A 122,500-nucleotide genomic window follows, 5' to 3' on the forward strand; every position below is an offset into this window, starting at 1 on the left:
CTGAATGTGTTTGATTACTTCAGAAAATGATCAACCAGCTTCTAAGACTGAACTTTGGAGGTGTGTCTGCAGATTCTTTGAGGAGCTGAAAGTGAGTCTCCTTCAAATCTCACTTTAGGGTCAAACTTATAGAAATGAGTCAAAATGATGGATCCCAACTAATTATTTGAATGGTTGATATCTGAGAAATTACATTTAAATATTACAAGAAAAATAAAGATTTCAGAGTGAAACTCTGACTATGTTTGCTTCCATATCTATCTATCTATCTATCTATCTATCTTGGTCTGTAGTGAAGAGATGGAGAAGAGTGAGTGACAGATAGACTATGAAAGAGAGAGAGAGAGATGGAGAGAAAGAGGTGTTATGATTATAGGACTGATTGCGGGATTGGAAGGTCTTGTTTACATCCCTGAGCTCGCTCTCACTCTCTCTCTCTCTCTCTCTCTCTCTCTCACACACACACACACACACACACACACAGACAGGTCTCTAGACTGATTCCCATCAGCCACACCCTATGATGGGAGCCAGAGTGATGCACATTTCCATAGAGACAGAAAGAGAGAGAGAGAGAGAGAGAGAGCAGAAATTAGATGTGTAAGGACAGAAATACAGGCCTGACATCATAACAGGATTATACAGTATATTCCACAAGGTATAATTACTATACAGCCTCATTTCTCACGTCTTTTCGATTCCAGGTAAATCAGTTCTATTTAAATCATTTAGAGAAACGTGTGTCGTTGACGTCGTTAAAGTGATAGTTTGGCGCCATTTTTTCACAGCTTCCCCCTCTCACTGCAAAAGTTGCCAATCAGCCAAGACATTTTTGATGTCTCAGGTTTTCTTCTTTAGTTTTAGCTCATTGAGCAACAAGGCTAATGTGGCTAACAAATGCTGGAAGCCTAAACCCCACATGGACAAAGGTACACCGGTCAGGCATAACATTAAGACCACCTCCTTGTTTCTACGCTCATTGTCCATTTTATCAGCTCCACTTACTATATAGGGGCACTTTGTAGTTCTACAGTTACAGACTGTAGTCCATCTGTTTCTCTGCATACTTTGTTAGCCCCCTTTTACCCTGTTCTTCAGTGGTCAGGACCCCCATGGACCCTCACAGAGCAGGTACTATTTGGGTGGTGGATCATTCTCAGCACTGCAGTAACACTGACGTGGTGGTGGTGTGTTAGTGTGTGTTGCGCTGGTCTGAGTGGATCAGACACAGCAGTGCTGCTGGAGTTTTTAAACACCTCAGTGTCGCTGCTGGACTGAGAATAGTCCACCAACCAAAAATATCCAGCCAACAGCGTCCTGTGGGCAGCGTCCTGTGACCACTGATGAAGGACTAGAGGATGACCAACACAAACTGTGCAGCAGCAGATGAGCTATCGTCTCTGACTTTACATCTACAAGGTGGACCGACAAGGTAGGAGTGTCTAATAGAGTGGACAGTGAGTGGACACAGTGTTTAAAAACTCCAGCAGCACTGCTGTGTCTGATCCACTCGTACCAGCACAACACACACTAACACACCACCACCACGTCAGTGTTACTGCAGTGCTGAGAATGATCCTCCACCCAAACAGTACCTGCTCTGTGAGGGTCCATGGGGGTCCTGACCACTGAAGAACAGGGTAAAAGGGGGCTAACAAAGTGCACCTATATAGTAAGTGGAGCTGATAAAATGGACAATGAGCGTAGAAACAAGGAGGTGGTCATAATGTTCTGCCTGATCGGTGTATATTTAGTAATATATTATCACTCTAATATATTATTACTCTATTAATATATTAGTAATATATTATTATATTACTACTTTATTATACTAACATTAATGTATTATCTTATATCATCTCTATTAATAACATGGGTCTGAATAGATCATAACAGAATCCTAGCTAATCTGAGTTGACTGTTTAATTATAGATTATAATCAATAAACAATAATAGTGACTGTAGTGAAAACGAGCAGCAGCCACACAGTTGGTGCTGTGTTTAGTAAGAACGTGTGAACCTGAAGGAGGTGAAAAACAGAGGGAGATACAGGGAGGAGAAAAAACAGGAACGAGTTGCCAGGGTTTAAAATAGAAAAGCAGCCTCGAGAGAAACAGCAGCTCAATCACAGACCCACAGCCGTAAACGTCACTGTGCACGGAGGCCGTTTCACAAGACCTTTAAATCCAGACCCCCCCCCCACTCACGTCGCCATAGCAACAGAGACGGAATGAGAGCAGTTCATAATGAATGCGTACAAACCGCAACCCCATTGGTCGGCGGCACAGGAGAGAAGCCCCGCCCACAGCCGGGGAGACGCTGACTCATCAATATTTCAGCAGAGCAGCAATGCATGCTGGGAGCGGAGAGAGGAGTGATGACTACAGGAGACAAAAGACAACATCTCTCTCGTTCCCAATGTCTCTCTCCCTGGTCTTCTCCATCCTTTTCTCTCTCCTTCCTGTCACTCTCTCTCTCTCTCCCCGTCCCTCCGTCACTCCCTCTCTCTACCTCTCTAATTCTATTATTCTCTCTTTGTCTTAGTCTCTCTCTCTCCTTCTCTCTTTTTATTTTCTCCATTTCTCTCTCTCCCTCTTTCACAACCTATCTCTTTTTCTCTCGCTCTCTCCCTCTCTTTCTCTCACCCTACCCTCTCCCTCCCTCCCACCCTCTCCCTGTTACTCTCTTCCTCTTTCTCCTTCCCTCCTTCTTTCTCCCTCTTTCCATTTTCTCCATTTCTCTCTCCCTCTTTCAGAACCTCTCTCTCGCTTTTCCCTCTCTTTCTCTCAGCCTGTCCTCCTTCTCTCTCCCTGTCTCTCTCTCTCCTTCCCTCTCCCCCTCTCTCTCCCTGTCTCTCTCTCTTTCTCTCCATCTTTCTCTCTCTCCCTCTCTCTCTCTCTTCCCCTCTCCCTCTCTCTCCCTGTCTCTCTCTTTCTCTCCGTCTTTCTCTCTCTGCCTCTCTCTCTCTCTTCCCTCTCCCCCTCTCACTCCCTGTCTCTCTCTGTCTCTCCCTGTCTCTCTCTCTCTCTTCCCCTCTCCCTCTCCCTCTCTCTCTCTCTCTCTTTCAGATTGTTTACAGAGAGATTTTCCGGCTCTGTGCTGTAAGGAAGGAAAGAGGAGGAAGAAGAAAGAGCAGCACTGTAGGCTGTCGACTCCTACTGTGTGTCAGTCTGATTAAAGTCTCATTTTTTAGCCTAAATATTTCAGCCCTCCTTTATTTCTGTTTTTATTTTTATCATTATTATACATTAAAGGGGAATTCCTCCCATTTTACAAAATTTCTTCATAATTTAATTTAATTTTATTCAATCTTTGAGATTTAAACAATGTAATTCAGAGGGACTTTAGAGGCACTAAACTCTTCAGACGTCTGGTTCCTATCACCACCACTGTCAACAATTCTGACTCTTCTGAATTCTGAATTCTGAGTTTCTCTAGAACAGAGCATTTCACACCAAACCGCTCTGAATGACCTGACTTACATCGCAACCATTAAATAAGATTTTAGAAAATGTAGTATGTGTGCCCCTTTAGTGTGTGTGCCCCAGGCCCTGTGGTCATCCCATGATGCATTTCCTGTTTTGCTGTTATTGTTCTCTGATCTGCGCTGTGATTGGCTGATGGTGCAGCTGGCAGGATGAGGCAGTGATGACTCATCACCCGTCAGGAAATCACCGTCAGCCGGAGTCCATGAAGGATATTTATAAAACATTACAGTAGCCTCTTCCCTCACCCCCTCCTCTTTCCTCTCCTCTCTCATCCCCTCTCTCTCTCCTTTCCTCAGTATTCTGTCTCTATTTGTTAGTAAGGGGTGTTTTAGCCATTTCTGCAATTTCAGTGTCTGCATTTACAAAAAAAAATGCACTGAAACATCCCGACTACAAAATATTCAATATCAATATGAATACAAACAAAAAACGTAGATGGTTTGAAGGGGAATTACAATTTTTTTTCCCAAAAATTCAGCATAATTTAATCGCTGAGTTCTTAACAAACTCATTCAGAGTGGGCTGAAGTGATTCATTGGTTCCATAGTAAATCTAAATGCCCCTTTTACACCCGGTCACTTTGTGCATCTTGAGTATCAGGATTATATCTGGATTCGGCCACATAAACATCCTCCCAGTACAACCGAAACTCCTCCCAGTTCAACCAAAGCTCCTCTTAGTACAACTGAAACTCCTTCCAGTATAACCAAAACTCCTACTAGTACAACCAAAACTCCTCCCAGTGCAACCGAAACTCCTCCCAGTACAAACAAAACTCCTCCCAGTACAACTGAAACTCCTCCTAGTACAACCGAAACTCCTCCCAGTTCAACCAAAGCTCCTCTTAGTACAACTGAAACTCCTTCCAGTATAACCAAAACTCCTACTAGTACAACCGAAACTCCTCCCAGTGCAACCGAAACTCCTCCTAGTACAACCAAAACTCCTCCAAGTACAACTGAGACTCCTCCCAGTTCAACCAAAACTCCTCCTAGTACAACCAAAACTCCTTCCAGTATAACCAAAACTCCTACTAGTACAACCGAAACTCCTCCCAGTGCAACCGAAACTCCTCCCAGTGCAACCGAAACTCCTCCAAGTAACCAAAACTCTTCCAGACAAAACTCCTACTAGTACCAGACTCCTCCAGTTCAACCAAAACTCGTCCTAGTACAACCAAAACTCCTCCCAGTACAACTGAAACTCCTCCCAGTTCAACCAAAACTCCTCCTAGTACAACCAAAACTCCTTCCAGTATAACCAAAACTCCTCCAAGTACAACTGAAACCCCTTCCAGTACAACCGAAACTCCTCCCCATGCAGTGCATCACTGGGCATGTGATTCATGTTTGCGAGGAAGATAATAATGGTGGACGTACATGGTTGGGGACGAGACGAAATGCTTAATAGCAACATGGAAAAACGCTACTGTGTAAAAGAAACTGCAGACGAAGAGGCTGAACGGATAAACAGTTGGTAACTGGCCGCCGCGAAACGAGGATTTGCATATTCCGTCCCACACAGCAATCAGACTTCAGTCCGACTATCCAGAGACGCATTAGACAATGAAGTAAATGTAAGCGGTTAAAAACTTATTAGGAAACAATCCAGATTCTAGACACAAGTGAAGTGAAGTGGGGTCAACACGATTGGTTGATTCCACTGTCACTTCCTAATTATGTCAGAGGTTAATCTGACATGTTAGGCCTTCAGTTCAGCTCCTGAAGGCCTAACCAATGGGAGCCAAACTCACTGGGCTGTATCTTACCAAGGTACCACAGAGGGGGAAAAAACGACAGGACAATTTTATGTTGGGTGTTGCAAGAATTTTTTGTTTCTAGCCAAAGCATAACAATGAAATAAGACTATTACTACAATACCTGCACTTTAAATACAACGCTGATGGTCCTATTAAATAAAAATGAGAATAAAATGTATTTTCTTATTTCACAGAAATCATTAGTCTGTCTCTGAAGGCCTAGAAGGTTCCCTCTGCCACAAACACTAATGTCTCTCTCCAGACAGCAGAGCTCCAGTTGTCTATGTAGCGTTTTAGCATTAATCAATGCCTTAACAACCTCTTACTCTGACCCACACCATTCTGCCTGGCAACTGCCCCCTGATTGGCTCGAAAAGAATGCGAGTGTTGGGCTTTATTTATAATTGGCCGACAGCCTTTTAAGCCAGCCAATCACAACTGTAAACACAAAGGAGTGGAAGAATGTGCTCTGTTTGGCCTAGTCAGGAAATTCAGTTCATTACCGCTGATTCACGCGCTACACGGCCCAGTTCACCCACACGCCAGGGAGCACAATTAGAGAGGACGTACAGTAAGCGCCCTTTACAACAGCCGATTCAACACGTTTCCCTCTGAGAGTGAATAAAGGCGTGTTTTCAGTACTGTGTATGTGTGTTATTTTAGCTGACCGGCGCCGTCACTGAGGCCTCGCTGCTCTGATACGGCAACCATGTGTCTCGGTGATCAAAGCAGGAGGAAATATGAACAGACGGCACAATTCTGTTACACTCCTTTTATCTCTGCTTATCTTTCACTAACTCACTCACACACAGGCTGCAGGGAAAGTCAGTCTGCATTAAATCAATCACTAATTGATTAATAAGGGCCACTTCAAAGGGTAAAGCTGGTTCCCTGTTTGTGTTGGGTTGGTGTTTGTGTGAGGGAGATGAAGGTGAGCATTAGATTACATGCTTGACCATGTTTTTCCATCAGGATGCTGGAGCCTTTCCCAACGGTCACTGGGCAGAAGGCAGGATACACCCTGGACAGGTCTCCAGTCAATCGCAGGGCAGCTGGTCAACCAGCTAGGCTTTATTTTTGTTTATTATTATTATATTATTTATTTAAAATGTGTATATAATTATATTACATATTATTCATTTGTCTTTTTCATACTTATGTTTTTACATTTGTTTTTCAGATGAATTATATTTAAAGCTGAAGGAATTCCACCATCAAAAACACAAAGAAAGTTTTCTTTAAAGTTTAATAAATGCAAGATGTTTCCAAAGTCAATGAGTTATCGTGTTAAATAATCGTGATCTCAATATAGACCAAAATAATCGTGATTATGATTTTTGCCATAATCGAGCCGTCCTACACCCAGCTAAGTTGGTTCAACAGCCTAGGATATGTTTTCATCTCGTCCAGCTGGATGTCCAGCTTGTCAACCACCTAGAAATTCGAAGACCAGCTAAGACCACCAGCAAAAGCACAAGCTGTGTCTTTTTCAGCACAGTTATTAATTTAACAATAATAACTTTTATAACAATTAATAACTTTTTTTTTCCAAATTAAAGCATGAGTAGGACAGGAAACGACTTCGGAGACGACAATACGTGTCCGAAGCAAAGACGACTGAGCGACATCAGAGCTTTAGCAGTGCTGCATCCCTCAGGCTGCAGACCTCATCTTCCAGCTGACTTTCAGCGTGTCCCATATTTCAGGCCAAAGAACGTTCAATAACCCACTTTCAGGCTCTACTTATAGCTAACAGTGCTTGTTCATGGCTAAAAGCTCTCCTCCCACCCCCACCCCCACTCTCTCTCTCCCTCCCTCCCTCTCTCTCTCTCTCTCTCTCAGCTTAAAGCATATCGCTATGTCAACCCTCATTTCCAGTCTGAAACTCTATAATATATTACGTAATCTTTATGCAAATATTAATAACATGTTTGACGGATAAAAGGATTATGGATTATTGTTTGCCAGTCTGTTATATATCTGTTATATGTATCTGTTATAATCTTTACTTTTACTCAGGGCGGCCGGGCTACCAGACTGGACTACAGTATTTTTACAGGATCTCCTATCAAGAATGTGGATACATTAAAATGAAAGTCTCACAGAAAGTCACGTTTACCTCAAATCAAATCAATCAGCCAAGACATGTTTGTTGTCCAGCTAATTTAAAGCTTGGACAATGCAAACTGGTGCGCATACGCTTCCATTACTGGTTAGCCACACTAGCATTGTAGCTCCAGTGGAAAACTAAAGAAGCGCTAAACCTATCTTGGCTAATCGACTACATTTGAGGCAAAAACTGTCCAGATTTACCTTTTTGCAAAACAATCATTTTAAACTAAATATTAACTAGCACCTCAACATGTTCAACTGTATTAGCTAGCTAGCATGCTAACACTGTTGAGTGTTAGCATGCTAGCTAGCTAATATGGCTGAGAGGGAAGTTAACTCTATGTAATTACGCAACTATAGCACAACTTCGACAGATCAGATGTCTGAAAAAGTAGATACTGTGATGTTTTGTGTATCTTGAATATTTATTGAAGTATCATGATATATTTTTGCCATATCACCCACCTCTATACAGAGTGTTATAAGGCAAAAGAAACCCTAAAGAATTTTTCCAAATTTACTACTATTTTACCACAACATCACTGATTTTGGAGAGTAAATAAAATGGCTACATTTGTGCTGTAGACATTGCGACCCCTGGTTCCTATCAACACCACTGTAAATAAAAAAGCATCTGTAAGTTCCCAGATAGTGAGTATATATCATTCCACTAGCTTAATAAGGTCGGCACCACACTGACTGTTTGCCACTGCTGGTCCACCCTCGGACCACCCAGATTATTTCCTGCAAACAAGCTCTAACTAGTTTTTAATCTTCTCAAACAGATTTTAAATTCACAGAGCCTTTTATTTGGGAAAATAAACTTAGACAAATATTACAAACAACTGAGAGAAAAAAATAATGACTAGGCCTGACATAAAATGATTTTATAGAAAACGTTGTTGCTGTCACTGTGCTGGATTAAAATTATTTACTAAACAAATTTACAAAGTATAACTAAAGAAAGGAAGGAAGGAAAATCAGTAAACTGGACTGTAAATGGAAAATGAGCGATTATATGTGGAATTTTGTCTATGACTCTGCGTAACCACCGGCGGGCCACCCGGAAAACGCTGAGCAAAACGCCACTGGACCGCCAGCTTTGCCAACAGTGGGCTGACAGTGGTCCACTATCCTTGCTATCAGAGTTTCTCCACAATGAACCATTTCAAACCACTCTGAATGAGTTTGTTTACATCTCGACCACTGAATTATGCAGAAATAAAAAAAAACATAGGAATTCCCTTTTAAGCTGCTCTTCAAAAGCCCTGTTTCATGTCAGACTCTTCAGGATATGATGAATGCTGGGCTTTTCATTACTGATGCAATGAGAATACAGGTCAAATTAGAAAAAGCTGTTGTGGAGGCTTGAATGTCCACCCTCAGTTTTAGCTTCAAAGCAAAACCCTACTAATTACTCAGGCCTAAACAGAACTCCATTAAAGCATTAACTCATTTACTTCTTCACAGATTCATCTACAAAGAGATTCAGCTCCCATTCCAACGATGCTGACAATGGCTGTGTTTACATGCAAAGATTTTGGCCAATCCGAATGAATACAATCCGATTGCAGATTCAGACTGAGGTGTTTATACGCACACTCTGTTCAACAATTTGATGGAAAATCTTTGTTTATATGCTCACTACAAGTAATCCGATCCAAAATGACGCGCATGCGTGGAGTAGCGCTTAGAGTAAACGTTATCACGTGAGTCCAGTCAGAGTGAGATGAGCAGCAGTGAGCAGTGCTTGTGTTTTTAACTGCTTTAAAATGATGTCAGACTCAGGAAAACGTCCTTCACATGTCGTTATTAAAGAAGGCCGAGAGGAAGACGTCGTGTTCTGAGACACATAAGCTGGACGTCCGTCCCACCGCCGTCTTTTAAAGATCAGAGCATGAACTTCGTCTCTTCTGCAGACCAGTTTCTGCTCCGCCATGTTGAACGGTATAAACTTTCACTATGACGCGACGAACATGATCAGAATGGACTTAAACTTTCCGATAGGGAATGTAATCAGATACAGGCGTTTACACAGATATTATTCTTCCATTTAACGGATTATTTACAGGATTACCCACCTCAATCAATCGGATAGAAAGTGTATTCCGAACAGCGTTTACATGGACATATTCTATTCCGATTGAGCTATTAGTTGGATTATTATCGGATTATTAGGCTGCATGTAAACGTGGCTAATGACTTTGGAAGTACATGCAGGATTGAAGTGCGTAAATTTGGCCTTCAGATTTTCACACGAACGTGTGCATGGATAGCCCTGTTAACATGTAACTTGGACACATGTTGTCCAGACGACCTGTCCAGCAGATCACTGAATAAAGATACTGCCTAAAGTGTGGTTAAAGGTGGGGTCAGCGATTTTAACTTGTGGTATTTGGCAAAATCTTCACATTTCAGCAGCTGTCAATGAAACATACACTCAAAGGAACAAATCTGCTATCAGTGGCTGCCTTAAGTTCTCTAAACATAAGAAAAACGAATAATGTGGACCACCAACGTCCAACCAGTCAGTAAAAGGAGGCCTGTCAGTCACTGAAACAGGAGCCATAGTCTAGCCTCTTCACTATACAGCTAGGTAGCTGTGCTGAGGCCCTATAATTGCTGGTTAGTTCTTCAAAGAAACAATGGCAGAAATCATGCTAAAACTCCATCTATGATGGCTTACACTAACAAGATAACAAAGTCTTTATCTTGAGATCACAAGATAATTAGCTTGTGATCTCAAGATAACAATCCAGAAATTGTTAGCAACAGCTCATGGCCTCTCCAGACTTTCATATCAAACAGCTCACTACAGCTTATCTCAACATAACAAGTTAATTATCTTTTTATGTCAAGATAACAAAGTTATTATGTTGAGATGAGTTAATTATCTTGTGATCTCAAGATAGCAAAGTTGTTACCTTGAGATAATGAATTAATTATCTTGTGATCTCAAGATAGCAAAGTTGTTACCTTGAGATAATGAGTTAATTATCTTGTTATCTCAAGATAACAAAGATGACAAAGATGTTATCTTGAGATCACAAGATAAGTAACCCGTTATCTCAAGATAACAATCCAGAAAATTACAGCAACAGCTCATGGCCTCTCCGGATTTCCGTAGCAAACAGCTCGCTACAGCTAACTTCCACCAAAACTGATGAGTGTGTCTTTAAATGGAAACAAACGTTCTAATAAACAACAGGTTCGTTCATCCATAAACCACACAATCACTCACTCGTACCTCACGTGTCTCATACCAGCAGATACACACCTTGAACTTGGCGGTGAGGAGCGCGGTGGCCTCCTGCTCCTTCTTCAGGTCTCCCATCATCCTTTCCTTCTCCTCCAGAAGCTTCTGCTTCTCCTCAGTCACCAGCGAGCAGTCGTCCATGATGGCCTCCTTCTCCCGCTCCAGCTTCTGCTGCTGTTCCTTCATGTACTCCTGCGCCTCCTTCTCCATACTCTCCTCGTCATCATCTTCAGCGTCTTCAGCATCTTCATCATCATTATCATCATCCTCATCTTCCTCATCGTTCTCCACCTCGTCCCCTTCTTCGCTCTTCTTCAGCTGCCTGAGCCTTCTCTTCCTAGTGGTGGGACAACAATGGCATTTTAGTATCACGATAATGGAAAACAACTTCGCAATAAGAGCCTTTAAGTTTAACATACTTTTTACTCTAGTTCTGTTATTCACCAGGCTGGCGTGGTGAACACAGGACTTAGTGCTAATCAGTAGTTTCAGGTGTGATTTTGGGTGAACTGCAGGGGTGCAGCGCAACCATAAATAATATTAACACCGAATACTGTCGTATGACGTTCTTATTGATAATAGAGCTACAACAAAAGGTTAATTCTATTCTAAATCGTGTTAATATATTTGGTCTGATCTAGACTATTATTTAATTAATCAACTAATTAAACCATTATGCCCTCTGCCATTTCATTCCTTTATCCCCTGTCACAGCAAAGCCATCATTCAAAGCTCCATCTGTGTGACAAGCAATATTTTTTAATGGTGTAATGAAAATGCTAGAAGCCATATCGCAGTTAAAATCTGTCAAAATGACCATCTGACATCCAGACCGATCTCCAGGCTAGAAAACAGCCTGAGAATTTTCATAACTTACTTAAAAACAGAAGCACCCTATAATAATAAATACTGCTCTTACAGAACCTGTGGTCATTCCAGTAGTATCCAGCTGCAGGCCAGCCCTAGCCGGGCAAAACCTCAGCCTGAGCAAACGTTAGCCAACCATCTTGCTACATTGGGTTATCTTACATTAACGTTAGATAAAAATGCTACTCTAAATTGTTCTTTCAAAAAAATAAATAAAAGGTTTAGGTTAGGGTGAGAGGTAAGGTTACCTACACTCAACCATGTTAGCATGCTGGCCAGCTAACGTGGTTGAGAATCTAGCAAACTTTATGTAATATGTAATTTTTTTTTCTTAGCACAAATAAACTGTTTCGGAGGTTGGCTGTAGTTACAGAATTTACATAAATTTGAATAACTAAGGCCCAATCCCATTTCATCTTTTTACCCCTACCCCTTGTTTTCGAGTGTCACCCTAACCCCTTGGAACTGAGTTACAGGGGGTAGTGGTTAAAAACCTGCCCTACGAAATGGGACAACCCTCAAATTAAACAAAAAACAAAAAAAACCATGCCTTCATTAACAACCTACTAGGTGACCCAGCGCGTCTTCAGTGACAGCAGAGAAGGGAAAGTTCAGCTCCTCACTGCTGGGCTTTAGTTACATTTAGTGCATCAAATGCTCTCAAAGAGGGGGGCAATTATTTATTATCACCCACTCCAATTCTTTGGTAATATAAAGCTGAAGTCAGATATTCGCCAGCTTCTTGCTCAAATTTTCCCGTTCCACCTTAAATAGTGCAGCAGTTACATTCTGGCGCTCCTGGCATCAGAACTGCTGGACTAGTTAAGGTGGAATGGGAAAGTTAGCTAGCTACCGAGACATTAGCATGCTATTATTTTTGTGCTTGTTATGAAGAAAACGACCATAATACATTGAAACGACATTAAACTAAGATAATACAATAGTTATCGTATTTTTTTAACTAGAAAATTCTCACATTTGTGGGTTTCTTTGGTCGCTTGCGCAGCCATCTTGCCGGTTATTCTTTTTTCTCATATCTCTCTGTTTGGAGCCTCTGAAAAACCTCCGTTTGGAGGATCATGTAGCCCCAGCACTTCACCCTACCCCTAGACGTGAACGTGCAAAACAGAGGGCTAAGGGCTAAGTGGTAGGGGCGAGGGGTGAAATGGGATTAGGCCTAAGTGTGTGTTAGCATGCTAGCTAACATGGTTGAGAGTGTAGCTACCTTTACATTATTACATTATGCTAACTGTAGCACACTCTCTGCCCTGACTGGTAAAAGCTTGGATGGAAGTCAGTCAAATAGCTTGTGAGCTACCCAAGTTAGCTAGCTTGCTTAAGTGCTGATGAGGTGGCTCATATTATCGTTAGGTAAAATTTTGTTAGCACGAATAAACAGTTTCAGAGGTTTTCCTGTACGTACAGAATAAAGCTGAATAACTAAGTGTGTGTTAGCATGCTAGCTAACTACTGGGATTGAGACTGTAGCTAACTTTACGCAATTATGTACCTATAGTACACCTGCTCTGCTCTCTCGGATGGCTGAAATGGTAGCTAATGTTATCTCTAACTTTAATTTAACCCTTGAATTATGAAAGGTTCATTTAGAGTAGCTAACATGGTTGGGGAAGGAAGTAACCATAATCATAACCTTAACTGTACGATCTAACATTAATGTCAGATACCTCGACAGCACAGATAGTTGGCTAAGATTCACTCAAGCTAGTGCTTCTCCTTCCCAAGCTGAGGCTGGAACCACTGAAGGAACTATATTAGCATGTTGTACCAAAATAATCAAATTTAATGAATCGTGTTGACTTGAAATTTGACACTTCATGATACGTTGTTTCCTAAAGAACGCTAATCGAAACATTGAGCGTGTTTACATGCACTTAATAATCTGATAACTGCAGAAAATCAGATTTTGTCAGTAATATGATCAACACGTTTACATCTACTTGAGTAATCAGATAATGGGGAAACTCCGGACCTACATGAGTCAGACGGTAATCGGATTTCTGCTTTACAACCAGCCAATAAACTCACAGAAGAAGACGTGATGTAAAATTTAACGTAAAACTCAAACTTAATGCCGTGGCTTTTTTTTAAAACATCGCACCGCTTTACCTGAAAATATGAACAGACATCGTCTAGAAGATGAAGATTATTTAAATTCTTTATTTCGTGTTCGGTTTCAGCGCCGCTTCAAAAGTGTTTTGCTGCGTCTCACAACATCCACCGTCTGATCTCGTGTATGTGCAGACTGAGAAATCTGATTACTGAGCTAAAATCCAGCTCTCTTTATCAGATTTCTTAATCGGATTTCTAGATCGGAGTATGGTGTACGGTATGACCATATGAATAATTGGATAACTGCAGAAATCCGATTATGATTGGATTATTGAGTGCATGTAAGCGTACTTATTGTTAGACCAGAGATTTGCACGCCAGCAAACTGTCCGCAAACCCTTGAACAAAAAAAAACATTTTTGTTGTTTTTCTAAGCGGAAATAAGTAAACAAACCCTCTACAGAGAACAACAGCGAATTTTAGTGCACAATATATATTTGCTTGTTAAGTTTGACATATTGGAAAACATACAATGTAATATAAAATGCTTCACAACTTCTGCACAGCCCACATTTTAGTTTTATTTCCCCATTATGTTAAATTCAGCACATAAACAGTAACTGTGCATTAAAAGGATCTGTTAACTTATTTTCACTTAGGAAATCAACAACAGGTCACTTGACCAGGGGTGCCCACACTTTTGCACACGACTGTATGTTTTTTTTATGTTGATAACTACGGAGCCCAGCTGGTGACGTCTGGTACAAACTAAATAACACGTAATACGTTTAATATACCACGACATATTATCGCATGGGAGCGAGATCCCAATGCGTGGCCACTACTTAGTAAGGCGTGGGAAGGAGATAATTAAGTCGTGGCCACAAATTAGAGATTAAGATTAAGATTTCGTTCCCCCACCTTACTAAGTCGTGGCCACAACTTAATTATCTCATTCCCACGCCTTACTAAGTTGTGGCCACTACTTATTTATCTCATTCCTACTCCTTACTAGGTCATGCTCGATAGAGAACCGTGCCCACCGTACCTCTTCCTTTCGGTCAGCATTCCACGCCGGTCCAGCTGCGCCTTGAGCCGGGCGATCTCCTGCTGGAACTCCCTCAGCAGCGCGTCTTTAGGGTCCTCGTTGACCCGCGGCACGTTCTTGATGTTCTTGGCGCGGCTGGCGTAGCGCAGCGTGGTCAGCGTCTCCTCGTAGCAGCATGAGGCCGGCCCCAGTGTGGCCACCATGATGGTCTTAGCGTTTCCGCCCAGTGAGTCCCGGAGCAGCCTGGTGAGTTTGGAGTCACGGTAAGGAACGTGGGAGCTGCGGCCGTCCACCAGCGCCGAGATGACGTTACCCAGAGCCGAGAGCGACAGGTTGATCTTGGCGGCCTCCTTCAGGCGCTCCCCTCTGACCCCTGTCTTGGCCTGCCGCTCGCTGCCCGCCAGGTCCACCAGGTTGAGCTTGCCCACACGGATGTGGCTGCGTCCGTCCGGCCCGGGCTGCCCGCACTCCACCGTGATGGTGAAGATGGCGTGCGAGCGCGAGCTGTGCTCGTTCATGTTGGTGAAGCCCACGGATCGCGCCCGGTTCCCTGCGTTCATCACGTGTTCGATCTCCTTCACGTTTTTGGTGACGAAGGACGACAGGTCTCGCACGTACACGCCCGACTCTGGACTCTCCTTCAGCTCCAGCTTCCTGCCCTGTTCCTTGGACTAGAGATGGGACAGTGATTGAATTTTAGCATCACAATAATCAGCTGGAAAACATGTACAGTACTGTACAAACGGAAAAATATCCCTGACTTTTCTTTAGAAAATGTAACTAAGTCTCCTAAAAAGAGTGAAAGTTGTAATAAATAAATACTGAAAATTTGATATTATTTTTAGTTGTTGAAACTGACGTTTACATATATATATATATATATATATATATATCTCGCTGCTGTTGGAAGAAAACCTCGTATCTCCATTTTTGTCATTTTTCAGTTTTTGTCGTAACCTGAAAATGCCTGTTACATTGTATGTACATTTCATGAAGGGTGGACCAAAAGAAATGACTTGAAAAAAATTCTGGTTCCATTGACTTACATTAAAATACAGTACATTTTTTCCTTCTCCTGTAAAATTATCATTTTGGAGATACAAGGTTTTGTTCCAACAACAGCGAGATATATATGTATATATATATATATATACGCATACGTATATAAAACTTTGCCTCTCCACAATGTTCATTTATACAAGAACGTACAAGAAGGTTAATTGGCCACAAAATCAATGGACTTCTGAAATTTTAGGACATTTTGAACTATTTCTATTGGTCATGAAAGGTTGACATGACGTAAACAGCAGCTGGTGTTTTCAAATACATAAACAGAAACAACAAAATGAGGTTTCCTTATAACAGCGATGGGAATTACATTTAATATAAAACATTCACGTTAAAAATGTCAAAAATTCTTAAACGTGTGACCTGAAAAGGCACTTCAGTTTGTTTAATTAACTCAAGCAATCACTCAGTTTAAAGAAACGGTCTGTGTTTACATTATATTAACAGTACAACCAGCATGTTTTGTTTTAGATGCTGTTATGCTGGTCAACCAGCACCAGAGCAGCACCAGTCTGAGCTGGTTTATTCTGGTCTGGTGCCGGTTTAGCTGGTCACCCTGCGTGGTCATACTGGTTGACCAGCACACCAGCATCCAAAACACAACATATACTGGTTTTGCTGATGCTGGTTCTTCTAGCAGGGCAGTTCACACTTATAAAAAATGGTTCCTTAAGGGATCTTTGTAAAGGCAATGGATCTAGATAGAACCATGAACACTGAAACAACCATTCTTAAATGGTTGCATGCTTAAATAGTGCTCAAATGGTTCTTCAGATCGGTGGAGAATGTGCTATATATGGTTCTACATAGAACCTTTTTGAAAATGGTTCTATCTAGCTCCAAAAAGGGTTCTTCTATTGTTGCAAACACGTTTTGGTTCTAGCCTACAATCTAAAAAAGACAAGTGCTCTTTAGTAAAGGCAATGGTTCTAGATAGAACCATGAACACTCTAAGAACCATTTGCATGCTTAAATGGTTCTTTGCATAATGAAAATGGTCCTTCTGATTGATGGAGAACGTGTTGTATATCGTTCTATGTAGAAGCTTTCTGATGATTCTAAATAGCTCCAAAAAGGATTCTACTATCTTTGCAAGCTGGATATCACAACAACAGAAGAACACCTTTTGGTTCTAGCCTACATGGAACCATATACAACACATTCTCCATCAATCTGAAGAACCATTTCACCATACAAAGAACCATTTCAGCATGAAATGGTTTTCCAAAGCACCAAAATGGGTTCTTCTATTGTAACAGGGTTGATATCATAACAATTGAAGAACCATTTTTGGTGCTATATAGAACCCTTTTCAAAGGGGTTCTATGTAGAACTATTGACAGCACATTCTCCACCAATCTGAAGAACCATTTCACCATGCAAAGAGCCACTTAAGCATACAATGGTTCTAACTCTGGGTTCTAAACAGAGCCATTCCGTTTACTAAAGAACCCATACACATCCTCAGCACAGGTACCTCGGCCAGCAGGTCCCGGATCTCCTCCTGGTAGATCTCCAGGTAGGACGCCCTGACCAGGTACTGCTGGTTCTGCGAGCGGGAGATGTGCGTGAAGATGTGCTCGAAGGAGCGGGGGATGATGCCGCGGCGCTCGGCCTCCATCCACTGGCCCTGCATGGTGTAGGTCTTGCCGGTGCCGGTCTGTCCGTAGGCGAACACCGTGCCGTTGAAGCCCTGCAGCACCGAGTCGACGAGCGGCCGCACCGCCTCATCGTACACGTCGCCCTGCCGGGACGTTCCGTCGTACGCCGCATCGAACGTGAAGGTTTTGAGGGGCTCGTCGGGGGTCGCCCTGCCGGGGTTCCGCAGCGCCACCAGGCCCAGCTTCACGTCCACCGACACGATGCTGTCGTAGCCGCACGCCTCCTCCCTGCGGCTCAGCGGGCGGCAGCGGACCACCACCTTCACCGCCTCGCCCTGCTTCGCCTTCACCGACATCCTCGCGCTCTCCTCGCGTCTCACCGCGGAGCCAAATCAGCGGAGGAGGAGGAGGAGGGGGGCTGAATAGGACACGGTCGGTAACGGCGCCGTCATGGCCGGACTGAGAGAGAGAGAGAGAGAGAGAGAGAGACGGGGGAGAGAGAGACACAGAGGGAGAGAGAGAGAGAGAGAGAGAGGAGAGAGAGAGAGAGATAAAGGAACAGTGATAATAAAGGAGTGATAGAGAGAGAAGCGCGAGGCAGTCCTTCTGATTGTGATCCGCTGCAGCCCTGCCCTGCTCGAGACACCACCACGCGCACAAACGGACAGAGATGCGCGCGCCCCTCCCTCCCTCACTCACTCGCTCTGACGCACGCGCGCACGCACGCACGCGTGCTCCTAAACAACCGGATAAACAGGACTGAATAATCATCTGTATTGACCTCAGGCGCTCTTCGCAAAGATGGTTCTCCAAGGGGTCTTTAGTGAAGACAATGGTTCTGTTTAGAACCATAAGTTCCATATAGAACCATTTGCATGCTTAAATCGTTCTTTGCGTGGTGAAACGGTTCTTCAGATTGACAGAGAATGTGTTGAATAGCTATGGTTTACATAGAACCAAAATGGGTTCTACGTCAAGCTTGTAACAATAGAAGGACCTTTTCGGCGGTATACAGAACCATTTTCAAAAACAACAACACACAACAGAAGAACACTTTTTGGCTCCAGTCTATATGGAACCATGTTTTTTAAGCATGAAATTGTTCTACAGCCTTAAAAAAGATGGTTCTTTAAAGGTTCTTTAGTAAAGCAAATGTTTCTATATAGACCCATAACCACTCAAAGTGCCCTTTGCATGGCAAAAGGGTTCTTCAGGTTGATGGAGAGCATGTCATAGCTGGTTCTGCTGTTGTTACGATGTTGAGCTTGTGACAATAAAAGAACCCTTTTTGGTGCAACATGGGACCCTTTTCGAAAAAGTTCTATATAGAACATGTTCTCCATCAACCTGAAGAACGCTTTCATGATGGAAAGAACCTTTAAATCATGCAAAGGGTTCTTTGAGTGTTCATAGGTCTATATAGAACCGTTTTCTTTCCTAAAGAACCCTTGAAGAACCATCTTTTTAAGTTTGTATGTGATTACAAATGATATATTCCTGCATTTCATCACAACACGCTGTGGTGTAATGTTGACATTATGACTATGGTAAGTTGTGATTGTTAGTTATTGGTTATTATTATTTAATTTTTGTTTATTGCTACTGATTTATTATATAACAGGCAGTTAAATGGTATGTTATTAACATTATTACATACGTTAAAAAGCACATCTTTGTAAATGAATCAAAAGGACAAAATAAAGCCATAATAAAATCATTAATGTATAATATAGTCTATATAATATCTATATAATTGATTTAACTTGCATAACTTACTATCTTACTATTATTACATAAAATCTAACAGCATAAACAGGATTGATTAATATTGATTAATATCATTATAAATAGTATATAGTATATATATTATATATTAGAATATATAAAGTATATTTATGCTAAAAATCAAAAGAATCAAAATGCATAGTTATAGTAAAATAATTAAATTAACTTTTCCGTGTTACCCATTGATTATACATATATATATATGTATATATATATATATATATATATCATTATTATTATATATTAGTCGTTATAATCATAGTATTATTACACTTATTCACAATTATGATTATAATTGTGCAATTATTTAATATTACGCAAAAAAACCACAATTTAATCAAAAGAAACGAACTGAAAGTGCAAAATAAAATATCCATAAAGGCTTATTTCCGGTGTGAACCAGCTTTCTGACTGTAGTCCTTCTGCAACACTCCTACAATCCCTCTCTTCGTCAAATCAGTTCTAATTTAACGTTAAGTTGCTGCTTTTGTTATTATTATGATTCCAAAATAAACAGTAAACGCAAAAACTGTCTAATTTTCTTCCTTTATTTATGTCTTGCTATTAATTTTTCAGCAGAACTGGATGGTTCTCACCTTTTGATCTCTTGCGCCATCTGCCGGTGTGAGGATAAACGTGCAGCGTCATGTGAAACACAATTCCAACTTCAGCCAGCAGGGGGCGCCTCATGAATACTACTGGATCATATGGTCTTCTGTGACGCCATCGAGAGGCCTACATTACCCAGATTTCCCTGCTCTCACACGCTCCGCTCCAGCAGGGGCTTCAGCGTTAGTTGATCCATTAAATCAACGGGTGTTAAAGCAAGTTGAACACTGAGAGACCGAGTTATTCGTTAAAGAGCACATCTTTCTAAATTATTCAAAAGGACAAAATAAAGTCAAAATAAATAATTAACTTATAATATAGTTCATATTGTATCTACACCGATCAGGCATAACATTATGACCACCTCCTTGTTTCTACACTCATTGTCCATTTTATCAGCTCCACTTACTATATAGGTGCACTTTGTAGTTCTACAGTTACAGACTGTAGTCCATCTGTTTCTCTGATACTTTGTTAGCCCCCTTTTACCCTGTTCTTCAGTGGTCAGGACCCCCATGGACCCTCACAGAGCAGGTACTATTTGGGTGGTGGATCATTCTCAGCACTTCAGTAACACTGACGTGGTGGTGGTGTGTTGCGCTGGTCTGAGTGGATCAGACACAGCAGCACCCATCAATCCATCCATCCACAACAGAGTTTTTAAACACCTCAGGGTCACTGCTGGACTGAGAATAGTCCACCAACCAAAAATATCCAGCCAACAGCGTCCTGTTGGCAGCGTCCTGTGACCACTGATGAAGGACTAGAGGATGACCAACACAAACTGTGCAGCAGCAGATGAGCTATTGTCTCTGACTTTACATCTACAAGGTGGACTGACAAGGTAGGAGCGTCTAATAGAGTGGACAGTGAGTGGACACAGTTTTTAAAACTCCAGCAGCACTGCTGTGTCTGATCCACTCAGACCAGCACAACACACACTAACACACCACCACCACGTCAGTGTTACTGCAGTGCTGAGAATGACCCACCACCCAAACAGTACCTGCTCTGTGGGGGTCCATGGGGGTCCTGACCACTGAAGAACAGGGTAAAAGGGGGCTAACAAAGTATCAGAGAAACAGATGGACTACAGTCTGTAACTGTAGAACTACAAAGTGCACCTATATAGTAAGTGGAGTTGATAAAATGGACAATAAGCGTAGAAACAAGGAGGTGGTCATAATGTTATACCTGATCGGTGTATATACACACACACACACACCACATATGTGTGTTTATTACTGTTTAATAATTGCTATAATTCTAATATCATTACACCTATTCACAATTCTGATTATGATTATTATTGATGCATTAAATCAATGCTGCTTTAATTGTGTGACACTGTTAGGTCACCGTATTCAAAATAATAATCTTATTATTAGTAGTACTATTACAATATATAATCTATATATTGTATTTGGCATAGACGTTACAATAAAAAAATAAATAATGTATTCAGAATTCATTTAGAATACATCTTGTTAAAGTACATGGGAAAATCTTTTTACTTAATTTAACGTAAAAATTATGTTATTATTTTGTTACTACATTTCATGAAAATTCTCTATTAACGCAAATTAATAACTGATCATCACAGTGATTTATCAGTCTACTCAGGCTTTAGCAGAGCTCAGTAACACTGAGATCAATAACTGATCATCACACTGATTTATCAGTCTACTCAGGCTTTAGCAGAGCTCAGTAACACTGAGATTAATAACTGATCATCACAGTGATTTATCAGTCTACTCAGGCTTTAGTAGAGCTCAGTAACACTGAGATCAATAACTGATCATCACATTGATTTATCAGTCTACTCAGGCTTTAGCAGAGCTCAGTAACACTGAGATTAATAACTGATCATCACATTGATTTATCAGTCTACTCAGGCTTAACAGAGCTCAGTAACACTGAGATTAATAACTGATCATCACATTGATTTATCAGTCTACTCAGGCTTTAGCAGAGCTCAGTAACACTGAGATTAATAACTGATCATCACATTGATTTATCAGTCTACTCAGGCTTTAGCAGAGCTCAGTAACACTGAGATTAATAACTGATCATCACATTGATTTATCAGTCTACTCAGGCTTTAGTAGGAACTTCAGTGTTTATAACAAAGCTGTTTACTTGGCTTGTTTTAAAATTTCATGATTCTAAAATAGTTAATCGGCATTGATGGTGTTTCTTTTGAATATTGTATGTTTTTTGTTCATTTTTTTATTTAGTGGGTGAGGTTTTTAAAAGTCTTGTCCTAAAAATGTTAAAAGTAACCGTATTCTGAATTCTGGCTCTTTAAAATATAACTTGGACTGAATACAGACACTTTATTTCTGTATTCTGAGCATATATTCCCAATACTTGTATTCCATTACATCCCAATCCTGGTTATAACTCAGCTGTGTCTCTTGTAAAGGTTTGTTTTTCTTTAGTATATGCAGTAATATTAATAATGCCAGTGTAAGGACGTGCTCCTGTAGGCCTGTTTCATGTTGCGACTCTCCCTCCAGCGTTACAGGCAGCCTGTCAAGTCTGTGCTTGGCTTTGAGTGTGAGCCAGTGAATACTCCACATTCCTCACTGAAACATTTCTCTGCTCCTAATGATAAGTGAGCATCGGGATGATAAATACACTCAGCCTGGATCTTCCGCTCAGGAGCTTTCCAGAGAATACAGTTCGCTGAGAAGCGTGACAGGCCTTTCTCTCATTTACCAGTAAAACAAAGAAGAAATTACATGAAGAATAAAAGTAGGGTTAATGTTTTTATAGGCTGAGGTTACAGTTCTGTCCTCCTGTTATTCACTACTACATTACAAACTCTCGTTAACAACTACCTCATGTTATAACATGTGAATATTCTCTGTCATCCCAGTAAGCCCACAGTGCTTCTAAAGGGCCTGTATGTTTCTGCCATCGCATTTTTTGCCCTGACTTTCAGTTATCCATCCATCCATCCATCATCTAAACCGCTTATCCTTCTGGGTCGCGGTAGGGTGCTGGAGCCTATCCCAGCTGTCATTGGGCGGAAGGCAGGATACACCCTGGACAGGTCGCCAGTCCATCGCAGGGACTTTCAGTTATAAAGATATTAACAAATTGATGCATGACGAATTTTCAATCCCACTTTATTCAGTAAAATTAACATGTATTTTACTGGCTGTGTCTTTATATATTAATGTATGTAAATGACCTCTGTCCTGATTGGCTCTGTATTGGGTTTAATTCAAAAAGCAGTAAAGACTGAAACAGTCCTTATAACTTCAGAGTGATTGGGCGGGGCTAAACCGCTATAGCCTGAATATGCAAATGTGCCATCACGAAATAATGAATTCAAAACAGAATGTTTGTGCAGCTTATTTTCCATATATGGACTGTATGGACTGTATGGAGTGTTTATAAACTACACCAAATTTTCTTTATTTCAAGAAATGAGAAGAATCTATTCACTCACACTCCCACACATCCACCCACCCATCCACCCATCCACCCATCCATCCACCCACACTCCCACCTATCCATCCACACTCCCACACTCCCAACCACCCACCCACCCATCAATCCATCCATCCACTCATCAATCCATCCATCCACCCATCCATCCATCCATCCATCCACCCACCAACTCACCCATCCATGAATCCATCCACCCATCAATCCATCCATCCACCCATCCATCCATCCATCCATCCATCCATCCACCCACCAACTCACCATCCATGCATCCCTCCATCCATCCATCCATCCATCCACCCATCCACCTACCCATCCACACTTCCACATTCCCACCCACCCACCCACCAAAATGCATGCATCATTTAAATTCTGTATTAAAGCGCAAAGTTCTTAAAAATAAAATAGTCGTTATGCAGGCACATAAGGCATCGTTATGTTGCTTAGCAACCATAGCATCCTGTTAATGAATGACATTGCTAGGTGGAAGAACTGTTTATTGCCGTCATTGATGACAATACATTTCATATTTATTGACCATGTAGGGCAATAACTTGGCATCGTACAGGTTTTTACATGGTGAAGGTGACTAACACACAACCTCGGGTGCTTTACGTTATGATGGCTTTGAAAGTTTTAGAATCGGAAGGGGGACGAGAGCAGAGCAACAGAGCTGGTACTTCCTGTTTTAGAAGGGAAAATCTGTGTGAAAGCTAGTCTTCATGACCAAGTGGGAACTGGGAATTTTCTGACCTCCAAGCAGGAAAAATCCATGTGAACGTCCCTCCAATTCATAATTCCCACTTGGAAAGTCTGAGTCGTAATCAGTGACGTCATTTCAGCATGGCAAGAAGTGACTTTTGAGTTTGTTTATCATACTATTTGTGCATGATAGTGATAAACACAGTGAGATCTCTGGATAATTGTACAATACCATTTCCAAAAAAGTTGGGACGCTGTGCAGAATGTAAATAAAAACTGTTCTTTTCACCTCAGTCCATTTTAAATGAGCTCAGGCCCAGAGAAGGTGACAGCGTTTCTGGAACCTGTTTATATACGGTTTCTTCTTTTCATTTTAGAGCTGTAACTTGCATTTGTGGATGCAGTGATGAAATGTTTTCACAGACAGTGGTTTCCACTACAGAATCATGTCTGTTTTTAATGCAGTGCTGTCTGAGGGCCCAAAGATCACGACCAGCAAATACTGGTTTTCGGCCTTGTTCCTTGCAAACAGAGGTTTCTCCAGATTCTCTGAATCTTTTAATGTTATTGTGTACCATAGATGGTGAAAAGCAAAAGATCTTTGCTATTTTACGTTGATAAACATTATTCTTGAATTGTTGCACTATTTGCTTGTGGAGTCTTTCACAGAGTGGTGAACCCCTCCTCATCTGGAAGACTCTCTGAGATGCTCTTTTATACACCATCATGTTACTGACCTGCTGCCAGTTAACCACCAGGTGTTTTTTTTAGCATTACACAGCTTTACCAGCCTTTTGTTGCCCCCGTCCCAACTTCCTCAAATTAAAAATGGGCAAATATTTTTCAAAAAACAATAAAATCTCTCAGTTTCAACATTTGATATGTTGTCTTTGTACTATTTTCCATGAAATATATGGTTTAGATGATTTGCACATCATTGCATTTTGTTTTTATTTACATTTTGCACAGCGTCCCAACTTTTTTGGAAATGGGCTTGTACATTTAAGCCGTTCTGTGCAAGATTTTGGTCAGACTGCATGTTTTTCTCAGCACTACGTTAATAGTGAAGTGCCACAGCGTAGCATTCAACCTCAGCTGAGAATGCCGAGCAACCAGCTGAAGGCAGCATTAGCTGTGCTCGGAGCAGGACCGTCTCTTTAAACGGTCAGCCCTGTGACCAAAGCTGCGTGTGACATCCGGGTGGGGGATTTAACAGAACCAGATGTGCAACTTCAGTGAGTCATTCAGCAAAGGATCATCTTACTCGACTGCAGCCACACCCTGATCGTGTGGCTATGTGGGAGATCTGCACAAGTTCCGTATCCCGAGAGGATAAAAAAAGCTCTGTAATTCGGACAACTTTTTTCAGTGTTCAGTGTGTCCACTCTTCACCTTTATTCCAGCATCCATTCTTTTCAGGAGATTTACTTTCAGTTTCTCAAAGAATCTGCAGACACACCTCCAAAGTTCAGTCTTAGAAGTTGGTTTAGCATTTTCTGGATAACTTGTGCAATTTTCTGAAATTAAATGCATGAGGGGTGGTCTCTGAGTTTTGCACAGCTTTGTGGATAGATAGATAGATAGATAGATAGATAGATAGATAGATAGATAGATAGATAGAATCTCCTTTTCTCCCCACTGACTTTATGTTGATGTTCCTCTTCCTTAAGGATGTGGATTGTCTAATCTTGTCAGAAATATCTCCTAAAAATGAATCACTTTTATTTTATGGCTGTTCGGGCTGTGAATGAAGGAAGTGAAGGGTGTCTGACTTTTGCACAAGCCCACAAATATAGACAGGGCGTTTGTGTGTTAAGGGTGGCGATAAAACTCACATGACCAGCCTTTTTTGACAGCTCTGCACTGGCCACTTGCGGAAGTTGATTCCCAGGCAGACTGTGTACTGAGCTTTCTTTCTGTCTGACTCACCAACACTCACACAGACACAAATCAGCCACTCATTATACCACAGCCAGGCCCAGTCACCCTCCGGCCCTGACTCAGCTCCCTCCAGGCTTCTGCATGTTCACCCGCACTTCCGGCAAACTACACAGCAGGTCTCACTTTCTTAAAGGAATGCTTTAGTGGAAAATCTAATTTACACTGTTTACCCACTCCAGGTAAGAGGGGAATCCTCAGCGTCTTCCAGGCCTTCAGAGAAGGCCTGATCAATTCTGTCTAATAAATATATTACTGCAATGTATTTAATTCATTTGTATTTAACAGAGTCATCATGATTGTTGTATTCAAACCTGTAAGTATTAATACTTTTATTTAATTGTTAGGTTTTGTTTGGAAACAAGAAGCTTAAATTCCCAACAAAAAAAACGATCCAACCTGGATCATTATTATCTCTGTGGTAGCTACACTCTTAAAAAAGACGGTTCTTTTTGAGTTCTTTAGTAAAGAAAATGGTTCTATATAGAACCATGAACACTCAAAGAACCATTTGCATGATTAAAGGGGTCTTTGCATTGTTAAAGGGGTCTTCAGATTGATGGACAATGTGTTTTACATGCACCAATAGCACCAAAAAGGGTTCTTCTATTGTTACAGGCTTCACATCATAACAATAGAAGAACCTTTTTGGTGCTATATAGAACCCTTTTCAAAAAGGTTCTATATAGAACTATATACAACACATTCTCCATCAATCTGAACAACCCTTTCGCCATGCAAAGAACGAAGATGAAGATGGTTCTTCAAGGGCTCTTTAGTAAAGAAAATGGTTCTATATAGAATCATGAACGCTCAAAGAACCCTTTGCATAAAGGGTTCTCTGCATGATTAAAGCGTTCTTCAGACTGATGGAGAATGTGCCGTGGATGGTTCTATTTAGATCCTTTTTGAAAAGGGTTCTATACAGCACCAAAAGGGTTCTTCTACTGTTACGACGTCAAGCCTGTTACAATAGAAGAACCCTATCAGTGCTATTGGTGCATGTAAAACACATTCTCCATCAATGTGAAGAACCATTGCTCCATGCAGACAACACTAATCATCCAAAGGGTTCTTTGAGTGTTCATTGTTCTATATAGAACAATTTTCTTTACTAAAGAACCCCTGATAAAGCATCTTCTTTAAGTGTGTATGTAAATACAGCCAAGCGAGCTCTCCCATTGGTTAGGGCTTCAGGAGCTGGACAGAAGGCCTTAAACATTAGATTAACTACCAACATAAGTAGGAAGTGACAATCATGTTCAACCAGTCATGTGTTCTGTAGTTGGCGTCATGCCCATTTTGGTTACTCATTCCTCACTGTCCACTCTTCCTCTTCTGCTGTGAGTGGCCACTTGTGTAACGTGAGTCAAAGTGGGTGATGGCTTGTTTAAAAAGGGGTTCAAATGGATCCCTAGAGTGAGGTTTACACCTCTAAAGCGCTGTTCTGTAGTCATATTAGCAACTCCAGGTCTAAAAACAGCAGCGCAAATCACACATCACATTGACCATCAGGACTTACCCTGTGTGTCCAGAGTGACTCTGTGGAGATTTTAGCCATGAACCACTCAGTAATCCAGGAAAAAGGCGATAAAACTGCAGTGTCCCATTCAACACAATGAGTGCACTTTCCCTCTTTCCCTCAAAATCACACAAACAGGCCCTAAGACACGTTTTGACAGATAAATAACAATAAATATGACAAATATGATTATAAAATGAATAATATTTAGCTCTGTCTTCCAGTTTACATTGTTTTTGAGTATTAAAAATATCTGATATTAAATACGCAACTCAATTTATATAAATAAAAATAAAAAAAAAGTCTGTCTTGCTGTGTATCAGAGTTTTAGCACTCAGCATGAATCCAAGAGGACAGAAATTCAATAAAAAACATGTCCGCCTTATGCTAATTGTTTATTTTTACTAATAATAACTAATAGAATGAATCACCATCAAAATTATTGCACTTTCAGCTCACAGACACTCCAGGCTAACAATTTCTGAAATGATAACTACAACTGCACTTGTTTTCAAGATCTCTATACGCAAGAAAATGCAAAATTTAGAAGGCGATAGGTAAATTGTTGATCAAAAATTACCCAAATTCATAAAGATATCAAATTTATGTCAGCATTTACATTCCAAACAATGGCATATCTGAGTAGGCCAGGGTCTCCTGAAAATAACAACATAAGGCATGTGTGACTGTCTCATGTAAATACTTAATAATTGCAATTGTAATTGACCCAAAAAATACCAAAGAAAATCCCAAAAATTGTAGGGTTCTAAGGGCTAAGCTGGTTTACTTTATGGCAAAAATGAATGAGAATTTCAAAAAATCACTGCTATCAACCCCTGTGGTTCATATAATCATGCTAAACTTTAATAGTAGACTTTAATGTAACAACATTTCAGTGCGCACGAGTGTTTGCTTGCTATTAGCATGAATGTAGCGATGTGTACATTGTAGCGTCTGCGCAGAAGAAACATGGATTGAGCCATTTCTGTTCCGGGAAACGCTGTTTACTGAGACAGAAAGAAAAAGGAACTGACCACAGGTGGAAACGGGAGAAAGGTCAGTAACAGAAAAGCACCATACTAAGAGGGTGAGCACTTAAGATGTGACCCATTAAACCCAACAACAACATTAAACCAGCAAATGTAAACTAAATTAAGGCTGCGGAGAGGCACATGGCATTCTGGGAGTCCTTGATGTGTCCAATTGGCTCAAACCCGTCTGCTGGTAGCGCCACAATATTTTGGCTTCTTAACGACCTTGTAATTCCAGACACATATGTTCTTGGACACAATTAACCAGTTGATTCTACCTCACTCGAGCATCTTAGACTATGTAAGGAAACAGTAATAACCCGGAAGTTCTTAGGGTGCCCCCTGGTGGAAAAATGCACACAGGACAGAACATATTGGAAGACTTTTTGTGTACAACACGGTGCGACAGCGGTGATTTTCCAAAATCTCATTTCATTTTACCAACCAGCTTTGACACGGAGTTGCTAATATGACTACAGAACGGTGCTTTAGAGGTGTAAACCTCACTCTAGAGTCCCTTTTCAACTCCTTTTTTAAACACGCCCTCGACCACTTCGACTCACCATTTGGATGTGCTTCACACCTACGTTACACAAGTGGCCACTCGCAGCAGAAGAGGAGGAGTGAACAGTGAGGAGTGCATTATTTAATAGGACTCGCCCTTTGTTAGTTTAGCCTCACTGAGCTAATCGACTAACCATGCAACTTTACAATGCAAAACATTTTTTTTTGTTTTTGTTTTGTTTGTTTAACAAACTTGTAAACAGCTCTGTCTGGCTAGAAACAGTGCTGGCTCTATCTAATAAGCGACATAAGCAGCTGCTTAGGGTCCAGGCGGCCCCCTAACAACTTCTAGGTTATAACTGTTTCATTATGTTGTCTAAGATGCTTAAGTGAGGGGAAAAATTGACTAGTTAATCATGTCTCAAAAAATAATCTACACATCTGGAGCCTAAAAGCGTAAAAGAAAAAGATGCAGAGCCTCGAATCGAGCTTGTGGTAGTAGTTAGCCTCTAATTTTACAGTTAAAATCAGCTAGTAAGATGAGGCCTCCCAAAACATCCCATTTAGGCCCCCCATAAAGCTTCACACTTAAAAAAGATGGTTCTTCAAGGGTTCTTTGGTAAAGAAAATGGTTCTTCAAGCGTTCTTTAGAAAAGAAAATGGTTCTATGTAGAAGCGTGAACACTCAAAGAACCCTCTGCTTAAAGAGTTAAAGGGTCCTTTGCATTGATAAAGACTTTTTTAGATTGATGGAGAGTGTGTATTATATGGTTCTATATAGAACCTTTTTGAAAAGGGCTCTATTTAGCACCAAAAAGGGTTCTTCTATTATTATTACAGGCTTGACATTGAAACAATAGGAGAACCCTCTCTGGAACCATCCATAGCACATTCTCCATTAATCTGAAGAATGCTTTAATCATGCAAAGGGTTCTTTGAGTGGTCAAGATTCTACTTAGAACCATTTTCTTTACTAAAGAACCTTGGGCGAACCATCTTTTCTAAGTGTATAGAGTCGGCCCTGGGTATATGCTTTGGTGTAGCGCCTCTGTTATTGTTATTTTTAGCCGTGTAACCTTTAGCAGGCTTATTACCAACCTAGCAGAGCAAAGTGATGAAGTACCATCAGCAGCCATGTGTAACGGATGTCTAGCAAAGACATATATACGTCACCAGGCGTGAATACAAGTGATAGCCTGACCAACGCACTGCAATCAGTTGTTAGAAATGGAGAACAGCAGCAGATCTATGTCAGGACCACAGATATACATACCTAGATACCACGGTGTCTGTTGTTCTCTATCTGAGGCGATACGTCTGCGCGTCCGCCATGTTGGAGAGGTCAAGATCCGCTTGTGAACAGATTCACCTGTACTGAGAGACGATGAGTCTCAGGATTAAATCAGCCACAACTTCCCTATTACTCAACCGATTTTCACACACATCAGCAAATCCATCAGTGTGTGAATCACTTCTAATCTTAATACACATAAAAATAAAATAAACCTTCAAAACACAGTAAGAAGGGCGGAGCTAATGTTTGCCTCCAATTCGCCAGCTTCTTGTTCCAGTTTTCCCGTTCCACCTTAAATGGTGCAGCAGTCACTTTCTGGTGCCTGAAGATGCACCATTTAAGGTGGAACAGGAAAGTTTGAACAAGAAGCTGGCTGGATGCATCATTTAAGGTGGAAATTCGAATAAAAAGCTGACTTCAGGTTTGTGTAAGTAGATGCTAACATTAATCTATTATGAATAAGGAATACCATAACTTACTGAGCTACAAAGCAACAACCATCACTGTAAATAACTACTACAAAAAGTTAAGATCCCCTGAATAGACTATTAAATGAAATAAGCTTAATATAAAACTAGAGGAAAAACAATCACATCAACAGGTTCTCTGTGCCTCATTAACCACACGACAATATCTACATAAACATCACACAGACATGAGTGTGGATCACTGCGTTCCCTGCGTTATATAATCCTATCCCACTTTCTGAGTGCAATATTCTTGAAATCGTATCATTTTGGACAGTATCTTTCTTAAACTGCCGCTCTGTGATGGTACTGAATGCAGTCCAGCAGCGATGTTGACCGCCCTAAAATGGCAGCGCCTTGATGTGCCTGGCTGGACCCAACGCGGCATCTAGGTATATATATCTATGGTCAGGACTCTTTACTGAAAGAGTCACTGTAAAAGTAATACAAGGTTAAATACATGTTAATGTTTGTTACAAGCTATAAATAAAATATGGACTGTCTTCTGCAAGGTTTAACGGCCCATATTTAATCTAGAAGTGCCAAAAAGTGTGAATCGCTGTTAGCTTACTGCTAACATACTACTAGAATCCCATAGGGGTGCTAGCTGAAATTAGCATTATGGTAGAAAAGCTTATTCTTCTTATTTTTGAGAGAGTTTTGACATTTATGGCCTGAACTGAAGGCCTAGTCGCAGACATTTGGTGAAGCCTGTCTCTTTAGTTTTGCAGCGGAACTATGAGGCTAATGCATCTACTAAGTAATAGAAAACCAACTGGTTTTCTTTTTTTGGTCTTGGCCAGTCAGCTATGTTTGGGGCTAAGCAAAAAAAATGTGCATTTGACATTTATATACAGTTCAAACATCAAACAAGAGCCCATATTCTACAATTTTCTTTTATTTATTAGTTTTATTTATTTATTTATTTTCCTGAAGTTCATTTCTACTGTTTTTGTAGGTTTAAGGGCCAAAAATATGTGTTTTAATTCCATTTAAATCTCCATTTATCCATTAGAATTAAACAAGCCGTTTTGTCACTGTGCCTTTAAGACTGATACATGTAAATGTCCTGCTTTCTGATTGGCTGCCCTGTATTATTCCTCATATAAAACGAAGTATGGACTACAGTGATTTTTATACCTTACTGTGAATGGGCAGAGCTTGAGTGCTGTAACCTGAATTGGCAGATATATGTAAATGTGTTGGTTTTTGTGACATCACAAAGTCAGCGACTTCAAACTTGGCTGTTTTTTGCAGCTTGGCTTCCATACATTGATTTTAGAAACTTTAACATGGTTTACATTCTACATCAAACTCCCAAAAAATGAGGAAAATTTGGTTTTCATGGTTTTCCACAGCACAAGCCCTTTAAAGAGGAAGAGTCTATGCCTGGAGATGATTTCCAAGTTCTGGCTTTGGGACAGAACATTTAAGGGGCACACCCAAATTGCACTGTTGACATCATGATTTGACTCAACAGCTGTATCCGGCAGTTTAAGCCGAGCCATGGCAGTGTTTCCCAACCGCAGTCTTGTACAGTTTCACATTTTCATACTTTGTCCCACCCCGTTCAGCTCACTATGACTGACCTTTAGCAAAAGCAGGGAGAACTCAGGAGTCTGCAGCTGGAGAACACTGAGCTGAGTCCCTGAAACAGTCCACACCAAGGGACGCACCAGAGTACAGAGCCCCTAAAGTGACATGGTCATCATTTTTTAATAAGGCGTGGCCGAAGATTACTATATTGAGGCCACAAGTTTATTTTCTCTTAATTTGTGGCCTCAGTATATTAATTAGTGGCCTTACTCTAGTAATTTATGGCCTCAATATATTAATTTATGGCCTCAATATATTAATTAGTGGTCTCAATCCAGTAATAAGTGGCCTCAATATATTAATTAGTGGCCTCAGTATTGTAATTAGTGGCCTCGATATCGTAATTTGTGGCCTTAATATAGTCATTTGTGGGCTCTATATTTTAATTTGTGGCCTCAATATATGATTTTTGTGGCCTCCAAATATTAATTAGTGGCCTCAATACTGTAACAAGCGGCCTCAATATATTAATTAGTGGCCTCAGTATTGTAATTTGTGGCCTCAATATAGTACTTTAAGGCTTTATAGTGCTGTAAAGTAATTCGGGGCCTATGTCTATTAATGTGTGGCCTCAATACAGTAATTCGTGGCCTCAAAATAGTAATTTGTGGCCTCAATACAGTAATTTTTGGACACGTCTTATTAAAAAACATCCACCGTGTCACTTTAGGGGCTCCGTACCACAGAGACCTCACCGCCTCGGTGAAATGATCTGCCAGCTGTATTTAGAACGCGTAACTGAGGGGGGCAGATGACCCGCACCCATTAACATTTGCCCCTTCAAAACCTCGAGCATGGCCAGTGAACGCCCGCATGCCTTTTTGACGGGATACACTCTGTCCAATCAGCAGTGGAGAAGGATTTGACAGACGGCCGTTTTGACCAATCGGAAGGGAGAAGGCCGCAGCATCGGCGGGGGAGGGGGCGTGGCCTCAGATCTAGGGTGTCGCCTTTGGTGGCTCCATTCGAAGGCGACGGCGGTCGGCTTCGTTTCAGAACTAGGGACGAAAAACGGAGAAACGGCGGCACAGATCCGGCAATCCAGCGTCGTGTTCGGGCTCTCGGGGACTGTTCAATCTGAAGGGACGGCTGGGATGACGCGGCGCGCCGAGAATCTGGAAACAGCTCGGTGTTAGTTTGGAAGAAAAGAGTAAAGTCGGGTTTTTGAGGGAGCCATTTTGTCCCTGTGACTGTGTGGGAGAAAGAAAGAGCGAGTTGGGGGGCAAAGAGGGGCAAAAATAGGTCCAAAAGACACCCTCCCGAGAACAAACACTGCAAGGACGGTAACCTTAACTTAACGGACTTAACGGGTAGCCAGACTGCTGGGGGAAAAGTCGCCCGGTTCTCGTCGTTAACGTATTAGCCAGATAACGGTCCGGTACGGAAAACTAGCCTAGCTTAGCTTAGCTTAGCTCTGTGAGTTAGCCTGGAAAACACAGAGATTTGCACCCGGTTAGCCGCCCCGCTCTCGCCTCTCTCCTCGTACTTTACTGTTAACAGATTTTTTTAAAAGCAAACGATGGCGAAGAAGACGTACGACCTGCTCTTTAAGCTTCTCCTGATCGGAGACTCCGGTGTGGGGAAGACCTGCGTGCTGTTCCGCTTCTCAGACGACGCCTTCAACACCACCTTCATCTCCACCATAGGTGAGAAAAACGTTTATTTTCAACCAGCTCCTCTTCTCCCCACCCGCCCTCGCACCCAAACGGAGAGACCACCTGTGTCAGAAAGCGGTTCTGCTGTGAGTTAAGCTCACTAGCCGTGAGGCTAACTAGCCACCCTTATCTGCACGATGCTAAAGCTAGCTTCCTTTTCAAATTTTCCGTTCCACCTTAAATGGTGCAGCAGTTACGTTCTGGCGCCCGGTGCCAGAATGGAAATGCTGCACCATTTAAGGTGGAGCCGAAAATTGGAATAGGAAGCCAGCTTCGGCTTCGTCTCGTCCGCTGTGGAGAAATAAACAGCGAAATCATTGAGGCCCGGCTTCGGCAAGTTTGCAAGCCAGCCGGCTAAGCTAACGTCCTAGGGCTAGGTTAGTTCGCCGCCTCCTGATTATTTTCCGTTAGGATGTTTTTCCAGAAGTGGTGGTCCGGGTTTCTCTAGAACAGCCTTGCTTGCGAATTTAAGTGCTCTTGAGTTATGATATAGATATGGAAGCCATATTTTGCCACTGAAGAAGAATATGTAGTCATTTAGTAAGTCATAATAATGAGAGAGCTTTCCATAATTATGACTTAATGTGTCTTAATTATGACTTGGTATCTCACAATAATGACTTGCTTTGTCAGAATTATGACTTTGTATTTCAGTTTTGACTTAGCATATCATAATTATGACTTGCTATCTCAAAATTGTGATTTCGTATCTCATAGTTATGATTTAACATGTAATTGTGACTATCATAATTATGACTTGGTATCTCATAATAATGACTTGCTTTGTCAGAATTATGACTTTGTATCTCAGTTTTGACTTAGCATATCATAATTATGACTTGCTATCTCAAAATTGTGATTTCGTATCTCAGAGTTATGATTTAGCATGTCGAAATCATAATTATGACTTAGCACCTCACAATAATTACTTACTTTCTCATAATTATAACTTAGCATCTTATGACTTACTTTCTCATTATGAGAGCATCTCATAATAATGAGTTACTCTCTCATAATTATGACTTAGCATCTCATAATAGATTTAGCCTGATAATTATGACTTTATCTTATAATTATGATTTAGCAGCTCGTAGTTATGACTTTCATAATTGTGATTTACTTTATTATAATTATGACCTAGCATCCCACAATATTGGCTTACTTTCTCATTATTATGATTCGCTTTCTTATAATTATGACTTAGCACCTCACTTTTATTAGACACCAAGTCATTATTATTACATACTAAATCATAATTAGGAGATACCATTTCATAATTATGAAATACCAAGTCATAATTATGGAAAACTTCCTTATTTTTATTACTTTATAAATGGCTAGTGATCCTAGTGAGCCTCCTGGAGTAAAGTTCCTTTAGTCAAACACATTTGGTTTGAATCATTCTTACTTCAGACCCTTTCAGGAGGGTACAGTGAGGATGTTACAGCAGTGTGTCAAAGATGAGTTTAGGAATCCAGCCTGACAGTCTAGAAGTCAGTTTGAGCTGCACTGACATATTATTTGCCCAACATACTCTAAAACTGAGCGTTTCATTACTTACTGACCGGTTAGGGTAAAGCCGAGACTGGCCTGTACCTAGTGGTAAATTTCAGTATCACAGTATTTCTCTGGGATGCTCTGATATTGTTGAAACTGGGACAACATCTGTCTGGTGTAACTTTACAGTAAAGCGCAACATTTATTTGTATCGGGTTACAAATACCGTAAAATGAATAAAATGCAAACATTTTAGCATCATGACCTTCTGTCGCCTAATCATTCTGCTCTGCTGAAGTGCAGCAAGTACAAAAATCAAATATCAGTCAGATCTAAGCAGCTGGTTGGTACAGATAACTTGGTGCCAAAGCCAGTGTGGTTCTGATACCGTGCGTCTGTAATATTTTCCAGATGTGTCATGGCATTAGATGACTTTTAAAGGGGAATTCCACCCGTTTTTGAAATGTTCTGTGGAATTAAAGCTTTAAGATATAAATAAAGTCGTTCAGAGTGATTTGATGTGAGAAACATAGTCCGAATTGTTCACAGTGGCGCTGATAGGAACCAGGACTCTACCTCTAAAAGCTCCATCACAGAAAGTTATTACATGGAAAGGTTATGAATTCACTGCCTGATGCCTGAGACATGGTCTAAGGTTTGAGACAAACTTTTGGCCTAAAACAGATTTTTATATACATTCATGGTGGAGAGGTACAAACAGGGCATTGTGAGGTGAAACAGTCCACAAATAAAACATTATTTTTTTAATTTACCATCATCAACATAAAGAAACTCAGAAGACTCGTGGAGGTTCACTGGTGGTTTTGGATTGTAAATAAAATGTCTATATTTGTGTTGTAGTCATGGCGACCCCTGGTTCCCATCACCACCACTGTAAAGAAAGTCACTATAAAGAGTCAGTAAGTTTCCCTGCAGTGAACCATTTCACACCAAACCACTCTGAGTGACTTTGTTTACATCTCAACGATTGAGCTATGAAGAACGTTTGAGATCGAATTCCCCTGTAAGTTTGCAGTAATAAGGTTAATGAATGTGTGATTTATCTAAGCTAAAGTAACGTGTTGCACACTTACAATATTACACTGTTTTGTTCTATTCAGTGTCTGGAACTTGTTAACCAGACAAGCTCCATGTTACCTTTCTACTGTTTATTTAGCTTTTTTGAGTATTTTGAACTGTTCTTTAAAAACACTCTGAAGCATTTAGCGAAACGTTGTATCTCCAAAATAATGACTTTACAATAAGAGGGAAAATATACTATCTTTTAATGTAAGTCAATGCAAACAGACCTTTTTTTTGGGGCCATTTCTTTTGGTCCATTCATCATGAAGTGTACACACTACGTAAAGGACAATAGTCATTTTCAAATCACGTCAAAAACTGAAAAACAGAGCCAGAAATGGAGGTTTTACAGCGATATATTGCAATCAGTGGTCGTGTCCTGGCTGTCATTGTTTTATCGTAGAGGAAGCTAATGTGCTGATTAACTTCATTACTGTAAACTCAAATGTCATCTGATACTGTGATGCCATGATATATTAGGTGAAATAGAATAGAACAGTGTGTCAGTATCACAGTATACCAGCATAAACAGTACATCTCTCTGTTTCAGCAGCCGCTTCTGGAGGCCTACTTTGTTCCTGCTGTTGCAGTTTGCAAAGTATTGGGTTGAATATTAATTTTCCCAGCTGGACAATGAACCCCTACACCATAAGCGTAAAAGACCAGTTCTTTGACCAGTGCTTAAAGGGGAATTCCACCATTTTTTGCGTAATTCTGTCATTGCGATGTAAACAAAGTCATTCAGAGTGGTTTGACGTAAAATGGTGCATTGTAGAAAAAGTTACAGACTCAGATTTCTTTACAGTGGTGGTGATGGGAACCAGGGGTCGCCAGGTCTAAAGTACAAATATAGCCATTTTATTTACTATCCAAAAGCACCAGTGACCCTACATGTGATGAGTTTTTGTATGCAGTGTTGATAATGGCAAAATAGTGGAAAATCTGAGAAAATATGTTTTCTCTGGTGACTATTTTGCCTCACAACACCCTGCATGTCCCGCTCCGCTACAAATGGATCAAAATAAACTGGTTAACAAGACGTTTTAGGCCAAAACTAATATGTATATCGTAAAACAGTGTCTCAGGCATCAGGTAGTGTATTCATACCTCTGCCTTTTAGAGGTGGACGTCTAGTTCCTGTGACCACCACTGTGAACAGCTCTGACTATAAGTTTGTCTAGAACAGAGCGTTTCACACCAAACCACTCTGAATGACTCTGTTTACATCTTATTATGTGGAACTTTTAAAAAATTGGTTCCCCTTTAATCAGCTGAATCTGTGCATTGCTTTTAGGTGTCAGTGTTTTTGTCCCAGTGGCCCCTAAAGTGAACCCAGTTATAGATAATAACAAGCTCAGACCGTTCCAGTGACCCACTGCCTTTAATTACGCTCCCGAGTCTGTTTTCCGGAGGGAATGCGCTTTTTGACTTGTCCTGGGAGCTTCTCAGCATGTCCGTGTGTTCCCCTCAGGTTTTCTGGGTCATGTGCATCTGAGTTTGTTGTCATGGATTAAGAGTTGGCTGGTGTGTCATCGCGATTGGAGAGAGGTCTGTTGTTCTTTCAGGCTGGTTACTGTTTTCACAGACGGGTTAAAGCCTGTAATGGTGTGTATCAGATGTTCCTGAACCACCTACATTGCTGTGCGATTGAAAAGGTCGCAAGTTGATGGTATTTGAGGCTGAAACTGTTCAAATGGCTTGTAGGATGTCTGAGCAGCTGAGTTGTCCAGGCTCCACCCACAAATGTGCTCCTTCATGTAAACTCTCAGAAATAAAGGTACTAAACTGTCACTGGGGCAGTTCCCCTCTTGTCACTGGGGTGGGACCCTCAAGGGTACACCTCAGTACCTTTAGTCAGGGAACATAACTGGACCATAATCCACTGAAATGGTATGTTCTAAGCTGTACTGACTCCACACACCCCGTCTCGTCTCCAGGCTTTTATTTTACTGTTCTGTTTAAATCATTCGGTTATGAAAAGGTACAAATACGAACTTTTCACCTGGAAAAACTTATTTAAGGTTCACAATCAGACCTTAAAACCACTGTTGTACCTTTGAGGGAACATTTACACTGTTTGTACCTTGATGAATGAAAATGTACCTGAACAGAACCTTTATTTCTAACAGTGTAGGTTGGACAGGCTTTACAGAACCTTGACAGAAATCCCATTCAGCCTGATCAGTTTAGATGCCGTTTCCCATACAGGTTATACTTTGGCACCTCTTCCCCATCCGCCCAAGGCCCAGTTTAACAATTTCCAAAATATTTCATATTGTTATGAGTAAACTAGGGAACACTTCACCTGACATGACTCAGTATCAGCTGCTCGTGTTTCCCCTGTTTGTGGTTCAGTGCTACGCATTTGTTTTATTAATATTATACACAACAATTTGTAAAAAAATTCCAAACCATACTTGTCCTATTTGAATACACAATTGAAGGGGAAGTCCACCACCTTTTTAATTTGTGCATAATTCAATATTTAGAACCCTTGTGTCAAACACAAGTCATGCAATCTTATCCGGCCTGCAAAAGTATTTTAATTTGCGATCATTGCTATTCCGTTTCACTGTATGCTTCACTGCAGTCCCCATGCACTGTAACGTAACATGCGCCGACTCTCCCACCGCAACAACAGTCTATGGGACGGCGGTTACACCTCATTTCTACACAATTCCACACCAGTTATATCACCAAAAAGCATTTCAGCTTCAGTTCAGCCAGTATAAACACCAAACGTCAGCTCAGCAGCTCAGAAACTGAGCCCCAGTATTAATGAACTTGCAGCAAAGAAGCAATGCCAGGTGTCTAATTCAAGCAAGTAGGTAGGTTTAAAAGACTGAGCTCCTGGGGACGTTTAAACTTGAGCATTTCAAGTGTCCGTGTAATATTTCAAGTCTGTTTTTTTACTGTTTTTGCATATTTTGAATAAACAGTGGCCAGTTTTTCTCCAGCCCACAGATTTGATGGGATTTTTTAAAATGTGGCCTTTTTACTGGTTGAGTTTGACACCCCTGCTTTAGAATAATCCAGTGGTTGGTTGTGAGGTTTTACTGTGGAGCATCTAACCGACTCAGATTTCTTCACTGTGGTGGTTAGAGGAACCAGGGGTTGCACTGTGTACAACACAAATATAGGCATTTTATTCACTGTCCAAAACCACCAGTGAACCTACATGTGTCTTCTGGAGTTCTTAATATGTTAATTTGATTGTGATAATAATAGTAATAATGATGGTTTTAAATCTGGAAAAAGTAGTATTTTCTTTGGGGACTGTTTGCCTCACAGCACCCTGTATGTACATCTCCATCATAAGTAGATTTAAAAAAATACATTTAGGACAAAACATTGTCATAAAACAATATGTCAGACAACATATTCATAACCATTTCATGTAATAACTCTGCATGATGAAACTTTAGAGGCAGTTAACTCATCAGACGTCTGGTTCCTATCACCGCCACTGTGAGCACTTCTGACTCTAAGTTCCTCTAGAACAGAGCGTTTCACACCAAACCACCCTGAATGACTCTGTTTACTTCTTAACCATTTAGATATTTTGAAGTAGAAGGAATGTGGAGATGATTTGTATATCTGTTTATTTCAGACTTGTGAAAAGCACTGCGTGATCTTAAGTGTCCGATTTTGAGCTATGTTGTTTTAGCCTAACTGAATGTAGGCAGGTTGGAAACTTGATGTTGGTTCATGTTGGAAATTTGCCACTGTGTTAATGTTAGTTTGATAGTTTTTTTATAAATGATTTAAAATTGGTGCTCTTAACTTCTTGTATTACTTTTGAGCTTCATCATCTGTCTGTAAAGCACTTGGAGCTGCCACAGGCATGAAAAGTGCTATATAAGTAAAATTATTATTATTATTATTGTTATTATTATTATTATGTTGACCTATTTTTCATTCAGCCTGTTTGAGATCCCACAGCTCAGCCTTGCATTCTAATATTTTTAACTAAATTAGAAGTGAAGTCAGATGCCTGATGTTGGGCTTCGTCTAAGATACACAGTATTGATTTAAAGGTTTTGCGTCATTGATTCCCCACACAGCCTCCTCACGTTTATTTGTGTTCTCTGGGTTATTTCATTGGTCAGGTTTTTTTGCTTAAATTTATCTTGATCATTGAAGACGCAGTGAGGACTGTCCTGTGGAATTGCCCCCTCGTTCTCCTCTCTTTGGCTTAAATTGTCTGGTTAACTGAGAAATCCTGCTTTGTGAAATTCCTCCCAGGTTCAGTCCATCTGCTAATCATCAGGCTGCTCATGACCTGAAGATGAGACATGTTAAAAGGCCTTTGTCGTACATTTTTCTTGCACTTTCTTTTTCCTCTCCGAGGTCCACTTATGACGTTTGTGCGGTTTTATGCACCAAAACCAGTCATAAATCATTTTATGTGATGTTTTCCAGCCTCTCTTTATGGCCTGGGATTAGACAGGCTGTTTAGTTACTGGCACTTTAAGACTGATACATGTAAAAGACCTCTGTTTTGATTGGTTGCTCTGTATTGTGCCTCTTTTAAAAAGCTGACCAGCCTAAGTGGGTGGGGCTAAACTGCTGTAGGCTGAATAGGCAGATGTAAATGTAAATGCGTCTGTTTTTCATGACGTCACAAACAGTGAATTTAAAATAGGCTGTTTTTGCAGCTTAGTCTCTGTATATGGACTGAATGCACTGAGAAGTGAGGTCTGTATTGTCCTCTTACTCTGTAGTTGAGTAGGCAAGGCATGTTTGGTGCATTTGCTTCTGTAGTTTATGAAGCTAAAAAAAATTGTTGTCTTCATAGCTGCATCTTCGTTTGAACATATCAAGGCCCAATCCCGTTTCTTGGTTGAAATCTTCCCTCTGAAATGGGACCCTCAAATAAAAAGAGCATCACTTCATTAACAGCTACCAGCGCTGCTCTGTAGGCGACCCTGCCAGTCTGCAGTGACAGCAGAGGAGGGTAAAGTTCAGCTCCTCACTGCTGGGCTTTAGTTACATTTAGGGCATCATATGCCTTCAAAGAGGGGGGCAATTATTTATTATCACCCATCCCTAATTCTTCAGTGATATGAAGCTGAAGTCAGATATTCACCAGCTTCTTGTTCCAATTTTCCCGTTCCACCTTAAATGGTGCAGCAGTTACGTTCTGGCGTTTCAGGCATCAGAACCGCTGGACTATTTAAGGTGGAACGGGAAAGTTAGCCAGCTACCGAGACATTAGCATACTTTAGCGATTTATTATTTTATGCTTGTTATGAAGAAAACGACCAAAATACACTGAAACGACAGATAATAAACTAAGATAATACAGTGGTTATCGTAATTTTTAACAGAGAAAATTCTCACATTTGTGTGTTTCTTTGGTCTCTTGTTCTCCATCTTGCTGGTTTTTCTTTTTATCTCATAACTCTCTGTTTGGGGTCTCTGAAAAACCTCCGTTTGGAGGGTCATGTAGCTCTAACACTTCGCCCTGCCCCTCTATCTCAACAAGAATCAGGATACCCTACCCCAGACGTGAACGTGCAAAACAGAGGGCTAAGGGCTGAGTGGTAGGGGCGAGGGCTGAAATGGGATTAGGTACAAGGTTGGCCATAAACTGGAGCGGGGTGAAGGATTCCTGGACGCATTTCAACAGGACACTCCCACCCCAACCAGAAGTCATTAAGTGATCAGCGCCTTCCTGGTTATACCAGCACTCGTACTTTCAGTCTCTATATTGTGGCTGTGGGCCATGAAATTCAGCTCTTCGTAGCGGCTGTCTAAAACACATCACTTCCACCAAGTAGGACTGAAAGATGTACAGTTTTCAGACTGCGAGAGCTGCAGTTAGTTAATAATGTAAGCGTTAGTTAAATGTTGTCTGAAGTTTTAAGCCTGATAACACAGAGCTTGTGAACTGCCTGTAGATGATTTAGACCAGGAATGCACAACTCTGGGTCTGGAGGACTGATGTCCAGCACAGCTTGGTGATTTACCTGTTCAAAAACACCCGATTCAACTGTTGATTGGAGTTGTGCTCTCTTTATTTAAACCAATCAGAAGCAAGTTATTAAAAATGATCCCTACAATAATCCTTCATTGTTACGCTGCTTAGCAGCCACTGCCTGTTTCTGTTACCATGGCTTTGTGGAAGAGGTGTCGAGTGTGATTGATAACCGTACCTCCTCAGCGTGGTGAATCACCGTAACTCACGACCCTGTGTGGCATATTGCTTCATTAGCACTGGAATTGCCTGATATATGTGATGTAATGCTTGCTTTGTGCCCCAGAGAGGAGAGCAGAGGCTGAGTGTTGGCATTTCTGGGGAAACATACCGTCTCCTTCCCGCAGCAGTTTCACACGGCTGGTTTAGGGGTTGCCCGGGTGGTTAGGGCGGTGAGGTCGTTGGCACTGACGAGAAATGGAATTGGGTTTTTGTTATGAGCAAAGCAGTTTGGTGTGTTATCGTTGTTTATGGTTGATTGTGTAATAATGCGCTTTCTGAGTGTGTCACGGGTTTCTCCAGGGCTTTTAGAACACTGCTATGATCTAGAACACTGCTAAGATCTAGAACAGTGCACGTGTCGTTAAGACAGATTTAGACCTGTTATAGAGATCCTATAAATACCACCAGTATATAGTAACTGCATAGAAAGACGTAGCTAATTGAACGGCTGCCCGTGATGTTATTTCATTAATTTGTTTTTAAAATTGCTTTTTTACTTCCTTTTAGGTCTGTCTTAGTCATTTTTTAATAAAAATAAACGTAAATAAAACACGTTATAGCTATTTTTAAATATGCCACTGCCGTTATCTTAAATATCGTGATGCATATCGTCAAAACATCTTCAGGCATGTCATGTTGTGTTCACTCATTTTGAACCTGGAAGGCCTTTGGTTTCTTCACCTTCTTTGCTCTCTGTTTTTCCCCTCTCTCTCGCTCGTTTGCACACTCGCACTCTCTCTCTGGGTTGATGGACTTCTTGTAGCTTTTCTTGCATATGGCTGATGCAGCTGTGATGGCTCAGCATCCTAAAATACCCACCGGAAACTCCCCTTCATCCCTGAGCACAGAACAGTATCAGCTTACATACACGCACACATATATAGAGGCCCTTGCTTTTAAAAAGAGCCGAGATGGGGCCTGTTACACACTTTCATGCTCTTATTTCTCTCTCTGTTAAGGAGTGCGTCTTATTTTTCTCGGTTTTCCAAATATATTATGGTATCAGGTGGTTTATGCTTACGTTAATAGAGCTATTGAATTGAGTACTGGTACTCTGTCCTAAGCAGGTCTACACGACTTTAATGTGCTTGCACACCTACCTTGTTTGGTGCGGACCAGTCGAATCCTGTGCTGGAGTCCACACCAGAGAACTGAACCGTGGTCCAGCAACAGTTTTGGGCCTTGGCCCGCTTCTGAGTGACCCCTGGTTCTGTTCACTGCTGGTGGGAACGTGTTTTTACGATGGTCCGCACCAAACGAGGGATTCAACATCAGCACATGGGTTTTCTCTCCTTCTAATGAGGCCTCATAATCAGCCTGTTTCTACATTTGATTCTAGACGCTCATGTCGTTCCTGCAGCTCGTGTACAATAAGAAGTGTTTGATTTTGCACATTTTATTTATTTATTTTTTAAGCCAAGCATCAGCGATCTTAATGGCTAACATCCGAACTGACACATCAGTCATAAAAAAGTCGATATCAAGTAAGCTTTATTGTTATTGCTTTGTGATGCACACAGACATTCCTGGAAGAAAATGTCAGTAAAAGACGCAAAAAAATCGCTTCAGATTGTTTGAAGGAGCAAATCGGTGCTGATAGTCGTGTAATGTAGGCCTGCCTTTTATTGGCATGTTTGGATGGACTTTTTTTCTGTTGTCTTCCCTTTTTATCCCGCAAAAGGAAATGTGTACAGTGTTGTTTACCAAACAAAACGCATTTCCAGTAAGGAAGCTTGGGTTTGTTTTTATGTGTTTACGTATCTTCAGATAGAGTGTAGCTTAAACCATGTGTAAAGTGCACAAAATAAAATTAAAACATTTTAAAACAAATTAAAACTGGTGTACATGATATATTGAAGGAGTACCAGAATCAATCGGAAGGTAATTATTGCCGTTGGACAGACGTTTAAATTTGACCCATATTCCTAACTGATATTCATTGGCATATTTATTACACTTCAGAAGAGCAGAATGTTCAGGCAAAGCTGGTTATTTGTGCTAAAATCTCTGCTTTTTATAAACTTTACTGCATCCAGGCCCAATTTCTAGATTTCATAAGTGTGTATGTGCCTGTATCTCAGTCATCAGAGGGTAGGCGACCGTGTTTCACTCTCTGCTCTGCTGGCCTTTTGTAGCTTCTCCGGTTTCATCCTCGGCACATTCTGCTGCTCAGAATGGAAATAATCACAAGTGCACAGACGTTTATAGGACAAACGAATGTGCACCAAAGATCACAGAGATTTAAACACACTCCCACACTCTTGGTAGTGTTTGTGGGGTTTGCTCTGCGGTGTTACCAGGTTTCATTTATATTAGCCATGTTAGCTTAAAGCAGCCACCAGTCAGCATGATATCTTGGCTATACAGTTTCATTTTGGCTGAACTGTTTCTTTTAAAGGCGAAACTTGATCTCCATTATTCTAGACGTTTTGCTTCAGAGCTCAGTTTGTAGAGTGACTGGATTTGATGGCCCTATTGTGGCGATTGTTTGTAGATACAGGCTTGAACAAGAGTTCTATAAAAGCCTGTGACAGCATGTTTATAGTAGGGCCGAACGGTTTTTCTGAGTAATCTTGTGGCTGATTTAAATGCTGAATACTTTTTAGAAATTAAGGTTCAGGCCTGCTCAGGTTCAAGACCAGAATGTCCACTTTTTCTAGCTTGAGGCTTGACCCCTGGACATGGTGTGTGAGACTGCCAGTAAGTTGTGGTTGTGATCTCACAGCACATGGAGGTTTGGTTGGATCTGATTGGTCTCATCTACAGGCAGTTTACAAGCTCTGTGTTGTAAGGTTAAATTTTCCCCCTTAAAACCTGAGACGTTTTTAATCATGTAGGCTATAATTTAAAAAAAACTTCAGGTCTGGTGATTTGAAAATTGCACTGCGTTAAATTGCAATTCTGATATAAAAATGATTGATCTTTCAGCCCTAGTTTATAGGTTGCCCTATCATGTATGACAGTGTTTTCTATAGACAGGTTAACTGTACTGGAACTGCAGCCTCTACTTCTGGATGCATAACTCTCATTCAGTCAGCATGAAAGCTCCTCACTTTATGGTGCAAATTGACAGATCCTCTGTGTTTGGTAGCACTTGTGGCTGAAACGACAACTTGGCAAATTCTTTCCTCTTCCAGATGAGGATATTGACCAGCACTGTTACATAAAACTCCCCAGAATGTAAACTAGGTTGATACGCTGGTTGGCTGATTCTGTTTTTTAGAATTATCATGCTGTAGATCAGGTCTTTAATTAAAATTCAGTAAGGTCTAGTTAGAGAAAATTTCCTCAAGCAAAGGTCCAAAACCTCATAATGTCTAACTTGCATCATGATTCAGTGCCATATACTGTTTACTGAAGTCGCCTAGTAGGTATATCAACATCTTATACAGTCAATCAAATCAAATAAAGTACAATTCAGTCATATTTCAACAACATTTGTCAGTTTTCTGTTTTTAGATAACACCATGTGAAATAACTTCCCTCTGACTCACTTTCTTCTCTAACTGCTGTTTCTCGCCTCGTCCCTCCCCTGTGTGTGCTTCACTCACTCGAGTCTCAGTGCTCATCGTAATGCACAGATCTGATTGGCTGAGTGGCGTCACGTGTGATATTTACAACGCATGCGATTGGTCTGTGAGTCTCCTGAGCTGCTAAACTGGTACTGTAAAGGCTAGAAATGTTCCGCCGCTTAAAATAGGACCAGCCCGTCAAAATTTAAGAATTCCTCATAGTTTATCGGTTATAGGTCCAGGTCTGCATAGCACAGTGTCTGGGTACGGACTCGGACAGTGGTCTGCCTGTTAGTGACCTCTGCTGTTCAACATAAGGTGGCATAAGATTAGGAAGCTAGCCTTGTTAACATCTATGCTAATGTGTTTTTGCTCACATTTTTATACTGAAAAAAGAAAAACAAACTTTCACAGGATTCTGTGTGATCGTAGACATTTGTGTGCAAGCGCTGAACATTGCAGTTCATCATAGTAAAGTAGTTAATCAGTCAAATTAGATAATTTGGAGTGACATAAAACGACCAAAAAGACCGTTAAATTAATTGTGTGTATGATAAATGGTTCCAGCCGGCTCTCGAGGAGGAGGAACGTGCACTCGTAAGTTCAGTTGGTTCCCATTTGGGTTATTATTTTTGAATGTGCACCCTTACGAAGCTGTGCTTCTTCATTAAACCCTGCAATGAAATGTGCAGATGGTGGATGTTTATGATCATATGACACAAATTAACCACACAGTTATGAAGTTATTGATCTCGGAAGATCAGTTTAAATCAGCTTTCTGTGTTTCTAGTACCTTTGTTGTACAAATTCCTGCTGTAACAGCGCAGCGCTACTGCTAATGTTAACTCGATTACATTTGATTGTTTTTTAGGATGCCCATTAGCCGCTATCACGATAGCCGCTATTCCTCCTGGGGTCCAGTAGATATACTGTACATTACAAATGATGCAGTAACAATCAGCGCAACAACTCATTGAAAATGGCTGAAAAACAAAAAGCAAAATGGAAAATAAAGAGGCTGGATTTTTTAGCTCAGTAATCAGATTTCTCAGTGCATGTAAACTCTTACTCTGATTTCTTTCGAATTTGCGAAACGTGCGAAAACAGACGGCTGTACTGGAAATAGGTGAGCAGTGTCACCGCGAGACGCAGCAAAACACTCTGAGCGACGCTGAAACCGAAGACATCCTTGACGAAGTGAAGAATGTAAATATTCTTCATCGTCTTGATGATGTTTGTTCATATTTTCAGGTAAAGTGGATGAAGTTTGTGTTTTACGTTACGTTTACATCACGCCGTCTGTGAGTCTATTGGCTGGTTGCAAAGCAGAAATCTGATTACTGTCTGATTCATGTAGACCCGGAGTTTCCCCATTATCTGATTACTCAAGTGCATGTAAACGCGTTGATCGGATTACTGACAAAATCTGATTTTCTGCAGTTATCGGATTATTAGGTTCATGTAAACACACTCAGTGAAAGAAAAGGTCATGAAAACCTTTCTCACACACACACACACACACACACACACACACACACACACACAAATACTGTACTGGATGTCTATTTTATGTGCTTCAGTTTCTCATTAGGTTGATTGTGATTTTTGCCAGCTTTCCCTAAAGCTTGTTTTGCGTAGCAACAGTTGCTAGGACAGGACATGTTTATGGGCAGTTTATGGGTGAGCATTCTCATGAATAGGTCAGTCTATGCTGTCATAAGGCTGCCAAAGTCTACCGTGACTGCATACAGTAAGGGGTAATCAGGTGTTGTTGCCATTGTAATGTTTATCTCAATGTTTTGGTTCATCAGTTTATCCAAAAAGGTCTTGTTAACTGGATCGTCTGGGCCGTGTGTGTTTAACTGGAGATCTTCTAGGCTCTCGAGTCCCGACACCGGTCTAATTTCAGAAGAATCGCTGGGACCACTTAATGTGTTGGTGCGGTCTTTTCTGAGCATGAAAAAGCTGCCCTGTATCTTATAGCAGATGAGAACTTCAATCACATCTGCCTGCAGATTGAGGAGGAAATTCAGCTGATGAAACCAGACAACCCGGTGAAAATTCAGAAATCGATCCTCTCTTCATTTTCCATACAGAACAACCAAGCAGTATTTCTGTTAGACATCATAATGCGGCAAAAGCATCGCTGACAGACGCGCTTTATCTCTCCCAGAGTGCATTAAGAGATGAGAAAAAAGCATTTAAGGTTGTTTTTGGTGGGGTTCTCTTTTAAGACGGCTCATATTTCAGCAGCTGCCTGACTTTTATGTTCTCTTTCTCACTCTTGCTCTCTCTTCAGGATCCACCTCCATGTCTTTACCTTCTTTGTAGGCCTGTCTGTCCAGGTTTTGAGGTGTGTAAGTGATAGTTTGGGTTGAGGTTGAATCTAGTTCAGTGCAAAATGTTCCATCTTTTGTCAACTACAGTCTTAAAGAAGATGGTCGCTTTAATGTTATGGAACAGTGTGCAGGTAGAGTTTCTGCACTGATTGTGTTTCCTGTTGAACAGTTATGTCTTCTAAGTTAAGTGACCCATCTGTGCAGTGAAACACCACATACACACTAGGGGGCAGTGAGTTGCCCGGAGCGGTGGGCAGCCCTATCCGCAGCGCCCGGGGAGCAGTTGGGGGTCAGGTGCCTTGCTCAGGTGCGCTTCAGTCACGTGCTGTCGGCTCAGGGGATCAAACTGGCGACCTTCCAGTCACAAGGCCGGTTCCCTAACCTCCAGCCCATAAGGCTCTGATCAGTTTGTTTACGTCGGCTCAGTGAAAATGAAAGGCAGTCTAGGGCTGTGGCCTTTAATGAAATGCCACATGTTGAATTCTGTCGGTTATGGATGTGCGTGTTGATTAATTTTGATTGCTGTGAATGATTATTATTATTATTCAGCATTTCAGGTACTGTGCTACACTAAATCCAATCAAACAGGACTAAATATGCTTTGTTCATAATGAAAAATAGTTACAATACAGTGTCATAGCAACAAAAATGATCACAATAACAATGAGAAATCGGCAGATTGCCCCAAGCTAAAACACAGGCATCTGGTTCCCATCACCACCACTGAGAGCAATTATTTTATTTTTTTTGTATTATTTATTTATTTTTTAAAGGTGCAGAAAAATTTGAGAAATCTTTTGCGATTGTCTTTGCCTAGACGCGCTGTTAATGTGCTCGTGTCGAGGCACCCGGTCGTTCAGAGTGGTTTGATGGGGAAATGATTCGTTGTAGAGGAACTTACAGGCTCAGATTTCTTTACAGTGGTGCTGATGGGAACCAGGGGTCGCCATGACTACAACACAAATACGGACATTTTATTTACCATCCAAAACCACCAAGAATGGACTCCACCATTCCAGCAGTCCACCGTGAATAGGTTTAAATAAAGGTTTTAGACCAAAACCTTTTCTTAAAACTATCTTGTATTAACTGTCTTGTTTCAGGCATCACTGTGTAATAACTGTGAGGGTTTTGGAGTCATTAAACTCTTCAGACGTCTGGTTTCCATCACCTCCACTGTGAACAATTCTGACTCAGCCAGTGTTTTTTAACAAAAAATGGTGCATTATGCAGAAAAATGTGATAAATCTTTGGTACTGCCCATTAACAGCGCATCCTAGACAGTGCGCTCATGTTGAGGCGCCAGCGTTTCAGTGTAGCAATGAAAAACTGTCCGATTTTATAGCTCATTTAAAACGTAATGGCTGTGTGTTCTTTTCTCCCTGACTTCCTTTGACGCAGCTTAACAAATACCTGAATAGTGACGGTGTTTCAGTGTGACATATTGTGATACTGCAGTTGCAAACATGTGACAGTCGGCCGTTCTATTAATTATGGTATTAATTCCGGTAGCATTCGGGCCTCGTTCACCGATATCTGTTATTTCTTAAATGTGTTCTTGAGAAAGGAAAGAAAAAGTCTACATCAGATTCTCGACGTGTTCTTAAAGCGCAGAACTGTTCTCACCTTTGTGTATGTAGGTTCTCTTCTTACCTGAGAACAAATCCCAAATAAGAAAAATCAGTGAATGTCAGAATCTTCGTGAAAACTGCGTAAGAGGGTTTTAAGAAGAAATTTCTTCTTAAGAACGGTTGGTGAATGAGGCCCATTGTTTGAACGCCCGAATTTGCCAACAGTCAGCACCAATCGACAGCTCACACGTGTTTATTAGTAAGCTGTGCAACAACGTGGATACAGTCATTATTTTTCTGCAATTCAAATTTAACTCAAAATATCGCAAGGATGTCAAATCATTGACCCTGTATTGGAAATCGTGGGCCAGATGTGTCTTTATATCCCTGCTGAACAGCGATTTCCGAACTAGTATTTGAGCACCGACTCTTAGAGCATTTGTTTACGTTGACGCTTTATCTCTTCATCTTTATCTGAGTCTTTTTTATCTTTTATCTCTCTCCTTTTGTGGTGTGGGTGCGTTCAGCACTTTCGTATTTATGTGTTACGGTCACTGAGGGTGTGAGGAGCGTAGAGGAATCGGCGCTCGGCTTTAGATGCCGTGAAACTCTGTGAGTGAGTCTATTGTGTAAGTGTGACTCATTCTTTGGCTGAATGATTTGTGCATCATTTAATAACGCAGGGTCCACCCATACTGCAGCTGTGTGTGTTGAGAGTGAGTGACTGAACGCTGAGACGGGTGGGCGATATGACAAATATAATCACGAGACTTGACATTTTATCAAAACTCGGTATGTGTCACAATATTTACACAGAATTTTAATGAACAAGTTGGAATATACGAAATACAGCAGCTGTGAAAAACAGTACAGTTTATTTTTTAATTCTAGATTCACAAAAAGTAATTTAAGATGGAGCATTAAAGCAAACAACTTGTAAAATTAATTAGTAAAATAAGATCACGGCTTAATGGGCCGACTGTACTTGGCAGAACGTTCTGCTGAGCACTTTTCTGTCGTTGCTATGTTGAAAATGCTTTTTTTTGGTCTAAATCTGGTCTAAATTAGTCTAGATTTTTTTATCCACCTTATTCTTTTGCTCTGATGCTTTGAGTGATTTATGGACAGAACGTCTGGCGTAGCGTAAACAGACAACACTTTGAATGCTTATAACATCTGAAGATGATAGAAATGTGGAATAAATAAACATTATCAACAGTCTTTATTGTTGGGATGCTTAAATACTTGTGTGCTGAAGTTTGTCGCTTAATCAATCCTTGAACAGAAGCTTGAACCTGCAGGAGAAACACTTCAGTGAGAGGATCACATTTACAGCCAACACCAGGAGTCGGGAACCCAAATGTTAAGAAGAGCCGTTTTATCCTTTCAGCAAAAATCAAACCACTTTGGTAGCCACAACATTTTATGTCCATTTCCCCATCTTGGCTGTAAATATGTCTCAGTATGTGCTGATGTCCTAGTATAGGCTAAAAAAATATAATAACGAAAACGCAGACTTACTTCAGCTCAGCTATAGCTGCTCTTCTCGCATCTCTGGCAGGAAACTTTTACGCAAAAGTAGAACAGTTTCTTGTAAAATGTCTCTCAACATGCGTTTTTTTTTTCACGAGGCTGAAGTCGCTTCTCATTCTCCAGCTTCTCGTTCGAATTTTCCTCTTCCACCTTAAATGAATGTAACCGCTGCACCATTTAAGGTGGAACTGACAATTCGAACAAGAAGCTGGAGAATGAAAAACTGACTTTGGCTTTTCTGTAGAGTTTATTAAAAGGGTTAAGATTGAAGTCTTTTATTATTGTAGCGATAGCTTGTTAGCCAGCTAGCTGTCTGCAACCTGCTGAGCCGACTAGCGAGGGGGTATTCCATTAATAAGGAGACCTCTAATGTATAAACCAGTTTAAATGGGGCTATTAAGAGCAAACAGTGATGTTTAGGTGGCAGTTTTTCATCTGGTTGCGCTTTATGGATCTCTGACAACTGGGCTTTTTCACTGAGTCATTGTGAAGCCACAGTCTCATGTCTGCTGAAGCTCTGTGCTATTTATGCTTGTAGTGTTGTTGTGTTGTTGTTCTTGCCATAGTTTCATCTTCACTCAGCTGTACTGATGGCCACAAACCGCACCGTGTCCCAGAATGGCTCAGAGATGTTTAGTGGGACAGAACAATAAATTAAAAAGTAAGCACACTTTCTCTGACGTCGCTAAAAACAGCAACAAACGCTTCTGTCCCGCAACCAGAAATTGCAGCCCTAATCTTGAAAAATAAGGTGGATACTTAAAAGCATATTTTGATAAAATTGATCACAGTAGCAATAATAATGGACATATCGATCACCCTAGTGTGAGAGCTGTGTTTGGAGTAGTTAGGCCGATGGACGCTGTTTTATTTAGTGAATAGAGGACTGTAGGAAGGAAGGAAGTAATGTTTAGATGCAGCCAGTGCCCAGTTTGTACTAATGCACTAATAAGGTATTCTCTGATGGAGCCTTGTGTGCTGTGATATCCCTTTGTTGGCAGCAGGCCGTACATGCTGACCAATTGTGGTGTTCCGGTAACCGTTACATCCATTTCACCCCAGATGTGATGCGGTGCTCCTGTTATTTCACAGCGGACGTGACAAACACACATTGCGAAGAAAGAGCGGTCGCTGTTTGTGTTGCATTTTTACATAATATAAAATTCTTGATTAGCTGCCTTGACTGTTGCTGGATTTCTCACCAGGTGATGTAGCTCTGTATGAAGAGGAGGAGACGCCTGTGTGTTCACAACATTAACCTACTCAAGGGATTTCAGTCAACCTGTCAGAGTTAAAACTAGATTTGTTGATTTGTTTATTAGTCCATCTGTTTCTATGCATACTTTGTTAGCCCCCTTTTACCCTGTTCTTCAGTGGTCAGGACCCCCATGGACCCTCACAGAGCAGGTACCATTTGGGTGGTGGATCATTCCCAGCACTGCAGTAACACTGACGTGGTGGTGGTGTGTTAGTGCGTGTTGTGCTGGTCTGAGTGGATCAGACACAGCAGTGCTGCTGGAGTTTTTAAACACCTCAGTGTCACTGCTGGACTGAGAATAGTCCACCAACCAAAGACATCCAGCCAACAGCGTCCTGTGACCACTGATGAAGGACTAGAGGATGACCAACACAAACTGTGCAGCAGCAGATGAGCTATCGTTTCTGACCTTACATCTACAAGGTGGACCGACAAGGTAGGAGTGTCCAATAGAGTGGACAGTGAGTGGACACAGTGTTTAAAACTCCAGCAGCACTGCTGTGTCTGATCCACTCAGACCAGCACAACACACACACTAACACACCACCACAACATCAGTGCTACTGCAGTGCTGAGAATGATCCACCACCCTAATAGTACCTGCTCTGTGAGGGTCCATGGGGGTCCAAAATAAAAAATTAGTCATTTTACTTTTGGACTATTTTGCCTCACAGCGCCCTGCATGTACCCCTCCACCATTAATGTCTGTTTAAAAACGTGTTTAAGGGCAAAACTTTATTATAAAACTCCCATAAAAAAGTGTTCCAGGCAACATATTCATAACCATTTCATGTAATAACTTTGTGAGGGAGCTTTTAGAGGTGGACGTCTGGTTCCCATCACCACCACTGTGAACAGTTCTGACTCTGAGTTTATCTAGAACGGAGCGTTTCACACCAAACCACTCTGAATGACTCCGTTTACATCGTAACCATTTAATTATGTGGAAATTTTGACAAATCGGTGGACTTCCCCTTTAAGCCGTTGCAGTCAGTACCTCATTGTGTCGTTGCTGTATTGCCCACAGTGTAAGCTTTTGCTCCATGTTAACAGGAGTAGCCGATGACCAGAATTGGAGCCCTTTCTCCACTAAACTCAATCATGTTGTCCGGTGCCAAACGTTCCGAGTGGGAGCTCTGGGAGTTTTTGAGCTTTGCTGCCTCTTTGCCATCCACATGATCAGTTTCCTAGACATCATTCACTGCTTTCACAATCTCTCCGTCTCAGCCTCGCTCGCTGCCCCTCTTCTGAACAATGTCACTGTGTGAGCTGTTAAATCTTCGGCCGTTGGACAGATTGAGATGGGCCTCTTTGAGCCCGATGCCAGCGAGTGCCAGTCTGTGCCACACACTCTGCCAGGCAGTTTCCATACTGCCCATCGGCAGGGGGTTCGGCCGGGGCCGAGGCAAACTGCGCCACTGCTGACGCTTCTGAGAGGCAAACAAGTAAACATCCTTTTGATATATCATATATCAGTGACCGATAAGTGGGAAAATTTAATTAAGTCCGAAATTACATCCGATAACTTGGTGACTAGAGGTGGCTGATGTTGCGATGCTTCAGGAAATGAAAAATCCAATCGAAAACTATTAGAATGAGTTTTATTCAACACCCTAATGATGCTCTTGTTTTAAAGAAACTTATTTAGTGTCCTCCTACGGATGATATTCAGGATATACTCAAAAAAAGCATATTATGTGTTGTGATGGTTTAGTTTATCATTAAAACGATAAATATCGTAATTTCCCAGCCTTTTTTGGTTACCCATTTTGCTTTTGCATGTACTTAATTAAATAATAAAGCAATAAAAATATTTGTTCTTGTTTTTTATTTATTTATTTATTTTTAAATTATCATTGCTGTCAATTATTTTACATGCCTTGCTGTGATATAAGCACAACTAACTGTTGTCAGTTATTGCCACTGGCATCAGTGCATTCATACCTTTTGAATAAAGCTATAGATAACCACATATTTCATATGATTTGCCCATTCCTCCTGAGTTATTGTGTACAAGGATTATCATTCCTGACATCATATTCCTTGAGAAAATGAGTCCCAGTCTTGGTGAATCAATATCAACATTCAGCCCACAGCCCCTTGGCTCCGCCCATTCACGCTGACGTTATAAGGAGTGTTTCAGCTCGGACTTGCTTTTGAATGAGGCACGGCCAATCAGAACAGTGGTCATTTACATATGTCAGGCTGAACGGCGCAGTAACAAGAACAGCCTGTCTTTTAGTACACAGTACAGTTTAACAGGAGGTTGTGGTTGCCAAACAAAACAATATTCAAAGATTATTCCATGAACAGCACAACGAACTTTTAAATATGTTACCGCATTAATACAGAATATAGATGTGTGGTTGTGTGTGTATATCAAGTATTTTCCGAAAGCATCAAAGGTGGCTCAGCCAATCAGATTTCGGAATCAACATCCCTCTTTATTATGTAAAGGAATTTGACAGCGGTTCTTGGCTGAAGGCAGAGCTGCACAGTTAGTGCTGGTTTGTTGTAATTTGTGATTTGAAGAGCTTGATTTGACTGCAGAGGGTCAGATCTTCTGGAAATTCTCTCTGAAGGTTGAGGCTGTTTTGGTCTCGGGTTTCATAAGTGTGTGTGTGTGTGTGTGTGTGTGTGTAGATGGAACATTTGCAGCGTCACATTTCGTGTTTTTGCTTCTGTAGTCTGGTCACGTAGCTTCTTGGCCCATTAAGGCGAAATATCACAGCAGTGAGTATAAAGATGTTGTTATAGTGTTTTCATGGTCTGTGAGCATCTTGATTCTGAAGTATCTTATACGTCTAATCAGTGCTTTTGACCTGATGCTGCATTAATTTATTTTGATGGCATTGGTCATATATATATATATATATATATATATATGTGTGTGTGTGTGTGTGTGTGTGTGTGTGTGTGTGTAGTTGTATATTATGACCACCCCCTTTTTTTCTACGCTCATTGTCCATTTTATCAGCTCCACTTACTATATAGGTGCACTTTGTAAAACTCCAGCAGCACTGCTGTGTCTGATCCACTCGTACCAGCACAACACACACTAACACACCACCACCACGTCAGTGTTACTGCAGTGCTGAGAATGATCCACCACCCAAATAGTACCTGGTCTGTGAGGGTCCATGGGGGTCCTGACCACTGAAGAACAGGGTAAAAGGGGGCTAACAAAGTATGCAGAGAAACAGATGGACTACAGTCTGTAACTGTAGAACTACAAAGTGCTCCTATATAGTAAGTGGAGCTGATAAAACATTTTTTATATATATATATATATATATATATATATAGTAAAAATAGTATAAAGTAATAGTATAAAGAAAGGCATCTTGTGACGTAAATGATTGAGATAAAAATAAATATCTCCATATTGCCCGGACTTGGTTACCAATGTCCTTCTGACTTTATCCCCAATATACCAAATCAAGTATGCAGTGTCCTGTATACACAGTTCCATTATTGTTCTCATACAGTTTTGTCGATGGGGATATACTAGTGATGAAATGTTTTCAGTTTCATTTGACGGGCCCGTACTGCATCAGACGCGTATCTATTTTGCATAGTTTGTAAGCACTGTTAAAGTTTAGGAATGTACCTTTCACTCCCCACTCCGTACAGTCCATGTACAGAAACTAAAGCTGCGTCCAAAACCACATACTACACTAATAGAGTGGACTTTTTATTGGTGGTGTATTATTTTTGACATACTGTTTAGTATGGTGGTATGCGGTTTTGGACGCAGCCTAAGCTGCATACAAAGCCTGTTTGAATTAGTTGTTTTGTGATGTCACAAAAACAGATTTTACGTATATCCATCTTTTCATCTTACAGCGGTTTAGCCTCTCCCACTCACACTGAAGTTATAAGAAGTGTTTCAGCCCAAACTGAGGAGACAGTGCAGGGCAGTCAGAACAGAGGCTGTCTTAAAGGCACAGTAACAGAAACACCCGGTTTAATTCTAAGGGGATAAAGCGAGGTTGAAAAATGGTCATATAAAAATGAATTTTGTCTACGTTTGGTACATAAACCTAACAAAACTTATAAATAGATCTTCAGGGGGAAAAAAACTACTAAAATGTCAGAAATGGGCCTTTTAGATCAGGTTATTGTCAACTTGTAGATAAGATTGTGTTGGGTTACTCAATTGTGCATCAACTTAATCAGTTCACTTTTCTTTCTCTCTAGGAATCGATTTTAAGATCAAAACAGTTGAATTGCAAGGAAAGAAGATAAAACTACAGATATGGTGAGTATTGGCTGCTTGTGCGCTTCTGTTGGAGCATACAAGTCAGTGTATTTAGGCTTTTTGACTTGTCCTTTACTTTGGTTTCTGAAGTTATAGAGTTTTCTTATATACTCTTTGATGCGTCAGTGATGGCTGCTCCATAGTTAATGTTATTATTGTGTCTTTGCTTGTTTAGGGACACAGCGGGGCAGGAGCGGTTCCACACCATCACCACCTCCTACTACAGAGGAGCCATGGGCATCATGCTTGTGTACGACATCAGCAACGCCAAGAGTTTCGAGAACATCAGCAAGTGGCTCCGGAATATCGACGAGGTGAGTCTCTAACCAGCTAACACTGGACAGATCTGGCGATTGGCTCTTTCCTCCGAGCGCGTTCGGCTGTCCAATGACGTTGCGTGAGCGGCAGTTCGAATAGATGCGGTGGCGCTTCGCGGGTCTCAGAGGAAGCCTCTCTTCCCTTTACACTAGTGCTGGTGGTGTGGTGTGATTGGGAGTCCTCAGAGAGAAGATTGGGAATCCCCCCAAAAAAGAAGTGAATATTATGTAATATACAGTGTGTTCATTTTTAGTAGTGATGTTAGTCTTTCCTTGGGTTCTCACTAGATGCTATATGTTTAGATGATACTGGTCTGTCAGAAAAAGGGATGTAAATGTTCGCCTAAACATCCATTGCAGGGCATATATGGTTGGATCCAATCCACCATGGGATGAGCAGCTACAGGAAGGCCCCATGGAACCCCGTAGGCTTTAAGCACTGATCTTAATTGCAAGTACACAAAATAAGTAGAAGCTGGCAGAGAGAATGTAATCCCCACAATCATTAACACCCCTAGAAAACCTGGAGGGTTGAGTAAAAGGTTGTGCACCTCTTAAGAGGTTGTAATTAGAGTGACAGATTTTGAAAGGGCCTCCCATGAGTCTTTCTGTACGGGTCCAGACCTTGAGAGAACGTGCAACAATACAGCCGAATTTCAAATCAAGATTTTTAGAGCCTGTGCTTGTGGAAAAAAACAAATCTTGTAATCATTTTGGCCTTACTAGAATAGATTCAGTAGTCCTCCGTGGGATTTTGGATTCTATGTTAAGCCAAGACTGCAGTGCTCTTATTTCCATGTTGCATATAATTCCTTTTAAAATTATTTATATGGAATATTGAAACCATCGAATCAATGTCAGCGGAATATTTTGGGGAAAGGTGGAAGTGGTAGCATTTATAGATCTGGCTGATTTATAGATATCAGGATAAATATTAATGCCAAGGTGCATGAATGAATCCTTAACTGGAATTACTGGGATAGAAATGGTTTTGCAAAGTTTATTTAGCGGCATTAAAACTGATTTAGACCAGTTGATCTTAAACCCTGAGATGCTATTGAAAACATCAGATTCCTTCATTACAGGTTGAATGGAGAGATCCACGTTGTCTAAAAACAAAAACAATGTCATCGGCATAAGGTGAAATAAAGTTGCTGTGACCTTGAATTTTGATAGGATATATTGAGGATTGTCAAATAGCGTGTGCTAAAGGTTCTAAGGACAGACAGAATAAGTGGGGAGAAATTGGACAACCTTGTCTGGTTCCGTGCTCAAACTGAAATGCAGGGGCTATTGCATTGTTGGTTAATATTGATGCTGCAGGAGAATAATACAGTGTTCGCAGCATTGAAATAAACGTCGTACCAAACCCCAAACATTCAAGGACTGCCCACATATAACTCCACTCAAGCCTATCAAAGGCTTTCTCCGCATCCAAAGAGAGCACAGGAGCTAGGAAATGTAGGGAGGAACGTTTTTGAATTGTACGAATTGAGGTGCAACAGGCAGTTGAACGATGAATCATTGACCTGCAAGACGTGACAGAAGCCGAGAATGACAAGACCTTTAATTCAGTGTTTTCACTCCAGGCTTGGAGCCGCTGCACTATATAGTTCAGTGTTTCTCTCTGCTGTTCACCTCGTTCACCTTAAGAAGGGATTAATCAGCTAATAATATCAGGTATTTTAACGAGGAAACCACAGTTATGCAGTGCAGGGGTTTCAGGACTGGAGCTGAACTCTGAACTAACTGCACTAGCAAACTTACAGGATCACGTCTGTCGAAACACGACGTCGTTTTCCGACCCACGACGTTCAGTCTGATATTTAACGCTTATGTTTCTCCATTCAAACATCATTTAAATCAGAAACAGAGAGTAAAGTTATGCCGGCTGTCTGCAGCTCCGTTAGGGGGACGACTGTTTATCTCTCGGCTGATAACATCAGCTAAAGTTCTCTAAAGGCCAGCGTTGATCACGTCTGTGTTAATTAGCTGATGTCGTTCCTCATATGATGACAGAGTTTATCCCCTTTATGAAACACCATGGGATCCTTTACCCACCCTGACGTGAAGAGCCGGTGGGTTCTGTGCTTTTAAATGCTTTGAGAGACTCCAGAATAGAGAGGGGCTGAGTATGAGATCAATATAAATGTCAGGAAAACAAATTTGGCTGCTTTTCCGCCAGTTTAAGTGGGACCAGGAGTTCAGGAGGAAACTGTATAAGGATCACAGACTGTTTTATCGACTTCGTCGAGGAACGTTTTTTCTCTTCCAAAGTAAGGAGAGTAATTTTAGCTGTCTTTCACCTCTAGTTACGTTCTTGCGGAGCAGCAAAGCCAGAAATTCGGTCCTAAATATGGAGGCCACAACAGAAAACTCACGTGACTGAAACCCTGGGATGCACTGATGCCTGGCCCCATCTTTCAGTACTTGGCTCTGCAAGCCAAGGAACTCTATCTGATACGTCTGTGCCTTAATACAGAATTCAGTTAAGTCTGTGTGCATAAGCGTGTGCATACATCAAGTGTTTCATGGTGGCTTCGAACGGAGCTCAGCCTGATTTCAAAATGGGAACCGTCTTATTTGTAAATGATATTTTAATGAGTCACATCTATGATTTTAGGCTTGCATGTTAACAATCAGCGAAAAGAATTTGCCAGAATAAACATCCCTGAGTCAGAATGACTGCATCATGTAAACAGTATGAAACATTATAAAGCGGTTTGGTTTTAAACAGAATGTGGACAATAAAAAAGAAGAGTCATATCGATAAACTTTGTCTGTTAGGGCTGTGATGATGCACATTTCGTTTCTTCGGTATCATCAGTTTCTGATGCTTAGAGATTAAAATTTCAATATTATAATGTTTCTATAGAGCTCTGATTACATACTGCTCTGTCTGGTTTGGCTCAGGTAGATACAAATTTTATTTTAAGGCCAAAGATTGTAAAGTGTGCTTGTGCCAAACAGTAATGTAATAAAATCGTGCAACTGAGCTATAAACGATGCAAAAATAGTCATGATGCGCTTCGTTTGATCATAGACAGCGGCTTCCGTGGGAGACTAAACACGAGATGCTCAGAAATGTGCATCGTCTATACAGATTTAAATATTCTGCTTTCAGATATTTTGTGATACTGTATTGAAATAATGACCCTTTATTTCAGTTCACATTGGAGTCATTCTTTACTTGTTTCAGCTCTTGTTTTTATCAAGTTCCATCAGTTTCCCTGGATGTGGGCCTGCTGTCCCACCCTGACAAAATAAATCTCCTGAAAGCGTCCTCCAAAAGAATGCAGCGAATGCAAACAACATCTGTTTACTCTTGACTGCTTTTCCTCATTTGAAGTTGCTAACAAAGCTCAGATTCTCTTATTTATATAGTCCATGTTTGACGACGTCAAAATGCTGCAGAGCATTTACATAAATGCCAACTCAAAGGTGCTGATCACTGTTTTTGGTGAGGATTCTAAGCTTGATAAGATCTGGAGAAATACAGAAACCTGACAAGTGACATTTTTCAGTTTCGTGGGAATATTTATCTTCAGAACGTCTGCGTAATTCAGTCGTTCAGAGTTGTTTGGTGTGAAATGGTTCATTGTAGGGAAACTTACTGACTCAGATTTCTTTACAGTGGTGCTGATAGGAACCAGGAGTCACCATGACTACAACACAAATATAGACATTTTATTTACTATCCAAAACCACCAGTGAACCTACACGAGTCTTCTGCGCTCTTATATGTAACGTTGATTATGGTAATGACACTGTTTTACCTCACAACATATACCTCACCATGGGGGCAAAACAAACATTTTAGGCCAAAATTGTCCATCAGAATTGTAGTAAAACAGTGTCTCAGGCATCAGGCAGTGAATTCATAACCATTTCATGTAATAACTTCCTGTGAGGGAGCCTTTTAGAGGCATTAGAGTCTTCAGATGTCCCATATCTGGTGGAGCATTTCACATCAAACCACTCTGAATGACATTGTTTAGGTCTTAACCAGTTAATTAGGCAGAAAATTTGAAAAATATCTGGAATTCCCCTTTGAATGACCTGATTTACAGTGTTGTAGTGATTTAGGTCGATTAATAGTTATACAGAAATACGTTTGACGCTGACAAGCCTCGGCTGCAGCCTCGGTAGGGCGGGTCCTCGGTAGGACTGTCACTGGTCACACAGATGGAACAGTCCTAACGAGGCTGCATGGTGACGTCACCAGAAATGTCCGCCTCTTGAAATTGCAGTAAGAAACTTGAGAGGGATCTGGTGAGAGAAAATAGAGCCTGTTGCTTTGTGTTTGTTGCTATGGTAGCTAATATACCAACAAGCTTATGTAGTATGATAAAGTACATATATACAAATACTTCTGATTAAAATATGATATACGGACAAAGTCTTTAATTAATCAGTGATTTTACACTGTATAAGGTAACGAAGACAAATTCAAGGATGTGAACAACTTACATTTTAAAAGAAGATCCACCATTTTAATGGCATATTTTTTTATTATTATTATTGAATTCCTTTGCGCCATTCGCACAGAGAACTGTGGGTAACCGAAGGCCTGGACGGACACATCAGTTGCGTCCTCGAAAGCACTCAGAACGTAGGCTGCATTTCTAGGCTGTATTTGAAGGGTTCTTCACTTTGGACCAGCCTTCTATGACGTACTGGCCGAGAAATGCAGCCCACCTTAGCTCCCCAGGGCTTATTTCCATTGGGGTCTTCTGAAAGAAGTTTGTAAAAAGTCAGATAAAACAGGCAGATCTAAACTACGTGTAATGAGATTTGAGTCGCTGTTTAATTCGTCATTGTCATGTATTTACTGTTGTGTGGTTTGCAGCATGCCAACGAGGACGTGGAGAGAATGCTGCTAGGCAACAAGTGTGATATGGAGGACAAACGGGTCGTACCAAAGACTAAAGGAGAACAGGTGAGATGGTACCTTCTACTGTGGCCGTTATGTGTGTGTGATGGACTTGACTGACATGAAAACTGTATGATCAGTACCAATATCTTCTGATCGCTGGTAACATCAGACGATAATGTAAATTTAGGCAAACGATTGTTGTCTGCAATAAAAATTATGATATCATGATCCAAATTCAGTTACAAGTACCACCGTGTGTGTGTGTGTGTGTGTGTGTGTGTGTGTGTGTGTGTGTGTGTGTGTCTAGACTAGCTTTTAGAGTGACTGATTTATAATGATGCACAGATGGCATCTAACACTGTTAACATCTAGTGCTTCTCCGTGTTCGTCTGTTTGGAAGCTAAAATGTTGGACAACTCGCATGTTGGCCCATCTTCTGGACAAGCTCACCATTTTACTCTACTGTACTTCTCTACTGAACAGCAGATCTCATGTACTGGAAAACTCTTTGTTTCTTTTGCATGTTCCCCAGCGTTCTTTACCACTTAACATATTCATACATGCATTTTTTGCGGTTTTGGTTTCTATTAAAATTATTATATTTTGTTCTTCTTTTCACATTTAAGCCTATGGTCAGGTTCGGATGCAAAGTACACATTTTTGTTTTTGTTTCTTTTCCCCAAGAAGGTGTTTTGGGTTCAAATGTACCAATTCAGTCTCTATTACTGTCATACACTCTTAAAAAAGATGGTTCTTCAAAGGTTCTTTACTAAAGAAAATGGTTCTAAATTGAACCCTGAACACTCAAAAAAAAACTTGTTGCATGATCTTTGCATCATGAAAGTGTTCTTCAGATTGATGGCGAATGAGCTGTAGATGGTTCTGTATAGAACCTTTTTTAGAAGGCTTCTAAATAGCACCAAACAGGCTTCCTCTACTGTAACAAGCTCAACATAAAAGATGTTCTATATAGAACCATCTACAGCACAATCTCCATCAATCTGAAGAACTCTTTCACAATGCAAAGAACCCTTTAATCATGCAGTGGGTTCTTTGAGTGTTCATGGTTCTATACATAACCATTTTCTTTACTAAAGGTCCCTTGAAGAACCATCTTTTTTTAAGAGTGTACATGTTAGTGGGTGTGTTTCTGTTATTCAGAAGCCTCTTGTCTGTCAGTTCTTCTGCTGTTACGATGTCAAGCTTCTAAGAATAGAAGAACCCTTTTGGGTTCTGTATAGAAACATTTTTGGTACTAAAGGACCCTTGAACCATGATGCTTAAGTGTGTTGTTCAATGGAGTGGCTTCCACTGAGCTCCCCAACTGTCTACAGCAGTGGTCACCAACCCTCCTCCTGGACATCTTCACCTCTAAACACCTCGTTCAGCTAATCAAGGATCAGGTGGGGTTAATTAGGACTGAAGCAAAAGTCTGCAGGAAGGTAGATCTCCAGGTGTGGTGACCACTGGTCTGAGGTTTCACCCACTTGTCTGGTGATCACATATTTGAATCCCTGAGATGATGTGACGCTTTTATCAGTGCATTATCACCCATATGTTGACCGATACCAGTAAAACTGTCACCCTTCAGTATTGGCCAGCATTACTGGCCATCTGATTATATTGTTTGGGCTCTATTGCAGTGGTTCCCAGTCCTGGTCCTGGAGGCCCACCGTGCTGCACATTTTAGCGTTTTCCCTGCAGCGCCAGCTCAGTCAGGGGTTGTTAATGAGCCACTGAGTTGTATTAGAGTTGTGTTGAGAGCAGGGAGGGACTGAAATGTGTGGGTCAGTGGGCCTCCAGGAGCAAAGCTGGGAGCCCCTGGTCTATTTGAAGGCTGTTTACTTGGCTTTGCATGTTGTGCAACACTGACCACTTTACACCAGACACACTGTGTGATTTCTTGCTTGCCCATAAACATGTAACTGAGTAGTGTGTGTGTGTGTGTGTGTGTGTGTGTGTGTGTGTGTGTTAGTGTGTTATTTTGAAATCTGTGGTGCCCCCTCTGCCCCCCCATCACACAAAAACACTTTAATTGTCGTCTTCTCTCTTTTCTTGTGCTCAGATTGCCAGAGAACACGGAATCCGCTTCTTTGAGACGAGCGCGAAAGCCAACATCAACATCGAGAAGGCGTTCCTCACGTTAGCAGAAGACATCCTCAAAAAGGTATCAGCATGTGAAATGAAACTCGCTGCCCTTTTGGAAATTTGATTTTCAGTAGAGCAAAAAAAAGACACCCAGAAATGTTTGCTTAGTATAAAGCAGATGTTGGCTTATGTTAATCTTTGGTGTGAAGAGCATCCTTTGCCTAAGGACAGTGTCCTTTTCCAAACTGTTGTTTAAAGAAAGTGTGTCAAAAATATCGTGATACTTGATGGACGTAACTCATGATATTTTGACACAGACACAATGCACTAATAGTGTTACACATACAAACTGCTATGAAAAACTCTCGGTACACTTGAGTTTTAGATTTCTGTTTGACGTTTCACACTTTATATATTATTAAATAATAATATTTCATATAAATATTTGCCAACCTCTACTTAAAAACACAGACTGAAACACTTTTGGCCCAAACGTTAAGACCTGAAACTGGAATCACAGCAGCGGTAAAATATTAACGTTTAGCGGTGCAGTTTATCATACAGCAGTACAGCAGAGCTCGCCATTGAAATGAATAGGAAGCAGTGAGAAGTTGCAAGTGGACGTGCAGTAAAGTCTATAGAATCTATTTGAGGTGGTGAGATACAGACTTATGAGTGCTTCTTGTGTTCAGTCATTAGCCAATGTCACCTCACAGTGCCCGAGCATTTAACCCTTTCAGAGCCAAAGCGTGGTCCAGGTCTATATTACACGTTCTTACTCTGTTTTATTCTAAAAGCAGCCGTACATGTCGATGAATCAGATGTTAATGATTGTTATATATATAATAAAGTTATAATTACTGGTTTACCAGCTGATGTCCATCGTAATGCATGCTGGTTCTGAAGCGCAGCAACATTCTTACTGCAACATAGTCTAAATTTACCAAGCTTTGTTTAGCGTTTCAGGAATGCAGGTCATTACAAGGAATGAAGTGTTTTAAAACGTTACATATGGGGCTGCTGAGTGGCGCAACCATTGGCACCGTCATCAGGAGATCGCAAGTTCGATCCCTGGTGGTGCTACTGCCGTCCGTGGCCGGGAGTCTAGGCTCCGCTCTCTGGGTGGGTAGGATGGCCCCCCCTTGTCTCCCTCCCCTACCACTCAGCGTGATGCTAGTCAGTGCAGGCGTCTGTTAGCTGGCATAACAGATCTGGCGGTTGCCGTTTTCCCCCCGAGCGCGTTTGGCTGTCCAATGATGTTGCGTGAGCGGCTGTTTGAAAAGATGCAATGGCGCTTCACAGGTCTCGGAGGAAGCCTGTGCCAGTCTTCACCATCCTAGCACTGGTTGCATCGTGTGACTGGGGGACTCCTAATTAGTGGGTGGAATTTGAGGTGACTAAATTGGGGAGAAAATTGAGGCAAAATATTTAGTTAGTTAGAACTTTTGATACATATATACTCTCATAGATACTGTATACACTTAAACGTATTTATGGACCATAGGTGTGTTAGTATGCATTGTGTTTCTATACAGGCTAAGCATGTATTCTACACTTAAATGTCTCTCTGACATATTTGTCATTTTTTGGAATTTGTAACACGGTAGAACCAAAACATCTTAAAGAAAAAGTAACGTAAAGAAAGCAGTTTAATATTCTGGATGGTCAGTTTTCACTGTATGACGGCTGACGATGTTTATGGTTCTGACAAAAAGCTGTGAAACTGTCAATGATATTTACACGTGTTGTTTAAGCTGCTGCAATCCTGAAATTGCGTGTTTCTGTTTGTTTTTCAGACACCTGTAAAAGAGCCCAACAGTGAAAACGTCGACATTAGCACCGGAGGCGGAGTCACGGGATGGAAAACCAAGTGTTGCAGTTGAACAGTGTCTGTCTGTGTGTCTCTCTCTCTCTCTCTCTCTCTCTCTCTCTCACACTCACTCACAAATGCACACACATGCCCACTTATACAAAACCTCTCTCTCTCTTTCTCTCTCTGTCTCTCTCACCCGCTCATCTCTTCCCACTTTGTGTCTAACTCTTCCTTCCGTCACTGCAGTCTCACCGTCCCTCTCTCCCTTTCTAACTCTCTTCTCTTGTTCTTCCACTCACATCTGCTTGCTGACGATATAATTTTTATTTCTGACAAAAAAAAGAAATGTATAGATAAAAAGAGAAATCATGTCATGTTTCTTGTCATTTATTTTAAAGGTTTGAAATAAGAAAGGAAAGAAAACACTTCACCACTACATTTTTAAAATAAAGGAAACGATGAAATCTAAACGAATGGGGGTCGAAAGCGCCCGCTGGACCTTTTTAAGACTCTGTTCCGTCGGTGTGAAGGTGAAACTAGCTGACTAACCCAAACAGGCATGAACATTTGAGCCCGTTGTTGTTTATTATTATTATTATTATTATTAATTTTTTTTTTGTACAGTCTCTGGGTTGGTGGTTGGGATATTTTGTGTGTAGCTCTATGGTTAGTGAGCTTTGTCTATCTGGGGTTCTTTTTTTTTTTTAGTTTTTTTTTCTTTCTTTCTTTCGTCCGGTGCCTTAACGTGGAGCCGAAAGGCCTAAACTCCCGTTCACCCCGAGCCCCGACACCTCGCAACACGCACACACTCCCAAAAATCACCTCATTAACTATTACACCTGCCCCCCCCACCACCACGAACTCACAGAGGAGCTCCCGACTCTCCAGTACAGACGCGTTTGAACCGAAGAGAATGGCATTTATATGTAGTATTTTTTCTTTTACCATGATTTATTTCACATTCACGACGTTTTTTTGTTTTGTTGTTTTGCCGCACCCCTTCCCGTTCTCTCTATCTCTCTTTCCCCGGTCCTGCATGCCATTTTTCTTTGGTTTTGGACTTATTTTGTAAGTTAGTGCGCAGCGAAAGCGGCTGCTCACTGCTCATGCTCAGTTCTGGGGGGGAGGGGTTGTAGTTCTCTTTGGAAATTCAAACAGTTTTGCAGATCCATTAAAATAAGCTTGTATAAGTTAAACGTTTGTCCTCTTTATTCTGGCCGAGCGAAAGCAGTGCAGTTGGCGCTGTGCTGAGAGCTTGTGTTTGGGGTGGGGGTTCGGGAAACGAACTGGTGGTCTGAGAGTGGATGGCACACATTGAGAGGTATAACATTACTGTGGGCGATTCAGAGGTTTTCTGCATTGACCCCTCGTGAGGGTCAGTTTACAGGCCTGTACTTCAGTTCTTCAACTCGCACCACTACAGAACCTGCACTTTAGTTTTGTAGTAGTTACTGAATAACTCAGTGGTGACTGAAAATTCATAGTGGATGTTCTATAATTTATAGTAGATTCTGAGTGATTTGTAGTAGATATTGAGTAACTCAGTAGTTAATAATTCATAGTAGATATTGAATAATTCATAGTGGATACAGAATTTGTAGTAGGTTCTAAATCATAGTGGTTACTGATTAATGCTTAGTGGTTGCTAAAAATAGTAGTTACTGAATAATGTATAGTAGTTACTAAAGTCTTAGTAGTTACTAAATCTTAATAACTGAAGAACTCTGTAGTTGTTTTGATGAATTCATAGTGAGGTCTGAACAGTTCATAGCAGTTTTTGAATAATTCATAGTGGGTTCTGAATAGTCATAGTAGATATTGCATAATTCATAATGGTTACTAAATAATATGTAGCAGTTACTGAATAACTCAGTGGCTATTCTGATTAATGCAGTGAGGTCTGAATAGTTCATATCAGTTATTGAATAATTCATAGTGGATTACTAAATAATTCATAGTGGGTTCTGAAAGTTGTGTAGTAGTTATTGAATAGTTCATAGTTGTTACTGAACAATTGAACGTAGTTCCTGAATAATTCATGGTAGGTTCAAGAAAAGTAATAGTACTTTCAGACGGGGCCTGGATACTGTAAACGAAATTGATAATGTTAATACTTTTTTTAAAACCTTCGTTTAAAAAATGAGTTAAAAGTCTTATGTTAACAGACTGCAGTGTGATCAAACGAGCACCATGTAGAGTTTGTAGCACTGTATCAATAACCTGCTTCCAGCTTAGTGTAGAGAGATTTACCGGGTTAGGATTTGGAGGAAGCCTGTTTACTGACACTGAGTGTTGAACCTTTCAGAGCTCATTAGTATTGAAGTAATTATCTTGGTATCATATAAGTATTTTGGTACTCTAGTTACTGAATAATACACACTGATAACTCAATAATAAGTCTGCGGTTCAAAGGTGTTAAACTGAGCCTGGCTGAGTAAACGACTCATTTCTGTTACTGTGTCTGCGCTTGGTCTGGACTGCTGCTGCCCTCTTGTGGCGAGATGACGAAGCACTCTTCAGTGTGACTTCTGTGACTTAGAAACTATTTAATGAAGCTTCTGCTTTATTACAGCTGACTCTCAGATCAGTGGGAGCCATTTTAAAGGGCCCATATCCCACATTTTTCTCCCGCATGTTTCTCCCGAGGTCCACCGATGATGTTTTTGTTGTTTTATGTACCAAAAACAATTGAAATTCATTTTTACATGATCATTTTTTAACCTCTCTTTAATGCTTAGAAATAAACAGCTGTTTATGTTGCTCTGCCCTTAAGACTGGTATGTGTAAATGAGCCCTGGTCAGATTTGCTGCCCTCATTCAAAAGTCTCTCCAGGCTGAAACACTCCTTACAACTTCAGTGTGAGTCGGCGGGGCTACAATGTTAGTGAGTTGGTTTGTGTGACCTCACAAAAGCAGTTTATGCAAAATTCAGCTTGGTTTTTCTTATATGAACTGGTACGTTTTGAGATTTTGACAAAGTTTACATACATCAAACTATTTGTAAAAGCTATAAAAAAAAAAATACAGTTGTGTGCAAAAGTTTTGGCATCCCTGTTCAGACAGTAGTTTGTTAATTTTCTAAGCGGAGATAACTCCAGAGAGAACACACTTTCTCTTCACTTTCACTTAACTCCAGAGAAAACAATTTCTGTATATTTGCTGAATTTTAGCATATTGGAGAAAAATAAAACAAAGTGTGGCCTGTGTGAAAGTTATGGCACATTTTGTGTATATATTAGAGAAAAGACATACAGTCAGGTCAACTGGAGATACTAAAGCTCAATCCCATTTCTTCTTTTTAGCCCCTGCCCCTTGTTTTCGAGTGTCTCCTTGCCCCTGTGGAACTGAGTTATAAGGGGTAGTGGTTGAAATCTTCCCTCTGAAATGCCTCAAATAAAAGAGCATCACTTCATTAACAGCTACCAGCGCTGCTCTGTAGGCGACCCTGCCAGTCTGCAGTGACAGCAGAGGAGGGTAAAGTTCAGCTCCTCACTGCTGGGCTTTAGTTACATTTAGGGCACTATATGCCTTCAAAGAGGGGGGCAATTATTTATTATCACCCACCCCTAATTCTTCAGTGATATGAAGCTGAAGTCAGATATTCACCAGCTTCTTGTTTAAATTTTCCCGTTCCACCTTAAATGGAGCAGCAGTTCTGGCGCTTCAGGCGTCAGAACTGCTGGACTATTTAAGGTGGAATGGGAAAGTTAGCTAGCTAGCTACCGAGACATTAGCATACTTTAGCGATTTCTAATGCTTGTTATGAAGAAAAGGACCATAATACACTGAAACAGCATTAAACTAAGATAAAACACTATTTATTGTAATTTTAACTGAGAAAATTCTCACATTTGTGGGTTTCTCTGGTCTCTTGTTCTCCATCTTGCCGGTTTTTCCTCATAACTCTCTGTTTGGAGTCTCTAAAAAACCTCTGTTTGGAGGGTCATGTAGCCCCAACACTTCACCCTACACCTCTATCTCAACAAGAATCAGGACACCCTACCCCCAGACATGAACACGCAAAACAGAGGGTTAGGGGCTAAGTGGTAGGGGCGAGGGGTGAAAGGGGATTGGGACTAAATTGCCCCTAGGTGTGATATGTTGATGTGTCTGCGCTGTGATGGACTGGCGGCCTGTCCAGGGTGTTTCCTCCCTTCACCCCAATGAGTGCTGGGATAGGGCTCCAGCACCCCCTGCGACCCAGGAGGATAAGCAGCTTAGAAGATGAATGACATTGAATACAGTGGCTGGTGATATTCATCTTATATCATGTCTACCATACAGCACAGTCCATAGTATTTGTCAGTAAAGACAGTGGTTCTATGTAGAACCGTGAACACTCAAAGAACCATTTGCTTAAATGGTTCTTAACATGGTGAAATGGTTCTTTAGATTGATGGAGAATATGTTGCATATGGTTCTATATATTACGATAGCAAGCTTGTGAACAACAGAAGAACCCTTTTTGAAACGCATTCTCCATCAGTCTGAAGAACCATCTCACCATGCAAAGAACCTTTCAAGCATGCTAGTGGTTCTCTGAGTGTTCATGGTTCTATATAGAACCACTGTCTTTGCTAAAGAACCCTTGTCTATACTGAGGAACTTGTACAGGAATCTGAGACCATTTTAAACCATAATTATGAGGTTGAAGTGCAGAATGCTTTAAGGTCATTTATATCTATATTGGGAGAATCAGTGTTTTTATGGACCCCCATTTCGGGGGCGTAAGTATTTGGACAGTTGGATGCTTTTTTTGTTTCTTGGCCAGCTGTGTGTCATTAGGTTTGACCAGAGATGGTCTAATGGCCAAGGTGCTATTCTTAGCAACATGACTGATGCTAAATCGAGCACCTTGTGGTGCATTGTGGGTAGAGAGGAGACTGCAGTGTGCAAAGGCGATCAGACTGGAGCTCTGAGCAGCCCTCAGTAACAGTAATGCTGACCAATCAGCACTCAATAGCAGTAATGCCAACTAATCAGCACCCAGTAATAGTAATGCTGACCAATCCACATTCAGTAGTAGTAATGTTAACCAATCAGCATTCAGGGGCAGTAATGACGACCAATCAACAATCAGTAGCAGTAATGCCAACCAATCAGCACTCAGTAGCGGTAATGCTAACCAATCAGTGCTCAGTAGCAGCAATGTTAGCGTCCTGCTGCCCAAAACATGTCTGCTGTAGAAAAAAGGAAACAAACACACAAGTTTTCTTTTTAGTGAAATACATCCTTCTGCTTTCTAAATGAAACGAAAGCTCTGGACACTTGATTAGAAACTGTTTTAACTTCTCGTTTTTAGCCGTTTAGTTCCATTCACCCTCATTCATTGAGGACTCGCTCTCGTTTATTGCAGTCATGTTTTTGATATAATGGGAGAAACAGGAAGTGGCCAGACTCATCTTAAACTGGCTCTGGTTTCATCTACAATCACAAGTTAAGACTGTACTATACAGAGCAGAAGCCGTATATCAACAACATCCAGAAACCGGGCTGAAGCTCATCTGAGATGGTCTGACCCAAAGTGGAATGTGTGCTGTGGTCTGATGAGTCCACCTTTCAAAAAGTTTATGGAAATAATGGACGTTGTGTTCTCCAGGCCAAAGAGGAAAAGCCAGACGCAATTGTTACTACACACACACACACACATATATATATATATATATATATACATACACATACATATATATATATATATATATATATACATATATATATATATATATGTATATGTATATTAGCTGCCATCTAGATGACGTCTTTTTCAGGGATGTCCCTGCATGTTTCAGCAAGATAAACCTGGCCTGCCGGCGGTCCAGACCTGAGCAGGTAAGGTGTTTTACTGAGCAAAAGTGGGGAAAAAAATCCACTTTAGCAGCTTCAACAATTGGTGTCCTTAGTTTCTAAATGATTACTTAACACTGTTTAAAGGGAGGCGATGTAATGCATTGGTAAACAAATGTAAAATATGTGTATGTATACGAACAAAACAATTAGTTGAAACAATAAATTTTTAATTGAATACAGGTCAAAAGCATGCTGTCTGTTTGTATTTGCATTTTTTGTGCTGTCCCAAATTTTGGGAACTGGGTTTATACATGCAGGGTGGGTTTAAGGCAAAATAAAACATATTTTTCAAATTAACCACGATTTTACCCTCACCAACATTCCACATAAACACTCAGAAGACTCGTGTAGGTTCACTGGTGGTTCTGGATAGTAAATAAAATGTCTATATCTGTGTTGTAGTCATGGTGACCCCTGGTTCCTATCACCACCACTGTGAAGAAATCTGAGTCTCTACAATCAACCATTTCACACCAAACCACTCTGAATGACTCTGTTTACGTCACAGCGACTGAAATACAACGAACCGTTGAAAAATCAATGGGTGAAAATAAACCCTGAGTTATGTTAGCATGTTTCCATTTTCAGTTTATTAGAGGATTCAAAATGATAAAGCACAATATCTGAGACTTTAGAAACCTCAGTGGAGTTTAGGCTGATTCGTTTAGGCTGATTCCATAACAACTCCGAAAAACGTCCTCAGTCTAACGTGTTTTCCACAAGTTAACACGCTAAACACAAAATGGTATGACACACTGCGCTGTTTCACAACTACTGCACATTTGCTTTATTTTAGTTTTATAGACAAAGCAAGGCGGGTTTATTTATAAAGCATCTTTCATACACTGTGGTCATTCAAAGTGCTTCACAAATGAGAAAATATGAAGATAAAACTTTGAAATGAATGTAGGAGAATCAAAATTAAAACGATTAAAAATTGTAATAAATAAAAACACCGATAATAACTGATCACACTGATTTATCAGTCTACTCAGGCTTTAGCACGTCTGTGAACATCTGTGTTTGTAAAGAAGCTGTTAATTAAGGTCCTCTTTAGAGTTCATCTAACGAGCATGTCTGCTACATGAGCTGAGTATTTAATAAGTAGTTAATAAACGAAGTGTTTCTTTTGAACATTGTTTGTTTGTTTTATTGAGTATATTAACCATATTCTGAATTCTGGCTTCACAAAATGTAACTTGGACTGAATACAGATACTGTATTTCCGTGTTCTGAGTATGTATTCTCGGTACTTGTATTCTGTTACATCCCAGCCCTGATTAAGTGCTTATACAGTGTCATTCCAGACGTGTTTGCTTCCAGCAGACTGACCGCGTGAGTGCTGACCAATCCCGGCGCGGGAGGCAGGGCTTGTAGGAAAGGTGGCGTCTCTCTCTCTCGCTCTCAAGTGTTGGGGGGGTGGTGGGGGGGGTGGGCGGACAACGCACTGGCAAACTCTCTTTACGCCCCCAACTGTTTTCTCGCCTGTCTGAATACGGGTGGGATTAAAAAAAACCCAAAAACGTTTCGATCGGTTCTCTCTCTTCTTTTTCTTTACCTTCTTTTTCTGTTAATTTCTCTTTTTCTGTTTTCTTTCTTTTTTTTTTATTTCGTTCTCTCTCTCTGGCTCTTTCGCGCCCTTATTTTTCTCCCTCTCTCTCGTTCATGACGGAATACAGGTGGGAAGAGAAGTCTCTTTTTCTTTATCTTTTTTTTACACTCCTCTGTTTCTCCTTTCTCTTCATCCTCTCTCTCTCTCTCTCTCTCTCTCTCTCCGTCCCTTACCTTACACTCTCTCGGTCGTCCCTCCCGGTTTCTCTCTCTCCCCTCCCTCTCCCTCTTCTTCCCCCTCCCTCTCTTTTCCTCCTCCTCCCTCTCTCTCTCTCTTTCTGTCTCTCTCTCTTTCCTTATCCTCTCTCGGTCGTGTCTGAATACGGGTGGGATCTCTCCCTCCCGGTTTCTTTCACACTCTCCCCTCCCTCTCCATCTTCCCCTCCCTCTCTCACCCCCCTCCCTCCCTCCCTCTCTCTCTCTCCCTCTCCCTCTCTCTCTCTCTCTCTCTCTCTCTCTCTCTCCTAGTGTTCTCCCCGTCTGTCTTCAGCATGGCGCTGTCCGGCTCTTCCTCCTCCGTGTCTCTCCGTTTCTCCTCCCTCGCCTCCCGCTCTCTCTGCCCGTGATGAGGGCTGGAGGATGGAGCTGCTGGCGGATCTCTCCTGGAGCTCGGTGGCGCTGCCCCTGGACGCCGTGGTGGCCAAGTTCCGGCTGCCCGCGCTGGTCAGGCTGAGCCAAGGTAACTTCACCATCACACCGTCCGCGCAGACACTCGCTCGGTCAGGAAGTGTCCGCGCTGAGCCGGTCCCGGTACCGCTCGGTTCTGTCTCCGGGGATTGGCATCGCCCGTGACGTCACAATGCTCGAAAGTTTCCGAGGTTCGGTTATTCGTAACTTTTTTTTCGTTTTGCATACAAACGCAAAACGAGCGCAGCCAACAGGTCCAGAACTCCGAGGGCGCGAGAGCTCTAGATACTAAGAACCAGTTAGGTTTAGTTGGTTATGAGCCAGTAAAGCTGTTTCTATTTCTCAGATAAATGAAGTTTCTCAGACTAGGTGATGATATACGGTCGCTGTCCGAACCAAAACTTGTAGCTCCATTTTTTTGAGTGGTGGAATAGAAACGGTCCAAAAGTGCTTAGAAAGTATTCTGGTTCCATTGACTTCCATTCAAAGCTGAGAAGGTTTTTCCTTGTGGGGTTTTATTTGTTTTACATAATTTTCAAACAACAGCTTTACCTTGTGTGAACATGTCATAATGCAAATGGACCCCCAGAAACAGAAACAGCCCAAAAGTGCTTGGAAAAATTCTTGTTCCATTGACTTCCATTCAAAGCTAAGAGGGGTTTTTCCTTCTCCTGTAAAGTTACCATTTTGGAGAGGTTTGTGACGATATATATGTGTGTCTGATCTTTTGTATGATGTTAGTATGTCTCAGCATTTTTGCTTCGTCCACCGTTGCACCGTATGCAAATGTACCGTTTTTGGAGACACAAGTGACGCAAGCGCTCTATTTCCCCAGTGAAAAACTGTTACCATTCTGGAAAGACGAGGTTTGTGACGAAATAAATTCGCATGTGATCTTTTGTATGATGTCTGTATGTCTCAGCAATATTGCCTCGCCCATGAAAGTTTACTATTTGATGCAAATTGTCGCTTCAGGGTCAAAAGTTTATATTTATATATTTTTTTTTATTCATTTTCAAACACTTTGTGTGAACGTCATAATGCATGTGGACCAAGAGGAACAGAAACAGTCCAAAAATTCTTGGACAAAATCCTTTTTTACGTCGACTTCTGTTATACATTAACAGTGTTGTTTCTTTCTTATGCAAATGTACCGTTTTTGGAGACACAAGTGACGCAAGTGACACTAATTCCCCAGTTAAAAACTGCTACCATTCTGGAAAGACGAGGTTTGACGATATATATTCATATGTGATCTTTCGCACAATGTTCATATGTCTCTGCGTTATTGCTTCGTCCACTGTTTGCGATTTTACGAGCGCTGACGAGAGTTTACCAGCTTCGTACAAATTATCGCTTTCGGGACAAAACCTTGTCTCCACTTTCTAGGGGTTTTATTTGTTTTTATTAATTTTCAAACACTTTGTGTGAATGTTTTATAATGTGAATGGAGCAACAGAAACAGAAACAGTCCAAAAATGTTTAAACAAAAACTTTTTTTACATTGACTTCTATTATACTTTAACAGTGTCGTTTCCTTCTTATGCTAATGTACCGTTTTTGGAGACACAAGTGATGCAAGCGCTCTATTTCCCCAATGAAAACCTGCTACCATTCTGGAAAGACGAGGTTTGTGACGATATAAATTCGCATGTGATCTTTTGTACGATGTCCGTATGTCTCAGCGTTATTGCTTCGTCTACTGTTTACAATTTTACGAGCGCTGGCGAAAGTTTACCAGCTTCGTACGAATCGTCGCTTTCGGGGGAAACCTTGTGTCTCCAATTAAAAATTCTGGTTCCATTGACTTCCATTCAAAGCTAAGAAGGTTCTTTACTTCTCCTGTAAAGTCACCATTTTGGAGAGGTTTGTGATGAAAAATATTCGTGTGTGATCTTTCGTATGGTGTCCGTATGTCTCAGCCTCATTGCTTCGTCCACGGTTTGCGATCTTACGTGCACTGACGCAAGTTTTCTAGTTTCGTACAACCTTATATCTCCACTTTTGTGGGGTTTTATTTGTTTTTATTAATTTTCAAACACGTTGTGTGAACATGTCATAATGCAAATGGACCAACAGAAACAGAAACAGTCCAAAAATGACTTCTGTTATACTTTAACAGTGTTGTTTCCTTCTTATGCAAATTTACCATTTTTGGAGGCGCAAGTGACACTAATTCTCCAATAAAAACTGTCTTTAATGCACCATTTATTAAGAAACAAATACATTTGTTGTGGTCAAATATTATTTCATGCCTTCTTGTGGCACTTAACATGTGCTGAAGGTCTGAGGGCCGGATTCTCAGTCATGGTTTAAGCCTAGTCTTGGACTAAACTGCAGCGCTGATGGTGAATCAGCATCAAGAATCTTAATCTGGGTCTGAAAAACTGGATCTGAATGTCTTCCTTTTTGGTTCGTCCATGGTTCTCCAAGGGTTCTTCAGTAAAGGCAATGGCTCTAGAAAAGCATGAACACTCAAAGAACCACTTTTGTGCTTAAATGTTTCTTTGCTTGGTGAAATGTTCCTTCAGATTGATGGAAAATGTGTTGTATGTGGTTCTATATAGCACCAAAAAGGGTTCTGTTGTAAAACTTGTAACCCTTTTTAGTACTATATGGAACCATTTTCAAAAAGGTTCTATGTAGAACAATATACAGCACACTCTCCATCAATCTGATAACCATTTCACCGTGCATAAGCATGAAAATGGTTCTTTGAATGTTCATGGTTCTATGTAGGACCGTTATCTTTACTTAAGAACCCTTGAAGAAGCATCTTTTTTAAGAGTGTTTAAGAGGTTCCAGCTTGTTTCCAAATGTGTAGCTGTTTGGTTTTCTCCAGTTAAGGGTTCCTAACAGAGCTGAAAAAGTCGAGCTCTTAAGTTTTGGGAATGTTCTTGAAGAACCCTGTTGTGCTCAGCTGGTTCTTGTGCTGCTTTCTATTAGAAGAGCTACAGTAATTCTATTAGAAACTATGAGAAACTGGAAACTGAAGTTGTGATAAATGAGCTCTTGTCTCAGATGTAGGTGGCGTGTTTTGAGCCTCAGTCAGCAGTGAGCTGTGAGATGAAGCGGCTGCTGGGCCGAGTGGTGCCGTGTTGGGTTATGATTATGGTTTGGGGGGTTTGGGGGGTTTGGGAGAGGGTGCCGCTGTATTCGGAGCTGAGAGGGCTGTGAGGAGTCACTCCGCTCTTGGCGAAAGGTGACAAAGTGGCTGTTGTGTGCGAGCAGTGATGCAGCGTCTTTCATATGCTAATGCTGTGATCGCTGGCCGAGTGCTCTGCATACTAAGAGGCTCGGCCGGAGCTCGGCTCCAACTTTTAGTCGAGCGCTGAGCGGAAGAGCGGCCGGTCTAACGGCGCACCGGCCCGTCACGCATTCCTCGGACCGCGGCCGAAAGCTCTGTGTGGAGATTACGCAGAGGAAAAGCCCCCGATTCACCTTCGGCCAGTGTGGGAACAGAGAGAGGGACGAATGGTCAGGGGTTAGTGGAGAAACGCTCTCCAGAGAGAGAGAGGTGGGGGGGGAGCTGTGGCCAGTTAGGACACAGGACACCCGGGACTGAGATCTTCTCTCACAGTTCAGTTAAAGCAGTGCATGCAAAACAACAACAACAACAACGACAACGACAACAACACTAACAACAACAACAACAACAACTCTCTCTCTCTGTGTCTCGCTCTGTCTCCCTTCCTCTCTCTGTCCTGTATTTCCTCTTCTCTTCTCTTCTCTTCTCTTCTCTCCTCTTTTTTCTTTTTCTTTTCTCTCTTCTCTTTTTATTTTCATTTTTATTTCTCTCTTTTCTTCACTTCTCTTTTTCCTCTCTTTTCTTTTCCTTTTCTCTCTTCTCTTCTCTTCTCTTCTCTTCTCTTCTCTTCTCTTCTCTTCTCTTCTCTTCTTCTTTTCTCTTTTTCTTTTCTCTTTTCTTCTCTTCTGTTTCTCTTCTCTCCTCTTCTCTCTTCTCTTCTCTTCTCTCCTCTTCTCTTCTCTTTTTATTTTGTCTCTTTTTTCTCTTTCTCTTCTCTTCTCTTCTCTTCTCTTTTTATTTTCATTTCTATTTCTCTCTTTTCTTCACTTCTCTTTTTCCTCTCTTTTCTTTTCCTTTTCTCTCTTCTCTTTTTCTTTTCTCTCTTCTCTTTTCTCTTCTCTTCTCTTCTCTTTTTCTTTTCTCTCTTCTCTTTTCTCTTCTCTTCTCTTCTCTTCTCTTCTCTCTTTTCTTTTTCTTTTCTCTCTTCTCTTTTTCTCTGTTCTCCATTTTTTCTTTTCCCTCTTTCTCTTCTCTTCTCTTCTCTTCTCTTCTCTTCACTTCTCTTCTCTTCTCTTCTCTTCTCTTCATTAACACTGTGTTCTCTCTTGGTCAGATTTAGATGATGTAGATATCTGAATAATCCTACATTAGTAATAGTGTGTGGTGAATCTGGACTCAGGGCTCAGGGCTCAGGGCACTGCAGAGTCCTCTGCACTCTCACTGCTGAGTTGAGTGGTTTTGTGTGCCGGTCAGTTGAGCTGGTTCAGGGAGCTGCTGATGGGCAGGAGCAGTTACTGTTTAGCGCTGCTCTCTAATCGCTCTGGTTAAAGGATACAGGCTGTTTCGGGCTGATCTGTTTGTTTTGCTGGTTCATTGATGTCCGAGCAGGTTTTTGTCCAGATCTTTCTGAGTGGACTGTCGATGGTGAGATGGTGTAGATCAGGACTTGGTGAGCTTACATAAAGAATCTGGCTGCTTAGGTCGAGTTGGATAATAAGACGTTTCAGAAATGAATATGACTGCACAGTGATGTCATGACTGTAATAATGCAGCTACAATTCAGTAATAACTCATCAATAACATGACACAATACCAGTAAACATCAGCCATAAAAATCTCATATTAATAATAGTAATAATTTATTTGTATAGTACTTTTTAGCATGTTAGTTACAAACACTTAGTGGTTTGTGCAACAAGATAAGCAAAACATTGCAAAGATGAAAGATAAAGGTTTACTAGCACATATCAGTATTTAAGTACACCTGTAATTTGGTTAAATAAATAAATAAATAAATAAATAAGCTTTTATTTTGTGCAGCATGACAGATTGTTGAAACAATAAATAAATGTAATATTTTTAACAGCATTGTTTTAGTTAAAATACTGTATATAAGATAATAGCTGATTCCCAAAGTGTGGCCACACTGAATAAAGTAGGTAATTGAATGTTCTTAAATATGTTCATCATTAACACATTAATAAAACATATTTCAGCAACACAGTTGCTGCCGAAAGTGACTGAACTGAAACACAGTGATGGAGCTCATGTAACATTTTGTACTCATGTGAAAATGAATGAATTCAAAGCTTTTATCAGTGCAGTCAATTAACCCTCACTCTCTCTCTCTCTCTCTCTCTCTCTCTCTCTCTCTCTCTCTCTCTTTAACTCACTTACTAGCTCACTCATTCATTCACTCGCTCGCCCACTCTGAACAGTGTCTCTGTGCTTTCTTCTTCTGCTCTGCTTCATTTTCTTTTCTTTCTTTCTTTTCTCTTTCACTCCTAAAACTCTCTCTCTCACGCTCTGCCGCCCAGTCCACCCTGGAACTGTGATTGACCCTGAGATTAACCTCTGACCTCGTCCACGCCTCCTAAAATCACTATTATTTCTCTCTTTCTCACTCTCTCGCTTTCTGTCAACTGTGACCTCTGTGTGTGTGTGTGTGTGTGTGTGTGTGTGTGTGTGTGTGTGTGAGGACCGGATGTCCTCATGATGATGGGACAACATGAGAGCTTTGCCAAGTAAAGACCTTTTGCTCTCCTTTCAAGAAAATGTGCTGTTTTCAACTTTTGGAAGAACTGAAAGAGCAGAAAGTTTAAGATTAGGTTTAGGTGTAGGTTACTGAGGTTAGGTTTAGGTGTAGGTTACTGAGGTTAGGTTTAGGTGTAGGTTACTGAGATTAGGTTTAGGTGTAGGTTACTGAGGTTTGGTTTAGGTGTAGGTTACTGAGGTTAGGTTTAGGTGTAGGTTACTGAGGTTTGGTTTAGGTGTAGGTTACTGAGGTTAGGTTTAGGTGTAGGTTATTGAGGTTAGGTTTAGGTGTAGGTTACTGAGGTTAGGTTTAGGTGTAAGTTATTGAGGTTAGGTTTAGGTGTAAGTTATTGAGGTTAGGTTTAGGTGTAGGTTACTGAGGTTAGGTTTAGGTGTAGGTTACTGAGGTTAGGTTTAGGTGTAAGTTATTGAGGTTAGGTTTAGGTGTTGGTTACTGAGGTTAGGTTTAGGTGTAGGTTACTGAGGTTAGGTTTAGGTGTAGGTTACTGAGGTTTGGTTTAGGTGTAGGTTACTGAGGTTAGGTTTAGGTGTAGGTTATTGAGGTTAGGTTTAGGTGTAGGTTACTGAGGTTAGGTTTAGGTGTAAGTTATTGAGGTTAGGTTTAGGTGTAGGTTACTGAGGTTAGGTTTAGGTGTAGGTTACTGAGGTTTGGTTTAGGTGTAGGTTACTGAGGTTTGGTTTAGGTGTAGGTTACTTAGGTTAGGTTTAGGTGTAAGTTATTGAGGTTAGGTTTAGGTGTAGGTTACTGAGGTTAGGTTTAGGTGTAGGTTATTGAGATTAGGTTTAGGTGTAGGTTACTGAGGTTAGGTTTAGGTGTAGGTTATTGAGGTTAGGTTTAGGTGTAGGTTACTGAGGTTAGGTTTAGGTGTAAGTTATTGAGATTAGGTTTAGGTGTAGGTTATTGAGATTAGGTTTAGGTGTAGGTTACTGAGATTAGGTTTAGGTGTAGGTTACTGAGGTTAGGTTTAGGTGTAGGTTACTGAGGTTAGGTTTAGGTGTTGGTTACTGAGGTTAGGTTTAGGTGTAGGTTACTGAGGTTTGGTTTAGGTGTAGGTTACTGAGGTTAGGTTTAGGTGTAGGTTATTGAGGTTAGGTTTAGGTGTAGGTTATTGAGGTTAGGTTTAGGTGTAGGTTACTGAGGTTAGGTTTAGGTGTAGGTTATTGAGGTTAGGTTTAGGTGTAGGTTATTGAGGTTAGGTTTAGGTGTAGGTTATTGAGGTTAGGTTTAGGTGTAGGTTACTGAGGTTAGGTTTAGGTGTAGGTTACTGAGGTTAGGTTTAGGTGTAGGTTACTGAGGTTTGGTTCAAGTGTAGGTTACTGAGGTTAAGATTAGGTTTAGGTCTAGGTTATTGAGGTTAGGTTTAGATATAAGATACTGAAGTTAGGCTTAGGCTTAGGTGCAGGTTAGGAGTTTAGGGTTAGATTCCGGTCTAAGAGTAGCTTTACTTGGTTACAGCAATACAGACGTCAATGAATGTCCTCATAAATATAGCAACACCAACAAGGGTGTGTGTGTCTCATTTCCTCTGTAAAAGCCTGTTTTAAGACTCCCATCAATGAAGGATTCTTTTAGTAGCTGATCAATATACTCTTCTTTCATCACCCCCCCCTCTCTCTCTCTCTCATTCATTCCAGCATCTCTCATGCCAGTTTTTAATCTGATCTGCTTCTCTCTGCAGTGATGTCTGTTTCTTTCTGTAGCGCAGATTCATAATATTAAAATAATAATAAACAATATAAACTGTAGTGACAGTAATTTATACAGTGCTGTTCATTTTAGTCACAGTGTTAAAGTGCTTTATTCACTATGGCCTCGTTTTCAAAGTCCCTCTCTCTCTCTTTTTGTCTCTCCCCCCTCCCTTTCTCTCTCTCTGTCTGTTTTCTCTCTCTTTTTTGTCCCTCTCTTTCTCTCTTTTCTCTCCCCACCTTTCTCTCTTATCTCTCTCTCTCTCTCTCTGTGTGTGTCTCTGTTGCCTCTTTCCTTCTGTCTCTCTCACCTCTCTCTCTCTTTTTCTCTTCTCTGTCCCCCTTTCTCTCTTATCTCTTTCTCTCTGTCTCCGTTCTGTCTTTCTCTCTTTCTGCCCCCCCTCTTTCTCTCTTCTCTCTCTCCACCTTTCTTTCTTACCTCTTTACTTTCTGTCTCTGCTGTCTCTCTCTGTCTCTCCCTCCCCCTCTCTGTCTTTTTCTGTTCTTTCTCCCACTTTCTCTCTTATCTTTCTGTCTCTGTTTTCTCTCTCTCTTTCTGTCTCTCTCCCCCTCTCTTCTCTCCTCTCTCACCCTTTCTCTCTTATCGCTCACTCTCTGTCTTCGGTCTGTCTCTCTCTCTCTTTCTGTCCCTTTCCCCCCTTTCTTTCTCTCTTCTCTCTCCCCACCTTTCTTCCTGAACTCTTTCTCTCTGTCTCTGTCTCTCTCCCCCTCTCTTTCTCTCTTCCCCACCCCTTTCTCTCTTATCTCTGTCTGTCTCTGTCTCTGTTCTGTCTCTCTCTCTCTCTCTTCCTTTCTATCTCTCACTTTCTCTTCTCTTTCTTTCTCTCCTTTCTCCTCTCTCTCTTTCTCTCTCTGTCTCCATTCTCTTTGTTTCCTTATTTCTCTCTCTCTCTCTCTCTATCTCTCTCTCTCTCTCTCTCTCTCTCTCTCTCTCTCGTTAATTCCTCTGTCTCTGATGTCATGCTTGGTCTGATCTGTGTCTCTGCAGTGTTTGGTTTATGTTTTATAATAACAGACGGTTCTTACATGTTTAAATGAATGAATAAACTAATGATAACAGTGACTAATATTTAATAAGTCTTTATTGATAGAGCACTTTTTCATCTCAGCATTGAAATCTCAAAGTGCTTTATTAATCAGGTTTGAAGTAAGAAAGCTGTGTTTTGGACAAATGTTTTTGTTTCTGACTGTGTGTGTGTGTGTGTGTGTGTGTGTGTGTGTGTGTGTGTTTGTGTTTGTGTGTGTTTGTGTGTGTGTGTGTGTGTGTGATGTGTGAGTGCACTCTTGGCTAGCGCTCCTCGGTGTCCCCTGGCAGCAGTGGGGTCGTTTCCGTGGAGAAACGTCTCTGTAGTGAGGGCTGTTGTCGTGGTTTCCGCTGTGTGTGAATCAGATGTGCGTTACAGAAAGTTTGAGAGAGACACAGAGAGAGAGAGAGAGAGGGTGAGAGAGATAGAGAGAGAGACAGACTATAAACATCAACATTATTAACTGTGTCCATGGACCCAGGGAGCTGTGTGTGTGTGTGTGTGTGATGTGTGTGTGTGTGTGTGTGTGTGTGTGTGTGTGATGTGTGTGTGTGTGTGTGTGTGTGTGTGTGTGATGTGTGTGTGTGTGGTGTGTGTGTGTGTGATGTGTGTGTGTGTGGTGTGTGTGTGTGATGTGTGTGTGTGTGTGTGTGGTGTGTGTGTGTGTGATGTGTGTGTGTGTGTGATGTGTGTGTGTGTGTGTGTATATGTGTGTGATGTGTGTGTGTGTGTGGTGTGTGTGATGTGTGTGTGTGTGTGTGTGTGTGTGTGTGATGTTTTAAACTTTTTTTACAGCGTCCTCAAAGCAGTAATTGAACACTCTTTAACCATTTAAAGGGCCTGTCCTTCATTTTTCTTCTGTTTTTTTTGTCCCTGAGATCATTTAATGGCATTTAGGTGGCTTTATGCATTAAAAACAGTCATAATTCACTTTTACACAAACTTCTCTTTAGAATGCAACAGGCTGTTTTTGTTACTGTTCCTCTAAGACTATGTAAATTGGCTCTGTTCTGATTGGCTGCGCTTCATTCAGAAAGCAGTCCTGGCTGAAGCACTCTACCCATTGGATCCTTGCCATGGAAAAGCCACATATGAAGGAGGCTTCGAAATGGAACGGCTTAGTCGCGCCGCGTGATGCAATGCAGCCTCCGAAGGACGCAGCCCCTGAATTGGGACTCAGCTTTAAATGTAAAATATGTGGCTTTTTCATGACATCACAAAAACAATGGCCTGTTTCTGCAGCTTAGTTTCCATAAATGGACCATATGGACTGAGGAGAGAATGGTGTTTTGAAACTTATGTAATAAGTGATGTCTGATTCATGAAAGAATCATGCTTCTGAACTGATTCTTTTCAGTGATTCGGTGGAGCTGATTCGAAAGTCCGGCTGAACTGAACTGCACTTTAAAAGTTGGTGTGGTTCTCAGCCACTTTCAGTGGAACCGTTTTCATGTTTCCCCTCAAAAACTGCCAGTGCTTGGAAAACCAGCATACCAGGATCCCAAACACACCATATGCCTGTTTTGCTGGTGAGCAGTTATGCTGGTCTGCGCTGGTTTTTCTATCAGGGATGGCTAATCTTGTTTTTTTGGTTATAGTTATTTTCACCGATCCATTGTTTTATCACTGTGAACAGCAAAGAGCAGAGACAGAGGAGCTGTGTGTAAATCAGAGGCAGATAAGAGTCGATATCATCAGTGATCGCCCCAAACAGTAATCATGTTAATTAACTCGTCAATTTGTTTATGTCTAACGTATCTGTGCTTCTCTCTAGGTGAGAATGTGGAGGGATTGTCTGAAGAGGATGTTGTCCTCTTGCACTCATGCAGGCAGTGGACCACAGTCACTGCCCACTCTCTGGAGGAGGGGCATTACGTCATCGGACCCAAGATTGACATCCCACTGCAGTACCAGGGTAAGATATTCCAGAATATAGCTCTGGTATCTCCAGGCCTGCAGCAGAGAATATTCCCAACAGCCATCTTTCTGGAATTTCATGGTGCTTTCATAAAGATCATAATGCCTTCTAATTTTAATGTAATATGCATATAAATAAATCAGCCTACTTATTCTATAGAACAAAAAACAGACTATTACTAATGTCAGTGTATAAATCTGTCACACGGAACATTGTTGCTGCTGCAGTTTGCAAGAGAGAAACACTAAGAGTAAGAACTGCAAAGGCCCTAGAACAGAGCCTTGGGGAACTCCACAATGATCATTCTGAATAAAAAAGTATTGTACATAAAATGATATAGTTGCGTAGCTTCTTTCTTGGTGTTGCTAGCCAGCTATGAGGTTCTGTCATCTGTTAGCTGAAGTTAGCTTTTGTAAACATCCAGGAACAGCTAACTAACTGACTAAATAGCTAGCAAACCCGTGGGATTCACTTTTTAATATTGTTCCTTTCCCATGAAAGATTTCTCAAACAAGAAATACTGACCAGTGGGAAAGGCCAGGCCTGCTTCACCTCACTTTTTCTGACCTGACTCATGGAAACTCACATTGGTGTTTCTCTCTCAGTTTAGCTTCTTTTTACACAACAACACAAAATGTGTCATGTTAAATCATTCATGCTTTTAAATCAAAAGTTGTCAATACTTGGATGCTTAGGACAGCCAAACGATACACACACATATATATATATATATATATATATATATATATATATATAGTATAAAATATATATATATAGTATAAAGCAGAAAGCACACGTGGAGAAGGGAGGGGACGAGAGTGAGAGAAAGAGTGTGGATGTTAGAGGAGATGGCAGTGATGTGGTGTTGGATGTTAACAATGTATTGATTGTTGTATTAGAGCACTTAACATCACACATGTTCACCCGGGCCCAGTCTGCTACATGCAGTGACCTGACCGTTGTGTCGGTCTCTGGTGGATTGCCTCAGCGGTCCTAGTTAGTCACATTATATAACAAGAATATTCCTTCTTCCTGTTAGCGTCCTCCTGAAACAACACACATACACAGAAAGGGGAGAAGCGGTGATGGAAAAAGAGCTCACAGCCAAGGCGTCACTGCAGAGCCTTACAGATGCCCTTTGTGTGTATGAGTACACTTCCCATTAAAAACTCTTTGAAACTTGAATTTTCTCACAGTTGCTTTTCAGTTAAGAGAAAACTCCCTACAAAGGTTTAATTAGCATACAGCAGCTATACGGCGGTTTGTTTAGCTTTAGCACTCAGATTCATATTCATCCATTTCTCCACAAATCAAGAACTGACCCAAATGGGAACGATTTACATGTATGATACTGTTTTCCTGTAAATAAACCTGGTCAGGATTATTAGGCTAAGCTATTATAAACAGGCAAACATGCTGGACGTGAAAAGCTGCCCTTTAGGTGGGCAGTTTGAGCGCGAGCCGCTTTGTTTGTGTGCGTGTAGTGTCTCGGTCAGTGGGCTCGTCCGGCGGCTGTTGTCTCATTCATAAAGTCGGCTTCAGCATGACTTCATCCTGACGTCATTCCCGAGGGATCGGAGGAGAAACCCATTCTAAAAATCCGCTCTCCGGAATACCGGACGCGAAGCACTCCGGAGTTCCTCCCCTGGGAACGCCGTTACCCAATATACCCGTCTCCTACAACATGAGGTCATGTGACCAATGAGATCACCTACAAGGGTTTCCGGCGGCAACGAGACGCCAGGGATGAAGCAAGTGAGACTGAATGAGGGAGATGAGATCATCTGTGTGTTCCTTGGACTGGGAGACTGACGGGGCTTTAGACTGATGATGATGATGATGATGATGATGATGGTGTTGTGGGAATGATGAGGCTGACAGCATCATAATAGTACATGATAAAAGTGATTATAGTGGCTGTAAATAGGATTTTTTAAGGATGGGTTTGATTATGATGGAAGAAGCAAATGAAGAAGAAAGTGATGATGATGCTGCTGATGATTATAATGACTGGCACTCAGTGAATATGTTTTGATGGAAAAGTGTTTGACTTATAAAACCGGAGGTGAACTAGATTTACATCTTTGGAGCTGCAAGAAAGTCAAAATTGTTAAGAAACACAATAATAACGTTTTTAAATGCTGTGTTTATTGTGTCCGTTGTGCAGGACTGTTTGATATGAAGAAAGCAGCAGTTGTGCTTTTTACCTCCGTCTTTGTGGAGAGGTGTGAATTGTTTTTCACAGCAGGGGTTTTCATACCCCTCCCCTTTAACTCCTCATTGCTCACTAGCAGCTCAACATCTCACACACAGAGACACAGCAGAGTTATTTTATTTGATTATATTAAATAAAAATATCCAAGTCGATTTCCATTCTGACAGTGGAACGACCACTAGGGGGCCTACAGAAAGAGGTTAGTCATAATTACGTAAAATAACAGTTATGTAATGAATTACATTTACATTAAGACCCAATCCCGTCTCTTTTTTATACCCCTACCCCTTGTTTTTGAGTGTCACCTTGACCCTGAGTTACAAAGGTTAGTCTTCCTCTATGAAATGGGACCCTCAAATAAAAAGAGCATCACTTCATTAACAGCTACCAGCGCTGCTCTGTAGGCGACCCTGCCAGTCTGCAGTGACAGCAGAGGAGGGTAAAGTTCAGCTCCTCACTGCTGGGCTTTAGTTACATTTAGGGACTCATATGCCTTCAAAGAGGGGGGCAATTATTTATTATCGCCCACCCCTAATTCTTCAGTGATATGAAGCTGAAGTCAAATATTCGTCAGTTTCTTGTTCAATTTTCCCGTTCCACCTTAAATGGAGCAGCAGTTACATTCTGGCGCTTCAGGCGTCAGAACTGCTGGACTATTTAAGGTGGAACGGGAAATTTAGCTAGCTAGCTACCGAGATGTTAGCATGCTATTAACAATTTTTTATGCTTGTTATGAAGAAAGCAACCAAAATACACTGAAATGACATTAAATTAAGATTTATTAAGACAATAGAATGATTATTATAACTTTTTAATGGAGTAAATAATCACATCTGTGGGTTTCTTTGGTCTTTTGTTCTCCGTCTTGCCTGTTTTTCTTTTTTCCTCATAACTCTCTGTTTGGAGTCTCTGAAAAACTCTGTTTGGAGGGTCATGTAGCCCCAACACTTCACCCTACACCTCTATCTCAACAAGAATCAGGACACCCTACCCTTAGACTTGAATGCACAAAACTGAGGGCTAAGTGGTAGGGGCGAGGGGTTAAATGGGATGGGGCCTTAGTTTACATTCTTTTCCATTTGTTCCACTGTTAAACAATAGCAAGGTGTCCATCAAACTGGTAAGTGAATTTTGACATATTGAGTAAATAAGACTTGATTGAAACAGGAGGTACTGAACAAACTTTGCATAAAAATGTGCCCCCTCACTTGAGATGGATCATTTTTTGGCTGATAAAAAGTACAAAAAAGAACAAGTGGACAAGCATTTGGCAAATAAACATAATAATAATGTAAAATACACAAAATAAAATAGAATAAAGTCATGTGACTGCTTGCACGTTCCCGTTTTTACTTGGCCATAGCTATGAAACAGCAGGTGCCAGTTACCTAATCAGGTAAAAAAAAAGGGTCGGTGGTTGACAAATCAATTCAAATTATACTTTCATGATATTGAGACTCTTACTATGTTGAGGCTGTAGCTTTAGGTTGTGATTTAAGGGAAATCTGGGAAATGTATTCTTTGTGTTTACATTTTAAGCTGGTGCTGAGATTTTATTTGTTTTGAGTCAGTGGTGAGACACACCAGCTTAAAGGGAAACTCCACCGATTTTTCAAAAATTGTGCATAATTACGTGGTTAAGATGTAAACAGAGTCATTCAGAGTGGTTTGGTGTGAAACGCTCCGTTCTAGAGAAACTTACAGAGTCAGAATTGTTCACAGTGGTGGTGATAGGAACCAGACGTCCACCTCTAAAAGCTCCCTCACAGAAAGTCACTACAGTGTATGCTTACAAATACACTGCCTGATGTCTGAGACACTGTTTCATCATAGTTTTGAGGTAAGGATTTGGCCTAAAAAGTATATTTAAAAGCCATTCATGTGAGGCAAAATAGTCACTAAAGAAAATGTATCTTTCTAGATTTAATACTATTTTACCATCATCAACATTAAAAATGGTGAGGAAAGACTCGTGTAGGTTCACTGGTGGTTTAGAATAGTAAATAAAATGTCTATATTTGTGTTGTAGTCATGGTGATGCCTGGTTCCTATCACCACCACTGTAAAGACATCTGAGTCTCTACAATCAACCAAACCACTCTGAATGACTCTGTTTACATCTCAAACACTGAATTTTGCTGACAAAAATGGGTGGAATTCCCCTTTACAGAGGCCTGGTCCAGTGTAGCTGTACTTCCAGTGACAGAAGTGATGAATTTATATGGTCGTGTCTGTGTCCTGTAGTTTAGCCCAACACTCAGTGTTAAAGCAGATTTCTTTACGTAATTACTTTATAAATTACGTGTTTTCTCCTGTGATTTTCGTGGGGTGCGGTGACATTTCAGTGGGGCTCAGTACGCTGGGTCCAGTGACGCCCCTGCTGTAGGTGTTGAGGTCTGCTACATTACACTCTGAGCGGAGAGGAGAATGAGAGAATGACAAGAGGAGAGTAACTCAATACACGCCTCCCTGGAGACGAGCAGTTCCGTCTGCTTTCTCTCTCTCAGTCTCTCTCTCTCTCTCTCTCTCTCTCTCTCTCTCTCTCTCTCTCTCTCTCTCTCTTTTCTCTCCCAGTCCGTCTGATGAGAGTCACTGGGCGGCCGCTTTAAAGGGCCCGGATCATGGAATAATAAAGTTCCCTCACCTTTTTTGTAAAATAAAAGTTTGATGTAGCCCATAAACATCGAGTTCATTTACAATAATTCAATCATAATCTGATTTCTGCGGTTATCTGATTATTCAAATGGTCGTGTAAACAGCACACTCTGATTTCTTAGATCAGAGTAAGTAATCAGATTTCTGCTGTACACCCAGCCAATAAACTCACAGAAGAAGACATGACGTAAACGTAATGTCAAACTTCATGCCACTAAAAACATCACGCCACTTTGCCTGAAAATATGAGCACACATCATCTAGAAGATGAAGAATAATTAAACCCTTCATTTCATTGTCAGTTTCAGTTTCAGCGTTGCTCCAAAAGTGCTCGCTTATTTCCGGTGCCGCCGTCTGTTTTCGCACATGCTCAGACTGAGAAATCTGAAAGAAATCAGAGTAAGAGTTCACTGAGAAATCTGATTACTGAGCTAAAATCCAGCCTCTTTATTGGATTTCTTAGTCGGATTTCTAGATCGGAGTATGGTGTTTACATGACCATTTGAATAATCGGATAACTGCAGAAATCTGATTATGATCGGATTATTGAGTGCATGTAAACTCACTCAATGTTTTACAAAACAGCGCTAAATTGAGTTAAAGAGGCTCACTTTTTAATGAAACCTGTGATTAGTCAGCGTTCTTTAAGTACTGATAATATCCACGATATGCTCAGAAAAGCGTATTGTGACACAGTTTATCACGATAATGATTAAATATCGTCAGATTGCCCAGCCCTAATATAAATCCTTTAAAAGTTTACTTGAGTGCATGTAACTCGTTAGTGGGTCTGCGAGGGGGGCTAATCTGTCCTTATAGAAACAGCTTTTCTAATAAAGGGACGCTGAGACAGAAAGACTGGGGGGGAAATGGAGCGAGACTGAGACACAAAGCCAGGAGAGAAAAAGAATCAGAGAATTTGAATGGAGGGAGGAAGAAGGGATTCCGGCTGGTTTAAGCCCCTGAACACTGCTGCCACCCACACACAGGGAAGCTCTGCAGAGGCTGACGATGGTCAGACGCATTCCTGCTGGTTTTTTAATCAATTTTTATTTTTCTACATCATTTGAGCAAACCAGCTGCTCTTTACGCTGTGTTCAGATTTCATGATGGTTGGACCAATAGAAATGCTCCAAAATGGCTTGGAGTGAAATCTCTTTATATTGATTTACATTATTAGAAAAGAGTGATTTTGCCCTTTTCTGTAAAATTCGGATTTTGGAGATGCTTGTTTTTTTGGACGGTGATGATACAGTGAGAATTATGAAAATGTTAATATTAGTCCTGCACTGACCAGTGTGTCGGCCTCCGAGAGCCACTAGGTGTGTTCAGAAAGCAATTACGTCAATCAGTGGAGCAAAACAGGGTTGGAATTGTGGCAGAGATCCTGAGGGTCCCCTGGTGGGCAGTTTAACTCTATATACTGAAGTTCACCCCTGTAGTTTTCACACGTAATATCAGACATTATGCTTAATCATATGCCTGTCATCAAAACAATGTTCATAACTCCACTCTGTGTTTTGTTGTAGTGCAGTAGTTTTAACTCTTACATGCAGCAAACCATGAATATGAATATAAGCAACACGACTGCATGTCAGTATACTTTATACAGCTGGCTGAAATTTTGAAATGCTTCTCTATAGTGTTGTGTCTTGGCTGTCGAAGCAAAAATCTACAGTGAACTGTTTTCAGTGGATTGGATCTGTTTGTTTATTTTAACTAAATTTTTCCATGTTTTTTTTTTTTTCATTTGTTTTCTCAAGATGCCATATCATTTATGTCATTGTCTCGGCATAACAAATGTTGTTTTCCCGAGATCTCAAGAAGTTTATGCCATTATCGCTCATTATCACTGAAAAACAGTTACAAAAACATGCAAATCCATGATACATAGATTTTGAGTAGTACAGAACAGATATATTATTCAAAACCCACTAAAATTGTCTATTTACCCCAAAACACAATTGTTAAAAAAATCACAATTATTGATAATATTGAACCCCCATCCCCTATTCTATTCTATTCTATTCTATTCTATTCTATTCTATTCTATTCTATTTCAATATGCTTTTTTAAATATTAACTGTTTTAATGAAAATCGCTAACAAACCTCACATATTAAATATGATACTGAGTAATCTTTTGAGAACTATTTCATCTGTCATTATAATAAACCTTACTGCAAACAGGTGCATTCATGAGCTTCTTCTGCTGCAGAATTGTGGCTAATAGCGCTCTCTGCTAATAATCAGATAACTGCAGAAGTCCAATTATGATTGGATTATTAATCCAATGATTTCCAAAGCCATGCCCACACGCTTTCCGCATTAAAAACAAGCCGCTTCCATCGTTACAGTAGCATTTTCATAATTCAGCTAACAACCAGGACACTTAACACTGCACACTGGTTGTGGATGAGGGTCAGAGGAACTTTTTCTCCAGGTTAGAGCCAACTTAGCTGCTCTACGCTAGCTGGCAGTCATTTTAGCTCGTTTTCACTGCAGCGAGTCACTTTGAGGCGCATTTATTGTCAATTTCATTCTACATTTAGAGGAATCTGTGTAGTAAAGCCAGCATTTCAGTGCATAGCTGAGACAAATAACACAGGCAGTTTCCTAACAAACCCCTCTCTCTCTGTGAAACTGAATACTGGTGCGTGAGGCTGCACACTTCTTAAACATCAACACTTTCCATATTTTTTGAGCTGTTTAGCAGTAAATTAGTCCTTTCTAATTCTCTCTCAGTTCTTTTACCAAAACAGCGATTATTGTCTTTTACACACGCCATCGGGTTACCTGTCCTTCATTGACGATATCCGATTACATCAGATCAAATTGGGTTTTCTGTCATATGGGCCCTTTAAAACACGGTAACATTAAAAAGTATGTAAACAGGCTGCTTTAAAATTGAGATTTATTTGGACATCAAATGTAATGTGATTCTGCTAACTTAATACATGTTTTATTTTGCCTTAAAACCCCCTGCATGTGCCTCTTATGATCATAATATACCTCTAATCATCATAAACGAATGTCTCATGTAATGCATTTCTGTGAGGGAGCTTTAATAAGCGGACGTCTGGCTCCTGTCACCACCACTGTGAACACGTCAGACCACTCTGAATGACGACTGTTTAATTATGCAGAAATTTGGAAAATCTCCTTTTATTAGATACAGTTTGGGGACTTTTGTCTTGTTAGGGGAGAAGAAAGGTTGTAGCGAAGTAGAAGAGAGTGGCTACAAGAATGTCCAGCAGCAGAGACAGTTTACATTGGGCGCAGTGTTTATGAAAGTGAGTGTTGGAGGGCCGAGACAAAGCCCCGTCGCTAGGAGACAGAAACGCCACAGGGCCCCTCGCCTTAAGAAGAGCTGAGAGAGAGAGAGTGTGAGAGGTTTCTATAGAGCTGGGAAGAATGTCTAAACCTCTGTCTCTCTCTCTCTCTCTCTCTCTCTCTCTCTCTAAAATACACAGTCTGGGTCAGTGATGAACTTTTTAAATTCACTGTTCTTTCAGTGCGACATCAGTATTGCTCCATCAGCTGCAGTGCTGACGCAACTGTGTTGATATTTAGTTTTAGCGTTATGGACAGTTAAAATAGTTCAGGGCTTGTAAAAGAACGCATTTTACTCGTCCGAAGGTCAGAATCTCTTGTCTGTAGGGCTGGGCAATATGACAATATGAATCATTATTGTTATAAATTGATGTCACAATACAAAATGCTTTTCTGAACATGTTGTGGATATTGTCAGTACTTGTAGAGCAACACAAAATATTGAATAAAAATCATTGTGTTCACAGTTTTTGATAGTTTTTTATGTAGCACTGCTGTTTTTTTCTTCTGTTCCAACTGATCAAATGTCTGAAAAATAAATGCTGTGAAAATTTCTATTGCGATATTTTTACCATATCGTCCAACACGACTTATCTACAGAAAAAAAGGTCCATAACATTTGCTGGTGACTGTTAGATGTAAAGCAGCTACATGTAGGACCCCAAAATTCCTAGAAAGCATGTTCTTCTCACATGTCCACAATGCTCGGTAAACATTTCAGCAAACACAAGTGTTTTCACTGTAGATGCTACAGTGCCAGTAGCTCCCCCTTGTGGACAGTCTTGTTAAATGTGAATGTGAGTGAGCGAGTGAGTTCCATGCATCTTAAAACCACACACTGTATGGTTTAAGGCTAACTTTAATTGCCACTTACTTCTCAGACAATTTGAGGTGGCCTGTAGAAGAATAATGGAATAATTTAATAAACCCCAAAATGTAATGAAATTTGGCTCCTAAATTGATCAACAATGTAATACTGTAGTAAAATGTTAGTCAGCCTGAAAATTCACTAAATTTCCAGTAAACAAGCCATGTCAGCTTTGTAAGACGGTCTTTAAGCATAGAGTAGCAGCACTGAGGGAGCAGGAGCTCATTAACTTTAATAATGCATTCATAAAGCATTCATAAATGTTAAAATCACCTGATAACAGAAAATAAAATAGGGATGTTGCCTAGCGCTAAACATCAGGCTGTAGACGTTAAATAACTCCTTTCAGTGTTTACTGAAGTCTTCATCTCTCTGTCTCTGTCTCTCTCTCTCTCTCTCTCTCTTTCTCTCTCTCTCTCTCTCTCTCTCTCTCTGCAGGGAAGTTTAAGCTGTTGGATCAGGATCGGGATGTGCGCGAGCCTGTACAGTATTTTTCCAGCGTGGAGGAAATCGCCGGAACTTTTCCCGATCGAGTGTTCGTCATGGAGCCGATCACGTTCAGCATGAAGGTCAGTGAAAGAAATTTGGTGTAGTTATGCGAAGAGGTGCACCGATACCAAATTCCAGGGTCTGATATGATAACAGATGATTAACACCTTATTGTGGCCGAAAAACAATTATAAACCAATTATAAATTATAAACCAATAATATTGATTTTTTTATTATTTTGATGTGTCTAAAGCAATTCATAACAGCGTGAATAACAATGTTCAAGATAATTATGAGGCAAAAAAAATCACGTCACACCTAAAAAGCTTAATACGTCTTTTCAAGTGGGCATTTTGCTGAGGTGTGGACGGTGATTTTAGGGTTATTAGGGTTATTATTTTATTATTGACATTGCTGTTGCTTCCTTTTATTTCTTTGACTTACTTATGCCTTACTTATGTTTATGTGAAAACATTTATATATTTTTTAAAATATTTTATTCTTTGTTTTTGAACCTGTTGTGAAGCACTTTGGGCTGCATTATTTGCATGAAATCCACTTTAGAAATAAAGCTTAGTATTATTATTATTATTATTATTGTTATTATTATAATTATAACTCTATCCCTAACCCTAACCTGTAGCTAAAAGCTGGACAGTAGTAAAACTGCCCCTAGCTAGCGAGTGTCCCCAGTCACTCATTTCACCACAGCATCTTTGAGACGACCCTGAACACAGAGATTAGAGGCTAATAGGTCTATATTATCTATACAATCTGTAAATCTATATAAAATAACTACATATCAAACCCTGTGCTACCCTGCTGAGTCATCATTCCAGAAAAAGATTCGTTCACATCAACATTAACTCACTCGTGATGAACTCGAGATGATTCAGTGATAGATCGTGAACTTGGCTTTACATTTCATGAAACAGCTGAATTCACTACGAAATCACAGCTAAACAAAGATCTCAAAATATCCATATATTGATCTTACCTCTGTTTTATTGTTGCCAGCTGGATCTCTGTATCTGAAAGAGGCGACTTTCACCGCACAGTCTGATTACCGTCTGATTACCGGAGCTTTTGTCATAAAAAGTGGTGTGTAACACTATTTGCTGTAAACCAAAAACCAAGTTTGATTTTAAGACTAAATATCTAACGAACTAAAATGTGGTTTGTGATGAACTTCTGTGTAATTACTGTTCTATCAGAATTTGCAGGAGTACTGTGAAATATACAATAAGAGAAGTTTCCGCCATGAGTGGCACGTACGCGTGCTCGGAAGCTAAAATACAACAGAAAAATATTGTTTGTAATTACCTTTGTAACGTAACACGTAGTTACTCTGTATTCTTTAAGTACGGACGATCACCATGATATGTTCAGAAAAGCGGATTGTGATGTCATTTATCACAATGACGATAAAATATTGTCATATTTCCCAGCCCTAACTTTTATTCATAATTTAATACTATTTTTAATTCATAATAACTTTTAATTCGTCATTATAAAACATTGTAATATGTTTTTATATAATGTGGATAAATTTATATCACATAAAATGTGCTTCATGTTTCCATTTTCAGTTCTGTTCAAGTACAACATCTGAGACCCACTCAGACTGGGTTCTTAGCAGCGTAGAACAGTGAATACTGCCCCCGCACAGTACAATGACTCGATACAGTAGTACTACTGTATTGTTACACCACTAATAATTACATATATATATATATAAATAAAGAATGCTCATGATGATCAAATCACATCCCTGAGCCCCATATAAACTACAAATCCCATCTTAAACCGGACAGAGAGAAGGAGGTTCAGTATAATGAGTGTGTAGCACTTCGAGAGGGTCTCTCAGCCTCTCAGTCTGTGTGAATAGTTTTTTGAAGCTCTTTCTAAATGAAGAGGAGACAGAGAAGCAGAGGTCACATACCAAAGCCTAGCACCCTCATGGGCCTGACATTTCCTCTCCCTCTCTCTCCCTCTCCCTCCCTCTCCCTCTCCCTCTCTCTCTCTCAAACACACACACACTTCTTATGTACACTGTCTCTGTGTCGGGTCATGTTTGTGTTGCCTGCTTCAGTTCGGTATCACAGTTTTTCTGTCTCCTCTGAACAAGGATTTCTCTCCTTAGCCACTGGGTGAAGCACGCTCTGGTGGTCCTCGGGCTTATACTGATACATTAGTCATTAGTAAACATTAGTAAACAGTATTAATAGCAGCCCTTCGACAACAGTGCACAAAGCAGCTTCATCCTTCTTTCTAATGCAGGTCTAACTGAATCACTTGGCGTTTTATTGTTTTCCTGAGCTGGTGAGGTTTGGCGAAGGTGAGGAACTTTCTTTGGTAGCATTGTTGCTATGCGCTGGGCGCTAAGTGCTAATACTAACTGGTTCCATTTGGTTTAGAGATTTTCAGCTGTTTGAGTTTGTTGGAAGGATGAGCTGCTAAATAGCTGGTCGCTTCATTTTCCCCATTTTGTGGCAGCTTGTTAAGTAATGTTAAAAGGCATTGTTTCATATTTGTTGGGGTAGATATGTAGGTGAGTGATATGGAAAAAAGGTAAAATCACAATATTTTAAGAAGATTTACAATAGAAAATATGTTAGGATATTTATTTTTTCTGGCATCTGATAAGTTGGAGCAGGCAAAGTAGTGCCACATTTAAAAATAACGATCAAAAACTGTAAATACAGTGATGTGTGTTTGACATTTCACACACTGCGCTGCATGACATCCAGTTAAACAGGGCTAAGTATGCTAAGTATGTCAAACAAGCAGTTGGGAGGTATTGTTTAAGTGCTGACAACCTCCAAAATATGCTCAGAAAAACATATTGCGACATAATTTCTCACAATAAGTGATAAAGAAGCGAAGAGTCATTTGACATGTTAAGATTCTAATTACATGTTCAACTGCAAACAGTTTCAGCTTTTACATTTTACAGGAATGGGACAGGAATTTAATTAACCAGGTGAAAATGACATGTTTGCTAGTAAATCCATTTCATACTAGTCAAAACTGAATTACTAGTCAACATTTAATATTTACTAGTGGAATTTTAATTTTCACATGTGAAAGTTGAACTCCTGATATCAAGAATGAAATATTAAATTTTTCACATTTGTAAACTGAATTTCTGAAAATCTTACATGCTAAAAGTGTAAGTTTTAGTAGTAGGTAGCGCTGTTGCCTCACAGCAAGAAGGGCCTGGGTTCGATTCCCCATCCGGGCAGCCAGGGTCCTTTCTGTGTGGAGTCTGCATGTTCTCCCCGTGTCTGTGTGGGTTTCCTCCCACAGTCCAAACACAGTCAGTCAGGCCAACTGGACATACTAAATTGCTCCTAGGTGTGAGTGTGTGTGTGTCGGCCCTGTGATGGACTGGCGGCCTGTCCAGGGTTTTTCCTGTCTTCCGCCCAGTGACTGCTGGGATAGGCTCCAGCAACCCCCTGCGACCCAGGAGGATAAGCTTAGATAATGTGTGTGTTTCTCTGTTTTTTTTTATTTCTTCTGTCCATTCTGACAGCCAACCGGAGCTTCACTTGGCCTGGGTCTTTAATATGAATGACCTTATTTACATGTGGATTTTGACTGGCCCTTTCTAGGACACAGAGGAAGAAACCACAGCTGTAAAAGGTGCCAGTACACTAATCAGCACCACGGTGTGTTTAGGTATAGCTCTTATTCATCATGCTGCACATTTTGGGTGGCGTAGCCTGACCTGGCGTAGCCTGGCGTAGTCTGACCCCCTGGCTCCATCTTTAAAGAACTTTAAAAGAACTTGACAGGAGCGGCGTTTTATGATGCGAAGGGCAGGAGCAGCGGTGCTGTGACGCAAACAGGAAATCCACCGTAGGGCAGACGATCTCGTTTTGGTTCAGCCTTTGTGGGTCTACGCAGCCTTTGAAGGACACACCTTTGTACACCACGTCCTATGAAGGATGCAGCCCCTGAATTGGGACACAGCTATTGTTTTTTTTAACACTTGTATCGTTCGCTATTCGACTCAGTTTAAAACCAACATTTAAAGTGTCTCCTCGGTCGCCGTTCGCTCGTCTGCTGACGCCGCCATGTTCTCGAATCCTCGCTGGCACACAGTGAAACTCGGGATATGTTGGCTGGCGAAGGATCCACCTGTTGGATCCTTCGTCGCAATGGAAAAGAAGGACACATTTCTCGGCCGCATATGAAGGAGGCTTCGAAATGGGACAGTCTAGTCGCACCGCTGTAATGCAATCGGCCTTCAAATGCAGCCTCTGAAGGATGCAGCCCCTGAATTGGGACGCAGCTTTGATTGAGCCCATTAAGAAAGACTTAAGTATGTGAGGGGAGCGATGGAGTGTGTGAGCGTGTGAGTGTGTGAGTGTGTGAGCGTTCGGTGCTCGTCTCAGTGTCTGTTTAATGGCCTTTCAGCCTTTCTGATCAGTGTAATGTGTTTTCTGTTTACCAGCTGTAGAAACTTCATTACCCATAATTAGGTTTGAGATGCATTTTAATTGAGCATGGCTGAATATACTGCCGAGTCATAATCCCATTAAGTGCCACAATATTAGCCTCTGCCTGAAGAGATCTTGACTCTTAATGGATAATTCCACCCAAAAACGAAATTCTAAAATAACTGCCCTAGATGTAACTATGAATATGTTGTAGAAATCGTTGAGGCTGAAAGAAGTTCACAAATTCTTCACTTGTGTTGAACAGTGGAAATAACTGATGTCTAATTTAAGGGTGTTTAGTTAAAGAGTAGTCCCACTGTAAGAATAACGATGTGCTGCAGTGGATGTTCATCATAATTCAACAGTTAAAATAGAAATCAATAAAATCACTTGAATAATTGATACTTTTACTGCTTTTGTGAAGCCAGTAGTGAGTTAAATGTGTGTTCATTTGCAGCTAGGCAAACCTATCATTGTATGCATTTGAAAGGGGAACTCCACCGATTTTTTCAAAATTTTTGCGGAATTCAGCTGTTGATGTAAACAAAGTCATTCCGAGTGGTTTGGAGTGAAATCGTTGATTGTAGAGACTCAGATGTCTGTACAGTGGTGGTGATAGGAACCAGGGGTCAGTATGACTACAACACAAATATAGACATTTTATTTACTGTCCAAAACCAGCAGTGGACCTACACGAGTCTTCTGAGTTTATATATGTAATGTTGATAATGGTAAAATAGTGGTAAATCTGGGGAGTGGGGGGGCTTGGGCAATATTGTGCCCCCAGCACTCTACATGTACCTCTTTGCTGTTAATTAATTACAAAAATAAGCCAAAACCATCTTAAAATGGTCATAAAACAGTGTCTCAGGCATCAGGCAGTGAATTCATAACCATTTTGTTTGCTCACTTTCTGTGAGGAAGCTTTTAGAGGAGCTTTTTTCCTGTCGCCACCACTTTCACCAGATTCTGACTCGACAGTCTAGAATGGCACATTTCACTTCAAACCACTCTAAATGACTACATCTCAACAGCTGTGTTTACATGCAAAGATTTTTGCCAATCCGATTGAATACAATCCGATTACAGATTCAGACTGAGGTGTTTATTCTCACTCTACTCAACAATCTGATGAAAATCTCTGTTTACATGCTCACTACAAGCAACACGGTCCAAAATTATGCACATATGTAGAGAACCACTTAGTGTAGACGTTACCATGACAACCAGCATCATGTGAGCCCAGTCAGAGTGAGATGAGCAGCAGTGAGCAGTGCTTGTGTTTTAACCGCTTTGAAATGATGTCAGACTCAGGAAAACGTCCTTCACATGTCCTTATTAAAGAAGGCCGAGAGGAAGACGTCGTGCTCTGAGACACATAAGCTGGACGTCTGTCCCACCGCCATCTTTTAAAGATCAGAGCATGAACTTTGTCTCCTCTGCAGACCAGTTTCTGCTCCGCCATGTTGAACGGTATAAACTTTCACTTTGACGCGACGAACATGATCAGAACGGACTTAAACTTTCCGATAGGGAATGTAATCAGATACAGGCGTTTACACGGATATTATTCTTCTATTTAACGGATTATTTACAGGATTACTCACCTCAGTCAATCAGATAGAAAGTGCATTCCGAATGGCCTCAATCGGACTAGTGTAAACTATTGTTTACATGGGCGTATTCTATTCTGACTGAGCTAATAGTGGATTATTAATGTATTATTAGGCTGCATGTAAATGTGGCTACTGATTGAATTATGAAGCAGTTTTGAAAAATGGATGGAATTCCTATTTCAGTGTAGAATTTAGTGTCTTTGTCCCATCACGTCTTGTTAAACACATTTTCGGTGTTAGCTGAGCTCTCTAACAAACGCAAAAATGATACACTAATGCTACTTTTTAGGGGTAACCATCTCCCCTTCTCTCTCTTCCCCTCTCTTTCTCTCTTTCTCTCTCTCTCTCGCTCTGTGTAGGTGGTATCGGGGGAGTTCAGTGAGGACAGTGAGGTGTATAACTTCTCTCTGCAGGCGGGCGATGAGCTGACCCTGATGGGCCAGGCCGAACTGCTCTGTGTCCAGTCCCCCCGCGAGAAGTCGCGCCTGGCTGCGTTGCTTCGGCGACTGGGAAAGGCCGGCGGGGCCCTGGGCCGTCCCACCCGCGCCAAGGTGCTCTAATTCTGTGGATAGTTCACTGAGACCCTACTGAGACCTTTACCTTTAAAAACTCTTTATTTGTCCATTTGTCACATGTAAAGGGCAGCTGACAATTCAAATAAGAAAAAAAAGAAAAGATAAAAGAAATTCTGATGTTTTTGCATGAACGCAGTGATAACAACTATTAATAACTATTAAAAATTAACAATATTCAGTAATGCTGCAAAAATGCATTGTTGTTTTTCCGTATCGTCCAGCCCTAAGATGTAGTGTTTTGGTTGCAGGTGCCCTGCCTGATCTGCATGAACCACCGGACTAACGAGAGTGTGAGCCTGCCGTTCGGTTGCCGTGGCCGTTTCTGCACGCGCTCACCGCAGGAGCTGCGCATGCAGTCTGGAGAGCACACGGTCCGCAGCATCGTGGAGCGTGTGCGGCTGCCCGTCAACGTGGCCGTCCCATCCCGTCCGCCGCGGAACCCCTACGACCAGCACTGCGTCCGTGAGGGCCAGCGCTACAAACTCCTCGGCATCATCAGCAAGACGGTGGTGCTGTGCTGCGTCCTGCGCAAGGAGGAAGTGACACCCTCCCACTTTCTGCTTCTGACCGACATGCCGCGCTTTGCCCTGCCAGACGGCCTGCTGCGCAGCGACCCCGTCTACCAGCAGGCGGTGCTGCAGAGCGCCGTCCGCTGCCAAGAAATGTTCGACCCGGACGATTACTCGCGGGCTGTGAGGGAAGTCAAGACTGATTTCATGGAAGAGTGTCTGAGTCCGCGGAGAATACGGGTGTGCGTCCAGGGATTCGGGCGCAACGACCTTGGACAGTCCCTGCAGAGGCTTTCCCTGTGCGTTTACGGGGGCGGAACCATCACGCACACGCTAACGCAGGGCTGCAGAGACTCGCTGAGCAACACGCACACCTCACAGAGCGAGGGGGAGGGGGAGGACCGCGAGTATGTCACCCCCGATTGGTCCACGGAGACGCAGGAGATTCCGTACGAGGAGCTGTGGACCAATCAGAGCGGCGGAAGCTACGGAGAGGTCCAGGAAAGCACAGTGAAGGTGGAGCACAACCTCATATCCTTCCACTCCACCTCGTCTCTGGACGGGACGACGGGTCCTACCCAAGTGGCCACCACGGTGCAGATGGAAGCGGGACGGGTGGCAACTCCGCCCCCTGTCCCACCCAAATCGGAGGCTGTGAGTAGATTTTGCCTCTTTGGGCTCTTTTTAGTCAAGTCACCCTATTTTTTTTCTCTTTAATGATGAGAACACTTTCCTCGACTTAACTACAACAGTAATGAACGACACCTCCGTTCCCCAAGCGAATATGTTAGCCGTAATCTTGATATGTGAAAAATAAGGTGGACAGTGACCTGCAGTGAAATAGCAGAGCTAGCTACTGCATGGTGGACAGAAAAAATTGCCTACTGACCACAAGTTCACTTTAGAGAATGAGCATCCCATGTTGTCCTATTACCCTCAAGCCAAAAACAGCTCCAGCTTCAACTTCTTGGCCATTTAATATGTGTTTTTTCAGACTATGCCGAGGATTTTTTTGCCTGCATGGCCCTATTTTTCAGCAAAAAACAAAGCTTGTCATTTTTTTGCGTCATAAATCTACTATCAGAAAATCTTCACTATATAATCTGACATGCAGCATAACTGGTCACTCTGTGTGACGCAGAATTTCATCCCCTTATTTGTGAGGTTATTATGAGGTTCCATCTGTGTTCTGAACAGTTTTGAGACATTGAGCTTCAAAGATTTTGCATTCCAAATAGCAAAACTGATATGTGAACACGTCTTTGTATACATGAAAATGACAGACACTCTAAATTTATTCTAAATGTACAATATCAAACCACTATCAAATTTGTAAATTAGTATTTTTGGCTGAAATGCAGAACCTTCTAATCCTGAGAACTCACTTTCTGCTTGGATTTATAAGGTTCTACCTGGCAAAACATGAAAAAAGCAACGATTTTCAAGGAACCCAAACAGGTTATACTTGTAGTTTTTAGTAAAAAAGTGTCTACATTATCAGAAAGTTAAATTTAATGCTCTCTATGACATTTTTATGATGCTCATTTTTATTTATTTACTTTTTTCTTGTTTTAGGACAAACCATCATTTTTTTGCATTGCAGATTAAGTATAAAGGTCAGTGCTAAATATTTTGTCCAGTGCAGAGGTCACTTTTTGGTAGGAACCATTAGTTTAAGTGTCCTTTAGGTCAGACAGCGACCAGCTAGTGTAATAAACTGTCCCAGCAGGTCAGTGTAGCAGGTCAGTCTAAAGGCAGAATGAGGTTTTGTTTTATCAGAAATGTGAGTCTAATGAGCCGAAATGTTTGATACTGGAAGAAAGAAGAAAAAGAAAAGATGGATGGTTGAATGGAATTAATGTTTATGTTATAATTAAGACCCCATCAGGTCAAATGTATACTGTTTAGTTACCTTTATAGCTTAACATTTATGACATGTTCCATGTTTCATAATGTTTTATAAACGTTGCCCAACATCACTTAAGCGGTGCTGTGACATGACAAAGAAGCAGAACCTGATTGGCTCACAGATGGAACCTTATTGAACTAAGCTAGAGTTTGACTTTGGAGAGTAATGATATAAGACCGCTGCGATCACTGTTGTGGCAGAATCAGATTTGTGGGTAAAAATAAAATAATCCTCCTTTACAGTAAAATAAAGCTCTGCTGATCGTTCAACACAGTTTAACAATAAATGGACTTAAACTCTGGAGTTAATGTAGAACTGCTAATTCACCCTTTAACCCTGAAGGTGGGTCCACAGACTGCTGTTCACCATAGCAACGCAGACAATAATCTCGCCTAGCTAGTAGCTAACAAAACAACTAAGATTTAAAATGAACATTCATAATTTGGAGACAAATTGACTTATTTGCATTTATAATCACTCCAGCTGGTTTCCTGATATGTTTAATCTGCAACGAGAAACTGACAAACACCAAAACGTCATGAGGCTGAATTCAGATTCTCCTGATCCACCTTAAATGGTGCAGCAGTGTCATTCTGCCATCTCAGGCACCATTTAAAGTGGAACAGGAAAATTTGCACAAGAAGCTGGCGAATGAGAAGCGACTTCAGCCTCGTAAAAATCGAACATTGAGACATTTTACAAGAAACTGCTCTACGTTTGGAAAAGTTTCCTGCCAGAGATGCGAGAAAAGCAGCTATAGCTGAGCTAAAGCTTAAAGCAGAGCAAAGTGAGTCTGAGTTTTTGTTTATATTATATTTTTTAGCCTATACTAGCACATCAGCACATACTGAGACATATTTACAGACAAGATGGTAAAACTGACATCAAATGTTGTGGCTCGCAAAGTGGTTTAAGTTTTTGTTGAAAGGACAAAATGGCTCTTCTCAACATTTGGGTTGCCGACTTCTGGCACAGTGCAGAGCAAGCTGTACTCCCTCTTATCTAAAGAGTCACTGCGGAATACAGGAACATGCACACAGGTCAGGGCTCATGGCAGACACACACAGGGTCATGCGTGGACTGTTAGGGTGCATTAGGATCCGTACAGCATCGTAAAGCGCTGCAGTTCCAGACTAGGCCTAAATTATTGATACGGCTTTTACAGGCCTAATAATGACCACACGCTTACCGGAACAGCGCACGCACACGCACACACATCTACACACGAACAGAGCCACAGAAACTTTACTGTATCATCAGGGCTGCAGTCGTGATTACTCTCTTTAGCTCTGACAGCTGGAATTACAGCCTTTCTGCCCTCTGCTCTCTCTCTCTCTCTCTCTTTATCTCTCTGTCTCTCGCTCTCTCTCTCTTTATCTCTCTGTCTCTCTCTCTCGCCTTCTTTTCAACCTTTTGCTCCTTCGCTCCCACGCAAATTTTCTGCTCTGGTCTGTAATTTAGTTAACCAAAACACACACACGCACACAGTCCCTGGTGTATGTGGACAGGAAGGCGGCTCTCTCAGAATGGCCTCTGGCGTCGGGCAGAGGAGGAAGTGTGGGCAAATATGTAGATTAACAGAGCGTGTCACTATGACGGTGCAAGAGGTCTGTTCCACAAGAGTGAAAGCTTTGTCATTCACAAACGCACAAGACTGTACTGTAAAGGTGAATCATGCATGCTTTTGTTTTTGTTTTGGTACATAATATCCCCCCCTGAGCAAACGGAAGACGTGTGGTCATTCAGACGTGTTTGCCTACAATGTAACAATAGTGACTTTAAAGAAGGCTTTAATAGGTTTTCATGTAAGAAGTATGGTTGAATATTACGGGAGTCACGGTGCGGAGCGCCAAACAAAACAATAGTCATAGCTAGTGGGGCTGCTGCGTCCGTAGATCATGACTGAGATGAGTCTGTGGTCATCAATATGTGGGTGCTTGCTTTGATCTGTTGTAGTGATGTTGAGTCCACAGCTGGTTTGTAATGTTGATGGTCCAGTTAGCTGGTTATTCCAACACGGTGTTAAAAGTCCCATGTCATGGAAAAAATATTTTTTCTAGAGATGGACTTTCCAACCTGGCTAAACGGTGCGAAATGTTAATTTCTGCATTTCCTATTTCACAGATTTTTGTGCAAATTTTCTATTCCACCTTAAATGAAGCAGCAGTTACATTCTGGCACCTGCACAGCTGCATGAATGCAACTGCTGCACCAGTTAAGGTGGATTGAAGGGAAATTTGAATAATAAGCCAACTTTAGCTTTGTTGAATTTCTGAAGTCGCTTCTGAAGTTAAAAATATTACAATCATTCATGTTATCAGTACCAGTCGGCTCATGGCTCAACCTGGGAGATGCCATGCCACCTGATGACCGAGTCAGGTGGCTCGTTAGATGGTACGAGAGGAAACCATGTGTCCATGCTAGGCTAATGCTACCCCAAAAATGACCAGCTATTCCTTTAAATCCGCTTGAACTAGATAATGGTACATTGTACTATGTATATAGCTTCAATGCAAACACTTTGTATGGAAACCAAGCTTAAAAAAATATCATTTTAAATTCATGGTTGTGATGTCACAAACATGAACACATTTACATTTGACAGCCCATTCAGCCTACAGTAGTTTAGCTCCGCCCAATCATGTTCAATTAATGAGTATTGATGAAAACAGTCTCTCGCAGAGAGAGATAAAATTGGAGTTATTAGAGTGGAAGATGTGGGAAAACGATTAAACGTTGTGCTGTTCATGGCTGTCAGGAAGCAAATGGATCACTGAAGCGTTCCGAAGCCTGTTTGTTTCATGACTGGGTTTTATTCATATCAGCAAACAGTTTCCATTTTCAGCTTAACATAATATTCAACGTTGTAAAAGCACAATGTCTGAGATGTTGCTGTCGCCTCACAGCAAGACGGGCCGGTGTTTGATTCCGGGGCTGAGTGACCAGTTTGCATGAATTGCCCATAAAAAATTCATGAGCAATGCATCCTTATTACTGATAGTTTTGAAAGATTAACTCGCAACATTTACATTACTGTGTAAAATGCTAAAAGATGTAATAAGAAGTAATACAGAATAAATTTAGAACTTGCCATATCAGGTCTGTAAGACATACTGTACTCAGGAAGCACATGTTTATTAATGCTAACTAAAATGTCATCTGATAGTATAATATGTTTTATAAATATTGCAGTGTTGCCAGGGTATTTGTTTATGTTGCCATTGCGTCTTTGTTTAATATTTTGGAGGCTTCGTCTTTCCTGTGCCGCGAAAGTTGTTTCCTAAACTACAATACATTTGATCAGTAGAGGTCTTTAGATAGAACTGTTATTGTTAATATATGGATAATAATGGATGTAACTTATACGTTATTATTAGTTATTAGTTTTTTATTAATGATAAGAGGCTGGTATATCGTAGAGGCATGATGAAGGCAAGTCTGATGAACCATCTCAAATGTGTGTAGTGATCCTCATCAGAGTCTGCTTAGAAGGCTACAGGCTGATTTCAGTTCATCTTATTATTTCAGTTCATTTTATTATTATTAATGGTGATTTAGACAATAAGTATTCAGACACTTGTTCAGAAACACCAGTAAGTGTTCAAAGCCTGTAAGACATTAAATATTGAATTTGATTACTACTGAGAATTCAGAAATATTGCTGCATTTATCGCTGCATTCAAGGGTTCTTTAGTAAAGAAAATGGTTCTATATAGAGCCATGAACACTCAAAGAACCCTTTGCATGAATAAAGGGTTCTCTGCATCATGAAAGCGTCCTTCAGCCTGATGGAGAACGTGCATGAATGTGCTACAGATGTTTATATAAAGAAACCTATTTGAGAAGGGTTCTGTAGAGCACCCCAAAGTGTACTTCTGTTGTCACAAGCTTGACACTGTGACAATAGAAGAAACTATTTGGGTGCTGTATAGAACCGTTTTCCAAAAAGGTTCTATGTAGAACCATCTACAGCACATTCTCCATCTGTCTGAAGAACCCTTTCATAATGCTGAGAACCCTTTAATCATGCAAAGGGTTCTTTGAGTGTTCATGGCTCTATACAGAACCATTTTCTTTACTAAAGAACCCTTGGAATGTAGCCCTGTGTGACGTCCCGCTGTTGTGTGCTGCACCATGAGGCCTGAAGAACGACATTTCCTCCCAATGTGTACAAGTAACATTGAGGAATAACAAAGACCACCTAACTACACTCTTAACAAGACAGTTCTTCAGGGGTTCTTTAGTGAAGGCAATGGTTCTATTTAGAACCATGAGTTCTCTATAGAACCATTTCATGCTTGGTTTTTTGCATGGTGAAATGGTTCTTCAGATTGATGGAGAAGGTGTTGTAGATGGTTCTATATAGAGACCTTTTTAAAAAGGGCTCTATAGAGCACCAAAAAGGGTTCCACTATTGGAAAGAACCCAAAGAACCCTTTTTTGGTATTATATAGAACCCTTTTTGCTAAGAGTGTAGTTGCAGATGCTGGAGCCTTTAGCAGAGCGATCCAGAACTGGACATTAGTCATTTAATACACACCTTTCTTTGGATTCACCTAGTAAACTGTCCTCTCTCTCTCTCTCTCTCCTCTCTCTCTCTCTCTCTCGCGCACTCTCTCTCTCTCTCTCTCTCTCTCTCGCGCTCTCTCTCTCTCTCTCTCTCTCTCTAGGTAAAGGAGGAGTGTCGCTTTCTGAATGCTCCTCCTGTTCCACCTCGCTGTGCTAAAGCAGGAGGCCCCGCCCCTAGCCCGCCAGTCCCGCCCCGCTTCCCTAAAGCCCCACCCACAAACACCCGCAGCCCAAACCTGTCCTATTACTCCTCAGGCCTGCAAGAGAGGTACGTCCACACCCACACTGTGAGGAATGTAACGGTCATACGCACAAGCGTTCATTCACATTCTTAGATGTTACTTTGAGTATGACAAACGTGGGGTAGCAGTTAAAAGACTGAGTGGAAATGGGACATAAATATGCTCTTCACCTTCCTCATTTTTGGAGGACAGGGTTGCCCTGTGCAGCGTCAGCCCCGAGAATTAAACAAACTACTGGAGTGATGTCCACCCACTGGAAAGATTCCCCACTCACAAGCCTTTCTCCAGCGTTTTATTTATCTGGGCCAATTCTGGACTCTTAGGGTGAACTTTGGGAAGACCCGCATGATATCAGGATTATTCTCCAGCCTGTTTTCCACTCAGAGCCAGAATGTGCTGGCGGTGGTTCCGGGACATTAAGGAAACTTTTTGTTCTTTTTCGACACTATGAAGTGACCGGTTGTGGTGGTGCAGGAGGGCAAGCTTGTGGTTAGAAGAATAGAGCCTTGCTTTGCTCTTCTCTCCAGGCTCTTGGCTCTTTTTACTGTTCAACATCAACACTAGAATACATAAATAAACACTGCTCATGGTGCACAAGGTAAGTGAGCGTACTTCGGGGGAATAAACTGTGCAGGGCATTTCCCAGGACCGGAGCAGAGAACCACTAACCACAACACCAACATTAAACACAGACATCACCGGAGCATCTGTGTTTACACATGCATAATATAAGCATTGCTGTCCTCACAGCCAGTTACAGCAATAGGAGGTTCATGCATTTACATCACGATGATTTCCAGTGACGACAAGGAAACACTGCTGTCTGAGAAAATCATGAGGCACAGGGTAAGTTAAGCTAACTGTCCACAGGCAATACTAACCGAATCCATCGCAATATTTGGACATTTACGTTGATAACTTACTGCAACGGTTTGCTTGGATTACACAAGGAAACACTGCTGCTGCCTGAGAAGCTCATGGTGCAGAAGGGAAGTTAACCTGCTGTCCAGAAGCAACAGTGATCATACATCCCTACAATATACCCACAACTGGACATTTACATTATCATAACTTAACAATGTATTTCCATTGTGTTACTTAATTGTCTTTGGCGGCATCTGTTCCTATGGCAGAATCACGAGGAGCATGATTCAGCGTCTGAAGAGTCATCACAGTCCATCGCTCCTCGCAGCTAGAACTTCATCTGTAATAAAGTGGACTTAACTGACCAATGAGCTTTACGTCGTTTTAACACAGCAGATTCTCCTGGTTAAAATAGTATGCTTGTGTCGTACTGCTAAGGGTCGTCACACAAGAATATTTATTCTGTGACTGGGCACAATAGTGCTGAAAACTGAATGATCTGGACAGACAGGAACGGGTCAGTCACATACTGCACAGTGACCTCCATTTCTCGCCCTTTTGGCTTCTCAGCCTTGTCATTTCTTTTTCAAATGAGGACTCTTGATTCCTTCTTTTATATCTCTAATTCATTTGTTCTGGCTTTCTCAGACTGTGCTTTAACCCTTTAAGACTGAACTTGTCATGACAGGTTAAACTTTACTACTGTCAGAAATCAACAACCCTCAAGCTCTATGTTGAACCACAGGAGCTGAGCTTTCTTGCAGTGTGCTTTGTGCAGCTCCGTTCGTCGTATTTCCCTCTGAAATCCCAGCTCTGATCTGGACTGACATCTGCAGAGTCATCTGAGTTGCCTGTATTGTTTTTAGGTTGTTGCTTGGTAGCCAATCAAAGCAGGAGTTTAGCTTTAGAGGCCCTCCCACACAGCTCTGGTTTCAGTCTGAAAAGGTGCTGAATCAGAGCATAAAGGTAATCTGATAAGATAATGTATCAACTTACAGTGAAAAAAATCCAATTGTCAAGCTTTTGCATAAGATTAACACTTATCGTCTTGCTTTGCAAGCACTGTTTCTTTTAGGTGGTGCATCTTGTTTTCTTTTTCTTAAGGTCATTTCTGCGTATTCTTTTTTGGCCTATTTTTACACTGATCTTTCACACTTTCTTCTCCATCTAAAACATGTGTCAGGATCCAGTCCTCGTGGGCTAAAACACCGCAGACTTCAGCACACTGCCTCATTAAACACCTGATTCAGCTCATCAGCTGATTAGCAAGGCCTTCATGAACTGAATTCAGAGTGTTAGATGAGGGTAAACACTGATCTCCACAGCACTTTGGCCTGGAAGGTCCCCAGTTTGACATGCCTGATCTAAAACGTCATTTTTTTAAGTAGATCTGACGAGCCACTTTTTACGGTGCTGTCTTTCTTTTCAATGGTTAATGTAGAAAATTCATTCTGCAAACTGTGAATCTCTGACTGCTTTGCCTAAAACCTTTTTGGATTGTCAAGCTTTTTGCAGAAGATTTAGAGCCTGTTTAGTTTCCTTGAAAGCATTGAATTTTCACTCAGATGCAAAACCACTACATAATTTGCAAGGCGAGCACTGTTGTCAGTCTTGGTTTCCTCCCTTTCTATAGTTTTTTTGGCCTTTCAACCTTGTTATTTATGTTTTTTTCATGTTCTGGAACTTTTATTGTTTTCACACGTCTTTTACTTAAAATCATTGATCTCAGATTTATTTTGTTTGTGCTTATCAGTTGATTTCACATGTTCATCTGCAGACGTTCTTTATATTTTTTCTCCAGAATTTATTGATTTATCTTTTCCTCATTTGTCTTTGCATTTCAAGCAGTTGATTTCAAAACATTTTCAAAAGTTTGACTCATCTAAACTTTGTAAACTTTTCATTTTCCTTCTTTTTTGCATTTTCACATTTGAATTCTGTGAATCATTGCTGAGAAATTTTACTGGTGGAGATAATTGTGACATTGATCAACTGAAGGACATTTTCTGATAACATTATTCTTGGTGGCATTTCCTTCAGTAACTACGTATCTAATTCCCCCCTCACTCTCTCTCTCTCTCTCTCTCTCTCTCTCTCTCTCTCTCTCTCTCTCTGTCTCTCAGCTCGGCTCCTCGTAGCGACAGCAGCTCCCCGTCTCCAGACTCCTACTCCCTGTACTGTTATCCCTGCACATGGGCCGACTGCGTGACCTCTGACCCCTCCGTGTCGCCAGACCCCACTCAGCCCGCACAGGCCTGCTGGTCCCACCCCAGGGGGGGCGGGGCCTTCACCTCAAACGTTCTGAACACCCCCCTCCTCAGCGCTGACTCCGCCAACAAGAACTACTCTACTTGCACAAGGCCCCGCCCACAGGCGCAGAACCGCTTTGCTCCATTTGGCGCCCTAAACCCTTTCGCTAATCCAGGACACCGCCACAGTTCCTCTGATTGGCTGGCTCCTGGACGGAGCTCCCCAACTCTGATACCTGACCTCACTAGCTCTGCCAGTAAGGAGCCTCCAGCCAACCAGGAAACCTCAGAGGCGAGTCCAAGTCCTCTGGCCCGACCAACAAAGAGCTCAGAGGAGGAGGAGGCTGTGACACCAAACCCTGCCTCCAGTTTGGCCACGGCAAGAGGGGCAGAGGGCGGGGCCGTGTCCTCGTGGCGACCGCCCGCGGACCTCTGCTGGCTCTCGGTGGAGGAGGTGTCCGCCAGCCTCCGGTTCATCGGGCTGTCGGACGACGTGGTCGGCCTGTTCAGCAGAGAAAGGATCGACGGCTCCATATTCACGCAGCTCACGGAGGAGATACTGTCTGAAGACTTCAACCTCACCAAACTGCAGGTCAAAAAGATCCTGCAGTTCATCAAGGGCTGGAGGCCCAAGATATGAGCCTTCGAACACATGCTGCGAACAGATTTGAGGGCACATACCTGTAACGATACGCAAATGAAGAAGGTACGGTAGTGTCAGACAGAAGTAGCACAATTGTATGTGTGAATATGAAGAGTGTGTGACCATTTGATTTCATACTAGGGCTTGCACGACTAATTTTTAATAGTCGGCTAGGTGTTCAGGAAAAAGTACAACAAGACATCAGTGAAAAGTATTAAAATGACAAGCATAAAGAAAAGCTTGCTACAAGCAGCGAGCAGCGGATGCTTCGTTTTGAGATGCAGGGCAAGTTATTTTGCTGCAATTCAATGTAGTCTTAAGCACTGTTGCTGGATTGGTTTTACCATGGTGGGTTCTGTAATATATCTATGGGATTTAACTGGGTGATCTGCATAATTTCTCCAAATCCCACTGGGATTTAAAGGTCATAGTCCAGATATTCATATCAGTGTTGCACACAATAACATGCTGCGTGGCAGGTCAGGGCAGGTTTTATTATTCTGTGAGCTGGATTGGAACAGCACTGTTATTACTGAGGGAGCTCAGAGTTCAGCCAACTGACCGTTTGCAAAATTATGAAAAGTCCCGCCTCACTTTGGGCTGCATTCCCAAACAACCCAACTCCGAAAAGAACCGCACCCCAGTGAGGCGAGGGCCGTTACTGGCCTCACACCATCCACGGGCTGAGCCTCGATCACAAGGATTGAGACCCCTGGCCCGTGCCGGGTGAAATGGGCTTCTGTATGCCACATTTCCCCCGCGCCCGTTAAGGACGGGGGATTCAGCGCTGGGCTCTTCCCTCTTCGCTCGCTGCTACTAGGGGAATTCTTTGTTAGTTTCTTTTCTTACGCTTAGTAATATGTGTCTGTCAAGCTTAGGGCAGCTGGCAGCATCCCTAGCACTTGTGCAAAACCACTAAAAAGTTCAGCAGCACAAAGGAAGATTTAGAAGCACATAAGGAGAACTTTTGAAATCAGTTTACAAGAACTTTATTGCAGATATGCACATATGAAAATCAACAAAATATGCATTTAAAGAGAACAAATGATTCCGGAAGGCATGTTTGCATTAATCAAACCAGGTTTGATCTTCTAGTGACTTGTCAGGTTTTCATAAATGAGGTGCTTTGAGCGACATGAGCTCCCCCTTCAGACGAGCTAATGCTGAAGCTAATGCTAGAGCTGGTCTAAGTGATGTTAGATGCTGAGTAGTACTTGTGAGCGCAATACAGTCCTGTTTAATCTGATTTATCACACTGTGAGCAGCTAAGTTTTGACAGGAGAACTTGTTTACTTGTTTACGACTGTAAAAAACATGGACGATGTGGCTCTGTGCTCTTCCATTTAGGCTTCAAAATGACTGCTCACTGTCCAATATACAGTGTAGGGGAAACAAGTATTCAGACTCTTCTGTATTTTTGCTATTTAATAAACATCCAGTGCATAAATCCCCTCAAATGTACACGCATAGTGGTCCAAATTCAACAAATGCCTGTAATAACATATGAACTACTCTGCAGGGAGATTTGAGTGCGAATAATCAGCTTCAGTGCGTGAAATCAAGCGCCAGCCTACCAGCACTTCATTCACATTTCATGTACATGAAGCACACCCTAAATCAGGCAGATGTTTTGGTAGGGAGCCAAAAAATGACAGCATTCAGCGGCTTGTGACCCAATGGCTGTGCTTGTAGGCGGAGTCAAGCGGTGGGTGCACCGCGCCCCCTACTGACCAAACTTTACAATGTTAAATTTATAACGACTGGCATCTTTTTTAAGCGTGGCAGAAAGATGTGATTGTGTAGTGCAGGTGTGCTGTAGAAATGAAGCAGTGAAGATATGACATTAAACATTTGTGGTTATTCACTTTTGTATTAGCTGGTTTCAGAAAACATCTCATAATTTGATTAACGTTAGGCAGAATGTTTTAGTGTCCAAACTGAAGGCTGTTTCAGTGCCACGTCGAGTGTGTGGTTGGCTAATGTTAGCTAGCAGCTAGCTAACTCAGGGATGAAAATGAGCCACTTATAACCACAAAGATGGCGAAAAACTTCCAACCGAGGATCTGTTAGAAGAGTTTAGTGTCCAATCAGACATTGCTTCACTTCAAAATGTTGTAAATCACTCAAACTTATCTATGCTGTAAAAAAGTAAACAATGTCAGATGGAGCCGCTGCTGTGCTGTGTCTGTTGTGGTCCAAGCTGTAGAGAAACAGAGGGAGTCTGTGCGTTCATGAAACTGTCAATCAATACACCCATAACTATCAATCACCTCCTCACCGCACCCTTTTAAATATCACCAAATAACTTCTATAAAACAGATTTGTTGTGAAAGATTTACAATAGATTTATTGTGTCAGTGGCATCCAAGGAAGTCGGCAGGATTAAAAGTTGTACTGCAGCCAGCCACCAGAGGGCGTCAGAGACATTTTGGTTCCACTTTTCGTCCCCATCACGTTGTCCATGTTTTTACAGTCATTGGCTGATCTTAACATTTCTCCTATAATGTTCCTTACCGTTTGGCAATTTATTAAAACGATTATTAGCAAATTCAGTAACCCCGATGAAGTTTAGCTAACCCTCGGGCCTGCATAAGTCTGTCTGGTAGTAGTTTTGATGCTGAGCTATGAGTTTGGTCTTCTGCAGAGTTCAATCCAGAACTTGTATAGCTTCGGGAATAAAATGACATTAAAAACAGCTCCAATCCGTTATTATACGTTCCTCAGTAACACCTTTTCACAAAATTGACCAATTTACTGCCACCGCGATTCTCACTGCAGGTTTGTTGGGTTTTCCCTTCGCTTGATGGAGGAAGAAGCTTCTGATTGGCTAAGTGGTGTGTCAGTCATTATTTAGCAAGCGGTCAGGCTGTAAGAACTACACACATTGAAGACTGATACATGATTAAAATCACAGTAATGACAAATTACAGTAGCGCCCCTGGGAAACTAATCCAGCTCCAGTAGGACTTGACAGAGGAATTAGTATCTCTTATGAAGTTCGTCCAGCTAGTAAGGTACATTCGGCTTCATGTTCTGCAGAAAAAGACTTGCTTTGTGTTGACTATTGCTTATTGCAGAAGGCCACAGTATTTCATTACTCAGTAAGACACCCACAGCACTGACTAGTAGACAATTCAGTTCGACTAGCATGAGTAGCCCTTTGCTCATATCACGCTCCTCCTGAACGCTCAAAGCTCAGCTGCTGAGGGACGCTGTCCCATCAAACTACTGAACGCCCATGTGTATGTGACTGTGTGGATCAGAGTAGGTTATCAGCCAGTGTCTGTGTGAGTGCTGCATGAGTGTGTTGTGTTTTAAAATGAGAGATTTTATATATTTAAATATCACTAGTTCAGCACAGAGTGTCTACAGGGACTAAACTGTGTAGACACTGGGGACTGTCTCAAAACTCTACGCCTCCTCAGTAAAAAATGACTAAAAAGTGACTAATCTAATATCGAGCACTATTTGAATTTGTATGTTTTATTTTTGGGGTGTTGGCCTCATCGTTTAGAGCTGTTCAGCAGGTGCCTTTAAATGATAAAAGAACAAAGATGATAATTCTGCTGGATTTTTAATGAACTTTGTTTTTTGTTTGTTTTTTTTTTTTTAAACCCCAAAATGTGACAGCTTTGTACTTCCCTCTCTGGTTTGGCCTTGAATGTGTATGTGTGTGGTGACCCTCTTGCTCCTGGACACTGTAAGGCAATTATTGCCGCTGCTTCTTTGAAGTGAAATTATGCCTGTGTGTAATGGCCATTAATTTTAAGAAATAATTTGGAAAAAATGATAATGAATTAACGCACCCCCTCCTCCTCACCCCAAGTCTAGATCAGCCAAGCTGTGGTTGGTGTCTGAATATTGCTTCTTTAGTTTTATTATACGAGTATTCAAACTTGCAGTGCATATATCCTCTCAAATATCCACACATAGTGGCTGTTATTCATCAAAGTTGTGCACCTTTAATGATTAAGGATATACATTTCAGCTTCAGTGCGTGAAATCAAGCGCCAGCCTTTACATATCATTTACATGAAGCGTGCCCTTAATTCAGGCATCTGTTTTGGTAGGGAGCCAATGAAATGACAGCATTCAATGGCTGTGCTCATAGGAGGTTGAGGTCAAGCGATGAATGCACTGCACCCCCTACTGACCAAACTTTATAATGTTAAAATTATAACAGCTGGAATCTTTTTTAAGCTGGGGACTGTGTAGTGCAGGGGTGCTCAATCCTGGTCCTGGAGATCTACCACCCTGCAGAGCTTAACTCCAACCCTAATCTAACACACCTGATCCAGGTGATGAAGGGCATCAGGGGCGCCTGAGCATTACAGCCAGATGTGTCGGATCTGAACTCTGCAGGATGGTGGATCTCCGGGATGGGGCACATCTGGTGTAGTGTGATTATTTTCCTAAAATAACATTGAAATATCTTATTCCAGTGTATGAGATGCCTCTGCACCAGCTGTGTTTTGTATTGTGTATTTTGTGGGTGGAGTCAGTAGCACAAAACAAAAGCACAATCTAAAGGCTCGTTTATGCTCAATGTTTAATATGGATTTGGGTGCAGACGGAGCTTCTGTGTTCTCTGCGTTCATTTTGTCCGGATTTGTGCACGTTCTCTGAAGGCTTAAGGATACAAATGAAAAGGAGCAGTACCACCGGAGGCCTTGGGGGGGCAGTGTAGCCAGTAGTGGTGGTTCAGTTTTGGCGCATTCTGTCCCAAAAACCGTAAAACGTTATAAGGGTCCCTCTGATTAACTTCAAAGCCCTCCATAAATTTCAGTGGGATTCCTTGAAAGCACCTTCACCTTCTTTTAGAACCAGTTTTGATTAATTCTGACTTCATGTTTGGCGTTATTGTATTGTTGAATCATGCATGATCTGCCCATTCATGGACAATAAGATTAAATTCTCCGCTAATATCTGCTGGTATATCGCCCTATTCGGGTTTCCTTTAGTGGCCTGTAATGCTGCAGCACTGTTTACAGCAAGGCAGCCTCATATTATGATGCTACCACCTTCATGCTTCCCTGTTGTTCATGGGATCATATCTGCATCCTATCTAGTGCAAAACTAAGGAGGTCGACTTCAGACACCAAACAAGACATAGTTGGTCGAGGTGATGGGGAACGTTGTTTTCAGCCCACATACTGTAATAATTATACTAAGTGTATTTTATGTAAACTGTTTTTTATCATTTTTTCGGTTTCAGTTTTCAGCCCAGTGTGTCCAGAGTTTGTCTGATATTACCTGCCCTTTCAGTATCATTGCACCCAGTTCTAAAAGACCAATGCTCTTGCGTTCACTTCTTCCCTCCCTCCTGCCTCTCCAGTGAGCATCGTAACGAGTTATGATCTTTCTTCCTTGTTGATCTGGAATGTTATTTGCCATTATACACATACACACCTCAAGACCTACCCTTAGAGCTGGTTCACCCTCTGAATAAAGGAAGAAAGACCACCGTCTCTGAAAAAAAAGTGAAGAATGTGAAGTGTGCGTCACGCTCACACGCACTCTGTAATTAAGTGACAGTAATTAAATGCTTACTAACCACAGCTTTTTATGTGCGAGAGTTGTGTGTGTGCAAGTGATGCGTCAAGCGTGTCTCCGTAATGAGGGGTTTCAGCAGGCCTGTATCGCTGTTTTCTCAGCGTTTGGGGGACGCGCTGATGGAGTGTTCGAAGTGTATATTTTACACATCCTCTGCTGTAGACACACTTGTACTTGGAATAATATTTAACAGCTTCAGTGTTTATATTGAAATGTCACCTCCTGTATGATTTTAATCCGTATGGATTAGTTAAAGAAACAAATAAAGGAATCAATAGTGCTCACTCAGTTCAACTCTTGAATGAATGCGGAATTAAGAAGTATTATAATGTGTACCTGTTTTATCAGCTCCACTTACTGTATAGGTGCACTTTGTAGTTCTACAGTTACAGACTGTAGTCCATCTGTTTCTCTGCATACTTTGTTAGCCCCCTTTTACCCTGTTCTTCAGTGGTCAGGACCCCCATGGACCCTCACAGAGCAGGTACTATTTGGGTGGTGGATCATTCTCAGCACTGCAGTAACACTGATCTGGTGGTGGTGTGTTAGTGTGTGTTGTGCTGGTCTGAGTGGATCAGACACAGCAGAGCTGCTGGAGTTTTTAAAACACTGTGTCCACTCACTGTCCACTCTATTAGACACTCCTACCTTGTCAGTCCACCTTGTAGATGTAAAGTCAGAGACAATAGCTCATCTGCTGCTGCACAGTTTGTGTCGGTCATCCTCTAGTCCTTCATCAGTGGTCAGAGGACGCTGCCCACAGGACGCTGTTGACTGGATATTTTTGGTTGGTGGACTATTCTCAGTCCAGCAGTGACACTGAGGTGTTTAAAAACTCCAGCAGCACTGCTGTCTGATCCACTCAGACCAGCACAACACACACTAACACACCACCACCACGTCAGTGTTACTGCAGTGCTGAGAATGATCCACCACCCAAATAGTACCTGCTCTGTGAGGGTCCATGGGGGTCCTGACCACTGAAGAACAGGGTAAAAGGGGGCTAACAAAGTATGCAGAGAAACAGATGGACTACAGTCTGTAACTGTAGAACTACAAAGGTCACCTATATAGTAAGTGGAGCTGATAAAATGGACAATGAGCGTAGAAACAAGGAGGTGGTCATAATGTTATGCCTGATTGGAGTATGTTGCAAATGCTTATCACAACATTAATAACTGTCACATATAGAAATTATTTGATTAAATGTTGTTGAATCCTACATTTTTGCCTAACCTAGCAGCATCACGGCAGCCCACAGGTTGAAAGCCGCTGCTACAGATGATCCCTATGGGCGTCCATTTCTTTGTGTTGTGTTTACTCTCTTTTCTCTCCTCTGAACTACTGACCTCCTCAGTCAATCAGCCCAAATTTACTGTACATACACACTCTCACAGACGCATGAAATCCAGGTCCAGTTTGGTTTATTTGAAGGAAGCAGGATTTGGGCAGAGCTACTGGAATCTCGTGGATAAGTTGGTGGGATAAAGTTAACAAATTATTCACAAACAAAAAGGAAACTGCTGTACAGAACAAACAAAAACAAAACAAAACAGCAGGCAGTGCAAAAGTCGGTCTCTAGCTCACTGCAGAGACAGTACGAAGGCGTCGAGAGTAGACCCTGAAGTGAGTGTAGCTGCAGCAATTCCATTTCTACAGTTTTAAATGGTGGATCATGTATATTAAACAATGAGTTTCCTTTTATTATCAGCGATAAGCGAAGGCGTTACAATCGTTATCTTCTCTTGCACAGAGGTTAAGTGAAATGAGTTATGCCAAGATGACCGGAGGACAATGGCGATCGTCCTCAAGGCAACAAAAAAAGGTGTTTGGCAAGAGGTGAACCTGTTAATACACAGTACCAATGTCTCACTAATACTTATATGCAGTAAAAGTGCACAACTCCCCATGCGGATTCCTCATCTGAAGGTAACGGTGGATGGACGGGCAATGCTGACCCCCAAACTTGAGGTCAGAAGGCTGTAAGTTTTAATGAGTTAGGTTCACTTGTGGAACTTCTTGCTGGGGTCCTTGGCGTAGTCTAAGAGGAGCTGGCAAGGGGTGAACTGATTTCCGTAAGCGTCCTCATACTTCCTCATCTTCTGGACCAGTTTATCTGCTCCGAACGAGTCCAAAAAACGGAATGGACCTACAGCGGACAGCGCAAAATGTACATTTAGAAAAATGGACATCATTCACAAAAGACAAACAAAAAAAACCCTGATTTTTCTACACTTAATCAGTTCGTAAAACAGTCCAAGCAATTTAACCAAATGAACCATCATGATCAGCAACGCTCTGTTCAGTACTCTCTCAACTGCTGACCACACAGTGTGCACAGAAACAAAAACTCTGCCTTCTATGCTGCAGACTGGGGTTCAAGCACCCTACACTTCACCAATAAGAGTCCTTGAGCAAGACTCCTAACACTTCTTCTAATCCTTCGCCTACCTGTGTAAAATGATCAAATTCTAAGTGGCTCTGAATAAGAGTGTCTGCTTAATGCCCTAAATGATAATGTCATTGTTTAGATTTCCACCCGAGAACCTGATGGGTTCTTAAACTCCACTGCTGGTGTCCTTTGGAACTGTACTCATATAAAAATCACACATCTGCCATTAGATGTCGCTGTATCTCGGGTTTAACTGAGGCTTACCGTAAACCTGCTAGAGACGTGGTTTTACTGAGGTTTAAGGCAAACCTTTTGTAATTTAAGCACTTATATCTTATGCTCAGATATTTTGATATACCATATTTAGGCCTACACATCTTTAATCTGTAATGTTTTGTGGACTTTAATGCTCATTAATTGCTTAATGGCTTAATTAATTACTTAATTAAACACACAGGGGTACCATGCTCACGCTATCCTAATTATTGACTCAATCTCATCTCAGCAATCACATTATTTGTTTAACAATTTGATCTTTGTATTTAAATATAATTTTTTTTGTTTATTTATAATTACAACTTGTGTTGAAATGCCTATCATATATGAACTGACAAATGTGAAAGTTTCTATGTCCTTCTTATGCAGTGTTTTTAGTTAGACCAGGGGTCAGAAACATGTGGCTTCGGAGCCTCATGCGGCTCTTTTACTGCCCTGTTGTGGCTCCACAGCTGAATCAGATTTGTAGGTAATAATAAAATAATCCTCCTTTACAGTAAAATAAAGCTCTGCTGATCGTTCAACACAGTTTAACAATAAATGGTCTTAAACTCTGGAGTTAATGTAGAACTGCTAATTCACCCTTTAACCCTGAAGATCAGCGCAGACTGCTGGTCATCATAGCAACACAGATAAGAATCTTGCCCAGCTATCACTGATGGAACGGCAAAAGAGGAACATCAATTTGGAGACGAATGGACTTATTTGTGTTTATAATCACTCCAGCTGGTTTCCTGATACGTTTAATCTGCAATGAGAAACTGACAAACACTAAAAAGTCGCGAAGCTGAAGTTTCTCATTCGCCAGCTTCTCGTTCAAATTTTCCCGTTCCACCTTAAATGGAGAGACATTTTACAAGAAACTGTTCTACTTTTGAGGAAAAGTTTCCTGCCGGAGATGCGAGAAAAGCTGCTATAGCTGAGCTAAAGCCTAAAGCAGAGCAAAGTGAGTCTGCGTTTTCATTTATGTTACATTTTTAGCCTATAGTAATACATCAGCACATACTGAGACATATTTACAGATGGTAAAATGGACATAAAACGTTGTGGCTCCCAAAGTGGTTTGATTTTTTGTTGAAAGGACAAAATGGCTCTTCTTAACATTTGGACTGTGACCCCTGAGTTAGGCCAATCACGATGTAATCTGGCAGCCAAAGCGCTTTACTCAACGTTTAGCAGTGGATCAGGTAAATTCAAGCTTGGTTTGACAGACAAATCAGGTTCCATTTAATGCACAGGTGAGTGTTAAAGCCCTGAAGCTACTGGTTTAGCTGAATCTGTGTTAAACTCAGACCGAACTGCGGCTAAGCTAATGACCGAGCAAATCCCCAAGAGGATTTGATGTGACGGTGACAAACTGAACATCTTTTCCAAGTGTGTCCGTGTCTCTGTGTGCGGTCACCTCCAAGGCAGGGAGGGAAACCCAGCCCAAACACGGCTCCGACGTCTCCCTGTACAGGATCAGGCAGAATGCCCTCCTGCAGACACAGAGCTGCCTCGTTCACAAAGCGGGACACCAGCCGGTACTGCACGTCCTCATCTCCAGACCTACAGAGGGAGAGAGAAAAGGTGTTAATATATCAATATAAACTTCAATATGGCTATTTTACTGCTTCTAGTAATTTACTCTTGGTCATTTCTAGAAATAAGCACAAACTGTACGGCGTCAGAAACCACATAAGACAAGTACGTGGTGAGTACACAGTTTGCACGATGCAAATTTTTGTGGTAGATTTTTTATCTACATTTTATCTACATTGGCATAGGAGCTGAACTGTTCTAAGCATATGTTCAAACTGGTCACTTTACAGGAGAACGTTCTTTACTGTTCTTTACCGCTCTTTACTTTTGGACTGTTAATGACATTTTGACACTGCATAAAGGACTGCAGCTGTGCTCAAATGATGCAAATAATAAAAAAAAATCAGATGCATTTTTTGCAACAGTGAGTGTATTTACATGCACTCAATAATCCGATCATAATCAGATTTTTGCAGTTATCAGATTATTCAAATGGTCATGTAAACACCACGCTCCGTTCTAGAAATCCTATTAAGGAATCCTATAAAGAGGCTGGATTTTAGCTCAGTAATCAGATTTCTCAGTGCATGTAAACTCTTACTCTGATTTCTTTCGGATTTCTCAGTCTGCATGTGTGAAAACAGACGGCGGTACCGGAAATAAGCGAGCAGCCGCGAGTTTTACGTAACGTTTATGTCACGTCTTCTTTTCTGAGTTTATTGGCTGGTTGTAAAGTAGAATATGTTAAATTTTTATATGTTAAATCAAGCAAATATATAGAATTAGCAGACTAACGCTGTATATAAGTGTGTATTTTGGACTAAAAATTAACAAAACGTCATTTGACCAAGGAGGGGG

The 122,500-nt window shown here is 41.2% G+C and overlaps 4 protein-coding genes across 5 annotated transcripts in view; 2 read left to right on the top strand and 2 right to left on the bottom strand.

Moving 5' to 3' along the window:
- LOC118815179 (kinesin-like protein KIF3C) overlaps window positions 1-17,925 on the bottom strand; it is a 43,509-nt gene extending 25,584 nt beyond the window's left edge. For both annotated transcript variants that reach the window (XM_036581127.1, XM_036581126.1), the window contains exons 1-3: window positions 17,146-17,925; window positions 14,601-15,271; window positions 10,637-10,952 (exon numbers count right to left, since the gene is read on the bottom strand). In XM_036581127.1, coding sequence (XP_036437020.1) covers window positions 10,637-10,952; window positions 14,601-15,271; window positions 17,146-17,625 — 1,467 coding nt within the window. In that variant the 5' untranslated portion in view covers window positions 17,626-17,925. The remainder of the gene's footprint in view (window positions 1-10,636; window positions 10,953-14,600; window positions 15,272-17,145) is intronic.
- Window positions 17,926-33,136: 15,211 nt separating this feature from the next.
- Window positions 33,137-67,377, top strand: rab10 (RAB10, member RAS oncogene family). The gene is made up of 6 exons (XM_036581152.1): window positions 33,137-33,822; window positions 57,027-57,087; window positions 57,263-57,401; window positions 62,254-62,343; window positions 64,346-64,447; window positions 66,165-67,377. Exons 1-6 carry the CDS (start codon window positions 33,696-33,698, stop codon window positions 66,249-66,251), a joined length of 606 nt encoding a protein of 201 aa, XP_036437045.1. The 5' UTR covers window positions 33,137-33,695; the 3' UTR covers window positions 66,252-67,377.
- Window positions 67,378-74,102: 6,725 nt separating this feature from the next.
- gareml (GRB2 associated, regulator of MAPK1-like) lies at window positions 74,103-112,528 on the top strand. Its single transcript, XM_036581125.1, has 7 exons — window positions 74,103-74,318; window positions 84,576-84,716; window positions 94,228-94,358; window positions 100,700-100,891; window positions 101,164-102,078; window positions 108,004-108,170; window positions 111,132-112,528. The coding sequence occupies exons 1-7, from the start codon at window positions 74,219-74,221 to the stop codon at window positions 111,895-111,897; spliced, it is 2,412 nt and encodes an 803-aa protein (XP_036437018.1). The 5' UTR covers window positions 74,103-74,218; the 3' UTR covers window positions 111,898-112,528.
- A 6,332-nt stretch (window positions 112,529-118,860) lies between these two features.
- Window positions 118,861-122,500, bottom strand: part of hadhaa (hydroxyacyl-CoA dehydrogenase trifunctional multienzyme complex subunit alpha a) — a 23,732-nt gene continuing 20,092 nt past the window's right edge. Inside the window, exons 19-20 of the mRNA XM_036581154.1 lie at window positions 121,524-121,669; window positions 118,861-119,602 (exon numbers count right to left, since the gene is read on the bottom strand). Of these exons, the coding sequence (XP_036437047.1) occupies window positions 119,457-119,602; window positions 121,524-121,669 (292 nt within the window). The 3' untranslated portion in view covers window positions 118,861-119,456. The remainder of the gene's footprint in view (window positions 119,603-121,523; window positions 121,670-122,500) is intronic.

Source organism: Colossoma macropomum, unplaced genomic scaffold, assembly GCF_904425465.1.
Source record: "Colossoma macropomum unplaced genomic scaffold, Colossoma_macropomum, whole genome shotgun sequence".
Lineage (NCBI taxonomy): Eukaryota > Metazoa > Chordata > Actinopteri > Characiformes > Serrasalmidae > Colossoma > Colossoma macropomum.

Excerpts from the sequence above, each read along its gene's own strand:
- rab10 (XM_036581152.1), top strand. The coding sequence starts at position 33,696 with ATGGCGAAGAAGACGTACGACCTGCTCTTTAAGCTTCTCCTGATCGGA. Across the intron at positions 57,402-62,253 it reads GGCTCCGGAATATCGACGAG|CATGCCAACGAGGACGTGGA; the intron begins GTGAGTCTCTAA and ends TGTGGTTTGCAG. Across the intron at positions 64,448-66,164 it reads CAGAAGACATCCTCAAAAAG|ACACCTGTAAAAGAGCCCAA; the intron begins GTATCAGCATGT and ends TTTGTTTTTCAG.
- gareml (XM_036581125.1), top strand. The coding sequence starts at position 74,219 with ATGGAGCTGCTGGCGGATCTCTCCTGGAGCTCGGTGGCGCTGCCCCTG. Across the intron at positions 100,892-101,163 it reads GCCGTCCCACCCGCGCCAAG|GTGCCCTGCCTGATCTGCAT; the intron begins GTGCTCTAATTC and ends TTTTGGTTGCAG. Across the intron at positions 108,171-111,131 it reads TCCTCAGGCCTGCAAGAGAG|CTCGGCTCCTCGTAGCGACA; the intron begins GTACGTCCACAC and ends TCTGTCTCTCAG.